Here is a 132,709-nt window from a genome sequence, read left to right on the forward strand (position 1 = left end):
CCTGGATGAGCTCCACCACCTATTTTTCTACAAAATGACCTCTTCCCACAATAGTCTATGGTGATCTGGTTTTCATAAGATTTTGGATTTTGTCGTACATACATAACAAAGGGAAAGCTTTTGCAAATATATCATTTGGAAAATTTTGTCTTGGTTTAAGAATACAGGCCTCAACACTGTGCCATTGCATGCCACGATTCCTTTTAACTGATCTTTCTTGCAAAAATAAATAAATAAGAATCTGTTCTGAGGATGGAACGTAGCAGAAGAAGATTCATGTCCCCCAGCATCTCTGCTCCCCTCATCTGTACTGTGAATGATCCAGCACTCCAGAACCTTCCATGCAGGAACGGCTTGTGTGGGAGGTTGAAAAGGTCCTCATCACCCAATGACTGAACAGGGATTTCTCACTGGCCCCCTGTGGTTTCAGATGTGGGATGGGAAATGGAGGGGGAGAGATGATGGCTTCTGTCTTCATTGGGTACAGGGAAACTTACCTACATAGTTTTCCTCTGTGGCCTATATAAAGCTGCACACACTTAGACCGATTTCCCACTCACCTTACACCGCTCTCACGCGCCCAGTCTCAGCGGGGCTTCTGTCTGATTTCACACTATCTGCCCCAGGGGTGCAACTAGCTTTGCCTTTTTACCTCTAAAAACCAGTTTCTGTTTGCTGAGCAAAAAAGGCAAAGCTAGTTGCAGCTGCAGGGCATATAGTGTGAAGTGTGAAATCCAACGGAAGCCCCGCAGAGAAGAGCAGCGTGAGACCAGCGTAAGGCGAGTAGGAAATTGGTCTTGGATTCCAGCTCTTGGGCAGTAGAGCAGGCTGATGCACCACATGGATCCCTGCCCCCTCAGTGATCTGGTGGACTGCATTTTCAAAGCCATGGTGCAGTGGGACAGCGCAAAAAACTACTCCTCCTTGAACTCCAGGTTTATGGCTTTACTCAGAAAGGGAGACAGGCAACTTCTGCTGCTGTCTGTCAGAAGACAAGACAGGGACAAGAAGTATCCTCCAAAAGAGGCACAAAATATTCCACACTTCTTGAAAGCCAATGAATGTGACATGCTTGGGACATCACTCCATTAACACTGGAATGGATCACTCAATAAGACAAATGAAGGGGGATATTGGGGAACAACTGTTACCAAAATTGGGGGGCTCCTAATATTTGAGGGGATATTAGCTCTTAAAGGAGACCTTAGGCTTAACAAAAGGTGGTGATGGTATCTTTTACAGCAATTATATAGCAAGATGTTTCCTTAGAGAACTCTCAGAATTAATCAGACTGTTGCTCAGCCAAGGGAGGTTGTTTTATTAAGAAAATAACATAATGCACACACACACAGAGAATAAATACATACTGGACACACATGCAAGTTACAGAAATACAAAGTGAGAGGTAACAGAGCAGGGGTTCAGGGAATTATAGCTACCTATCCAGAAGAGATCTCAGGTCCCAGGAGGAGGGCAAGGTGATCAGCATCTTGTGTGTACAGTTTGGATCCAGGGCAACACACACACTAAGCTTTGGATTCTATTTTCATAGAGAGAAACATGTCCTGAGGCAGGGTGACATGATTACCGCTTGGAACAATGTGGTGATGGGATTAGCTGGGAGTAAAACAATATGTTGGGAGATGCTGAAAGGGGCTCCCAGGAAACGACCATGTGCATCAATGTGTGGGGCTGGGTTTCCGGGTGTTAATCTTCCTGTCTGATTCTGGCTGGGAATGTGAGAGCTCAAGGACCCACTGATAACCCTTGATTGCTGAAGAGAAAAGGCCGCCCAGTTGTGGGGATGGCCCATTGATCAAGGTGCGTGGGTCAGGAAGGGAGTTCTGCGATAAGGAGAAATCCTGGAGGCGCCCTACAGCCGCCTCCTAAAATAACAAATCAGACTTGTGCTGTGAAGGATAAGATGTCTTACCCAGTGTGCCCTTTGCGGGGGTACTTAGGGGGCCGTAACACGATATTGCAGGTGGAAAGGTAACCCTGAAGTTCACAGTGGAGATGGGGAAGGCCGGAATCACAATTGTAGGGCCACTTGGCATTGGGTTGCCTGCTGTTCTGCTGACTCTGGTGAGGCCTGGTTCAGTATAGGAGTGCACTTAAGAACCTCTCGGCAACTAGTTGGCTTTCCTACACTAAAGCACTTAACACCTAGCCAGCTCAGTAACACTATGGGTTTGTTCTGGATATAGCACACAATAAATCCAAATAGAGAATCCCTGCCTTCGTTCTAAACTCTTTATTAAACCATAATCTTTATATTCTTAACACAGACTAAATTAATAAAGCGTTATATCATCCACTCCTCACTGTTACTTGAGTCCATAAAAGTTTCATAGAATCACAGAGTTGGAAGCAGCAGGCACCCCTCCCTGTCCCCGCTCATGCCAACCCTGATACTTCGCGTCATTCTTTCTTTGCTGCAATTACTTGGAGTGAAGGAAGAAGGACACAGCCCCTGTCCAGCTCCCTCTGAAGCAGGAGGGGGCTGAGCAAGGGGTGGGGCAAGCGAGAACGCTTAGCCCGCCCCTTGCCCAGCCCTCTTCCCCGCGTCAGAGGGAGCTGGCTGGGCAGTGGCCACCTGCATCCTTTTTCCTTCGCTCCGATTCGGAGTGAAGGAAGAAGGATGCAGCCGTTGCCCAACCAGCTTCCACTGAAGAGGGAGAGGGATGGATAAGGGGCAAGCCAGGCGAGAACACTCAGCCCACCTCTTGCTCAGCCCTCTCCCCCGCGTCAGAGGGAGCTGGCTGGGCAGTGGCTGCTGTCCAGCCAGCAAAACACACCGTTGCAATGACATCACATTCAGGTGACATCATCATGCCACATGCGCGAAATGTGTGTGAGATTAGAGTCCTCGGGAGGGCAGAACCCCCAGCACCAGGGCTGACTGTGGCAAGGTCAGGGTGACAGAGGAAGGGGGCCAGTTGCCTGACCTGGAGAGGCTGAAAGAATGTCAGTCTAGCTGCATTTGTGATCTGGGCTTCCATTGAAAGGGAGGCATCCAGAACCACACCCAGGCTCTTGACAGTGAAAAGAAGCACCATCAGGAGTCAAGAGTTGGAATCCCCCCTGCCCAGCCACAGAACCTCTGTCTTAGATGGATTCCACCTCAGCCAAGTCTGCTCCAACCATCCCACTACTTCCTCCAGCCCCTCAGTAAAATTTGCTGGGGTGGCATCTGGCCACCTGCCCAGCAGACTGATGACATCCCAACCCAAAACTTCACACCATCTGGGGAAGGGGGTGCATGTAGATGTTAAACAACATTGGGGAGAGGATTGCCCTGAGGGACCCTGTACACCAAGGTGTATCTAGGTGACACTTTCTCTCCTAGTGCTAGCCTGTCCTCAACCTTGGAGGAATGAGGTAAGAAGAAGAAGAAGAAATTGGATTTATAAGAAATAAGAAAAGAAGAAGAAGAAGAAGAAGAAGAAGAAGAAGAAGAAGAAGAAGAAGAAGAAGATGATGATGATGATGATATTGGATTTATATCCCGCCCTCCACTCCAAAGAGTCTCAGAGCGGCTCACAATCTCCTTTACCTTCCTCCCTCACAACACCCCCTGTGAGGGGGGTGGGACTGAGAGGGCTCTCACAGCAGCTGCCCTTTCAAGGACAACCTCTGCCAGAGCTATGGCTGACCCAAGGCCATGCTAGCAGGTGCAAGTGGAGGAGTGGGGAATCACACCCAGTTCTCCCAGATAAGAGTCCACACGCTTAACCACTACACCAAACTAGCTCTCCACTTCAAGGCCATCTCATAAACTCCTGGGCTGAGACAGTGGGTCAGTAGGTCATGGTTGACCATGGCTGGGGCAGAAGCAAGACTGGAATGGGTTCACAGCTGATGTGTTCTCCATGAACTTCTAGAGCTGCTCTGCCACAACACTCTCAACTACCTTCCCCAGAATGAAATATTTATGACTGGGCAGTAATTGGAGGATCTGTAGGATCCAGAGATAATCCACCAAGGGGCCCCATACTCACCACTGGTTTTCACCAGCCATGACAGCCCAAGAGGCAAGTGGTCGGCCTGACAGCACCCAGAATCCTGTCAACATCAGCTTGGGAAAGTCAGCTGAAGCTGTCAAGAAAAGAGGAGGAGGAAGGATTTACACCCTGCCCTTCACTCAGAGTCTCAGAGCAGCTTGCAATCTCATCCCCTTCCCCTCCCCACAATAGACACCCTGTGAGGCAAGTGGAGGTGAGAGAGCTCGTTCAAGAACTACTCTTCAAAGAACAGTTCTGACAGAACTGCGGTTGCCTAAGACCACCCAGCAGTTGCATGTGGAGAAGTGGGGAATCAAACCTGGTTTTCCCAGATTAGAGTCCGCGCTCTTAACTACTATACCAAACTGGATCTCAAGGTGGCCAAGGAGCCTCCAGTTCATATACCGTATCAATGTTAGCAGGGAAATCACAATGGAGTGACAAGACTTTATCTGCAAAAAAAACCTCACAAAAGCCTCACAGCTTATAGCTGAATTTCTAACATTTTGTGTTCTCTCAATAAGAGAAGTTAAAGACCTGACTCACAAATGTGAGAGCTAGTGGCTGGATCTTGAACTGTTGAACACCATCTACTGGTCAAATATCTGATTATAACAAATCATAATAATAATAAATTAATACTGGAAATTGTAGCTGAATTGTTTCATTTCCCATTTAGAATGCCACTCCCTTTTTGCCCTTCCGTGGAACACTTTCATCCTTCATAGAAAAAACAAGATTAACCTTGTAAACATAGCCCTATCATTTGAAATAAATATTTTATTTTAAATATTATTCATTCTACAGTTAAAAAAAATCTGGCTAACATTTCTAGTGTGAATTTCTTTTATTTCTGATTGCAGCATGGTTCTTTTGCACAGAAACAAATCTCTTTTTCTTGAGGAACTGTGGGCTACCAAAACTATTGTCCCACAAGTATTCAGAGGAAAGGATTTTTGTTGGTTTATGGTACACAAAATACTTGTTTAGGTGGCTCTCTTCCTGCCAGATGGCCTCCACGCTTTTGTTTTTGTCAGCCATGATGGCTTCGTGGCACTTCTTGGTGAGCTTGTAAACTTCAGCCACAGTTCCTCCAATAGGGTTGCCAAGTCCAATTCAAGAAATATCTGGGGACTTTGGGGGTGGAGCCAGGAGACATCGGGGCGGAGCCAGGAACAAGGGTGTGACAAGCATAATTGAACTCCAAGGGAGTTCTGGCCATCACATTTAAAGGGACTGCACACCTTTTTAAATGCCTTCCTTCCATAGGAAATAATGAAGGATAGGGGCACCACCTTTTGAGGCTCATAGAATTGGACCCCATGGTCCAATCGTTTTGAAACTTGGTGGATACTTTGGAGAGAGTCACTAGATACTATACTGAAAATTTGGTGCCTCTACCTCAAAAAACAGTGCCCCAGAGCCCTCAAAACCTCCAGATCAATTCCCCATTATACCGTATGAGAATCGATCTCCACATAGAGAATAATGAAGTACTCAGCAGACTTCCCACCCACCCCCATTTCTGGCAACACTGAAGGGGGATTGGCCTCTCTACTCACGAGTTGCTGCCAACTTCTTCAAAGTAACACAGACACCCCATCCCAAGAGGAAGCCTTTCAATCAGGGACGGAAGCCTCCGGAGGTAGAAACGCACATGGTCCTCTGGGGGCGGAGCTCCCCCCCCCTCCGCCGGCCAGACTCCCCAAGGAGATGCCTGTAGCAGCTGGAGAGGATGCAAGGACTACGAGTCCCAGCATGCACCTCGTGAAGGGAGGCCACGCCGTTTCCCCCACCCCCACCCCTCCCGCTTCCACGTTCTTGGAGATCGGGGGGGAAAGCCTCCTAATCCAGGGGTCCCCCGGTAGGGCAGGGGGGTTGGGAACCCTATCCTCCAAAGAAGCCTCCAGCATAGTAAAAATCCCCCTCATCTTGGGGAATGAAAGCTTCAGAGATGGGATGTCGTTCGTAGGTAAATACCTTGTGCTCAGAGGCATAGAAACCTGGGTGAATTGTGCCAAATACCTCACTCAAAATCTCTACTCCAACATGGTCACCAAACCGCATGTCTACATCGACACACACCAGAAAGTCAACTTCATGGATAAAGTGCTACTGAGAGTAGTGACTGATCATTTCCATCCGGCGCATGGAGATTTCCTGCCACCTGGGGTAATTTTGGACTTTCAGAGGGACTATCTCCCTTCCAGCTTTGACAGTGATGTTAGGAACAGCTTCAGGCCTATCAGTGAAGATATAATACTTCACTCTGTGCCCAGCCATGAAATAAGTCTCTGCGGTTTCTAGAAACTTCTGGAGGAAGACAACATACCTAGAAGAAACAAGAAGACCTTTATCATTCATTATAGAATATGAACACAAAAGGAAACTGTCCAGACTTAATAGAGACTTTTGAATTTAAAAAATGAAGTACATTTTACATTTTTTTTCCAAACTAGAGAGATAGGAAATCGTCTATCATCATCATACTGAGCAACATTAGCTCTTAAAGCATGAATCTCATGGATGTAGGGAAGAAGGGATTTCTTACTGTAAAGCTGAAAAAATGCTTGGATGCTAACATATGGAATTGGTTTATATAGAATTTTCATGAGCCACCTTTAAATCTTCATGGCACCACATGACAAGAGAAAATTAAGACACAACAAACAGAGTAGGTAATAAGGCAATTAAATGTAACTGATGAAGGAAATAAGGACGTAATGATGCAGAATGTCTTCTCTGACTCCTTAGATTTTACTGCTGCTGCCACCCTGATAGCTGCACTTTTACAGCACAGATTTACACCTTTCTGTCCATTGAGTTCAATGGGATTACAAGATGCAACTCTCTGTAGAACTGCACGGTAAAAACATCAAAGAGCCCCTGCCTGAGAAGTGAGCTATTGAGAAGAAAGGACCGGGTAGCACATGAGGTGTTGGCTTCTCTTCACCTGGGCAACTGGAGTTTGAGGCCTCCAGCTCTTTCCAGCAGCAGCACTGCCTGAAGCCATCAGTGAACAAAGTTCTCCTTGGGCCAGGGGCTTCTAGCATTGCCTCAGTCCACAAGAAATGCACATCAAATGGTGGGGAGAGATGGCCCTCAGCACCAAAATGGAATCAGAGAGGTAACATGGGTCAGTACCTGGCAGAAGACCTCCTGGGAAGATCTCCTATTGATTCACTCTTGTATTCCACAGAAGGATGTGGTTGCCTACTGTGTCTCTGTCTGGTTCACCAGAGTTCTAAAGAAATGCTATGGGGGGGAAAGGGGAGGGGGATTATCATTGCTTGCTATGCCTTTGCTGAAACTATATTACTGCTCATCCCAGTATTGTACCCCAGTTCTGCTTCAGACTTCATCTGAGATTTCCTACCTGAATCCTTTAATAAAGGAAACCTTTTGGAACCAAATGGACTATTTATTGAGTAATCGGTGGGGGGGGGGGGGGAGAGCCTGACATTATTCAAGTTTCACAATGCAGCCCTATTGCCTTTGCAGAAAGGCCTTCTTGAACAATTCAGTTTTGCAGAGGAAAAACAGAAAGCCAGGAGACCTCAAGCCATTCCAAAAGGTCACAACAGAGAAGATACATGGGCTGATAAAAGACGGGTGGTTTATGTCACCCCAGGGACGGCAGGCAAGCAAATCTTTAAAAAATGTACACACGTCCCCATCCCATACGCATCCCATCCTGGGCTGGATTGAAGCCCCCCCAGAAAGACTTTGAGGCACTTCCCAAGTTATTTGGACGGCCGGGAAGAGCCCGGAGAGCGGCCAACAGGTGCATAAGCACTCTGGAAGCTTCTCCAAGGTGCACATGTCCCTGTTCTGGGGGTGGGCCATGTGTGGTCCGGAGGCTCCTGGCTGCTCCTTTTCTGGCCAGCTCACAGCTCACTGAGCCAGCCATTTGTTCTTAGCTACATATGAGCTGTTGTGGATTTTGCCTATTTCTCCTTCCCCTTCTTCTAGGGTGTGGCTGTCTGTTACAATAGGGCACCCATCAAAAGAATGAGTCAAGTTGTAGCCAGTAAAACCCGAGGCTTTTAACTGAGTCAACAAGGGTCAGCTGAACTTCATCAAATGCAGGAGCAACAATGCCTTCCCACCCAGCATTATCTCTGTCTTTTCATGTTTAGTTTCAGTTTGTTGACTCTTACCCAATTTATCACAACAGTCAGTGAACAATTCAGGTCTCTCTAGCAACAACACCCAGAACCAAATCACCAGGAGATTTCGATAACAAGAAGAAGACTGCAAATTTATACCCCACCCTTCTCTCTGAATCAGAGACTTAGGGTGTTTTTACACTGGCAGTTTGCGACTCTCTATCTCCGCATTGTAAACTCACCTTTTGCATTACATAACGTTCCCATAATTGTTTCACATCATTGCTTCCCGATCATTTATATTTGTTTCAGTGAGATGGGTTTCGACAACGCCACAAAAGCATTTTTCTTGAGACTAGTTTTGCTCTGGTCTTTTCTCTACGGGTGTTGCAAACTTGTATTGTAAAAGTTTTCCTGTGTTTTAAAAGACTCCTCCAAAAGCCACCACAAGCTGCAGTAATTTGCGTGAGAACTGACAGCATTTGAAATTTTTACATATCATTGTTTGCCTCATCTAGTGATTCAAATTTGTATTGTTTTTGCAGTGTTGACACAATTTCCAAGCAATCGTATACATTTAACTAAGCCCTGGTATTCCAGCTGCCCTCTGATCAGAGACCACCCCCCCCCCCCCAATTGAAACGCTTGAATGTAAAAGGAAAATAAAGTGGAACAGTGGCCGGCGATTTGAAGACTCTAAAACTCTGGATCAAACTGAATGTAAAAGCACCTTTAGAGTGGTGTACAATCTCCTTTATCTCTTTCCCCCACAACAGACACTCTGTGAGGTGGGTGTGCCTGAGAGAACTTTCCCAGAAGCTGCCATTTCAAGGACAGAGTCTCAGAGAGGCTCACAATCTCCTTTACCATCACCCGCCCACATTAGACATCCTGTGAGGTGAGTGGGGCTGAGAGAGTTCTCCCAGAAGCTGCCCTTTCAAGGACAACTCCTACGAGAGCTATGACTGACCCAAGGCCATTCCAGCAGGTGCAAGTGTAGGAGTCGGGAATCAAACCCACTTCTCCCAGATAAGAGTCCATACACTTAATCACTACACCAAACAAGGATATACAGAGCTGGGCATCTCAGCATATTGATGACAACCAACCCCCAAACCATGAATGATTTATCCCAAGGGCTTTATATAGTGATTGAAAAGCAAGGGGGATAGGATTGCATCCTGTGGTATCCCACGAGATAAGTCCCACACTGATGAAAACTAGTTTCCAATAGCAACCCTTTGAACCCAATCCATGAGAAATGATTGCTCAGGGCTCAGGAGGGTGTTGTCCTGAAGGACTATGTCATAACAGAATGGATCGAGTAGGTGCTTTTATAAAGGGAATGGGACTCTGGATGTAGGAATTACCCTAGACTTGCTGCTTCGTTTTTAAACTACAAAATACTATTTTAGAAGAAGAAGAAGGAGGAGGAGGAGGAGGAGGAGGAGGAGGAGGAGGAGGAGGAGGAGGAGGAGGAGGAGGAGGAGGAGGAGAAGAAGAAGAAGAAGAAGAAGAAGAAGAAGAAGAAGAAGAAGAAGAAGAAGAAGAAGAAGAAGAAGAAGAAGAAGAAGAAGAAGAAGAAGAAGAAGAAGAAGAAGAAGAAGAAGAAGAAGAAGAATGAATCCATACCCCACCCTTTACTACCCAAGGGAGTCTCAGAGCAGTTTACAATCTCCTTTCCCTTCTCCTCCCCACAACAGACATCCTGTGAGGCAGGCAAGGCTGAGAGAGCTCTGAGAACTGCTCTTGAGAGAATAGCTGTTTCAAGAACTGTGACTGACCCAAGATCACTCAGCAGGTGCATGTGGAGGAGTAGGGATTTGGTTACAGTAACTTCAGCCACTTCCTCTCCCTGGCTGGCGGAAAGCTGGTCTCTACGGAGACACATTTCTTCCCCCTCCCCATCTTCTAGGGTGTGGCTGTCTGTTACAATGTTCACTAAATGCTGGCCACAAGGAGACCTCTGCCAGTGATCACAAGCACACGGATGTGAAATTCTGGAGGGCTTACTTCAAAAAGGATGTGCGCAGAATGGAGCGGGTGAAGAAGAGAGCAACGAGGATGACCAGGGCACAGGCAGCAATGACCTTGATGTTACCTGTCTTGGGGGAGGTCTGAAAAGAGGGATCACTCATTCCATTTTTGTCCTCATGTGGACCTTGGTTTTTACTTGACTAAAGACACCTTGTGTAACGACAAACCTCTTTTGTAATAAATAATGATATTTTATTCATTCGGCAGAAAAAGTCTAGCTATCATTTCACACGCAAATGTCTTTTATATCTAATTACATTACGGTTCTTGGGGATTTCACTAAATCTCATCTTCTTGAGAAACCTTGGGCTGTCATGCTCACTAAACCACAAATATTCTGGGAAAAGTAATTTTATTGGTTTATTGTACACAAAATACTTCTTTAGGTGGCTCTCTTCCTGCCAGACAGCCTCCACACTTTTGTTTTTGTCAGTCATGACGGCTTCATGGCACTTCTTGGTGAGCTTGTAAACTTCAGCCACAGTTCCTCCAAAGAAGCCTCCAGCATAGTAAAAATCCCCCTCATCTTGGGGAATGAAAGCTTCAGAGATGGGACGTCGTTCGTACGTGAATACTTTGCACTCAGAGGCATAGAAACCTGGGTGAATCGTGCCAAATACTTCACTCAAATCTCTACTCCAACATGGTCACCAAACCGCATGTCTACATCGACACACACCAGAAAGTCAACTTCATGAATAAAGCACTGTTGAGAGTAGTGATTGATCATCTCCATCCGGCGCATGGAGATTTCCTGCCACCTGGGGTAATTTTGGACTTTCAGAGGGACTATCTCCCTTCCAGCTTTGACAGTGATGTTAGGAACAGCTTCAGGCCTATCTGTGAAGATTGTGGGGGTTTTACCAGTTTTTGGACTTCAAGACTATTTATGTGGTGCCTTTTGGCACTTTGGACTGCATAGGATACTTTTATATAGAAAGTTTTTCAAGTAAACTTGTTTAAGATACGAAGTGATTTGTTTTGGTTACACAGTAGCTTTATTGTTTTGTTTGGAATCTTCTACTGTGTTCTGCTTTATTTGTCATGAGAAGGAGGGCAGGAAGGGTTGCATCAATGGTTAGTTCTTGTGGCCCTTTTTCTGACTCAGAGAGAGAAAGAGAGAGAGAGTGTGGAACTTCCAAGAAGGAGGAGGATATTGTCTTAAGGGTAGCAATCTGGAGACAGGCAAGGAATTACACTTAGCAGGAGGTAGATACAGGTGGGCAGTCGTGTTGGTCTGAAGCAGTAGGACAAAGCAAGACTTAAGTTGCACCTTTAAGACCAACAAAGTTTTATTCAGAATGTGAGCTTTCATGTTCTCTCAGGACACTTCATCAGACAATAGTATGGAATGGCAAGCAGTCCTTAATATAGAGAAAGTGGGCAGTGAGTATGCAGAGTTGTGGAAATGTTTTTTTAGCAGATTAAAAGAATTACAAGTTGGGGTCATGTTTGTTAGTGTTAACTGGGCTGAAACGAGGCCTCAGATTCAGTGGGAGCTCACAGGAGAGCAGCTTCTGAACCTTTCTGAGAGTTTCACCTCCTTGCCATTGAATAGTATGTGCAGCTGCATAACAATCCCTGGATGAGCTCCACCACCTATTTTTCTACAAAACAACCCCTGGCTGAAGCAACAACGGAAGGTAATATAAAGCAGGTCAATGTTTAACCGGAGAGAAAGTGCCAACCTCACTGTCCTTATCTAATTGTCTTCTTGCTGCCCCCTTCAGAGCCTTTTCTTCTTCTTTGTACCCCAGACATAGCCTCAGCCAACACAAAGCATGTCAAGCATGTCAACTGCTTGCTTTTTATACAGCACAGAAAAAGTAACACCGGATGACATTGCTGGTTCAATGTGGTCATCAATAAAAATTAACTAATAGTGTTAGAAACTTTAGATTAGGAGTGCTGGACTCATTTATTAGGAGGGCCGGATCTGACATAAATGAGACCTGGTTGGGATGGGCCATGTGGGGTTGGGCCAGGCCATGTCTGTACCTATTTAAGATTAGGTAGGAGAGATTAGACAGCATCTTTTCAGGGGGGAAGGGGAGAGAGATTTGGGGCTTATTCTTGGTTTCAACAGAACATGTTTTTAACTATTGCTGGCAACCACCTTGAACCAGTAGGAAAGACAGGATATAAACCTTGTAATAAATAATATATTTATTTAATTGTTGGCAGAGTAATTAACACAGCAGTGGTGCACAGCCTAGTTAAAGTGTAGATAAATATTTATTTAGAAACTAACTTACTTGATAGGGAAGAGGAAAGATGGAGAGAGAGTCCTAGCTATGTGATCTGAACAACAATCCTGAGAGGCAGGTTAGGCTGGAAGTCTATGCCCGGTCCAAAATAAGAATTTATTTATTTATTTATTTTATTCCATTTATATCCCACCCTCCCCCCAAGGCAGGCTCCGGGCAGCTTACATAGACTTGTGTATGCATGAATAGACATCGTAATGTGACGTTAAACCATAAAAACATAAAATAGTATAAAATCATAAAATACATTTCGGTGCTATGGTCTTAAGTTTCAGATTTATAATTCCCTGCAAAGCAAACCTTAGGTTGTCCTCTCCGCTGCTGCTGTACAGCAGATTGCAAGGGATGGTTCGTATGTTGCCTAAAAGCTGTAGTGGCCAACAGTCTAGTTTACAAATGCCTGGTGGAAGAGTGCCGTCTTACAGGCCCTGCGGAACTGTATGAGCTCTCTCAGGACCCTGACCTCATCCAGCAACTCATTCCACAAGCGTGGACCACTACAGAGAAAGCTCTGGCTCTAGATGGCGTGAGCTTGGCCCCCTTAGGACTGAGGATTTTAGGTAGATTTTGTGATCCAGACCGAAGTGCTCTCCAGGGAACATGTGGGGAAAAGCATTTCTTAAGGTATGCAGGCCCCTGGTCATATAGGGCCTTAAAGATGAGAACCAACACCTTGAAACAAACCCAGTATGCGATAGGCAACCAGTGCAGCTCTTTCAGCACAGGTTGAATGTGCTTCCGTAAAGGAAGACCCATTAACAACCTGGCTGCTGCGTTCTGCACTAGTTGAAGCTTCCAGGTTTGAGACAAGGGCAGCCGCATGTAGAGGGCATTGCAGTAATCCAATCTTGAGGTGACCATGGCATGGATCACTGTCGCCAAGTCACTGTGTTCGAGGTAGGGAACCATCTGCCTTATCAGCCATAGATGATAGAAGGCTGTGTCAAGCGCCAATATTTCTCAATAAGCAGTCTTTTGTTTTAAATCAAAGCTGTTTTATTGTTAGAAATTCAGAAGCTGTACCAAGGACACAAGCCTTAGGAGTAATGACGTATACAAGGTTACACAGTTGCTATATAGGATATCTTCAAAGGTTACATTACAGATGCATACTCGAGTCACAGGTTCAAAGGTTACTAAACACTATCTCTTTTATTACTAAGGAATTTAGGCTATTAAGACATCTCCCATTCTCACACTTCTCTAGCCAAAGATAAGAGTTGTCTGTGTGAACCGGTGGGAGAGGCGACTTGAAAGTGGTACCAGCCAGGCTGTAGCATAAACATCCTTGGACCAGATGGATTTATTACTTGCCCAATGGCTGTAAATAAGGGGGGAGCAGTAGAAAGCTAATGACCTGCTCTTTGTCTAAGAAATCATTATGTTACAGAAATAAGCGTGCTTGACATACTGTCCCCCCTAAGCCGCTCTCCGGGGTTTTGAAGGATATTTAGCATAGAACTGTTTAATCAGCGCTGGCACTGTCACATTTGAGCTAACTGCCCACTCATCGTGTGCTGTTGAGAAATGTTTCCATCTAATCAGAAAATACAATACACCCCGCTTCAGTTTAGCATCTAAGATTTCTTTTACTTCATGGTGATTCTGGTCCCCCACTGGAATAGGCTCAGGAACTTTGGGTCGGGAATGCCAAAGCGTGGCTCCAGGATCCCTCTGAAGTAAACTGCAATGAAAGATGGGATGTATCTTACTAAACAGTTTGGGTAATTCAAGTTCTACAATCACTTTATTGATTACACGTTTAATAAGGAACGGTCCCAAAAACTTGTATGCCAGTTTTTTAGAAGTTTGTGGTAGAGGCAAGTTCTTGGTTGACAGGAACACTGTATCTCCCACTTTAAAATCCCAGGTGGGTGAATGATGCTTATCGTAATGTTTTTTGTAGTTCTCCTTAGCCAATTCCAAATTTTCTTGGATGTTGTTCCAAGCCTTCCCCAACATTCCCCACCATTGCTCATTGATGGTATTTCAGGCATCTTTCCCCCTGGTAGTTGTGGAAAGGTTTTCCCTTCATACCCATTCACTACTAGAAAGGGGGATGATTTGGTGGAGCTATGTATGCTATTATAGCCATATTCTGCAAATGGAAGTTACTCTGCCCAGTTGGTCTGCTGATAGTTCACAAAGCATCTTAAGCATTGCTCCAGCAGTACATTTATTTTTTCCATCTGTCCGTCAGTCTGGGGATGGTACGCAGAGCTCAATCCCTGCTCAATCCCAGTTAATTTACAAAACTCCCACCAGAAGTTGTCAACGAACTGTACACCTCTGTCACTAATTAACTTTTCCGGAAACGAGTGTAGTTTCACTACGTGTTGGAAGAGTAATTGAGCTAGTCTTTTAGCCATGGGTATTTGAGAGCATGGAATGAAGTGGGCTTGCTTAGAGAAAGTGTCCACTACTACAAGTATTATGATCTTTCCCTGAGATGAGGGAAGCTCTCCAATAAAATCCAATGAGACTACCGACCACGGTCTGGTTGCTGTTTCTAATGGTTGTAACAACCCTGGGGGCTTTCCCCCCCTTCTCTTAGCCATCAAACATATTGAGCACAAAGCGACATAATTAGAGATGTCTTTCTTCATAAATGGCCACCAAAATTGTCTATTCACTAGATGCAGGGTTTTTACATATCCAAAGTGGCCAGATAGCTTGCTGTCATGACAGAATTGGATCACTTCTTTTTGGAGGCTCTCTGGTACGTAAAGTTTACTATCCTTGTACCAGAAGCCCCCCTCCCCTTTCTTTACCATCTCGGGTATTGCATCTCTTTCCTTTTCCACCTCGGCAATCAGTCTTTCTCCCTCCCACTTCTCTTCTAATTTTTCACATTTTGCTTGTGAGCAGGTAGTTACTACTCCCCCCAATTGGCTGGTAGAGATGAGTGAATCGATCACCTCCTCCCTTTGGCTGTTGTGCTGGGGAACTTGAGATAGCGTATTGACCAGAAAATTTTTAGATTCCGGGATGTGCTTCAGTTTAAAATCGAACTTAGCAAAGAATCCCACCGGATCTGTTTCTCAGTCAGTTTCCTGCGACCAGTAAGGGCTTCTAGGTAACAAAGATCACCATGTCTTTAGTGCGAATGTTACGGCGAAAGCTTCCTTGTCCCACACTGACCAATTCCTCTGATCTTGAGAGAATTTTTTAGAGATGTAAGCGCACGGTTTTAGGGACCCCCCCCCCTCATTTGGTTGCATGAGAATTGCCCCCACAGCAACATCGCTGGCGTCGCATTGGACCACGAAGGGTTTTAATTCATTGGGGTGAATCAGGATGGGTTCATTGGTGAACAACCTTTTTAACTTGTTGAAGGCTTCTTGACAATTTTCTGTCCAATTTAATTTTGCTGCTGGCCGCTTCTTTTTAAGAAAGTCCTCTCTCTTTCATTTTAAGAAGGTCCGTCAAAAGGAGCATGGTATGTGCGAACCCTTGTATAAAATTACGATAAAAATTTACGAATCCGATGAATGATTGGAGCTGTCTATGTGTCCTCGGGGGTTCCCAATCTAGTACGGCTTGCATTTTGGCTGGGTCCATTGCCAAACCCCTCCCCAACACTCTGTAACCTAGGTAATTCAATTCGGTCTTATGGACTTCACACTTGGATAGTTTTGAATACAGCTGATTTTCATAGAGGGTTGCTAAGACTTCCCTCACTAATTTCATATGGGAGGGGAAGTCATTTGAATAAATAATTATATCATCCAGGTACACCACTACCCCTTGGTACAAATGTTTATGCAGGACCTCATTTATAAAGTTCATGAAAACTCCCAGGGCCCCTTGTAGCCCGAATGGCATGACTAAGTATTTGAATTGTCCCATCAGCATGTTAAACGCCGTCTTCCATTCATCCCCCTCTTTTATGCATACCCGGAAATAAGCGTCTCTTAGATCCAGCTTGGTGAAAATCTTTCCCTTTGACAAGTGCTCAATAAATCCTTTATTAGGGGTATGAGGTACGCATTCAAGGTCAAAATCACATTGATACCCCTAAAATCCATACATAGCCAGAGCCCCCCGTCCTTCTTCTAAACAGCACGGGGGCAGCGTGGGGGGGCCATAGCTGGTCTGATGAACCCCCACTTTAAGTTCTTGTCTAGAAACTTGCAAAGTTCTGCTTTTTCAGCCCACCCCACGGAGTATAGTTTAGCTCGAGGAAGGCTCTGCCCCGGAATCAATTCTATAGCACAGTCTGTATCTTGATAGGGGGGAGGCTCATTAGCTTCTTTTTCACTGAACACTTGTTTTAAGTCTCTATACTCATGGGGAATTGATTTCACCTCTTCTATAGTGAGACATAGTTTTTCATTTAGAGGGGGCGGTTCCGGATCCCACTCCACGTTCCATTGGTGGGGTTCACATCCACCTCTAAAGTCTATGGTTTTATGTTGGGTTCCTGTTTGGCCAACCATCCCACTCCCAGGACAATGTCAAATGATGAAGAAGGGGCCACAACAAAAATGTCTGTATCCCAGTGGTTTTCTATTTCCATTGGCACCCCCTGGGTTTGCTCCATACAGGGGTCCCCCTTCATTATTGTCCCATCCATTTGCTCAAATTGCATGGGGTGTTGTAGTGGACTCGTAGGGAGTCCAAGAGCTTCTACTAGTTTGGGTGTGATTATGTCTCTGGTACACCCCGAATCTAGTAGTGCTCGGGCATGTATAAAACATTTAAGTCTAGGATTCAGCAAAGTCAGTAGGATGAAAAACAAGGTCCCAGTAATTCTCACCCTCAGCAATGCCATTAATTCCACGACCTGCTGCTCGACACTTCTCAGTGCAGGTCGCCCTCATTTCCCGCCAGCTCGTCTTCCCAGGCGTCTTCTCCCAGCTCGTCAACAATGATGATTTCTTCCTCTTGTGGGGTTCCAGACACTGAGCTGCCCTAAGCTGGTTCATTCACTCGTCCCTTCGCCTTTTTCACCTTGAGTGCACTGGTCTTTGGGGTGAGGGGGGACCTCAAGGCCGCTCTGTGCAGTTGGCTGCCATATGGTTGGGGTTGCCGCACCAAAAGCAACATCTAGGGGTGGATGGTTTAGCTGTTCCCTCAGACTGACTTGCTTTCTACCATTCTGCTTTTGCCCCTGGCCGATACTCATGTCCCCCCTTACCCCCTTGCTGTTGGTGCTGGAGAACCACTCTCTTCATGTTGATTTCCACCTCACTCACCAGTTGCAACCACCCTGCCATGGAGGTTGTCTCGGGGCTGTGTCGGGTCCTTGATCTTCGTCGTTCTGGGTTTTGGGGGGCTTCTCCATTATCTGGAGCATTCTCGGCCATTTGGGTAGAAAGTTTCCAAGTCGGTTACGTCCCCAAGTAGATTTACTCCCAAAATGTCAAGCGCAGATATTTCTCAATAAACAGTCTTTTGATTTAAATCAAAGTTGTTTTATTGTTAGAAATTCAGAAGCTGTACCAAGGACACAAGCCTTGGGAGTAATGACGTATATAGGGTTACACAGTTGCTATATAGGATATCTTCACATTACAGATGCATACTTGAGTCACAGGTTCAAAAGTTACTAAACACTATCTCTTTTATTACTAAGGAAATTAGGCTTATAAAAACATCTCCCATTCTCACACTTCTCTAGCAGAAGATAAGAGTTGTCTGTGTGAACCTGTGGGAGAGGTTACTTGAAAGTGGTACCAGCCAGATTGTAGCATAAACATCCTTGGGCCAGATGGATTTATTACTTGCCCAATGGTTGTAAATAAGGGGAGAGCAATAGAAAGCTGATGACCTGCTCTTTGTCTAAGAAACAATTATGTTACAGAAATAAGCACGCTTGACAGATTGATCTGGCGGTGGCTGCCACCTGGGCCTTCATATTTAAAGAAGGATCCAGGAGCACCTCTAAACTTTTGGCCTTGGGCGCCGGTGTAAGTAGTGTCCCGTCAAAGGTTGGTAATAAGACCTCAGTTCCTAGACCGCCACGACTTAGGTACAGGACCTCTGTCTTCATCAGATTCAACTTCGGTCAACTCAGCCTGAGCTACCCTGCCACAGCTTGAAGTGCCATGGTCAGATCTTCTAGGGAGGCGTTGGACTGGCCGCCCATCAACAGATAAAACTGGGTGTCATCTGCATACTGACGACATCCCAGCCCAAACCTCTGGGTAATCTGGGCAAGGGGGTGCATGTAGATGTTGAACAACATCGGGGATAGAACTGCCCCTTGTGGCACACCACACACAAGTGGGTGCCGTCGAGACAGTTCCTCCCCTATCACCACCCTTTGTCCCCAACCCTGAAGGAAAGAGGAAAGCCACTGTATGGACAACCCCCGTATCCCAGCGTTGGCGAGGCGGCAGGTCAGCAACTGATGATCAACCATGTCAAATGTAGCTGATAGGTCTAAAAGCATCAGTACCGCCGAGCCACCTCTATCCAGATGCCTCTGGAGGTCATCTATGAGAGCGACCAGAACCGTCTCCGTCCCATGCCCTGGGCGGAATCCAGATAGGAAAGGATTTAGTACAGAAACATCATTCAGAAAGCTCTGTAACTGAACCATGACCGCCCTCTCAATAATCTTGCCCAAGAAAGGCAAGTTTGACACCGGCCAATAACTGTGAACTGTGACTAAGGACTCAGCAACCAATTCGATGGATAGTTCAGCCAAGAGTAAGGCAGAGTATACAGCTCTTTGATTATTTGTGGATGCATTTGCCAATAAGGAAGTAGAAATTGCAAATAAAGAACCACCTGGCAATCCACCCAAGTGCAAAGCTTACTAGAAAGCAGGTGTCTCTGGAGAGCAATGCATACTGATCACAGTAAGTTCTTTCTGGTGTGCTTTTCTGCTTGCATTTTCAGAGAGAATTCATTTGAGGGTGTTAATTCTGAGGGGATGGCAGATAAACAGCAGGGCGTGGGTGTTTGGTGTGGATAATAAATAGACCTTTTCATAGCATGGAAGGATGATCAAAATATTATCATACAGAATCACAAACAACAGAGGAGAGAGTATTCAAGCTCCCATTCTATGCGGGAATATATTTCTCTGATGCTGATGGAGCTTATCTTGGGGTAGCCTGCCAAAACCTGCAGCATTAGAAATGCATAATTTCTAATGAAGATCTGTAGCCTGTGGACTAAACTTAATGAAACTACTACGGACAAATGGCTCCTGGGACGTTTCCAGCAATTACATTCAGGCTCAGTTTCCCAAGTATGTTGTGCATATGAAGGGCACTTATTTAACATGGGAAAGGGGGTATGACAGGGATGTTTGCTGGCACCTTCTTTATTCAACTTCTGTCTAAACAATCTGGCATCAATCTTTGACGACTGGAGCCACCCACCAAAACTCGCTGACAGAGAGGTGCCTCCCTGTCCTGCTTTATGTAGGAGGATGATATTGTTCTTTTGTCTCAAACCAGAGTTGGTCAGCAAAGGGCCTTGCAATCTTTTCCCAGGAAAGCTTGGTGATAAATAGGTTTTATTGTAATAAGGGAGGGTGAGATATATTCTCAGAACTGTGCAAGCCTTCAACTATAAAGTGCTCCACCTTTTTCTTTATGGCTCAGCTATTCAAAGCTATCTCTCATAATATTGGTCAGGCTCCGGTCCAGAAGAGTTTAAGTTTAAGTTTATTTCAATTTATATCCCGCCCTTCCCACCGAAGTGGCTCAGGGCGGCTCACAACATATAAAATCTAACATAGATTTTAACAGGATACCAACTAATCAATTGAAATACCAACTAATCAATTGAAAGCCCTGGACAAGAAATTAATATTAGCTAGAAACATTGGCTAATCATATTTCTGATATGCACAAATCCAGAGTCAGTTTGGTGTAGTGGTTAAGTGTGCAGACTCATATTTGGGAGAACTGGGTTTGATTCCCTACTCCTCCATTTGCACCTACTGGAATAGCCTTGGGTCAGCCATAGCTCTTGACTGAGTTGTCCTTCAAAGGGCAGCTTTGGGAGAGCTCTCTCAGCCCCACCCACCTCATAGAGTGTCTGTTGTGGGGGACGAACATAAAGGAGATTGTGAGCCAGTCTGAGACTTTGAGATTCAGAGTGGAGGGCGGGATTTAAATCCAATATCTTCCTCTTTTATCAAAAGTATGCCCTAGAACAGGGGTGGGGAACAGTGATTCTCCAGATGTTTTTTGCCTACAACTCCCATCAGCCCCAGCCATTGGCCATGCTGGCTGGGGCTGATGGGAGTTGTGGGCACAAAACATCTGGAGAGCCACTGTTCCCTACCCCAGCCCTAAAAATTACAGCAGTTTGATCTTAAGAGCCTGCCATATTTGCTGTCTTTTTGTCTTCCCCCCTCAAAATCTTTTAAAAACCTCCCCATGTGTACTATCTTACTTTCCAACACAGTGTTCTTATTCACAAGATGGAATATTATACCCTCCGTGATCCTACATGAAAGATTTCTGAATAGGCTTCATTCCAATAGAATTTGCCATTGTAGCCTAGGTTGCCATTGTTGCTAGGTCCAATTAATATCCAGGGACTTTGGAAGCGGAGCCAGCAGACTTTGGGGATGGAGCTATGAGATTTTCACGTGGTGACTGCTGGGGAAGGACTTTCCTCTGCTGGCTGCTGGTGGGGAGGAGCCTGCAAAACCAGAAGATCCCCCGCTGAGATCTGGCGACTGGCAAGCTTACCTTAATAGGATTAATAAATCTTTTCATGTTTTAATTGAATGCAGGTTTTTTTAGAATATAAAGTATCATTAGATTAAGACACTAACTGATCAACTATCCCTTTTACTCCCTGGAAACTCGGTCTCCTTTGCTTAGTAATAAGGATCCTAAAATCACTCTGGCAATAGCAAAATTCATATCAGCTCTTTTAGCCCTTGCATCTAAAAAAATGAAGAATTGAGAATCTTCTGTTGCTCAAGATTTTTTAATCAATGACCTACTTTCCAGGATCACTACTGCTCAGGGCGCCCACTACTTCCAACATGTCAACCAGTTCTTCCCTGTTGATGAGAATCCAGTCCAAGATAGCAGATCCCCTTGTTTCCTCCACTTTCTGGAAAATGAAGTTGTCAGCAAGACAATTCAGGAATTTATTTGACCTTTCATTTTTAGTAAAGTTGAACTTCCAACAGATGTCCAGGTAATTGAATACAGAGATAGCAGGTGAGAGCAGCATCCCCCAGGTTACTACAAGTCAGCAAGCAAGAACCCATAATGGCAAGAGGCACTCTTGACACAGGTAAGAATAGAAACATTCCACACTACCACCTCAGCTCCCTCACCAGCCATGATGCAGCAATCCATTTCAAAATCAGATCTATTTATCTTGACTTCCCTGAAAACTCCACTGCCAAATTGCCTCTTGAAACTACTTGCAATGAGCTACTTCAGGGGTGGCCAACGGTAGCTCTTCAGATGTTTTTTGCACACAACTCCCATCTGCCCCAGCCAGTATGGCCAATGGCTGGGGCTGATGGGAGCTGTAGGCAAAAAACATCTGGAGAGCTACCGTTGGCCACCCCTGAGCTACTTACCTTCCTACAGGGCCCCCAGGCCAGACCCCTCAGGATAAGAGCCACAGGGCAAGAGCCCTTTAGCTCTCACCCTTTGATTCGTGCCTCTTGTGAGGAGGAACCTTGCAATTTAAAGGCTCACAGCCCCCACCTCTGAATCAACAGCCAGAACATCAATAGAGGGCAGTCCAGCAACTACCCCAACCAGACAAAAGATACACAAAAGCAATCAGAAACCCCTCTCCAGCAGGCTCCAAGCACTCACACAATTCTCTCATACAGCAACGCTCACACAGCAACCTCAGTTAATTCTCCCCATCAGTTTTGGAAAAGCAAAATTAACACTCACCTTGCCAGCAGTTCTGTCCTAGCTCCCAACACCTTCCGTCAACCTAGCTGAGTCAGTTCAGTATCAGTATTAAATACTGAATTTAACAGACCGATTCCCCACAAGCCTTATGCCGCTCTCACACTCCTCTTCTCCATGGGGCTTCCGTCAGATTTCTCACTATCTGCCCCAGGGCTGCAAGGCTTCTTAGAGGATCTTGTTTGCTGAACAAAAGAGGTGGAGCGAGTTGCAGCCCTGGGGCAGATAGTGTGAAATCCGATGGAAGCCCCCTGAAGAAGAGGACAGTGAGAGTAGCATAAGGCTAGTGGGGAATCAGTCACAGTGTTTAGAGGGTATTCTAAAGGTATTACAAGATATCTTCAAATTCCTAGATAGTGGACAAAGATAGTAGACAGAAAAACTTTTTTTCCCCCTCCTAAAATACTAGCTCTTAAGACCATCATGATGGGCCATAGATTTGGAATGGAACTTTACTCTGTGAGTGATTAAAATATGGAATTTACTACCAGAGGATGTGGTGGTGGCCACAGGCATAGACAGCTTTAAAGGGGTATTAGACTAATGGAGGATAGGTTTATCAGTGGCTAGTGGCCATGGTGACTCCAGGGGAACCTGCACATTCAGAGGCCATAGAACTCTGAATCCCAGAGCCAGGAGAACACAGCAGGGGAAGGCCCAACATTCTGTCTCTGGCCCTCTGGGATAAGTGATTGGCCACTGTGTGGGACAAGATGCTACAGCAGATGGACCACATGTCTGTTCCAGAAGGTCTGAGGTGGAGGTGCCCGGAAGCTAAAAATTCTGGTTATGCTGTGTCATTTTAAAATATAGAATTTCTCATTTATCTTAAAGATTCATTCAACAGCCTCAAGGGAACATATCTGAACCCTGCACAAAGAATGGTTTGCAGAGTAAATTGATGGTGTTACATTGACTTGAACTGGTGTACAGACCTCTGGTCTCATACAGTATTTTTTTTTTATCTTGCAGAGAAAACAAGAATAATTCCTCTTTCAAAATGTTCTCCTCCTCTGCTCCTTGTGCTATGCTTATTATCATCGTTCTTCCTGGGATTCCTTTGGTAAGTGACTCACTTCGTCATAACTGCTGTTTTCATATCCTGTTTCCGGGATCCATGTGGGGGCTTCCTTGGAAGCTCTTCAGGCGCTTTCTCACTGAGAAGGTCAGTCAGTCATGCCCACTATGGACCATCATCTGAACAAATGATCTGAAAAAAAGATAAAGGTCCAAAGAAAATGGAAGGGAATTCTGCACCCCACTCATCAACTCAAAAGGTTATAGCATGGGGGAGACTTATATTAGCAGTAGTATGTGTGAAAAGGTTGTAGGGGTCTTAGTGGACCATTGGATTTATATCCTGCCCTCCACTCCGAAGAGTCTCAGAGCGGCTCACAACCTCCTTTCCCTTCCTTCCCCACAACAGACACCCTGTGAGGTGGGTGGGGCTGAGAGGGCTCTCACAGCAGCTGCCCTTTCAAGGACAACCTCTGCCAGACCTATGGCTGACCCAAGGCCATGCTAGCAGGTGCAAGTGGAGGAGTGGGGAATCAAACCCGGTTCTCCCAGATAAGAGTCCGCACACTTAACCACTACACCAAACCAACATGAGTCAATAGTGTGATGTGGTGGCTAAAAAGGCAACAGAAGTATAGTGTATCAACAGAAGTATAGTGTCCAGATCACGTGATGTCATGGTATCACTTTACTCTACTTTGGTAAGACCTCACCTGGAGTATTGTGTTCAGTTTTGGGCACCACATTTTAAGAAAGATATAGACAAGCTGAAAAGGGTCCAGAGGAGAGCAACGAAGATGGTGAGGGCTCTGGAGACCATGTCCTATGAAGAAAGGTTGAAGGAACTGGAGATGTTTAGCCTGGAGAGGAGGCGGCTGAGAGGTGATATGATCACCATCTTCAAGTCCTTGAAGGGCTGTCATCTAGAGGATGGTGTGGAATTGTCTTCTGTGGCCCCAGAAGGCAGGACCAGAACCAATGGGTTGAAATTAAATCAAAAGAGATTCTGGCTTAACACTAGGAAGAATTTCCTGACCGTTAGAACGATTCCTCAGTGGAACAGGCTTCCTCGGGAGGTGGTGGGCTCTCCCTCCTTGGAGGTTTTTAAACAGAGGCTAGATGGCCATCTGACAGCAATGAAGATCCTGTGAATTTAGGGGGAGGTGTTTGTGAGTTTCCTGCATTGTGCAGGGGGTTGGACTAGATGACCCCAGAGGTCCCTTCCAACTCTGATTCTATGATTCTAAAACAATTGGGCTACACAGTAACTAAATGGAAGTAATAACATCCCACCACTTGCACAAAGAAAGAAACAAACAAGGAGAGTAAAGGAGTTGCAAGGAATTTCATTTCAAAGATCAGAGGGTGTTGTTTTCTACTTGGAACTGCAGGGTGGTGGAGGGAGGGCCTCCTGACTCTCCCATGCCATTTTCAGAAGCTGAAATGGCCCCCAAAGGCAATCAGTTACATTATATTGGAGTGGCACGTAGTTCATGTGCCGCTCCCAAGTTATGTACATTACTGCGAGCTAACATTATTTCAGCTTAAGAAACTGGTCATGTGGGGCAATACTCCCTCTAAACTGTGGAGTCTTGTGAGCAAGAATTCTACTTTGTGAGTTACTCGCATTAGAGTTGTGAGCTACTGTCAAGTCAGCTGGATTCAATAACGAGTCCTTGGTTGAAAACAAGCTTCTAGTTTATTGAAAGCCGAAAAGTAGACCATGATAACAATTGAAGGACTAAGGTACCAAACATGAACCAAGCATTTTTAAGGTGTAGATCAAAGGATTCCTACGGGCGGGGTACACTAAACAACAGGTTTTCACACTAGGATGTTAATCTCTCATTCTCACACCAAAGCCGCGGCGCTCTGTACTCCCACAGCCCTTTTGGTCTGAGAAGGCTCCAACATCTCATTCCCATATCAGCATTTCAAAGTAAACTACCCAACAAAGGCATAGCTAGGAGGGGGGGGGGGAAGGAGAGTTAGCTAGCAGCATTCGGTGTTCAGTATGGACCCAGAATCCCTTGCTTCTGAACCAGAGTTAGAAAATATATTCCCAAAAATGCAGCAGACTTGACATACTGCCCCCCCTAAGCCCCCCCTACGGTGCGGGCTCGAGGTTGTTCTTGATCATGCTTTCGTGCTTTGAAGCCTGGGGGGGGGCTCTGCACTCCCCCGACCCGAGAGGGGCGTTGATTCCGTTTGATGCCAATTGGTCGAGGTTGGGCTTCGACGCAGCAGGCTGCAATGAAACACAGGGTGAACTTTACCAAGGGCCGGAGGCAAATCTAACTCCACAGTTACTGGGTTAATCACTCGTTTGATCTTGAAAGGCCCTATGAACTTAAAGGCCAACTTTCTGGATGGTTGGGAGAGAGGTAGATTTTTCGTTGACAGGTACACTGAGTCCCCAACCTTTAGTTCCCAGACTGGCACATGAGACTTATCATATTGCTTCTTGTAAGCCTCCTTTGCTGCTTTTAAGTTCTCCTGGATGGAGGGCCAGTATTGGCTAGGTCCTTGCCACCATTGCTCAAACGCAGAACCCGTTTCTGGGCTCTCCCCCCCCGGCAGCAGCGGGATTGGCTTTCCCTCATATCCCAACACCGTGGCGAAGGGGGAGGCTTTGGTGGAACTGTGGGCGCTGTTGTTGTAGGCGTACTCTGCAAACGGGAGGAGGTCTACCCAGTCTGCCTGGCGTTGGCCCACAAAGCATCGTAAATACTGTTCTAGCACCCCGTTCACTCTCTCCGTCTGTCCATCTGTCTGGGGGTGGTATGCTGAACTTAACCCCTGCTCCATCCCTAATAGTTTGCAGAACTCCCGCCAGAAGGTGGCAACGAACTGAGGCCCCCTGTCACTAATTACTTTGTCTGGGATTGTATGGTGTTTGGCCACGTGATCGAAGAATAGGATGGCCAGCTTCCTGGCTGTGGGTAGTTGGGCACAGGGAATGAAATGGGCTTGCTTGGAAAACGTGTCCACTACCACCAAAATGACCGTCTTCCCCCGTGAAGAGGGGAGCTCTACTATAAAATCCATCGACACAATGGCCCAGGGGCGTTTGGCTGTTTCTAGCGGCTGCAGGAGACCGGGGGGCTTCCCCCCTCTCTTCTTCGCCATTATGCACACTGGGCAGCTGGTCGCGAATTCCGACACGTCCCTTCGGAGGGACGGCCACCAGAACTGCCGGTTTACTAGGTGCAGCGTCTTTACATAGCCAAAGTGGCCCGCCAATTTAGATGAGTGGCAAAGCTGCAAGATTTCTTTTCTCAGATTCATCGGGATGTACAGTTTCTCCCCTTTATACCACAGTCCATCCTTCCCCTTCTGCACCCCCTCAGGCCGCCCGCCTCCCTCCCTCTCGGCCTCTAGAGCGATGCGTTCCCGACTGATTCCGTCCAGCTCCCTCCTCTTTTGCGAGCGGGTGGTGACCATGGCTGCCACTTGTGTGGGGGAAATTAAGGAGTCGACCACCTCTTCCCTCTGGCTTTGGTGCTGCGGGAGCCTGGACAGGGCATCAGCCAAGAAGTTACGTGTCCCCGGGATGTGTTTCAGAATGAAATCGAACTTGGAAAAGAACCCCGCCCATCTGATCTGTTTCTCACTGAGCTTTCTTTTCCCCGTGAGTGCCTCCAGGTTTTTGTGATCCGTCCATATTTCAAATGGCACTCTAGCCCCCTCCAGCCACGATCTCCATGTCTTTAGCGCAAACATGACTGCGAAGGCTTCCTTGTCCCACACTGACCAGTTCCTCTGCTCATCTGAGAATTTCCTTGAGATGTAGGCACAGGGTCGCAATTTCCCCTCCCCATCCCTCTGCATGAGAATGGCTCCTACGGCGACATCGGAGGCGTCGCACTGGACCACGAAGCCCTTGAGCTCGTCTGGGTGACTCAGGACTGGCTCGCTAGTGAACAGTTGCTTGAGCCGGTCGAAAGCCGCCTGGCAAGCGGGTGTCCAGTTAAGCTTCGACCCCGGTCGCTTTGCGTCTTCCCCCTTCCCCTTTGTTTTGAGGAGGTCCGTCAGGGGCAGGGCGATTTGAGCGAACCCCTCAATGAATCCTCTGTAAAAATTGGAGAATCCGATGAAAGATTGGAGCTGTCTACGTGTCCTCGGGGGGGCCCATTCTACGACTGCCTGCACCTTCGCGGGATCCATGGCTAGTCCATCTTTGGACACCCGGAACCCGAGGTAGTCTAATTCGGTGCGGTGAAACTCGCATTTAGACAGCTTGGCATACAGTTGGTGCTCCAGCAGGGTGGTTAGCACCTCCCTCACTAGTTTTACATGGGACTGTTCGTCCTGGGAATAAATAATGATGTCATCCAGGTACACCACCACCCCTTTGTACAGAAATTTTCTCAGTACATCATTTATAAAATTCATGAATACCCCAGGCGCCCCCTGCAGCCCGAATGGCATGACTAGGTACTCAAATTGTCCCATCGGGGTGTTGAACGCCGTTTTCCACTCATCCCCCTCTTTGATGCGCACTCGGAAGTACGCGTCTCTCAGATCAAGCTTTGTAAAGATCTTCCCCCCCGCCACCGTGCTCAGCAAGTCTTTAATGAGGGGGATGGGGTAAGCGTTGGACATGGAAATCGCGTTTATCCCGCGAAAATCAGTGCAAAGTCTAAGCGTATTGTCCTTCTTCTTTCTAAACAGCACCGGGGCCGCGTGGGGCGCCGTGGCGGGCCTGATGAAACCCCTCTCCAGGTTCAGGTCTAGGAACTTGCGCAGCTCCTTCTTCTCAGCCCACCCCATTTGGTAAAGTTTGGCCCGGGGGAAGGTTTCCCCGGGGATCAGTTCTATGGCACAGTCCGTGTTCCGGTGGGGGGGTAGTTGGTTGGCTTCCCGCTCACTAAACACTTCCATGAGGTCCTGATATACACTCGGGACTTGGTGCACCTCCTCTACCAGGACGCACGCCCTCTCTCGGGCGGCGGGCGCCCGCGGTCCCCACGCCGTGTCCCACGAGTGCCCGCTGCAATCAGGGTCGGGGAACCGGATGGTTTGTGCTTTCCAGCGGATGAGGGGCTCGTGTTTCTCCAACCATCCCACTCCCAACACCACGGGGTAGCCACAAGCCGGGGCGATGACAAACGTTTCCCTGTCCCAATGGCTCTCAATCCCCAGGGGGCATGGTTCTGTTTCCTGCGTGCAGGGCTCCCCCCCCATCACTGACTCGTCCATTTGTGCAAACCGCATGGGGTGTGGAAGTTGCAACCGCTCTAGTCCCAGGGCCTCCACCACCTTGGGGGAAATTAGTTCCCGGTTGCACCCCGAGTCTATGAGGGCGCGGATCTGCAGGAACCTTTTCAGTTTTGGGTTTAGCAGCTTCACCATTACAAAGTACAGTCTTCCCGTGGTTTTTACCGTTAATGGTGCCTCCTCCCGATCGACCTGCTGGCTGGCACCGTTCAAAGCAGGTCGGCGCCGTTTCCCGCCGGCTCCTCCTCCCACGCGAGGTCAGCTAACTCTGCGGAGAGACGGACTTCTTCCTCCTGCAACTCCTCTTGCACCATCAGAGTTCTGCTTTTCGCCGCGTCCTTAGGGCGGCCCGTGGTTTTCTTCGGACCCGGGGTGCCTTGCCTGTTCAGCCCCGGCGTCGGGGTGGCTCCTGCGGGCGGCTGGGGGCAGTTGGAGGCGAGGTGTTTGGGGTCGCCGCAACGGAAGCAGCGGCGGGGCCCTGCCGGGGCGGCCGCTGGCGGCTTCTTGGTTTTGGGAGGCTCGACCTTTCCGGGTGGGGTTTTGGGTGCGCCTCTTCCGGCAGTCAGTGCCTGCCGCAGCATTGCCACCCGCTTCAGGTTGGTCTCCACCTCTCCCGCGAGCTGGATCCACCCCACTAGCGTGTCTGGGTGGGCCTGGGTTAGCGCCCGGTCCAGGATGCTGGGGTTCAGCCCGTTGGTGAAGTGTTCAATCTTCATTACTTCGTTCCAATTCCGGGCCCGGGCGGCGTTAGCCTGGAAATCCGCCGCATACTCCCGGATGGATCGGGCCCCTTGCTTCATATTTCGTAGCGCCGAAAGCGCCCTGGCCTCTTGCAGGGGGTCCTCGTATTGGGTCAGTAGAGCTTGCACGAACGTGTTCACGAAGTGCAGGATCGGACTGTTGGTCTCACACAGGCTCACATACCACTTCTTGGCGGCCCCCCGCAACTTCGAGCCCAAATAGTCCACTCGGCTCACTTCATCGGGGAACAGATCTCCCCAATAGTACATGTAACTATTCGCTTGGATTGCAAAATAGTTCACCTCCTCCGGATCCCCGTCGAATGTTGCATCCAGCTCCCGGCTCCCCCCAAGGTCTCGCTGTCTGACCGGGGCGGGGCCCGCCGGCGCTTGGGGCGCCGCCGGCACCTGGGTGGCCGCCACAGCGGCGGGTGGGGGTTGGCTCGGTCGGCCGCGTGGCCCCCCTGGCCCCGGCTGCTGTTGGCGAGTCCCGGTTACTCCCAACGCTCTCCCCAGTTGGGCGGTCAGGGTCTGTAGTTGGTCCTTGAGGTCCCTCACTGCCCCGTCGACCTCACGGCGCACCATTGACCGGAACATCTGGAAGTCCTCGTCGTGCGGGTCCTTGGGTTTCAGCCCCCCTTCGTCCTCCTCCCCGCACTCTACGCTTTCGCTCCCGCCGCCCGGGGCTTGGGTCGCGGTCGCCTCGGCTCCTTCCTCCGGCTCTCCCGGGTTGGTAGCCGTGGCTTCGGCCAGTTGAACCCGCTTGGTGTGGCGGGTCATGATCGCCTCTCGGCGGATCGGTGCCTGGTCCATCAACGTGGTCGAGGTCCTCGGCTGGTATTGCCGGGGGGTGCCCACCAACTGGAACTGGGGAGGGGAAGCCGCGGTCCTTCTGGCAGTGTGGATGTGCCAGGGTGTCTCGGCCCCCTCCGCTCTGGCTGGGAGTTCCCCGTTGTCCGGAGGCTGATCGGACATCGCCTTTTCAGTTGCCGGAAAGGTTGAACTCCAATAAAGGGAGTCCTTCAAAATGTCAAGTCAGCTGGATTCAATAACGAGTCCTTGGTTGAAAACAAGCTTCTAGTTTATTGAAAGCCGAAAAGTAGACCATGATAACAATTGAAGGACTAAGGTACCAAACATGAACCAAGCATTTTTAAGGTGTAGATCAAAGGATTCCTACGGGCGGGGTACACTAAACAACAGGTTTTCACACTAGGATGTTAATCTCTCATTCTCACACCAAAGCCGCGGCGCTCTGTACTCCCACAGCCCTTTTGGTCTGAGAAGGCTCCAACATCTCATTCCCATATCAGCATTTCAAAGTAAACTACCCAACAAAGGCATAGCTTGGAGGAGGGGGGGGGAAGGAGAGTTAGCTAGCAGCATTCGGTGTTCAGTATGGACCCAGAATCCCTTGCTTCTGAACCAGAGTTAGAAAATATATTCCCAAAAATGCAGCAGACTTGACAGCTACTGCAAAGATTAGTTTGCTCTGGGGCCATCTTTTTGTGAGCTAAGACAAAAATCTGTGAGCCAGAGGCAAAAGAACTGTGAGCTAATTCACACTAGCTCAGCTTAGAGGGAACACTGATGGGGGGGGGGGAGATAGGAGGTCCCTGCTCCCACAAGCTCCAGTTCCCAGCCGAAAAGGGCTTTGTCTGATCTTTGAAAGGACATTTCCTGCAGCTGCCCTGGAAAGGAGGGTTGGGTTGGGAGAAGCCAGTACCAAAGCTTAAAAAAAACATAAAGTTTAGTTTGGCCCTCAGCCAAATTTATAGGATAATCCTCCAATAGGTGTTGAGACTAAGGACTAAACTTGATGTTCTTTGGCAAGTTGTCAAGGGCCCTTGCCATATTTTGTTCATTTCAGGTATTCATGTTAATTTAGGCTGGCCTGTTGTAGCTTCTGTGCAAATCTCTGTCTACTCTGTAACAAAAGCAAGAATGCCCCACAATTAGAGCCAGTACAAGCTGGCTCTCAAGGTCATAGTATCTTGTGGTGAATGCACAGCCCTTACAAGTTGCCTGTTTATACTTTCTGTGAGAACCAATTGTCTGTGCAAAAGCGCGCCTTTTTGTAAAAGCTCAAATCTTGGCAGGACTGGTGACTGCCCAAGATAAGGTACATAACCTGTAGCGTTAGCAGACATCTATAGTTCTAACACTTCCTTGGAAGTGTCTGAGTTTCTATCTATCAAATGAAGTACTTATCCAGACAACCCGGAGAGCAAAGAACAAAGCTTTAACACATAGCCACTTACTTTCTAGTGGGTAATTGTGTCAGTCTGTAGTTGTAGAAGAACAAAATTGGAATAAAGTAATTGTCTGGGAACTACCTTCAAAAATAACGACTCTCTATGGGTTCAGGATAAAGTTGTTCGAGCCAGTGTCAGAACTGGGATACAACTGCAGGTGTGTTAGATATATACTTTCATTGTGGCTGTTACCAACGTACCTGTTAGATGCAAGATTAATTCAAAAGCAAAAAGCCTGCACAAAACAACTACATTTGTTTATCACACTACAAAGCAGCATCTGAAATCGCCCACAGGATTGGTTTTGGCGGGGGGGGGGGGCACGGGTGCCACTGGGATCCACCAGGGTCTCATTTCAACAGGCTGGAATGAAAGATAGGGAGAATTTACTAAACATCTTAGGTAAATCCAGTTCAACATTCACCTCATTTATAATCCTCTTAATTTTAAAAGGACTTAAGTACTTGGAAGCTAGTTTTTTAGTGGGCTGAGTCAGAGGAAGATTTTTTGTTGAGGCGAAAACTGAGCCCCCCACTTTAAAGTCCCATAATGTGAAGTGATGTTTGTCATAACGTCTTTTGTAAGTCTCTTTGGCTGTGTCTAGGTTCTGTTGAATGATTTTCCAGGAGTCATTTAGGGTTGTCCACAACTGGGAAAAATCGACAGGTGGGGTGCTTTCCCCTCCGGGAGATGGGGAAAGAGTTTGCCCTTATAACTATTTACTACTCTCTCTCCCCACCCGCCTCTCTCCCCCCCCCGCCCCCCGCCCGCAGCTGATAGAAGCTCTCTCACCCATGCCTCTAAGAACTATACTAAGAACTATACCAAGAACTGCATTTAAAAACTGTCTCTATACTAGAAAACAGCACCTGCACTTTAAAAGCCACCACGAAGCACCAAAGACGCCTGATACCTGGACATTCGATTTTAAACTTTTGTACCAACCAACAGCACTTTAAGAACTAAACCCTACCCCACCTCCCAAATTTTTATCCTCACTGCCTAATTGACTATTGATCACCAATTAGAATTATTATTAATAATGAATTAGATTTTAAATTGATTAGAAATCGGATATTATTTATTATGTATTTATGTATTTAAATGCATATGGATTTTAAATTGATTAGAAATCAGATATTATTTATTATGTATTTATGTATTTAAATGCATATAGAATTAATTAATTTAATTGATTATTTATTCATGTTAGCACCTTAAATTAATTAAGAATTAGATTTTATCATAAGTGCTAAGTAGGAATTATTTACTAATCAAATTGGGAAGACTATGGTGAACTAGATAATCAGGAATTGAGGACGAAGGTGGGCTGGGGATCTATGCTGTGTACTTATACAGATTAGTCAGTTGAATACGATCTGGGAGAATAGGTTTGGATGTCCGGTCAGAGGATTCCAGTGCTCCTGGGAAGGGGAAGATATGACAGTGGGAATAGATGGAGATGCGAGAGAAGGAAGCAGAGACAAAACAGTGCTCGGCCCCCTTCTAGTCTACTTCCCATCCCAACGGTGACAAGTAGTGGGACCAAGAGAAATTGCCCACGTCTGACACTGGTGTTATGCAACACCAGGTCTATAAATAATAAGACAGAGACCATCAGGGACTTCCTGCTCCGGCAGGATGCTGACCTGGCTTGCGTGACTGAGACCTGGGTTCAAGAAGGGGAGACGACAGCACTCTCCCAGATGACCCCCCAGGTTACTCGGTCTTTCACCAGTCCCGGATTAGCGGGCGGGGGGGTGGGGTGGCGGTACTCATACGGGAGGGTTACTCCTTCCGGGCTCTTCCGGCCCCAAAGATCGACGGTATTGAGTGCGTTGGCCTTGCGTGGGATGTCGGTGAGAGGTTGGCGATCTGGCTGGTGTACCGTCCGCCTAACGCACCAGCCAGCGCCTTACAATCCCTGATGGAGGCGGTGTCCGGCTGGGCGTTGGAGTACCCAGGGCTTTTGGTCCTGGGTGACTTCAATGTCCACGCCGACGACGCGGCCTCCACTCAGGCGATGGACCTAGTGTCTTCCATGGCGACACTGGGACTCTCTCAATTTGTCATGACTCCCACGCACCAGGCTGGGCACACATTAGATCTAATCTTTGCGGCCGGGATTCAAGTGAACGAAATCGCAACGGAGGCGATACCATGGTCGGATCACTTAGCCCTCAAGGCTCGTATGGAGACGCTACCACAACCCTGTAAGGGCGGAGAGCCTATTTTGGCTCGCCCGCGGAGCCTGATGGACCCAGAACGGTTCCAAACGGCTCTTCGGGATCCTTGGCCCCCTTGCGATTCCCTTGATGCCCTGGTTGATGCCTGGCAAGATCGGCTATCCGGGGCAATCAACGAGATCGCACCCCGACGTCCTCTGCATCCTCGTTCAAGGCTGGCTCCTTGGTATACCTCGGAGCTACGCCGGCTGAAACAAGGACTCTGACGACTAGAGAGGCAGTGGCGGCGCACTCGTGGCGAAGCGGCGAGAACATCCTATAGAACGCTTATGAGGTCTTATGAGATGGCAGTCAAGGCCAAGAAGAAGAAGTACTTCGCGGCCAAGATTGCGTTTGCAAATTCGCGCCCGGCACAATTGTTTAAAATAATTGGACACTTAACCACACTGCCCCAAGGCAGACCAAACATTAGAGAATTGGAAATAGGCTGTGAGGCTTTTGCGAAATTTTTTGCAGACAAAATCACGTCGCTCCGCCAGGACCTGCCCATCACCTTGGATACAGTATATGAGCCCGAGGCCCCGTGCCTGTCTTCCGATTTAACCCTGGATCACTTCGACCCACTCAGCCTGGAGGAAGTTGACGGAATCCTCTCCTCTGCGCGCCCGACAACTTGTGATTTGGACCCATGTCCCTCCTGGCTAATTAAATCCTGCCTGAGGGAGCTTGAATGTCCTTTACGGGACATCATAAATAGATCCCTCTTGGAGGGGCGTTTTCCATCATCTCTAAAAGAGGCTTTGGTCCGTCCCCTCTTGAAAAAAAGTACAGCAGACCCGGCCGAATTGGCAAACTACCGGCCGGTCTCTAATTTACCGTTTTTAGGTAAAATCATAGAGAGGGCAGTGGCGTCACAGTTGCAGAGCTTTCTGGATGACGCTTCCATCCTAGACCCTTGCCAATCCGGCTTTCGCCCGGGTTATGGGACGGAGACAGTACTGGTTGCCCTGGTAGATGATCTTCAACGGCATCTGGATCGGGGCGGTGTGGCGGTGCTGATGTTGTTGGACCTGTCAGCTGCATTCGACACAGTCGACCATCGGCTACTGACCCGCCGCCTTGCCGACGTAGGGGTGAGGGGGTCTGCCTTACAATGGCTCTCCTCCTTCCTCGAGGATCGGGGACAAAGGGTGGCAATTGGGGGCGAGCGGTCCCAGAGGCGCACACTGGACTGTGGAGTGCCTCAGGGGGCAGTTCTCTCACCAATGTTATTTAATATCTATATGCGCCCCCTTGCCCAGATCGCCAGGAGACATGGACTTGGGTGCCATCAATATGCAGATGACACCCAACTCTATCTGCTAATGGACGGCCGGCCTGACTGCGTCCCAGAGAATTTAGACCGGGCCCTGCAGGATTTGGCAACTTGGTTGAGGAGGAGTGGGCTGAAATTGAATCCAGCGGAGACAGAAGTCCTCTGTCTAGGTCGGGGCGCTCAGGGAGGGGAAATACCTCTCCCTGTCTTCGACGGGGCGCCGCTAAAAGCGGCGCACCGGGTTAGGAGCCCGGGAGTTTTACTGGAGCCTGCACTATCAATGGAGGCCCAGATTGCAGCCACTGCCAAGTCAGCCTTTTTCCATCTAAGGCGGGCAAAGCAGTTGGCTCCCTTCCTAGAGCGCCAAGATCTGGCAATGGTGCTTCATGCAACGGTCACCTCGAGACTGGATTACTGTAATGCCCTCTACATGGGGCTGCCTCTGTACCGAACCCGGAAGCTGCAGCTGGTGCAGAATGCAGCGGCCAGATTGTTGTTAGGGCTTCCTAAATGGGAACACATACAGCCTGGGCTGCGCGAACTGCACTGGCTGCCAGTTATATACCGGGTCCGTTACAAAGTGCTGGTCATTACCTCTAAAGCCCTATATGGTCGAGGACCTGTCTACCTTAGGGACCGTCTCTCCCCATATGAACCCCAGAGAGCACTGAGGTCAGCCGGGAAAAACCTGTTGACTATTCCCGGACCGAGAGAGGTGAAGTTGCAATGTGCCCGCAATCGGGCCTTCTAATCTATAGCTCCGAGCCTATGGAACCAACTTCCAGAGGAAATGCGGGCCCTGCGGGACCTTGAACAGTTCCGCAGGGCCTGCAAGACCTTCCTCTTCCGACTGGCTTTCGCTGATGAAAATGGAAATTGCTAAGGAAACCGCCATCATAAAAGCAAACATAAAGTAAACATAGCATTAGCACTTTTATTAATTTAATTTAATTTTAAAACTTAAGCAGATTTTTAATTAAATGTTCATGTTGTTTAACTGTAATTTTATCTATCTGTATAGCTAAACTTGAATTATGTTAGCCGCCCTGAGCCTGCCCCGGCGGGGAGGGCGGGATATAAATAAAATTTTGTTGTTGTTGTTGTACTAGCAATGGAGAAGCTTGGGTGGAGCTATGTACGCTGTTATTGCATCCATATTCTGCAAAGGAGAGCAATTCCATCCAACTGTTTTGTTGATGGCAAATAAAACATTGCAGATATTGTTCAGTTAAAGAATTAACCCTTTCTATTTGTGGGTGGTAGGCAGAACTGAGAGCTTGTTCTATCTGAGTTAGCTTGCACAAAGCTTTCCAGAAAGCAGCAACGAACTGGAGGCCTCTGTCACTTATTATCTTGTCAGGGAAAGAATGCAATTTCACCTCATGTTGGAAAAAGAGGTATGCCCATTTTTTCACGGTAGGCAGTTTAGAACAAGGTATGAAGTGAGCTTGTTTGGAAAACGTGTCCACAATTACTAAAATTACTGCCTTTCCTTGACTGGGAGGTAGGTCTGTTACAAAATCCACAGATATCACAGGGGGCTTGTCCCACTTCGTTTGGCCATAAGGCAGATTGGGCATGACCCAACATATTCTGAAATGTCTTTTTTCATGTGGGGCTACCAAAATTACCTCTGTCTTAGGTGTAGAGACTTTACCAGGGCTGGCCCACCCACTAGGCAAATTAGGCATTTGCCTAGGGCGCCAGGAGGAGGGCACTGAATTGGGTTCTCCCCCCCCCCCAGGCACCCAAGACAAAGGCCTAATTGCTTTGCCGTGGTTGCTGGCTCGCTGAGGCAGCAGCAGCAATTAGTCAGGCAGCGGGCAGGCCACCCCCCAGCACTCTTAGAGGAGTGACACCCGTCAGCCTCCTGCTTACCCGCTCGACAGGCATCGCGTTCTCTTAATAGATGGCAGGAAGAGGCTTCAGTCACCCCTCCCTTCCTGTTCCAGAAGCGAAGCCTCTTCCTGCTATCTATTAAGAGAACGTGATGCCTGCCGAAGCGGGAAAGCAGGAGACGAGCATCGCTCCTCTGAGCGCGTGGGAGGGTGGGGTGGGGTGGCCAGGGAAAGGAGGTCACCAGCTGCAAATGAGGATACACAAAAAATGTTCATGTAAAATAAGTAGCTCAAAAATTTAACAGGACAACATAAATTTTTTTGGGACCAGCTGATTACCTCAGATGAGATTAACGATGCCATCAAACAGGCCAAAGCTAATTCTACACCCAGCCCAGACAGCCTGCCAAACAAGTGGTATAAGGCCTTCAGAGATGTTTTGATTCTTCCTTTTCATTTTCTCATGGCTCAGATTATATGATCTGGTCAGTTTCCTCAGTCATGGACAGATACCCACATTCTGGTAATACAAAAGAAGTGTGAAGTGCCTGAAGCTTTCTGGCCAATCTCACTTTTAAAATCACATGCCAAACTTTTAACAAAAATTCTGTCCAAGAGGTTAAAGCAGCGTTTTTCCATGCTGGGCTGCAGGGCCTCCTGTCCCCTGACTGCCGCCCTGCACCTCCACCCAGATTTTCCACCGATCAGGTGATCGGGGTGGGGCTTTACGCAGCCTGAAATTGACCTGCGATGGGGAAGGGAGGGAGGAGGATGCGGGAGAGTCAGCTGTATGGCGAGAGTGAGCAGTTTTAAAAGTGAGTTGCTCCCATCCCATCCCATTTCTTTTCATTTTTCTTTTACTTTTTTTCTCTTTCTTTCTTCCTTTTGTCCCTCCTTTCTTTCACTCCTTCCCTCCCTTTTCCTTCCTTCCTTTCTTTTCTCTATTTGTTTTCGGCTCTCTCCCCATCTCTTCCTCTCTCCCTCCCTCCCCCTCTCTCCCTCTCTCTTTCTTTATCTGTACCCCCAACAACTTGCAATTTGGACCCATGCCCTTCCTGGCTGACTAAATCCTGCCAGAGGGAGCTTAGATATCCTGTGTGGGATATCATAAATAGATCCCTGACAGAGGGGCACTTTCCAACACCGCTTAAAGAGGCGGTGGTCCGTCCCCTCTTGAAAAAAAGTTAGACCCGGCCGAATTGGCACACTACCGGCCGGTCTCGAATCTGCCCTTTTTGGGTAAACTTATCGAGAGGGCAGTGGCGATGCAGCTACAGAGTTTCCTGGAGGATGCTTCCATCCTTTATCCCCTTCAGTCCGGCTTTCGCCCGGGCCATGGGACGGAGACGGTGTTGGTTGCCCTGATAGATAACCTTCAATGGCATCTGGACCAGGGCGGCTCAGCCGTGCTGATGTTGTTGGACCTGTCGGCAGCGTTCGACACGGTCGACCATCGGCTACTGACCTGCCGCCTCGCCAACGCGGGGATTCAGGGGTTGGCCTTACAATGGCTTTCCTCTTTCCTTGAAGGTCGAGGACAAAGGGTCGCAATTGGGGGTGAACAGTCCCGGAGACACACGCTTGATTGCGGAGTGCCTCAAGGGGCGGTTCTCTCCCTGATGTTATTTAACATCTATATGCGCCCCCTTGCCCAAATTGCCCAAAGGTATGGGTTGGGCTGTCACCAGTACGCTGATGACACCCAGCTCTATCTGCTTATGGACGGCTGGACGGCCTGCGTCCCAGAAAATTTGGACCGGGTGTTACAAGCCGTGGCTAGGTGGCTCAGGCTGAACGGGCTGAGGCTAAATCCAGCGAAGACAGAGGTCCTTTGCTTGGGTCGTCGTGGTCCGGGAGGGGAAATTTCCCAGCCAATTTTTGACAGTGCGCCGCTGACAGCGGCGCACAAGGTCAAGAGTTTGGGGGTACTATTGGAGCCTTCCTTAATGATGGTAGCCACTGCTAAGTCCGCATTTTTTCACCTTAGGCGGGCGAGGCAGTTGGCTCCTTTCCTGGACCATGACGACCTTGCAATGGTGATCCATGCAACGGTCACCTCGAGGTGGGACTTCTGTAATGCCCTCTACATGGGGCTGCCCTTGTGCTGAACCCGGAAGTTGCAGTTAGTGCAGAATGCCACGGCCCGGCTGTCATAGGGGCTCCCAAGATGGGAGCACATTCAGCCAGGGCTCCGGACTCTGCACTGGCTGCCAATAACATACCGAGTTCGGTATAAGGTGCTGGTTATTACCTTTAAAGCCCTATATGGTCTAGGACCTGCCAACCTTAGGGACCGTCTCTCCCCACATGTTCCCCAGAGAGTACTGAGATCTGCATCTCAAAATCTGCTTGTTATCCCCGGGCCAAAGGAGGCCCGCCTGCAATCCACCAGGGACAGGGCCTTCTCTGTAATGGCTCCTTTCTGGTGGAACCAACTGCCGGAAGAGGTGAGGGCCCTGCGGGACCTTGCCCAGTTCCGCAGGGCCTGTAAGACAGCCCTCTTCCGGCTGGCTTATAATTAACTGGCACTGGAAGCTGAGTGTAGTTTTGATAGACCGCCGCTATATGTTTTATTATTTTATTGTTTTAACTGTGTAAGATGTTTTAAATTCAAATTATGTTAGATTTTTATGTGTTGTGAGCCGCTCTGAGCCACCTCGGTGGGAAGGGCGGGATATAAACTTAAATAAACTTGAAACTATCTTTCTTTCTTTCTTTCTTTCTTTCTTTCTTTCTTTCTTTCTTTCTTTCTTTCTTTCTTTCTCCATCTTCTTTTTCTTCTTCTTCCTCTCTCCCTCCCTCCCTTCCAATTGCTAATCTGATTAGAGCGGCGGGGGGGAGGGAAGAATCTTGAAATGCCCTGCTATTTCATGTTTTTCAGGCTGCCATTTCATGTTTTCATAAAATCATAGAATCATAGAGTTGGAACGGACCTCCAGGATCATCTTTTTTTTCATAGAGTTGGAAGGGACCTCTGCAGTCATCCTCTCTCTCTCTTTCTGTCAGTCTTTCCCCCTCTCTTTCTTCCTTCTCTCTCTCTCTCTCTGTGTCTTTCTGTCAGTCAGTCTTTCCCCCTCTCTCCTTCCTTTTCCTTCCTTCCTTCCTTGCCATTGCTAATCTGAGTAGACCGGGGCAGGGGTGAGAGAAACTTAAAATGCCCTGCTATTTCATGTTTTCCCAGGTTGCCATTTCTCTCTCTCTCTCTTTCTAGAATGGAAAACTATGAAATATTCTTGACCAGTTAGAATTCAGCTTATTAAATCATTTATTCTTCCTAAATGTTTATTTCTCTTTTGAACTTTTCCTCTGCATGTCCCACAATTAGATCTTGATAAATGGCAACAGGAATTTAATAGATTTTTTTGGATTATAAAAGACCCAGATTCCATCAGTCAGTCCTTTGTAGACCAAGAGACAGGAGGGGGCTATATTGTCCCAACTCAATTTATTATTATGAGGCCTCTGCTCTGGCCTCAATGATAAATAATTATCCAAATAATTATAGACCGATCAGTCTCTTATCCCTCATGGGGAATCTGTATGCCAATCACTTGGTCAATAAACTAAAATCTTGGATGCTAGACCAGCAAATCCTGGGGTCAGAGCAAATTGGCTTTTGCCAGGGTATGTCAACCCTGGACCCTTAACTATCTAGTAAATAAATATAGGAAAGGGAAAGGACCCAAATTATACTCAGCCTTCTTACACCTTAATGGAGCTTTTGATTCAGTGCCCAGGGACATTCTGTGGAAGAAATTACTTAATATGGTGATTGATAAGCGATTGCTTCTCCTGATTAAAAAAACCCAAACTTTGCTCTGAAACCACTTTCCGGGTTAGATGTTTGAAAGATGGAGACCTAACTTCTAAGACTGCAATCACAGTGGGTGTCAAGTGAGGCTGTATTTTGGCACCTATATTGTTCAATATTAAAAAAAAACAATTTGGCACCCTTTATGACAGGAGTGGGGAACCTTTTTTCTGCCAAGGGCCATATGGATATTTATAACATCATTCGCGGGCCATAAAAAATTATCAACTTAAAAAACAGTGCTCCGCCGAGGGAGAATGATTCAGGCCAGCAAAATTAATGCAAATAATAGTTTTTCTAATTGAAGTCACGTGGGGAGAGTCTAATCTGGCGCGCACACACACACATATACACATACACACCCAGCCCACCGCCCTAGGCAAATGCATGGGTCCAGGGCTTTTTTGTAGAAAAAGCCCAGCAAGACTCAGTAGCATATTATACCACATCCCCTAATATTAGTATATTAGGTCATGCACTCATTAGCATATAGGCCACACCATTTGGGATAATCAAGTGCAAACAACTGTGACAGTAACTTTTCCAGGCCCTGCAGCAATTCTGGCCGGCCAGCCAGGCCCCAGGGAGGCTGCCGCACAGTACACCTGGGCCCTGTGATCCCTGCCTGGCCCTGGGGAGGCTGCCGCATGGTGTGGCTGGGTCCCACGATCCTCCCTGGCCAGCCAGGGCCCAGGAAGGCTGCCACATGGCAATATATGTATCTGTCCAGCAATCCCCGAGGACCACACCAAGTGACCTGAAAGGCCGTATACGGCCCTCGCAACGGAGGTTCCCCGCCCCTGCTTTATGAGCTGTGTTAACGGACGTTACACCAAATTAGGAAAGAGACACATCTCGCTATTGTTAGCTCCTACAAGTTCCTCCCCATTAAATAACCTGAGAAGGATCAAGAGATCAGCTTATTGAGAACATATGAACATATGAAGCTGCCTTATACTGAATCAGCCCCTTGGTCCATCAAAGTCAGTATCATCTTCTCAGACTGGCAGCGGCTATCCAGGGTCTCAAGCTGAGGTTTTTCACACCTATTTGCCTGGACCCTTTTTTGGAGATACCAGGGATTGAACCTGGGACCTTCTGCTTCCCAAGCAGATGCTCTACCACTGAGCCATCGTCCCTCCCCAGAACAACATGACACACTATACGGACATTGCTAAAACTGCTTTTGGTGGGCCATTGACCCCTAGATATACCTTTCAAGCAACCATTACACATTCAAGCATTAAGCGCCAAAAGCATTTCCTCTCACCAAAGTTCTTTTCCGACAAATGCCCCCTTCATTGCAGGTGCAAGCGGTTCACTGTGAACGAGACATCTTGGCCATGAGCACAGGGCGATAGAGGCGACATGATGGTTTCAAAGGAATGCCAGAGATAGCAGCTAAGCTGAAAGGCAGAGCAATTCATGTACCCATGTCGAGGTTACAGGTCAGCATACATGTCATGGCAAGAGCACTCTTGACTGCTATTGCTATGTGGCGATGATGCTGTTCTCTTTTCACTTTCAAAAGTTGGGATGAAAAAAATGCTAATACTCTTTTTAGTTTATTGTGATAAGAACAAGCTTTCCCTAAATTTTGGTAAGTCCAAAATTATTATGCTCAGTCGAAGTCGGAAGCCCTCCAAATGGACTATATGAGGAAACCCCGTTGAACAGTTGAAGAGTTTCAGATATCTCTGTATTCATTTCCACTATAATGTTAATTGGGCCACTCATATTAAGGAAGTGGTCAAATCTGAGAACAGCAGTGAACTTACAATCTCCTGCTTTTTCTATACTAAAGGAAACCAATTCATGCCTGCTGTTCTTAAAGCGTTCAACTACAAATTATGTGCTAAACTATTATATGGTGCCCCAATTTGGATTTCCACCCTTAACGAAATGGTCGAAAGAGTCCAATCTAAATTTCTTAGGAAATTTTTAGGGCTTCAGCATGTGTACCTTATGCAGCAATATGCCTTGAGACAAGCCAGAGACACTTAGCCACAAAGGTGTGGATCTCGACATTCAAATTTTGGCTGTGCCTCCATTTCAGAAGTGGACCTAATAGTCTTATTGCACATATGCTGCATGAATCTTATTTATCTGATTGCCTGGCACATATTGAAGGGAAATAGGATAGCACCCATGCCATACTTACACCAGCTGGAAAACTATAGTACAGGGGAATTTTTACCCTCATGAGATGGGATGCCCTTCCTTCTGCAGTCTTGGAGGGCAGATTTAACAAAATATTTTTTGAAGTTCGTATATGCCCCTGCTGTAATGAAGGGCTAGAATCTTTAGTGCATGTCCTATATGACTGCAAGGTGTACAACATTCACTGTGAAATCCTTTCTTTTCCTGCAATCTTGCCTACCACTCTTAATCAAAAAATGCAACAACTGAAGGATCTTCTGAATGACAGGAACCCTAGGGTTATACTCAAATTAGCTAAATTTGGCTGGCTTGCCAAATTCACTTATAGCTCAGAAGGGAATAGCTAGGCATTTTCGTTCTATCTATCTTAGTTGGTAGCTTTTAAAATGTTTAATCCCATTATAAACTGTATGTATGTGTTATAATTGATTGTAGCAAATTTACCTGTGTTCTCTCAGCATAATTTATACGGGTTGCTGTAACTGGCCTTGATTTTATCTTGGTTTGCTAGCTTTTGTTGTGAATAAACCTGAACTAGAACTAGATCCTTGCCACAAAGGCCAGGATCTCCATTTTCAAATTTTGGCTGCACCTCTATTTCAGAAGTGGGCCTAATAGTCTTAATGCTCATATGCTGCATGAATCTTATTTATCTGAAAGCCAAGTAGCTTTGTGTCGGCGTGTCGCCTAGGTGTCAATTTGGCTATCCATTGACACAGGCACAGTTTGCACCGCAGGAATCGTGGGTGCACGGCTTCATGGCAGCACCGGGGACCAAAAACTTGGTTTTGGACCACGGATTCTCATGGATCAGCATGATTTTTGCTTTGGATCCCCCCAAGCCCTCCATCCAGTCACATATCATGTCCATGGGCAGAGTTTGCACCGCAGAAATCATGGGTCCACGGCTTCGTGGCAGTGCCAGGGACCAAAATCTTGGTTTTGGGCCACGGATAAAGAGAACCCCCTCAGCCTCACCATCTTTTCTTATATCAACTCCATGAGCAGAGTTTGCACCACAGAAATTGTGGATCCCTGGCACTGCCACGAAGCCATGGATCCATGCATTCTGGGGTGCAAACTCTGCCCATGGACATGATATATTTTTCCAAAGGGAAAATCACAAGGAACCATGAGGATCTGTGCTCCAAAACCAAGAACCTGAGAAAAAGAGGTTGAAAAAGGGTTTTGTTAATTCAAAGCATTCAGGGCAAAAAGGTAAGGAAATGACCATTTCAACTTTCAAATTGGCTGAATGTAAATCTTTGAAACTCCCAAGCCCATCTTTCTCTGCCACTTATAAAACCAGAAAGTATTCATTGCCTCAGCTCTATGAATCTTACAGTTGTATAACCTCTGAGCTTGTACGGAGTGCCTGAAGACTAGCCCAAATAGAGCTGGCTAAAGTATTGCAAATGCTCAGCACTCTTGCACTCAGCACTCTATCAGGAAGAAATGCTAATCACCCCCCCTGTTGCAACCCAGTTGTTGCACTGCTGAGGCGCCACGAATTCGTGGAGGCATGATTTTTGTGGTCCTGCCTATAGTCTAAGACAGGATTTATAGAATTACAGTGGTTTGATTTCATTTCAATGTAAAAATCATATGAATTCATGAAGATCTGTGTAGATCCGACTTTTACCCAGACCCTTCAGGGACACTGCATGATGGACAAAGTTTCCTATGTCAGTCACCTTATCATCGTCGTGCTTAAGGAAGTAGCCTTTGGCCCAGTACTATTAGCTTAGCCGTTCAAACCTTAAATTAGGACGTGCACCCAGATTAACACTTGGCCCTTAAATAAAACATATATATAGCCTACCGAGATTGACTGTGGGCTTTTGTGTTTGCCTGTACAGTTCATGGTGGCGCAGCATCTTCCACTGCAGTGGCCAAGACTGGGCACGCAAGGAGCAGCTGGAAGCTCGTCTGTAGTTCTGGCTAACACCCATCCAGAGATGTAGAATGCTGCTGCAAAGCTGAGGCTTATAGTATCCACATAAACCTTAGAAACCGTGGGCAAAGTCCACTTCTTAGAGCAGATGTGTGTGAGTCAGAACTCCAGGCACCCTGGCAACCATACTGGTGATCACGATGTCCATGTGTATGAAAAGTAGGGGGCTTTTTCTTACAGTACAATCAGCAACTGTAAGCTTATTGGATGAATATTTAGGTTTGTTGCTCTTTCAGGTTGACTGCCAGTGCCACCCCTCCACCCAGTGTTGTTACAATTTTGCACAAGCGGCAGGGCAGGCTCTTATTCGGAAAGTTTGTGACAACAAGGAACACTCAATTTTGTGCTCCTTGTTGTCACCAAATTTCTGACTCAGAGCTGGCCCTGCCAATTGTGAAAGAAGTCAATATTGGAGTTGCAGCATCAATGAAGAACAGCATAAACCTTCCCGTATTCTTTCTGGGCAGAACTAACGGCAGAGTGAACTTGCACCTCAGGATGTGAAAACTGATCACCAGAGCAGAGCTCATCGATGCCAAGCAGCAAACAGAAGCCACACGGGCGTGCCAGAAAAAGGCTTGGGAGTCTCTGGTCATAAGTGTGATCACAGGGGCTTTTATGGTTACAGCATAGCGAAGAAGAAGAGATTGGGTTTACACCTCACCCTTCACCCAAAGTCTCAGAGCAGTTTACAGTCTCCTTTCCCTTCCTCTCTCATGTGAGGTAGGTAGGGCTGAGACACCATGTGAGGTAGGTGGGGCTGAGAAAGCTTTCGGATAACTGCCCTTGAGAGAAGAGCTCGGCAAGAACTGTGATCACCTTTTATCACAGCACCAAACTGGCTCTTTTCCTGGCCATGAATATGTAGAGTTCCTAGATCAAATCAATACAGCAGCAATGAAGTCACAAAATCTCCAAAGCAGTATTTTGTGTTCCAGTAAGTGCTGTGGAAATAGGGTCTTTCAACTGTGGGATATGTTCTTCAATATAATAATATGTATTCAATGTATAATAATATATATTGAGAAAATATATTTTAGTCTATGACATCTGGTTTCCCTATGGGATGGGGAACTACCCCTTTCCCTTTTTACAGATTGTGAAATGACACAACAGGAAACTGGCCCAAAGTTACACAGGAAAGCTTTGGCACTGAAAACTGCTAAACTAATATCTTAGAACTCTAGAAATAACTCAGTCTACATCCTTTCTAAGGTGAGCAGGAGACAGAGAAAAGATTTTGGGTTTTGAGAGCCAACTCCAGTAACTTAACAGTTCGCCCTCCCCCCTCACTAGGGTTGCCAAGTCCAATCCCAGAAATATCTGGGGACTTTGGGGGTGGAGCCAGGAGACACTGGGGTGGAGCTAGGGGGAGGGGGGAAATGGCGCCGGGGAGCGGGGCGGCACGTCTCGGAGCGGGCGACGCCGCTGCGCAGCTGCCGCCTCTTCTCCGCTCGCCGTGGCTGGGGTGGAGCCAGGAGACACTGGAGCCAGGAGACACGCGAAGTGGGCGAGGCTGCCGCGCCGCCGCCACCACCGCCCCCTCCCCACCCACTGCAGCTGCTCCTCCAAGATGGGCTCAGGCTGAGCCCATCTCGGAGGAGCAGCTGCGGTGGGGCGGGGGGGGATGGCAGCGGCGCAGCGGCCTCGCCGGCTCTGCTCCGCCTCTGGGGTGGAATCGGAGAGGGGGGGTGGAGGCGTGGCGAGCCACGAGTCCGGGTCCTAGAAGGGCCCGGATTCGCGGCTCGCCATGCTCCTGGCCTGCCTCCGCCCTCCCCTGGTTTTGCCTGCGCTGCTGCCGCCTCTTGGCTGCTCCTCCGAGGTGGGCTCAGCCTGGGCCCATCTCGGAGGAGCAGCTGCGGTGGGTGGGGAGGGGGCAGCGACGGCATGGCGGCCTCGCCCGGTCCTGGATGAGGCGGCTCCCCATGCTCCCCGGCGCCGTTTCCCCCTCCCCCCACTTTTGTTTTTTTGGGGAGCGGGGGAAGAGGGTGGAAATCCTGGGGTCCCCCGCCAGGGCAGGAGGGTTGGGAAGCCTACCCCTCACAGATATTTTTCATATGTTTGCTGAGTGGGGAAAGCTGGTATTACACTAAAAAGAATGAGTAACCTCTGAGGAGGCATAAACCAATAGGCCCAAATCATCCTCAAAGGCTTTGTTATTCAAAACAGGTATTGGAGGAATTCTAAGCTGAAAGGGGAGAGTGTTTCCTGGCAGATTTAACTAACAGTTCCTGCATGAACTTTCTTGACTTTTTTAGTTTAAAAAAACCTCTCCCCTATGCTAACATCCATGTACTTGGCATCATGTTTTATTTATTGAATTTAGCTTTGAACATCTATGCTGATGAAGGGCTTTCAGCAATTCAGTGCTTGCCCCCAGAATTTTAAATGTTAATCAAATATAGGTTACTTTGTCATTTACTCAGCAGGAAATTAGCATATTTCTATAGTGCCCTTTAGGCATTGCTGTAGTGGTGTGAGAAATACTTTACCGTAGGTTTATCCTGCAGTACTGCTGCGTCATGCTTAAAGATGAGTGACATATATACAGAAGCAAGCCTATGTATGTTTTCTTAGAAGAAAGACCCATTAGACAAAGATTAGGCATTTGCACAAAAATGGAAGTATTCCCAGAGTGTCTCAAAAGTCTAGACAATCTATTCCAAGCCAGTAGGACAACAGAGGAATTCCACCCCAGCTTTTAATGGCTCAATACTATGAATGGAAACCACTAAGTGAACAGGTACAACGAATATGGTTATCTTATGGATGAAACTGGTCACATCTTAACTAGCATGTATTTAGGAAGTAGCAGAGTATCAAGCTAAGCAAGTCTGATTGACAGGATAACGGCACAGCCTATGCACAACTACTTATGCAGTTTGCACTACAAGCAGCAGTGATCCTTAATGCAACCACTGTGCTGGTATGTTAGGGTTGCCAATCCCCAGGTGGGGGCAGGGGATCCCCCGGTTTGGAGGCCCTCCCCCCGCTTCAGGGTCATCAGAAAGCAGGGGGAAGGGAGGGAAATGTCTGCTGGGAACTCTATTATTCCCTATGGAGATTTATTCCCATAGAAAATAATGGAGAATTGATCCGCGGGTATCTGGGGCTCTGGTGGGGCTGTTTTTTGAGGTAAAGGCACCAAATTTTCAATACAGCATCTAGTGCCTCTCCCCAAAGTACCCCCCCCCCAAGTTTCAAAAAGATTGGACCAGGGGGTCCAATTCTATGAGCCCCAAAAGAAGGTGCCCCTATTCTTCATTTGTTTCCTATGGAAGGAAGGCATTGAAAAGGTGTGCCGTCCCTTTAAATGTGATGGCCAGAACTCCCTTTGGAGTTCAATTATGCTTGTCACAGCCTTGATCTTGGCTCCACTGCTAATATCTCCTGGCTCCACCCCAAAGTCTCCTGGCTCCACCCCCAAAGTCCCAAGATATTTCTTAAATTGGACTTGGCAACCCTATGGTATGTACACTATGGAGACGGAGCACCGTTGTAACTGGGCTATCCTGTGAACAGATGCGTTATTTTAACTCAGCCTGGGACAGTGCTGACATAGTCTGGGTTTTAGATAGATCCAAGCAGGCAGCCGTGTTGGTCTGAAGCAGTTGAACAAAAGCAGGAGTCAAGTTTGACCTTTAAGACCAACCAATTTTTATTTAGAACGTACGAAAGCTTACATTCTAAATAAAAATTGGTTGGTCTTAAAGTAAAAACTTGACTCCTGCTTTGTTCATCTGGGTTTTAAAGTTTATCTCACGAAAGTTTAGGGGAGAATGAGGAAGTGAAAGATGGCATTTGAAAGATTGCATATAATTTATAAGTATACTGCTGTTAAGAAGGGGAAATGGTTAGCAGGTAGACTTTGTATTTTGCACTTTTGCCAGTATTTACCTTACTTTCCACCTTGAATTCTCCAGATCCTTTCTAAAACCAATAATACTTGCAGTAACTGGAGAAGTGGGTAGCAAGAAAGCCCTCTTCTCAGGGGACAGTGAGATTCAAGACCTTAGAAGTCTTGCTTCTGGGCATTGCTCTCCTGTGCTATGGGGGATTTCTTTTAATGGTTCACTTGCAGAGTATTTTTCTTTGATTGATCCTCTTTGTTGGGCTATGTCCATGTGGGCTGAGTGGTAAAGCAGCAGTACTGTAGTACTGTGATCTGAACTCTCTGCTCACGACCTGAGTTCTATCCCAGTGAAAGCTGGTTCAGGTAGCCGGCCCAAGGTTGACTCAGCCTTCCACTTCCAAGGTTGGTAAAATGAGTCCCCAGCTTGCTGGGGGGAAAGTGCAGATGACTGGGGAAGGCAATGGCAAACCACCACGTAAAAAGTCTGCCATGAAAACGTTGTGAAAGCAATGTCACCCCAGAGTCAGAAACGACTGGTGCTTGCACAGGGGACCTTTCCTTTTCCTATGGGCTGAAGGAAATTGAAGGAACAGACTATGTACTTTTATCCTATAGATGCTCTCACACTCCTCTTCTCCATGAGGCTTCCATCAGATTTCACACTACCTGTCCTGGGGCTGCAACTAGCTTCGCCTTTATGTGTGGCAAGCAGAAACTGGTTTTTAAAGGATCTTTATTTATTTATTTATTTATTTATTTAGAATTTATATCCCACCCTTCCCACGGGTGGCTCAGGGCGGCTTCCAACAATAAATCCAGCATAAAATCAAGCAATATTTAAACATATAAGGGAATAAACATTTAAAACAGATAAAACCATAAATATTAATAGATATTCGAAATATATATAAAAGAAATCTGGCAAGTTGCATTAAGTTCTCAAGCTAGGTATAGGCTAGCCGGAAGAGGGTCGTCTTACAGGCCCTGCGGAACTGAACAAGGTCCCGCAGGGCCCTCACCTCTTCCGGCAACTGATTCCACCATGTAGGGGCCATAACAGAGAAAGCCCTTTCTCTGGTGGATTTCAAGCGGGCTTCTTTCGGCCCAGGGACAGTAAGGAGATTTTGTGTTCCCGACCTCAGTACTCTCTGGGGAACATGTGGGGAAAGACGGTCCTTCAGGTAGACAGGTCCCAAGCCATATAGGGCTTTAAAGGTGATAACCAGCACCTTGTACCGGACTCGGTATATCACTGGAAGCCAGTGCAGGGTCCGAAGACCCAGCTGAATGTGTTCCCACTTTGGGAGACCCAGTAACAGCCGGGCCGCGGCATTCTGCACCAGCTGCAATTTCCGAGTTCGTGACAGGGGCAGCCCCATGTAGAGGGCATTACAGTAGTCCAACCTCGAGGTGACCGTAGCATGGATCACTGTTGCTAGGTCGTCGCGCTCCAGGAAGGGGGCCAACTGCCTTGCCTGCCTAAGGTGAAAAAACGCGGACTTGGCGGCGGCTGCTATCTGAGCCTCCATCTTTAAGGACAGCTCCAATAGCACCCCCAAGCTCCTGACCCTGTCCGCCACTACCAGCGGTGCACCGTCAAAGGCTGGTAGGGGGATTCCCCTTCCCGGGCTGCGGCGGCCCAAGCAAAGGACCTCTGTCTTCGCAGGATTAAGCTTCAGCCCGCTCAGCCTGAGCCACTCAGCCACGGCATGTAATGCCCGATCTAGATTTTCCGGGGCGCAGGTCGGCTGGCCGTCCATCAGTAGGTAGAGCTGGGTGTCATCAGTGTACTGGTGACACCCTAGCCCGTGCCTTCGGACAATCTGGGCAAGAGGCTGCATATAGATGTTAAATAACATCGGGGAGAGGACCGCCCCTTGGGGTACACCACAGTCGAGTGTGCACCTCTGGGACAGCTCCCCCCCCCAACTGCGACCCTTTGTCCCCGACCTTCCAGGAAAGAGGAGAGCCACTGTAAGGCCAACCCCTGAATCCCTGCATCGGCGAGGCGGCCCTTCAGTAGCCGATGGTCGACCGTGTCGAACGCTGCCGACAGGTCTAACAGCATCAGCACCGCCGAGCCGCCCCAATCCAGATGCCGTTGAAGGTCATCTACTAGGGCGACCAGCACCGTCTCCATCCCATGTCCCGGGCGAAAGTCGGACTGAAATGGGTCAAGCACGGAAGCATCCTCCAGGAAAGTCTATAGCTGCATCGCCATTGCCCTCTCAATAAGTTTGCCCAAAAAGGGCAAATTTGAGACCGGCCGATAGTGTGCCAATTGGGCCGGATCTAAAGATGGTTTCTTTAAGAGGGGACGGACCACTGCCTCTTTGAGCAGCGTTGGAAAATGCCCTTCCGTCAGGGATCTGTTTATGATATCCCGTATAGGATATCTAAGGTCACCCTGGCAGGATTTAATAAGCCAGGAAGGGCATGGGTCCAATTTACAAGTAGTTGGGCGAGCAGATGAGAGAATCCTGGCAACTTCCTCCAGGCTGAGGGGGTCGAAGCCATCCAGCGTATAATCCGAAGACAGGCTCGGGGCCTCGATTTCGCTAACTGTCTCAAAATTGGCAAGGGGGTCGGGGCGGAGTGACGCGATTTTGTCCACAAAAAAATTTGCAAAAGCCTCACAGCCTATTTCCAATTCAATAGAATTTAGTCTGCCTTGCGGCAACGTTTTCTTTGCGGCTTTGATTGTCATCTCATAGGCCTTCAAATTCTCTCTATAAGATGCTCGGGTCACTTCGTCTCGAGTACGCCGCCATTGCCTCTCCAGTCGTCTGAGTCCCCGCTTTTGTTGCCGCAGCTCCTGGTTGAACCAGGGCGACGGCTTCGAGCGGGGATGCAGAGGGCGCTTGGGTGCAACCTCCTCAATGGCCCTGGAGAGCCCATCGTTCCAGGACTCTACCAGATCATCCAGGGAGTCGCCAGTAGGCCAGGTGTCCCGAAGAGCCGTTAGGAACCGTTCCGGGTCCATCAGGCTCTGCGGGTGAGCTAAAATTCGCTCTCCGCCTAAACAGGTTTTGGGTGACACCCCCATACGAGCCTTAAGGGCAAAGTGATCTGACCATGGCACTGCTTCCATTGCAATATCAGTCACTGATATTCCGGCCGCAAAGACCAGGTCCAACATGTGTCCCGCCTGATGAGTGGGCATTGTAACAACCTGGGAGAGTCCTAGTGTCGCCATGGATGACACCAGGTCCGTCGCCTGGCTGGAGGCCGCGTCGTCAGCATGGACATTGAAGTCACCCAAGACCAAAAGCCTTGGGTGCTCCAACACCCAGCCCGTCACGGCCTCCACCAGGGACGGTAAGGCGCTGGCTGGTGCGTTAGGCGGTCGGTACACCAGCCAGATCTTGTTTGCTGCGCGAAAGCGGCAGAGTGAGTTGCAGCCCTGGGGCAGATAGCGTGAAATCCAATGGAAGCCCCGTGGAGAAGAGGAAAGTGAGAGGTTGTCCTTGAAAGGGCAGCTGCCGTAAGAGCTCTCTCAGTCGCTCTGAGACTCTAAGATTCAGAGTGGAGGGCGGGATATAAATCCAATATCTTCTTCTTATTGTTTATGTCAACATAAAACATTATTCTGATACACTATTATTAAAGAGAAATACATTGGAATACTGTGGATGTATAGCTATATTCACTGAGAGTGGGTTTAGCATACGTAATGTGATAAAAAACCAATATCCCTGTTTAGTCCTGGGGAGGTGTTTGTTCCATTATTAAATTTTAGTTGCTCAAAATAACAACCTGGTGGTATTTCCCCCCGCTTAAGCTTTATAGGTTTTGCTTACTAAAGTCACCACTTTGTAACAGAAAATGTGGATACATAGGAGACTATTTACATGTATGGTGGTCTTGTCTGGTGATAGAATGGTTTTGGAAACAAGTAAGACCAATGATTATCCATATTACAGCTCAATCCCTTCTATTTTTGCCAGACGTTTTTCTGTTAGATTTCTGGAATGCTTCATGGGGAACAAAGAATCACTCTCAGGCAGGGCGTTTTTTTGTAGCAGGAGCTCCTTTGCATATTAGGCGACACGCCCCTGATGTAGCCTATCCTTCAAGAATATACAGGGCTCTTAGTGCAGGGCCTCCTGTAAGCTCTTGGAGGATTGGCTGCATTGCAAAGGAGTTCCTGCTCCAGAAAAGCCCTGATCACTCTGAAGTAATCTCCATTTTATTATCAACAGCTTGAATGATGATTGCAGCCCACTGGAAGAAACCTGCACTTCCACCTACAGATAACTGGTTGCATCACATTTGGTCATATCTTATCATGGCCAAAATAGTAGTCTTTAGGGTTGCCAAGTCCAATTCAAGAAATATCTGGGGTCTTTGGGGGTGGAGCCAGGAGACTTTGGAGGTGGAACCAGGAGACATTGGGGGTGGAGACAGGAGCAAGGGTGTGACAAGCATAATTGAACTCCAAAGGGAGTTCTGGCCATCACATCTAAAGGGACCACACATTTTAAAAAATGCCTTCCTTCCATAGGAAATAATGAAGGATAGGGACACATTCTTTTGGGGCTCATAGAATTGGACCCCCTGGTTCAATCGTTTTGAAACCTGGGGAGTATTTTGAGAAGAGGCACTGGATGCCATACAGAAAATTTGGTGCTTCTACATCAAAAAAACAGCTCCCCAGAGCCCCAGATACACACAGATCAATTATCCATTATTTTCTATGGAAATAAATCTCCATAGGGAATAATACGGTTCCCAGCAGACATTCCCCTCCCCTCCCCCTGCTTTCTGATGTCCCTAATATTGTGTGACCATCTTGTCTTTGTTATTTGTGGCTTTGACTGTCTACAGCACAAGGCAATGCTCTGTATATGAGTCCAATAAATCCTCTATAATGAGAATGGGTCGTTTGGGTCAACGACTGGCAGAACCTCACAAAGTCACTGTTCTGGGAAGGGTGTCGAGGGCCTCACCATACGTTTCTGTATTCTGTAACTGCAATGGGCATGTTGGGGGAGCATGCGCTGTGCTGCTTTGGCCTGCTTGCTTTCTCTTTCGTTTGTAACACATGAAGTGCTCCCTCAACCCTGGTAGGGAGGGTCACGTCTGGAGTCCAAGGACATGATGCCTGCTAGCAGGAACTGTCTTGACACCTGCTAGCACTCAGTGGGGGCTTTGTGAGAACTGTAACCTTTGCTTTGTGTGGGCTTCTCGCTCTGAATTTTGGCGGGCTTCTAATGGCCTGGGGAGAGGGCGTATAGATCTGGCTCCCTAAGGTATGGCCAGATCTAACACAGAGTCATACCTGCTGTAATATGTCTATTAATAAAACCTTTTCTCAATTGTATCAAGAGGCCTGGTTATTGAGGACTACTCAGGAGCTGACAGGGGGGAGGGGGACCTTCAAAGGGGATTGTCCAGTTACTCATGATGGGTTAGCATAGTTAGGCCTTAGGCACTTGCTTCCCAGGTAAAAGAACAACTTGTTTCACCTCAGATCCAAACAAGCTGTTTTCTTTAATATTCAATGCCAACTTGCCACGAACAATAGAAAAATGCACAACTGGGAACAGGAAAAGTGCGTTGTCAAGGAACAGGAAAAGGGTTGCCAAGTCCAATAAAAGAAATATCTGGGGACTTTGGGGGTGGAGCCAGGAGACTTTGGGGGTGGAGCCAGGAGACATTGGGGGCAGAGCCAGGAGCAAGGGTGTGACAAGCAGAATTGAACTCCAAGGGAGTTCTGGCCATCATATTTAAAGGGTCAGCACACCTTTTTAAATGCCTTCCTTCCATAGGAAATAATGAAGGATAGGGGCACCTTCCTTGGGGCTCATAGAATTGGACCCCCTTGGGGGGTATTTTGGGGAGAGGCACTAGATGCTATACTGGAAATTTGGTGCCTCTACCTCAAAAAACATCCACATCAGGGCCCCCGATACCTCCAGATCAATTCCTCATTATACCCTATGAGAATCGATCTCCACATAGGGAATAATGAAGTGCCCAGCAGACAGTTCCTCCCTCCCCCCCACTTTCTGGTGACTCTGAAGTGAGGGATTGGCATCTCTACTCACAAGTTGCTGCCAACTTCTTCAAAGTAACACAGACACACCATCCCAAGAGGAGGCCTTTCCAGCAAGTGGAGTCTGAAGCCTCCGGAGGTGGAAAGTCACATGGTGGCTATGGGGGCGGGGCCTCCCCCCACCAGCCAGCTGACTGGGGGCAGGAAGGAGCCTGGGAAAGCGGAAGAACCCCTGCTGGGACCTGGGGATTGGCAAGCCTATGTTCTACATTAATTCAGACTTCCAGTATTCTGAGGCCTTTTCTGCCAGTGTCCTGATTGGGGGTGGGTGGATCTCCTCTCCCCAGAACTTCAGTGTAGCAGCTCCCTTTGTGGACTTTGCCTAGGACTGGCTGTGGTCAGGCTGTTAGAGCTAGCACTCTCCCCAGCTATTCAGCCCTCCCTGGTCTACAGCTCTCAGTTGTCTTCCACCTCTGGAGGGAATTCTGTGCCACAGGTACCTAGACTTCAGCTCTGACCGTGTTTCATGAAGTCCTTCAGACCTTTTCCTCTGTCCCTTCTACTGACCAAGCTAATTATATGCTGAAAGGAGATTGAAAAATCTATCTTTTGATTGGGTCCTATCAAAGTTTGCTAAAAGGGGCAATAGGATTGCTATGCTCTCTCTGCTGTCTTTGGTTCCTATCTAACCAGGCTAAGGAACCATTATGGCAGCTATATTTTCCTTCCTTCTTTAACTTTAGAAATCCTGAATTTGCGTTGTTGTTTAGCTTTCTAATACATATACAGATCTTCAGTTACACAGATGTTATAGTGCGTGTGTGTATAACTGAAGATCTGTGAGGAACTCCAAAGAGATCTGTTGAGGTTGGGTGAGTGGGCGTCAACGTGGCAGATGCGGTTCAATGTGGCCAAGTGCAAAGTAATGCACATTGGGGCCAAGAATCCCAGCTACAAATACAAGTTGATGGGATGTGAACTGGCAGAGACTGACCAAGAGAGAGATCTTGGGGTCATGGTAGATAACTCACTGAAAATGTCAAGACAGTGTGCGATTGCAATTAAAAAGACCAACGCCATGCTGGGAATTATTAGGAAGGGAATTGAAAACAAATCAGCCAGTATCATAATGCCCCTGTATAAATCGATGGTGCGGTCTCATTTGGAGTACTGTGTGCAGTTCTGGTCGCTGCACCTCAAAAAGGATATTATGGCATTGGAGAAAGTCCAGAAAAGGGCAACTAGAATGATTAAAGGGCTGGAACACTTTCCCTATGAAGAAAGGTTGAAACGCTTGGGACTCTTTAGCTTGGAGAAACATCGACTGTGGGGTGACATGATAGAGGTTTACAAGATAATGCATGGGACGGAGAAAGTAGAGAAAGAAGTACTTTTCTCCCTTTCTCACAATACAAGAACTCTTGGGCATTTGATAAAATTGCTGAGCAGACAGATTAAAACGGATAAAAGGAAGTACTTCTTCACCCAAAGGGTGATTAACATGTGGAATTCACTGCCACAGGAGGTGGTGGCGGCCACAAGCATAGCCACCTTCAAGAGGGGTTTAGATAAAAATATGGAGCAGAGGTCCATCAGTGGCTATTAGACACAGTGTGTGTGTGTGTGTGTGTGTGTGTGTGTGTGTGTGTATATATATATATATATAATTTTTTTTGGCCACTGTGCGACACAGAGTGTTGGACTGGATGGGCCATTGGCCTGATCTAACATGGCTTCTCTTATGTTCTTAGGAAACTATTAAATATATAGTACTTTTTAAAAAGTTTTCTCACAGGAATATACAATATGAAATAACTGAATAAGAAATGAAATGTTTTCTGTCCTCCTGGAGCATGAGGCCAAATTCAGAACTGCAGTCCATGGGGACAGGTGGCTTAATCCTTTACCCCCATGCCTTTCCCCCCTGAGTGAGGCAGCTAGATATGAAGGTGGATGGATGTAGAAGAGGGAACATTGTTAAAAGAGGGAAACTTGGCATGAGGGAGTGAGGAAGTGTGTCACTGTGGTGTTGTGGCTAACGGGTTGTACTGGGGAGGTTCAAATTTCTGTTTAGTCATAAAGTGCATTAGACAACCATGAATCAAACTGTCTCTCAGCCATAATGACCTCACAGGTTCACTATCGATCCGTCGATCCATCTACCATATTTTTACCTCACCATTCCACCAAGAGGCTCAGGACTGTGTACTGGGTCTCCATGTCGTCATTCTGGCTACTGTGAGGGAGGGGGTAGACTTGAATGGGATGAGCGGCTCCAGGACAGCGAGCTTCATGGTGGAGGGTGGTTTTGAAGTGGGGTCTCCCCAGTCCTAGCCCAGCACTTGAAATGCATCACCACCAGGCCTATGCTGTACTCCGTGGGTGGGGAAAGAGTGGGACACAAATCCTTTCTCCTGCTTTGCATTCAAAATACCCCAGCCTGGGTTTAAAGCAAAGGAGAGGAGGAAAGTGACTTCTGCATGACATGGTAGGGATCCCCCACCCCCACCTCCTTGTGTTAAAGGGGATTTTTAATATTTTATTCCAGGCAGACCTCCAAAGGACACTGGCTGACCAGTGGGATCTCAATATTATGTGAAACACAGAGGTAATGTGTTCCTGGGTGGGAGGGGCTTTAAATGGGGCTGCCGTGAGGCAGGTTTTAGACAAGATTGAACAGTAGAAAAAACTAACAATACTTTAAAATTAACTTTAATTCAGTTAAAATGAATGGTACCTTTTCTCAGCTGACAATCCACATTACTAAGGCAAAATGTTTTCTATTCTGAACAATGATTACTGTGACATTTTGTGTGTCCACTGGATTCCATAATTTCTCCTCCCACAGAAACAAAATCTAGTTTTTCAGAAGCAGAGCTATCCAGGTGCAGTTGTGGGTTACCCTGTTCACTTCGGAACTCGAGGAGGGGTCATAAGTGTGCGTTTAGTGGACAGGCCTTTGTATAAATCGATGGTGCGGTCTCATTTGGAGTACTGTGTGCAATTCTGGTCACCGCACCTCAAAAAGGATATTATAACATTGGAAAAAGTGCAGAAAAGGGCAGCTAGAATTATTACAGGTTTGGAACACTTTTGCTATGAAAAAAGGTTAAAACGCTTGGGGCTCTTTAGTTTGGAGAAAAGTCGACTGCGGGGTGACATGATAGAGGTTTACAAGATTATGCATGGGATGGAGAAGGTAGAGAAAGAAGTACTTTTCTCCCTTTCTCACAATACAAGAACTCGTGAGCATTCAATGAAATTGCTGAGCAGTCAGGTTAGAATGGATAAAAGGAAGTACTTCTTCGCCCAAAGGGTGATTAACATGTGGAATTCACTGCCACAGGAGGTGGTAGCGGCTACAAGCATAGCCAGCTTCAAGAGGGGGTTAGATAAAAATATGGAGTAGAGGTCCATCAGTGGCTATTAGCCACAGTGTGTATATATATCTATATATATATAAATTATTGGCCACTGTGTGACACAGAGTGTTGGACTGGATGGGCCATTGGCCTGATCCAACATGGCTTCTCTTATGTTCTTATGTGACACAGAGTGTTGGACTCGATGGGCCATTGGGCTGATCCAACATGGCTTCTCTTATGTTCTTATGCTTTGCATGCAGTAGATATCAAACTCAGTAGGCAGCATTTTCATGTAAAAAGGTATTGGGTTGTGGAGCAGGAAAAGATCCTAAAACTATAGAGCTAAACACTTGTTTTATATTCTGATTATATTCTGTTATATATGACATTAATTAACTTGCATCCATTGGATTCTCCACTTTCTCTTTCCACAGTAACCAGACTGATATCTTGGATGGTTTATCAGAAATAAAGTTATCGAGGTACCATTTTGTATTACATTGGTTTGCATTTCAGCAAGAGCTGTCACTGTGTAGTAGCAAATATGCTCGCTCCAGATGGAGCATAATTTCTCCTTCCACATCCACAAAATCTGGTTTGCTAGGAACAGAGCTGTCTAGGTGCAGTTGTGGGTTACCCTGTTGATGTCTGAACTTGGGGAGGGGCCATAAGGTAGTGTGCAGTAGTGGACATACTTTGGCAAGCATTTTCACAATAAAAGATATTGGGTTGTGGGGCAGGGAAAGATCCTACAACTACAGCCGCCCTGAGCCTGCTTCGGCGGGGAGGGCGGGATACAAATAAAATTATTATTATTATTATATAAGGGTAAACACTTCTTTTATATTCTGATTATATTCTGTTATATATGACATTAATTTATTTGCATCCAGTGCATTCTCCACTTTATCCTTCCACAGAAACAAGAGTGATCTCTTGGATGGTTTACTCCCAGAAACAGAGCTACCGAAATACCATTTTGTGTTACGTTGGTTTGTGCTGCCACTGTGTGGTAGTGCGCATGCTTTGCACCAGATGGCGACTCTGGCATCTTGCATTGTGCAGTTGGGAAAACCCCTGATTGAAGCATTAGAGATCTGCAGCCAAAAAGTCTAGGAGGAGATGGGTTGCTGGTGCCACTGCACCAAAGGCGGGATGTACATAGGCTGCGGGCTCATGATTTGGTGGCAGGCACCTACTTTGGATGCAGAAAACCCTCGATGCAAGTGTGGCCTCTTTGTCTAAAACAGTCTGGGGCAAAAGACCTTTTTCCATCTGAGATCCTGGATGGCTGCCGCCAGTTGGAGGAGACAACACTGACCTGTGTGGACCCAGTGGTCCATCTCAACAGATGAAAAAGTCACAAGAGATCCAAGCTATGTGTGACAAAAAATACATGACTGTCTGCCACTCATCTATCCCACACCATCCACTAAGATGACATGTGTTCACTGCAGCATTTTCTCCTTGCTGAATGGTAAAGAATACCACGCAAACCTAATTTTAAAAATTAAAATGGAAAATCTGGAACAGCCCCTGCACACTTAATGCTGAGCACAGGCAGGGTAGAGGCAGCACATGTTTCCAGGGGAGCCCAATCTTCCTTTCCTGTGATTGTTTTGAGAAGGCTGCAGGTGGGCAAGATTTGACTTTCCTAGTGGGATGGAGTGGAGCTCTGTCCCCACTGGCCCAGATCTGGCTAGACCCTCGCCAAAGGAACAGTACAGAAGGAAGTCGCTTGCATTTGGGGTGGGTTCTTTAATAGCTCTTGGACCCAGGGCCTGTCACTTTGTATCCAGTGTTCCCTTTAAGTTGAGTTAGTGTGAGCTAGCTCAAAGTTTTTTATCCTGTCTCACACATTTTTGTCTTAGCTTAGGAAGGTTGGCCCCAGAACATACTAACATGCAGGAGCCAAATCACTCACTCAGAACTTTAATCCCAGTAGATCACAAAGTATAATTTTTCCTCACAAGACTCTACAGCTTAGAGGGAGCAGTGCTTATATCCTGTAAGTTCTGGGGAAATCTTGCAGACAGACTGGTGGAAACTCTTCTTCCTTTTGTGGAGAGTGATTCCTAAGGCCCAGCATCTCTCTTTCTCTCCTTCAGAATGGACTACCTGAAGCCAGGTATCCTTAAGCCCATATCTAGGGTTGACCCTGCTTAGCTTCCAGCCTCTCTTATTCAGATTGGACAAGCCTGGACCAATCAGGACAGGGCAATACAGCCAGGCACTCTCCTTTAACTGTGAAAAAATGTTTGCAGACCTTATAAGTAAGGGAAGGCTATTGCAGAGCTTTCTGTTCAGTATATGTTGAAGTTTTGGCATCAGAAATAACAAACACTCACAATGTCCTACAAAGCCAAGGATGTTTCTGGGTAAAGAACAGCTTCCTAGAATCAGGGACGTGGCCTCAGATAAAGAATGGAGGGCTGCTGCAGTCACCTTTTGCCCTTGCCCGCTTCAGAGCCTGCCTTTCTTGATGGCGCTGATCATGTGGTAAAACCCTCAGTGGCTCTGTGTCAAGCATCGATATTTCGAAATAATCAAACTTTTGTTTTAAATCAAAGACATGTTTTATTGAAACTCCATGACTTGTTCCAAGGACAGATTCCTTGGAAGTAATACTGAGTACAGAGTTGCATAGTATCTTATAGACTACTTCAAAACGCAGGTATAGCAGCGCCCGCCTCACGGCCTCACTGGAGCTCTTTATTTCAGTCTCTTCGGGGTATTTTACTTGTTTATTTGATGGGACCACAGCAGCTTTGTTTGTTCTTCCCACAAAATATAGGCTCACGAGAACTTTAACTTAAACCACAGATTTATTGTAACACAAAGTCTTAAACTGGGGATATGGGAGATATTTACACAGGCTAACAAGTTGCTCAGTTGTTTCAGGCTTTATAATCACTTTTACTTTCTTGGAGTCTCTCACAGTTACACAGTCCACAGTTTCCCTTTAACTCACTCTCCACCTCTAGCCAAGGTCTGGCCTCTTGGGATTGATGTGTCTAGTCTCACCCCTCGACTGGAGTCTCTCCTCTCAGCCCTTCTTGGTGTCTCAGACCCACATCCACTCCCTCAACCTCCTCACTAGATCTTCAGAGTGGTTCCTAGGTGTTTGTGACCGTTCAGGTCTTAACTGACTCACACACACAGCCCTCTTGGCCGGTTTTGTCAAGCTTGCAGTCTCTGGAAGACTTCCCTGTCTCCGCCTCAAGCTCCTTCACAGGATCAGCTGCCCTCTCAGCCCTTCTGGCAGGCTCGAACTGACCCTCTCAGTCTCTGTCAGGTCCCCACTGACAGACTTCTCTGACAGGCCTCCCCTCTGTCACACATCAACTAACTGACTGCCCCAGCAGTTTCTCTTTCTCCACTACTCTTCCCTCCCTGAGAGCTCCCAGCACTTTGCCCCTACCCTCAGGTCACCTGACGCAGCCCTGTGCGTCTTCCGTTTATGGTTAACCCATTGCTTTCCATCACATGTCCCTCCCCCTTTTGAGACATTGCGCAAGGCGAAAGGTCTCAGCCTTTTGCTGAGCAATGGGACATGGGCACACTTGCTTGGGTTACACTACGTTATAACTTTACAATTTTGTTATAACCCCAACTTCAAAATTATATACATTCTACATCAGTTATACAGTCTAATTTCTTCTATAACATTACCATACAAACAGACTTCTCAAAATTTACATTCTTCTTGATAGTGCCTCTGCTATCACATTTTGCTTCCCAGGGATATGCTGGATGTCAAAGTTGTAATCTTGGAACTGTAAACTCCATCTTATCAGTTTGCTGTTCGTATCTTTTACCTGGTTCAACCATCTCAGGGGAGAATGATCTGTACACAGTGTAAACTTCCTTCCCCATAGGTATGGTTTCAATTTACCTATTGCCCACACAATCGCTAAACACTCTTTTTCAATTACTGAGAGGTGTTGCTCTCGGTCCAATAACTTTCTACTCAAGTACAGAACTGGATGATACAGTCCTTCCTCTCCTTGCTGACTTAGTGTTGCACCTACCCCAACATTAGATGCATCAGTAAAGAGGGTAAACTCCTTTGAAAACTCTGGAGTTCTCAACACTGGTTCAGTGGTCAGAAGCACTTTCAGATGTTCATAAGCTTTTTGACACTCTGCATTCCAGTTTACTGGATCAGGGTTCTTCTTCTTGGTGCACTCACATAGCGGTGCTGCTATCGTGCTAAACTCAGGTATGAACCTTCTGTAGTATCCTACTACGCCCAAAAATGCTCGAATTTGTTTCTTGGTTTTGGGTCTGGGCCACTCATGTATGGCTTGCACCTTTCCGCAATCTGCTTTGATCTTACCTCCTCCTAGCACATGCCCTAAATACTTAACCTCGGCCATGGCTAGTTGACACTTAGATGCTTTGATGGTGAGACCCGCATCTTTCACTCGTTGTAACACAATGGCCACATGCTGCAAATGTTCTTTCCATGTCGCACTGTAAATAGCAATATCGTCAATATATGCAAGAGCAAATTCTTTCAGTCCCACTAACATCTTATCAATTACTCTCTGGAACGTGGAGGGAGCGTTCCTTAACCCAAATGGTAATACAGTAAACTCAAAGAGTCCCTCTTTGGTTACGAAGGCTGTTTTCTGCTGATCTTTAGGATCCATAGCTACCTGCCAATAACCTTTTGTCAAATCTAAGGTGGTGATAAAATTGGCAGCTCCAATTGTCTCGACCAACTCATCTATGCGAGGCATTGGATACACATCCGGTACTGTGATTTTATTCAACCTTCTGTTTGGGTACTAGAACTACAGGTGAGGCCCACGGACTTTCTGATGGTACAATCAAACCCAATTTCAACATTTCTTCTACCTCCTGCTGTACATACTTGGCATTCGGGCCAGTCACTCTATATGGTTGGAGTGCTACAAGCCTCGAATCCCCTGTGTCAATCTTGTGACACGCTAGGTTTGTCTTACCTGGTACATCTGAAAAAATTGTTTTGTACCTTCCCAATATTGTTTGTAACTGGCCTCTTTGTTCTCCATTAAGAGAAGGGGCGAACTGAACCTCATTAATGGTATCTTCCTGGGATATTTTCCCCCAACCCGACAATTCAGTTCCCGCACACACTCCCTTCTTAGCAATTAAAACCAAATTACCCCTATCAAAATAAGGTTTTAACATGTTTACATGGAACACTTTACATTGTTCACCATCTTCACTTAAGTTCACTACATAGTTCACGTTGGAGACCTTATGGGCGATGGTATAAGGTCCCTCCCAGGCCACATCTAACTTGTTCTTCTTCCTGGGCTTCAAAACCAGTACTCTGTCTCCTGGCTTGAACTCTCTGTCTCTGGACTTGGAGTCGTACCACTGCTTCTGCCGTCGTTGCGATCTTCTCATGTTGTCTGCAGTCTCCAAGTTTTAAAGTTTTATTAAAGAACAAAGACATAAAAAAGAAAAGACAAATAACAAACAACGAAACACAAAACACATACACAATGCCTATCCTCTAACAACAACAACTACAACTAACAACTAAAACTAATACCCCATCCCCCCCCACTGGGAGAAGGAGAGGATTAAACAGATTATAAAACAGTATTCATTTCTCCATTGTTACTCTTACTTGATATAGTTACTCCATATCAAAACCTCTGCTTTTAACCCAATCATATACCGGGTCCCATTCCTCCCGACATTTCTGCACATTTCCACTTCTTAATCGGGTGGTCATTAAGTCAGATTCCGCAATTTCTAACAGTTTAACAATGAATTCCTCTCTATTAGGAGTTCTTTCTTCCTTCCAATACTTGGCATATAACATTCTAGCAATTGTAACTATGTATAGCAGTAATTTCAACTTCATCACTGGTAGGTTTTGCCTACAAATGTTTAAAAGATACAGTTCCGGTACGTGTTTTACTTGAATTTTCAAGATTTTTAGGATCCAGATGTTTACTTGTGCCCAGTATTTCTTGGCCTTTTTACATTTCCACCATATGTGAAACAAGGAGCCTTTGACTTCTGTACATTTCCAACATTTGTTGGAATAAGAAGGGTAGATTTTTGCCAGTCTATCTGGTGTTAGATACCATCTGTATACCATTTTATACAGATTTTCTTTAAGATCTGCAGGCTTTATTAGCTTAATATTTTGTTTCCATAACTTCTCCCATTCTTCCAAGTCTATATTATAGCCGAAATCCTTCAACCATCGAATCCATGCTTCTTTCACCACCTCGTCTTGCATCTTATTTTGCAACAGCCAATCATACACTTTGGCTATTAGTTTCTGTTTGGACTCTAGAATCATGTCTAGTTCTGAATAGGAGTTCACAAACCCTTTCACCTTATCCTTCTGGAATCTTGATTTCAGTTGACATTGTAACCACCATGATAACTTTAACACTTCTTCTTCAATCAGTTCATTATGATCATTTAACAGGAAAGCATAATCTTGTTGATTATCCCAATTATATAGTTTAGGATGAGACGAAGCCTCTATCGGAGAGATCCATTTTGGAGTATAATTATACTGTACTTTAATATCATTCCACACCAAATACAAGGATCTTCTTATTTCGTGTCTGAAGAACACCCCAGTTCTGATAGGAGTTTTGTACCACATGTAGCTATGCCAGCCTTCTCCCAAACCATCTCCTTCAATAGATAGTAATCTTTTGTTATCTAATTTACACCAAGATCTCAACCACGCAATACAGCTAGCTTTATAATACAGGTTCCAATCCGGGAGAGCCATACCACCTCTCAGTTTACTATCTTGTAAAACTTTCATTTTAATTCTGGCCTTTTTGCCCTGCCAAACAAATACCTTCACCATCTCATTAAGTTGCTGAAAAAAGGACTTAGGTAAAGTAATTGGAATCGTTTGAAATAGAAACAGGATCCTCGGAAGAATATTCATTTTAATTGTTGCAATTCGGCCAAGAAGTGAAATTTGGAGGTCTTTCCAATTAATTAAGTCTCTACGAACCTCTCTCAAAATTTTTTCATAATTGTCTCTATATAAAGTCTTTAAATCATTGGACAAGTAGATTCCCAAGTATTTTACTTTCTTTTCATTCTTAAATCCCGAAAGTTGCTCCAGCCGTTCAGTTTGGGCTTTATCCATATTTTTCACTAAGATCTTAGTTTTGGTGACATTCAGTTTGAATCCGGATACTTCTCCAAACTCTCTTAATCTTTGCTTTAGAAGCTCTATCGAAGATATAGGTTGTTCCAAAGTGAATACCAAATCATCAGCGAACGCCAATGTCTTTAATTCTGTGTTATTTATTCTAATCCCTTGAATTTGCCTATCCTCTCTGATCTTCTTAATCAGCGGTTCTAACGTTAATATGAAAAGTAGCGGAGATAAAGGACACCCTTGTCTTGTTCCTTGTTCTACTTCTATTAAATCGGTCATTACTCCGTTAAAGTACACTTTTGCTGTCTGCTTCGTATACACTGCTTCAATCATTGTGCGATACCTTTCACCACAGCCAATCCCAGCCAAAGTCGTTCCAATGAAATTCCAGTTAACGTTGTCAAAGGCTTTCTCCGCATCTATCAAAATTGCAGCAAATTCTTTATCTGGATGCTCCCTATAATATTCTAACGCGTTCAACAACAGCCTCACATTTTGATTCATTAAACGACCTGGGACAAATCCAGCTTGATCTTCATGGACTAGGTTTGTAATAACTTTCTTCAGCCTGTTTGCTAATATTGTCGCAAAAATCTTATAGTCGCTATTCAATAGTGAAATTGGTCTATAGTTTCTGATTTCTGTTGGATCTGAGTTCTCTTTATGTATAAGAGATATTAAGGCTTCTTTCCAAGATTCTGGAATCTCACCTGTGTTGTATACATTTTCAACTACCTTCTTAAATGGTAATAGTAATACATCTTCAAAAGCTCTAAAAAATTCGATCGGTAATCCATCTGTACCCGGGGTCTTATTACTTTTTTGAGTTTTAATGGCTTCTACTACTTCCTGCATAGAAATCGGGTTCTCCAAACTTGCTTGCTGATCCTTTGTTAATTGTTTCATTTCCACTCCCTTTATATACATCTCTTGTTCTTGTTGGTCAGTCTTTTGCTTCCTATAAAGATTCCGATAGAAATTTTGAATAATAATTTTCATTTGAGAATTTTGGAACATCTCCTCATTTGCCTCATTTTTTAATCTCTTTATAATCTTTTTCTCCCTCTCTTTCCTCAATCTATATGCCAACCATCTGCTCACTTTATTAGCGTTTTCAAAATAGCTTTGCCTTGCCCATTTTAATTTTTTCTCCATTTCTTCTGCCAGAAGAATATTTATCTGATGTTGAGTGGCAATAATTTTGGCCTTCACCCCGCTTTGGTTCACAATTTTCTGTTGTTTCTCAAGATGATTCAATTTTGTTAAGAGTTCATTATAGGTCTTTCTTTGTTCCCTCTTTCTCCTTGATGTATACCGAATGGCAACTCCTCTAAAGAAGGCCTTGAAAGCATCCCAAATAACTGAAATCTTCGTATCTTTTTCTAGGTTGTGGTTAAAAAATTCCTGAATTTCTTTTTTGGCTCCTTCTAGAAATTGAGTTTCCTTCAGAATTTGTGAATTTAGAGACCATCGAAAATTCCTTTTTTGTTCCTGAAATGATACCACAATTGGACTGTGGTCCGAATATGATTGTGGGAGAATATCTACCTGATTAACCGACAGGATCATATTCAAAGACACCCATGACATATCTATTCTTGACCAAGATTTATGCGGCTGTGAGTAATAAGTGAAATCTGCTGTAGTCGGATTTCTTGCTCTCCATGCATCAACTAGATTTAATTCCTCCACCATTTTCAAGAAGGAGTTGGGCAATAAGTTTCGAGTCATCTTCTTCCTTTGGGGATCATCATATTTTTTGTCCATTTTCATATCAAATATTGCATTATAATCTCCAACAATACAATATCTGTCTGCATTGAATTCTCTGAGCTTGAGGTACAACTCTTGATAGAATTTTTCTTGTTTTTCATTGGGGGCGTATATATTCCCCAAAATTGTTTTGAACCCATTTAGTTCCACTTCAACAATAAGAATTCTTCCTTGCTCATCCGAGTATAGACAGCTCGACCTAATATGTTGAGAAATAAAAATTGCTACTCCCTTTTTCTTTTTTTGCGGATCACATGAAACATATAAGGTTCCCAATTTCTTATTTTCCAAATACTTAACATTGTCTTTTCGGATATGGGTTTCCTGTAGACAAATGACTTGCGCACCAGATTTTTTCAATTGTTGAAAGACTCTCCTCCTCTTTCCGGGTTCATTTAATCCGTTAACGTTCAAAGAAAGTATTCTAGTTTCTGACCTGGGATTCATTTTGCTAAATCCTTACTATCAGGTATCTTGGCTTCCTTCTTGCTCTGAAGTCTTGTCTTCACCTTTTTTCTTGGAGAAACCCCGGCCGGAGATTTCTCAGGACCTTCAACCTCTTGTTCTTCTTCTGATTCCGATCCATTCCGCCCCACATGCTGCTCCCAGAATTCTTCCATCTTTGCTTCCGTTGTAATGTTATATCTTTTCGCTTGGAATGTGAAAAAGAGGCCCTGCGGGATAAGCTATCTAAACTGAATTTCATGTTTAATCAACCAAGAGGACAGTTTCTTAAATTTAAATCTTCGCTGTCTTACACTCCACGGTATCTCTTTCAGAATTTTTATCTTGTTTCCTTTCCAGATGATTTCACTTTCTCTCGTCTTTCTCAGGACCATCTCAGTCGTTTCTGCTCTCAGAAGTTTAACTTGCACCTCTCTGGGAAGTTTAAACTTCCTTATGTAGCTTGATGAGACCCTTTTAGCCCACAAGATATCCCTTGGACCTTCTTCCAGCAGTTCTTCCCCGTCCACCGTTAGAATATCCATTATTTTACTGGGTAGGTCCTCTTCCCTCTCTTCCGGAACATTTTGGATACGTAAAATAGTTGCAGCTTTCTCCATTTCAAGCCTCATCAACCGTTCTTCCACCTCTGACAGTTCTTTTTGGTTCTCACTGACCATACTACTTGTCTGCTTATTCCGTTCTTCCATTTTGTCAACCTTTGCAGTTAAATCATGAACCTGTTGTGTATTAGCAAGTAGTTGTTTTTGAAAGTCTGCCAATTGATCATTTGTTTTCTTAACCTCACCCATCAAATCAGTTTTCAAGGCCTGCATTGCTTCTTGGGTTTGCTTAAATCCCGCTGTAACACTCTTCTGCAATTTTTCCAGCATATCTTGATTAACAGAGGTTGGAGTCATTTTACTTCCCCCCGGTGGTGGGGTACCTTGCTGGTACTTTTTGATCTTTGTTTCTGTCATATTAGTTTAGTTAACCCCAATCTAGTAGTTTAAACCACCTTTGACTTACAACTTAGCAAGAGAAAATAGTTACAGATTAACAGAACGTGTCCCCAATCATATATAAGAAAAAACAAATTGATAATAGATCCAATAACCAATCAATCAATTACTCTTTAAACAAATCAGTCCCTCCAGTTAATTACCTCTTAATAGCTAATATCTCAATTCATAAGAAGCAAATCAAAGTACCTCAGTTAATTATCACTTAATAATTGATGGTTCAAATACAATTCATACAGTTAACGTCTCCCAATACACAATTGATCTATTGACAAAGTGCAGTCTCTCAAAACGTTAAACAATTCCGAGGATGGTTAAAAGTTATTTTAATAGTCTTATCTTGCCTGCTTTTCTCTTCCTTCTTCTCTCTTCTCTTCAGCTGCTTCTTCTTCCCTGTCTTCTCTGTCTCTCCAGACCCTCTAGCCCTACTGTTTTATCAGCTTTCGTCCAGTAAAAAGTTCCTTTTTAACTTTGTTCTACTTCTGATCACTGCATCGTTCAAACCAGCTAACAGTCAAGCAGCTCTGGGGAGAAAACCAAAACAAAAGCAAAGCCTCCACAAGATATCCAGTTCCTCCCTGTTCCTTCTGTCTATGGCCACAGACAAAACACCCAGATCTTCAGCAAAGTGCGGCCGCGGCAAATGCCACTAAGAACCGCAACTTTGCCCTTTAAATTGTAGATCCCAGACCAAAAACAAGCTTAAAATCCAACGACCAGATCCAAAAGGCAAAAAACAAAAAGTAAAGTAAAGCACTAGAGTAACCGAGGGGGGGGGGGGGAAACTTTCAAACCGGTGGAGCCAAAAGCGCCGCTCTTCGCTTCTCTCTGCTTCTCACCCTCCTAGGAAGGAGATTAAGCCCCAACCGCCATTATGACTCGCTTCCTCCCGAGCTCCCAACAGTCAAATCCTTCTTCTTCTTTCCCCTCCACTCTCCCTCTCTCTTCTTTCCACCTTCTAGTGTGCTCTGTTCCCCTTTCACACACACCTCCAGCGAAACCAGCTCACCCGACCATAGCTCGCCGTCGCTCCTCAGCCGCCAATTCCGTCTTCCGTCTTCAGCCAGGGCCGCCAAGCCGCGCCGCGCCGCCGCTCACCGCCACTCAGCTCCTCTCCACAGACCACTCAATCGCAAGTTTCTTCTCTTCTGGATATTGTAGGCTTACTCAGGAGTAAGACCCATATCGGATCGTCTTTTAAGGCAATCTAGTAGGAGTATCGATTCCTCTCCAATCTCCCCTTACTCCGGAGGCACAGTTGTGCACAAAAGTGTTGAAGAGGCAACGGCCAGGAGGAAAACTGGCTGGGCTGGGAACCTCCGCTCCCCGCCGACAGCCAGAAAGCCCCCCAGGCTTCGGAGCGTCCCCTGACAGCTCCTTAAGGGGTGTTTCCCGACAGGAAAACCCCCTCTGTCACCCCCCAAACAGAGTTCCCTCTCAGAGGTGAGAAAGGAGCTCAGTCCCACTCCGCCATCTTCCGGAAGCTCCGTCTGCAGTCTCCATCATCTGCTTGGCAATTCTTCCGGCGGTGCATTGTTCTTGCTTCTGCTGAATGAGCCGCTGCAGTTCTGTTTCACAAGTGGTGATGCATAGCTGGTATGTAGATGGGGAAGCTATACTGCTCAAAACTTGTACAGTTGGTTTCCTAGCTTGGACAACAGTTCCATTAGTTGTCTTGGGAGAGGATGACAAAGGAGCACACATGCCAACTGACGACTCTGATCGAAGAGGCTTGCTGGTCTGGACGGTTTCTTGCTCTGTTGCTTGGCTGTGTCCTCTGCTCACTGGTGGGGCCACCTCAGAGGGTTCCAAAGAGCCAAACATGCTCTCCCATTCTTCTTCCGTCATCTCCCCAGTTCTCTGCCATAGTTCCTTCAGGCTGTCATCTTGTTGCTGCTCTCTGAGGAATTCTGCAGCAGGGATGGTCTGCAACATTGTTTCCTCTTCTTCTGCTGGTTGCTGTACACACACCTCAGGTGCTGCCTCTGGCCTGCTTCTTGTAACAATGTTTACAGGATTAGCTTGCTGTCTCTTTAATTCAGAAGCTAAATCATTGCCCAATAAAAGCGATGTTCCTATGTCACTCAGGACTCCCACAATCCAATCACCTTGGAACTCTCTATACTTGATAGGAACTTCTGCTAGGGCCACTTCAAATGTAGGTCCTTTAATGCCTTTTATGGTGTAAGATTTCCCAGGCAAATACTGATGACTTTTTACTAATCCTGGCTGTACTAGGGAAACCTGCGCCCCTGTGTCCCTATAAGCCTTGACTTCCTCGTCATTTACTGTCACAGTCTCAGTATACTCCTCACTCAAGCTTTCCTGTACCTTCCACACTTTCAGAACACTAGCGGGTCTTTCTGGTGGTGTGTTCTCTGGAAGTGAGGGGTTTGTTTCTACTTCTTTCTGTTGACCTTGCACCATTTTAACTGTCTTCGCTGGTGGGGTCTTTTTTCCTTTTTCTGGGCAAAATCTGGCATAGTGCCCTATTCCCCCACATTGGAAACAAGCAGCCTGAGTCTTTCTGTAAGGAGGTGGACTGGACCGCTTTGCAGAGCTGTTGTTACCCGCCCCAGACTTCTCTGGAGAGTTCCAGACTCGGGTTTTTTTAGTTGGAGCAGTCCACATTGCTCTCCCTAGATCTGATTCTATCTCATCTAGAATCACAGCTGCTTCTTCTACTGTCTTCAATTTCTTGTCTCTCAGAACCCACCTATACTGAGAGGGGACTTGGTTATAAAACTGTTCCAAGCCCACTAAGTTTTTCAGGTCTTCTAAAGTGGAAACTTTATTCCCTTCTACCCATCTGTTAAGGGCTCTGTCTAACCGACAACCTAGTTGAGAGTATGTTTCCCCAGGCTTTCTTCTGATTTCTCTAAATTTTTTCCTGCTTTGCTCTGCTGTTAAGCCAAAGCAGACTCTGACCCTTTCCTTGTACAATTGATAGTCAGAAGTCTCCTCATCCCTCAGTTCAGAGTAGATTTCACTCAACTCTCCACAGATCTGAGGTCTCAAATAAATCATTCTGTCCTCATCAGCAACTCTTAAATCTTTACAGGTTCTTTCAAAATTAAACAAAAAGGCTTCTACATCATCCCCTTTTTGGTACTTGGGGAATTTCTTTTGTTCTACTGTGAGTCGCCTCTCACTTCTAGTATCACGTTGAAACTCTGGCCTTCCCTGAATCTCCTCGAGTTTCAACCTGTACATTTTTTCCTCATGTTCTCTCTCTCTATTTTCTCTCTCTGATTCCAGCCTAGCCATCTGTATTTCTCTCTCTCTTTGTTCTCTCTCTGATTCCAGCCTAGCCATTTCCATTCCTTTTTCTCTTTCTGCTTCCCTTTCTCTGTATTCTCTCTCCTCTCTCTCTCTCTCTGATTCCAGCTTAGCCATCTGCAATTCTTTCTCTCTTTCTGCTTCCCTTTCTCTGTTTTCTCTTTCTGCTTGAATCTTGGCCATCTGAATTTCTTTTTCTGCCTCTATTCTGGCCAATTCCAACTGTATTTTCATAGCCTCTATGCTCTGACTAGGATTCTCCTCAGGAATCTCTTCTTGTGTCTGCCCATCCCCCGTGGCTGTGGTAGTTCTCTTAGGAGGAGCCATTTCTGACAGAAATTTTTCACAAATCTGTCTTAATCCCTTCACTGCAGTGTCCCTCTACTTTCCGTGTGTCTTAGTGACACTAATTTTGGGGGTTTTCTTCGAAATCCCGAAGCTGGCAACCAATTATAGCAGCGCCCGCCTCACGGCCTCACTGGAGCTCTTTATTTCAGTCTCTTCGGGGTATTTTACTTGTTTATTTGATGGGACCACAGCAGCTTTGTTTGTTCTTCCCACAAAATATAGGCTCTTGAGAACTTTAACTTAAACCACAGATTTATTGTAACACAAAGTCTTAAACTGAGGATATGGGAGATATTTACACAGGCTAATACGTTGCTCAGTTGTTTCCGGCTTTACAATCACTTTGTCTTTTCTTGTAGTCTCTCACAGTTACACAGTTCACAGTTTCCTATTAACTCACTTTCCACCTCTAGCCAAGGTCTGGCCTCTTGGGATTGATGTGTCAAGTCTCACCCCTCGACTGGAGTCTCTCCTCTCAGCCCTTCTTGGTGTCTCAGACCCACATCCACTCCCTCAACCACCTCACTAGATCTTCAGAGTCGTCTATAGGTGTTTGTGACCGTTCCGGTCTTAACTGACTCACACACACAGCCCTCTTGGCTGTTTTGTCGAGCTTGCAGTCTCTGGAAGACTTCCCTGTCTCCGCCTCAAGCCCCTTCACAGGATCAGCTGTCCTCTCAGCCTCTCTGGCAGGCTCGAACTGACCCTCTCAGTCTCTGTCAGGTCCCCACTGACAGACTTCTCTGACAGGCACCTTCTCTGTCAGAAGCCAACTGACTGAACTAATGCCTCAGCAGTTTCTCTTTCTCCACTACTCCTTTCCCTCCCTGAGAGCTCTGAGCACTTTGCCCCCACCCTCAGGTCACCTGACGCAGCCCTGTGCGTCTTCAGTTTATGGTTAACCCATTGCTTTCCGTCACAGCAGGGTTACAGATAACTTCAAAAGAATAACATAAAGATGTACTTGTGGTTAAAGGTTCAAAGGCTACTCGCTACTATCTCTTTTGTAAGTAAGGAATGTTCACATCTCCAGTTCTCACACATTCCCTGCTAGCTGATAAGACATGGCTGTGTGAATCTGGGGGAGAGGCACTTTACATTGTTTAATACAAGGTTGTGCTACACATCCTGGGAAGAGAAGGATTTATTATGCATTTACAGGGGGGAAGGGGGAAAGAGGAGTGAGAGTGTTTTTTGGGGGGAAGGAAGAAGAAAGGTATGGATAATTCAGCACTTAGAAATAGTATGCTTGACACTCTGAGTCCCACCAAGTCCCCAGTTATCCCTACAACTATGACCAGCAAATCCCCTGAAATAGAGACAAGTGAGTTGAATGTAGCCGAAGATGTTGAGAACAATTTTTCAGAAAGGCCTGCAGAGATTCTTCACTCTAAGGAGAAATATTCCTAAAACCCAGCTTCTCTCTTTCTTTCAGAATGGTTTACCCAAAGCCAGAGATCTTTAAGCCACCGTAAGTAATGCTCAGAATGGTTCAACATTTGCAAGGACCACTGTGGTCTTCTGGAAAACTGCTGAATTCTGTCCTCGCCCCACTGGGGAATGTTTGATAATTACATTTGATAATTATGGAGTTATTTCTTCTGACAGTGATCCTATAATGATCGTAGTTCCTCAGCAGTGTAGGGTGGCAGTCCTCTCCCAGTTTAGATGTTGAAGGCCTGTCGAAATAATTCAGTTTTGCAAACACTGCAGAACTGGGAAAGATCCTGCAGGGCCCTTATGGCCTCCGGGAGGGCATTCCACATTTCTGGTGCACCCACCCCACCCCCCGCTTGGTCCAGATATAGATAGTAGGTTTTGTGTCCTTGAACACAGTGCTCTCTGGAGAACATATGGAGAAAGGTAGTCCTGTACATAGGCAGGCCTTCGACCATATGGGATTTTAAAAGTCAATACCAACACCTTGAAATGGACTTGGAACACAATAGGCAGCTCTTTCAGCACTGGTTGAATGTGCTCCCATTAAGGGAGCCCCATTAACAACCATGCTGCAGTGTTCTGCACTAGCTGAAGTTTCCGCGTCATGGTCAAAGGTAGCCCCATGGAAAGAGCATTACAGTGATCTATTCTCAAGGTGACCATAGTGTGGATCACCATTGCTAAGTCGTCATGCTCCAGAAAAGGGGCCAACCGCCATACACGCCAAAGATAAAAAAGGCAGATTTGGTAGTGGCTGCTACCTGGGCCTCCATTTCCAGACAGGACTCCAGGAGCACTCCCGAGCTCTTGACCTTAGGGTCTGATATTAGTGGCACCCTGTCAAGAGTTGGCAAAGGGATCTCCCTTCCTGGGCCACCCCGGCTCAGATAGGGAACCTCTGTCTTCGTCGGATTCAGCTTCAGCCATCTCAGCCTGAGCCAAGATGCTACGGCTTGGAGAGCCAGGTCTAGAATGTCCAGTCTGTCATGGAAGCTTGCTGGGTGAATGCTTGGGCCAGTCGCCTACAGCCTTGCCTACCTCACAGGGTTGTTGTGGGGATAAAATGGAGGTGCAGGAAAGTATGTAAGGTGATGTTTGTTGGGGAGGAAAGGAGGAGTATAAACAGACAAACAAATTAATATAAACATCATCTGTGCACTTCTGTAATGTGATTCTGAAGAAGTCTTCTTTCCCCACAGGAGAACCGATGTCCTTACAGTGACTCCATGGCTTGCCCCAATTATTTGGGAGGGGACCTTCAACTTGGATATCTTGAATGAACAGTTCAAACAAAGGAACACAACTGTTGGACTGACAGTGTTTGCTATCAAAAAGTGAGCCTGGCTTGACTGGACACTGAAGAGGGCCGTGGGGTTAGGTGTCTTGCTCTCTGAAGGCTGACCTTTCGTGTGAATGAGGTTGTATTCTTTCTTCTGCTGGTCTCTCTGTCACTCCCCTGTCTTGTGTGGGGTAGCCTGGTGGTGCTAAATGAATGGTCTGAGCCTTCCTGCTGTAGACACATGGCAGAATCGCTTCCCCTGCTTCCAAGGTGATGGAAAGGCTGTCGGGTCAAAGCACTGAATCTCCTACCCAGGATCTGCCTTCACTTCAGACACTGAAGATGGATGTCCAGGAGGTGGATGTCACCTAAACTGTAAACTCCACCACATTCCTGTATTGCTTGTGGGTCCTCCTCACTTCCTGCAGATGATGTTCCCATTGTGGATTGGGGCCACATATCTGTGCAGAAGGAGCTGTAGTGCCTCCCCCCTCTTGGGGACCACAGGAACAAAAGGGAATTAATACCTCCCTGGACCATCTGTATCCCAAGTAACAGTGGAGGTGGGGCCACCATGGGGGGAAGCCAAAGCTGTTCTGCATTGTGCTGTGATTAGGAAAAGAGGAGGTACCCAAGTGCGGGATGACTGTGAGAGAGTCCACAGGATGGTTCTGGTGCCTCCAGCCTCTTGTGCCCTGTGGATTCTGCTTTGTGGAATTTGACCTAAAGTCTCCCTTTTGCTGCTGAGGGCCCTCCGCCCCCACCTCCCAGTATGTATTTATGTGGATTGAAGTCCCTGGCACCAAGAACATTTTACATCATGTCCCTTGGTGCCCTCCATTATCACTATGAAATCTAAGCTCTAAATTCTAGCTGCCCAGGTGGGGAGAAAGTCCCACCCTCAGGAGCTACCTGGTCCTGGCTTCTGGGACAGGAGCTGTTTTCTTTGCAGTGCAACCTGAAGTGAAGGACACCCTTCTAAGCGGATGAACTTCTGTTGCTTTGGTGACTCTGTGGGATTTTCAAGGCGAGAGATGTTCAGAATTGGTTTGCCATTGCCTGCCTCTGGGGAGCAACTCTTGGCTTCCTTGGTGGTCTCCCTCTGAGGACGGACCAGGGCTAATCCTCCTTAGCCTCCGGGTTCTCACTGGATGGGGCTAGCCTGGGCCGTCCTGGTCAGGGGCTCTGTGGGTTTGGAAGAGAATCAATCTGCTGCTAAGCATTGCTCCGTGAAAGGGCAGCTGTGGGGGTGGCGGCAGCAGTAAGACCTCAGGACAAGAGTGGTCATTCCCATCACTATCCCCCCCCCCCCCCAGTGCTTTCATCAGTTACAACTGATGATGAATTTGGAACTGTTAATTTATTTGTTGTATCTTGGCATTTTGGAACAACCTCATTGGTATCTTGGAGCAACGTTACAGAAAGAAATCGTACACAATGGACGCTTTCGCCCTCAGATCAATGTCAGTCATTAATGGTGTCCAATAGTTTCTGATCTCTTGTCTGAACAAAAATGTGTAAAATTTGCTTCATTTATTACTCAAAATTCTGTCTTATGTTCTGGACAGTTTCCTTTTGTATCTCTAGTCCATAACTAACAATAAAAAGTCTTCTTGTGTCTTCTAGGTATGTCGTCTTCCTCCAGAAGTTTCTAGAAACTGCAGAGACTTATTTCATGGCTGGGCATAGAGTAAAGTATTATATCTTCACTGACAGACTTGAAGCCATTCCTAACATCACTGTCAAAGCTGGAAGGGAGATAGTCCCTCTGAAAGTCCAAAATTACCCCAGGTGGCAGGAAATCTCCATGCGCCGGATGGAGATGATCAATCACTACTCTCAACAGCGCTTTATCCATGAAGTTGAGTTTCTGGTGTGTGTCGATGTAGACATGCGGTTTGGTGACCATGTTGGAGTAGAGATTTTGAGTGAGGTATTTGGCACGATTCACCCAGGTTTCTATGCCTCTGAGCGCAAGGTATTTACCTACGAACGACGTCCCATCTCTGAAGCTTTCATTCCCCTTGATGAGGGGGATTTTTACTATGCTGGAGGTTTCTTTGGAGGAACTGTGGCTGAAGTTTACAAGCTCACCAAGAAGTGCCACGAAGCCATCATGACTGACAAAAACAAAAGTGTGGAAGCCATCTGGCAGGAAGAGAGTCACCTAAACAAGTATTTTGTGTACAATAAACCAACAAAATTACTTTCCCCAGAATATTTGTGGTTTGGTGAACACTATAGCCCAAGGTTTCTCAAGAAGATGAGATTTATTGAAATCCCCAAGAACCGTAATGTAATTAGATATAAAAGACATTTGCTTGTGAAATGATAGCTAGACTTTTTCTGCAGAATGAATAAAATATCATTATTTATTACAAAAGAGGCTTGTCATTACACAAGGTGTCTTTAGTCAAGTAAAAACCCAGGTCCACATGAGGACAAAAATGGAATGAGTGGACAGTTAACATCAAGGTCATTGCTGCCTGTGCCCTGATCATCCTCGTTGCTCTCTTCACCCACTCCATTCTGCCCACATCCTTTTTGAAGTGAGCCCTCCAGAATTTCACATTCGTGTGTTTAATTCCTGAGTTGATCTTCTCCATCTGTGCAAGTTTATGCACCCATGGCTGTTTTCAAAGAGGTTGTCAGATGAAGCACTTTCTCCACAAGGATTAATGTGGCTGGTAACATTTCTGAACTATCTTGCAGGCGTTGTTATAATTGGTTTCTCAGTCTGCATATCCCTTATCATCTTCATGGCCATTGATGGGAGGGGGGAGGTTGAGAGTACAACGTCATCCTCTAGAGGTTTCTCTTGGAGACATTCTCTGATTAGATGTAATCATTGCCTGAATGGGTCCAGAGGAGGGTGATGAAGATGGTGAGGGGTCTGGAGACCAAGTCCTATAAAGAAAGATTAAAGGAGTTGGGTATGTTTAGCCTGGAAAGAAGATGACTGAGAGGTGATCTGATCACCATCTTCAAGTCCTTGAAGGGCTGTCATATAGAGGATGGTGCAGAATTGTTTTCTGTTGCCCCAAAAAGGAGGACCAGAACCAATGGGTTGAAAATGAATCAGAAGAGTTTCCAGCTCAACATTAGGAAGAACTTCCTGACAGTTAGAGAAGTTCCTCAGTGGAACAGGCTTCTTCAGAATGTGGTGGGCTCTCCTCCTTTTTAAACAGAGGCTAGATGGCAATGTGACAGCAATGCTGATTCTATGAATTATCGAAACAAATCAATAAAGCAACTGTGTAGACACAACAAATCACTCAGTATCTTAAACAAGTTTACTTGAAAAACTTTCTATATAGAAGTGTCCTATGCAGTCCAAAGTGCCAAAAGGCACCACATAAATAGTCTTGAAGTCCAAAAACTTGTAAAAAACCACTAAAGTGTGGTCAAACCAAGGCTGTTTCAAACATGAACGGAATGGTGGAAACATATTCAGAGGATGCCTGTGACACGGCGTACCGCAGCACTCCTTCTCCCTCCTCTCCACATTCCGAAGCAAGAAGAGAAATGTGTAGAAGCTCCCAATGCGTTTGTCGACTTGGCTTGCTGCGCATTTCGAACAACCGCCCGAAGGCAGTTCCTGCTTTTTCAGGAGTCTGAATAAACATTATTTACATCAACCTCCAATGTTACCATATTAAAAAATGCAAAAAAATAATAATTCCACTATTTACAAATCAATGAAAACATCCTTCTCTGTACTGCATTTAGGAAAACATTTGTACAGTGGCTCACGCTCAAGGCAAACGCTCCAGCAATGCTAGCCAGTGCCAGCAATTTACAGCACCTGATTGGTGAATCACACCCGATCTTAAAGAAATATTAACACCACATCAAAGCCTATGTCTCCAATTCTTACAAAAAGCAAGATAAATCATTTTGTACATTTAAACCATTAGGTTCTATAGTCCATAGTTTAAGAATCCATTCTGCCTCCTTCGGTAAGAGAATTTTGTGAATGTCCCCACCAGAGGGTCTGAATTCAGTCTTCTGTAGAACAAAAAATCTAATAGAATCTGGGTCATGTTTGCACATTCTGAAGTGATCCGTAAGAGGAGCACCTGGCACATCATTCCTAATGCGACTAACATGTTCCAAGACCGTGGTCTTTAAAGGTCTCTTTGTGCACCCGACATAGGTCTTGGAAGAAGAGCAAAAAGCACAATATATGGTGGCCTGAGTTGAACAATTCGAAAAACACTTAGACCTAATCCTATACCCACTTTAGGCTGTGAATAAGGATAAGACCACCATGTATTTGCAAGCCTTGCAACTCCCCCGCAGCAAAAATGCCCAGAGGGTTTATTAGCAATCTGTATTCTGTTCCTTACATCTGCCCTCACTAGTTTTTCTTTCAAGTTCCTAGTTCATTTAAAAGTCACTAATGGTGGGAGTTGATAACCCGATACATGCTGGACCACATGCCAGTGTTTTCGTACAATATTTCTGATGGCCAAAGCTCTGGAGGTAAAATCCAAAGACCACATGAGTCTATTCCCAGTGTTTTGCCTTTCTTTGTATGTAAGTAGATCAGAGTGATCCCTAACTCAGACCTCAATCTGGCTTGCCTCTGAAGATATCCACGTTGCGTAAAAAAAGCCACTCATCTTTCTACACCCATCATCAAAATCTGCGGGTGAAGTCACAGGCAAAATCTGCGGGTGACCCAGGTGCTGGCTCAAGGGAGGTATCACCAAGATTGGTGTTAACAGAATAGTTCCGGTGATGGATCAAGATCAGATGCTGCTTGGGCTGTGTACAGGCAATACCTGTGGGGAGCCTCTGTGGACGCCAGGCTGAAAGCAAACCTGGAGATTTTCACGGAGGTAGCTCAGATTTTTCCAGACGTGGCCCATACAGTTTCAAGCATAGCTGTGCAAACGTTAAAGACTGAAACTTTAATCTGTGACACTTTTGAGAGGCAGGATTTTACAGCTTTTCTGAACTTAATTTGTTGTGTGCGTCCCAGCAGTTTCCAGTCAAACCGCTTTTGCAAGTATTTGTAGCATTTCAGAAAAAGTCTAAACCAGTTCCCCAAAAATGGGACAACAGGATTTACCTTCATGAAGCAAGTACGCCCCCCCCCCACACACACACACTCAAGTTTCTGTAGCCTTCATGCCAAGATTATCTTTTTTAGATGCTTGATTTTTAGGCATTCCAGAAGTGTGTAACAGGATGTGCAAGGCAATCATTTTGCGTGGGTGGAGCAAATGTGCATATTTTCCATCTGTGAAGGAACCCTCATTTTCTGATGGAATGCACTTGTGCACATTGAAGCAGCGTGCACATGGGAAGGACCCTCCTTTTGCCCCATTCACACAAAACAGTGACTGTGTGTATTAGCGAGATGGCACATCTTATGTATGGTTGGAACACTGAAATTGAACACCTGAGAAGGACTGATGGCAAGCTGGGTTTGAAGCTAGTGCTGTAGAAGCGATGAAAGGGCAGTTTCTATATACACGCTCCGCCTCCCTCACAACATTCAGGCAGGGCTTAGCTTTTCAAGGTTGGCCCCCTGCCTTCAGCCTAGAATGGGGAGGGAGGGGATCAGCCTGCCCTCTGCAGGAGAGCCCCCCTTCCCCTCTGCCCCAAAGAGGCAAAAGCCCATCCACAACAGGCACATGACATCTTTTGAACAGTCAGTTTTATCCTGATTAAGATATAATATAGTGGGTTCAATGCATCGATGAGGCAAGGTGGTAGCGAAACGTCAACTCTTTTATTCTTAACATAGTAAGGACAAGCATAAGACTGGCTGGTGGCCAACGGGGCCTGAACTATATACAACTCTGAGTTCCCACGCAGACACGATATTGGGTCATTTAAACCAGCCAGATCCTTGTGATTGGTCCCGGGCAGCAGGTATTTGGATTCTGCTGCCCATTGTTTCCAGTTCCCCAAGTTTGGTCTGTATGACTCCAATGAGCCAGGCTGGAATACCCACAGTCAGGCCTCAGATTCCGTGGGAGCTCACAGGAGCACAGCTCCTGAACCTTTCTGAGAGTTCCTCCTCCTCCTCCAGAGAGTTCCACCTCCTTGTACATTGGATAGTAGGTGCAGCTGCATAACGATCCCTGGATGAGCTCCACCACCTGTTTTTCTACAAAATGACCTCTTCCCACAATAGTCTATGGTGATCTGGTTTTCATAAGATTTTGGATTTTGTCATACATACATAACAAAGGGAAAGCTTTTGCAAATATAGCATTTGGAAAATTTTGTCTTGGTTTAAGAATACAGGCCTCAACACTGTGCCATTGCATGCCACGATTCCTTTTAACTGATCTTTCTTGCAAAAATAAATAAATAAGAATCTGTTCTGAGGATGGAACGTAGCAGAAGAAGATTCATGTCCCCCAGCATCTCTGCTCCCCTCATCTGTGCTGTGAATGATCCAGCACTCCAGAACCTTCCATGCAGGAACTGCTTGTGTGGGAGGTTGAAAAGGTCCTCATCACCCAATGACTGAACAGGGATTTCTCACTGGCCCCCTGTGGTTTCAGATGTGGGATGGGAAATGGAGGGGGAGAGATGATGGCTTCTGTCTTCATTGGGTACAGGGAAACTTACCTACATAGTTTTCCTCTGTGGCCTATATAAAGCTGCACACACTTAGACCGATTTCCCACTCACCTTACACCGCTCTCACGCGCCTCATCTCAGCGGGGCTTCTGTCCGATTTCACACTATCTGCCCCCGGGGTGCAACTAGCTTTGCCTTTTTACCTCTAAAAACCAGTTTCTGTTTGCTGAGCAAAAAAGGCAAAGTTAGTTTCGGCTGCAGGGCATATAGTGTGAAGTGTGAAATCCAACGGAAGCCCCACAAAATAGTGTGAAATCCAATGAAAGCCCCGCAGAGAAGAGCAGCGTGAGACCAGCGTAAGGCGAGTGGGAAATTGGTCTTGGATTCCAGCTCTTGGGCAGTAGAGCAGGCTGATGCACCACATGGATCCCTGCCCCCTCAGTGATCTGGTGGACTGCATTTTCAAAGCCATGGTGCAGTGGGACAGCTCACAAAAACCACTCCTCCTTGAACTCCAGGTTTATGGCTTTACTCAGAAAGGGAGACAGGCAACTTCTGCTGCTGTCTGTCAAAAGACAAGACAGGGACAAGAAGTATTCTCCAAAAGAGGCACAAAATATTCCACACTTCTTGAAAGCCAATGAATGTGACATGCTTGGGACATCGTTCCATTAACACTGGAATGGATCACTCAATAAGACAAATGAAGGGGGATATTGGGGAACAACTGTTACCAAAATTGGGGGGCTCCTAATATTTGAGGGGATATTAGCTCTTAAAGGAGACCTTAGGCTTAACAAAAGGTGGTGATGGTATCTTTTACAGCAATTATATAGCAAGATGTTTCCTTAGAGAACTCTCAGAATTAATCAGACTGTTGCTCAGCAAAGGGAGGTTGTTTTATTAAGAAAATAACATAATGCACACACACACACACAGAATAAATGCATACTGGACACACATGCAAGTTACAGAAATACAGAGTGAGAGGTAACAGAGCAGGGGTTCAGGGAATTATAGCTACCTATCCAGAAGAGATCTCAGGTCCCAGGAGGAGGGCAAGGTGATCAGCATCTTGTGTGTGCAGTTTGGATCCAGGGCAACACACACACACACTAAGCTTTGGATTCTATTTTCATAGAGAGAAACGTGTCCTGAGGCAGGGTGACATGATTACCGCTTGGAACAATGTGGTGATGGGATTAGCTGGGAGTAAAACAATATGTTGGGAGATGCTGAATGGGGCTCCCAGGAAACGACCATGTGCATCAATGTGTGGGGCTGGGTTTCCGGGTGTTAATCTTCCTGTCTGATTCTGGCTGGGAATGTGAGAGCTCAAGGACCCACTGATAACCCTTGATTGCTGAAGAGAAAAGGCCGCCCAGTTGTGGGGATGGCCCATTGATCAAGGTGCCTGGGTCAGGAAGGGAGTTCTGCGATAAGGAGAAATCCTGGAGGCGCCCTACAGCCACCTCCTAAAATAACAAATCAGACTTGTGCTGTGAAGGATAAGATGTCTTACCCAGTGTGCCCTTTGCGGGGGTACTTAGGGGGCCGTAACACGATACTGCAGGTGGAAAGGTAACCCTGAAGTTCACAGTGGGGATGGGGAAGGCCGGAATCACAATTGTAGGGCCACTTGGCATTGGGTTGCCTGCTGTTCTGCTGACTCTGGTGAGGCCTGGTTCAGTATAGGAGTGCACTTAAGAACCTCTCGGCAACTAGTTGGCTTTCCTGCACTAAAGCACTTAACACCTAGCCAGCTCAGTAACACTATGGGTTTGTTCTGGATATAGCACACAATAAATCCAAATAGAGAATCCCTGCCTTCGTTCTAAACTCTTTATTAAACCATAATCTTTATATTCTTAACACAGACTAAATTAATAAAGCGTTATATCATCCACTCCTCACTGTTACTTGAGTCCATAAAAGTTTCATAGAATCACAGAGTTGGAAGCAGCAGGCAGCCCTCCCTGTCCCCGCTCATGCCAACCCTGATACTTCGCGTCATTCTTTCTTTGCTGCAATTACTTGGAGTGAAGGAAGAAGGACACAGCCCCTGTCCAGCTCCCTCTGAAGCAGGAGGGGGCTGAGCAAGGGGTGGGGCAAGCGAGAACGCTTAGCCCGCCCCTTGCCCAGCCCTCTTCCCCGCGTCAGAGGGAGCTGGCTGGGCAGTGGCCACCTGCATCCTTTTTCCTTCGCTCCGATTCGGAGTGAAGGAAGAAGGATGCAGCCGTTGCCCAACCAGCTTCCACTGAAGAGGAAGAGGGATGGATAAGGGGCAAGCCAGGCGAGAACACTCAGCCCACCTCTTGCTCAGCCCTCTCCCCCGCGTCAGAGGGAGCTGGCTGGGCAGTGGCTGCTGTCCAGCCAGCAAAACACACCGTTGCAATGACATCACATTCAGGTGACATCATCATGCCACATGCGCGAAATGTGTGTGAGATTAGAGTCCTCGGGAGGGCAGAACCCCCAGCACCAGGGCTGACTGTGGCAAGGTCAGGGTGACAGAGGAAGGGGGCCAGTTGCCTGACCTGGAGAGGCTGAAAGAATGTCAGTCTAGCTGCATTTGTGATCTGGGCTTCCATTGAAAGGGAGGCATCCAGAACCACACCCAGGCTCTTGACAGTGAAAAGAAGCACCATCAGGAGTCAAGAGTTGGAATCCCCCCTGCCCAGCCACAGAACCTCTGTCTTAGATGGATTCCACCTCAGCCAAGTCTGCTCCAACCATCCCACTACTTCCTCCAGCCCCTCAGTAAAATTTGCTGGGGTGGCATCTGGCCACCTGCCCAGCAGACTGATGACATCCCAACCCAAAACTTCACACCATCTGGGGAAGGGGGTGCATGTAGATGTTAAACAACATTGGGGAGAGGATTGCCCTGAGGGACCCTGTACACCAAGGTGTATCTAGGTGACACCCTCTCTCCTAGTGCTACCCTGTCCTCAACCTTGGAGGAATGAGGTAAGAAGAAGAAGAAGAAATTGGATTTATATCCTGCCCTCCACTCCAAAGAGTCTCAGAGCAGCTCACAATCTCCTTTACCTTCCTCCCTCACAACAGACACCCTGTGAGGGGGGTGGGACTGAGAGGGCTCTCACAGCAGCTGCCCTTTCAAGGACAACCTCTGCCAGAGCTATGGCTGACCCAAGGCTGTTCCAGCAGCTGCAAGTGGAGGAGTGGGGGGAAAAACCCGGTTCTCCCAGATAAGAGTCCACACACTTAACCACTACACCAAACTAGCTCTCCACTTCAAGCCCATCTCATAAACTCCTGGGCTGAGACAGTGGGTCAGTTGGTCATGGTTGACCATGGCTGGGGCAGAAGCAAGACTGGAATGGGTTCACAGCTGATGTGTTCTCCAAGAACTTCTGGAGCTGCTCTGCCACAACACTCTCAACTACCTTCCCCAGAATGAAATATTTATGACTGGGCAGTAATTGGAAGGATCTGTAGGATCCAGAGATAATCCACCAAGGGGCCCCATACTCACCACTGGTTTTCACCAGCCATGACAGCCCAAGAGGCAAGTGGTCAGCCTGACAGCACCCAGAATCCTGTCAACATCAGCTTGGGAAAGTCAGCTGAAGCTGTCAAGAAAAGAGGAGGAGGAAGGATTTACACCCTGCCCTTCACTCAGAGTCTCAGAGCAGCTTGCATTCCCTTCCCCTCCCCACAATAGACACCCTGTGAGGCAAGTGGAGCTGAGAGAGCTCGTTCGAGAACTACTCTTCAAAGAACAGTTCTGAGAGAACTGTGGTTGCCTAAGACCACCCAGCAGTTGCATGTGGAGAAGTGGGGAATGAAACCTGGTTTTCCCAGATTAGAGTCCGCGCTCTTAACTACTATACCAAACTGGATCTCAAGGTGGCCAAGGAGCCTCCAGTTCACATACTGTATCAATGTTAGCAGGGAAATCACAATGGAGTGACAAGACTTTATCTGCAAAAAAAGCTCACAAAAGCCTCACAGCTTATAGCTGAATTTCTAACATTTTGTGTTCTCTCAATAAGAGAAGTTAAAGACCTGACTCACAGATGTGAGAGCTAATGGCTGGATCTTGAACTGTTGAACACCATCTACTGATCAAATATCTGATTGTAACAAATCATAATAAGAATAAATTAATACTGGAAATTGTAGCTGAATTGTTTCATTTCCCATTTAGGATGCCACTCCCTTTTTGCCCTTCCGTGGAACACTTTCATCCTTCATAGAAAAAAACAAGATTAACCTTGTAAACATAGCCCTATCATTTGAAATAAATATTTTATTTTAAATATTATTCATTCTACACTAAAAAAAAAATCTGGCTAACATTTCTAGTGTGAATTTCTTTTATTTCTGATTGCAGCATGGTTCTTTGGCACAGAAACAAATCTCTTTTTCTTGAGGAACTGTGGGCTACCAAAATTATTGTCCCACAAGTATTCAGAGGAAAGGATTTTTGTTGGTTTATGGTACACAAAATACTTGTTTAGGTGGCTCTCTTCCTGCCAGATGGCCTCCACGCTTTTGTTTTTGTCAGCCATGATGGCTTCGTGGCACTTCTTGGTGAGCTTGTAAACTTCAGCCACAGTTCCTCCAAAGAAGCCTCCAGCATAGTAAAAATCCCCCTCGTCTTGAGGAATGAAAGCTGCAGAGATGGGACGACGTTCATAAGTGAATACTTTGCGCTCAGAGGCATAGAAACCTGGGTGAATCGTGCCAAATAACTCACTCAAAATCTCTACTCCAACATGGTCACTAAACCGCATGTCTACATCAACACACACCAGAAAGTCAACTTCATGGATAAAGCGGTGTTGAGAGTAGTGATTGATCATCTCCATCCGGCGCATGGAGATTTCCTGCCACCTGGGGTAATTTTGGACTTTCAGAGGGATTATCTCCCTTCCAGCTTTGACAGTGATGTTAGGAACAGCTTCAGGCCTATCAGTGAAGATATAATACTTCACTCTATGCCCAGCCATGAAATAAGTCTCTGCCGTTTCTAGAAACTTCTGGAGGAAGATGACATACCTAGAAGAAACAAGAAGACCTTTATCATTAGTTATAGAATATGAACACAAAAGGGAAAAGTGCAGACTTAATAGAGACTTTTGAATTTAAAAAATGAAGTACATTTTACATATTTTTTTCCAAACTAGAGAGATAGGAAATTGTCTATCATCATCATACTGAACAACATTAGCTCTTAAAGCATGGATCTCACGGATCTAGGGAAGAAGGGATTTCTTACTGTAAAGCTGAAATAATGCTTGGATACTAAGATATGGAATTGGTTTATATAGAATGTTCATGGGCCACCTTTAAATCTTCATGGCACCACATGACAAGAGAAAATTAAGACACAACAAACAGAGTAGGAAATAAGGCAATTAAATGTAACTGATGAAGGAAATAAGGACATAATGATGCAGAATGTCTTCTCTGACTCCTTAGATTTTACTGCTGCTGCCACCCTGATAGCTGCACTTTTACAGCACCTTTCTTTCCATTGAGTTCAATAGGATTACAAGATGCAACTCTCTGTAGAACTGCACGGTAAAAACATCAAAGAGCCCCTGCCTGAGAAGTGAGCTATTGAGAAGAAAGGACCTAGTAGCACATGAGGTTGTGGCTTCTCTTCACCTGGGCAACTGGAGTTTGGGGCCTCCAGCTCTTTCCAGCAGCAGCACTGCCTGAAGCCATCAGTGAACAAAGTTCTCCTTGGGCTTCTAGCATTGCCTCAGTCCACAAGAAATGCACATCAAATGGTGGGGAGAGATGGCCCTCAGCACCAAAATGGAATCAGAGAGGTAACATGGGTCAGTACCTGGCAGAAGACCTCCTGGGAAGATCTCCTATTGATTCACTCTTGTATTCCACAGAAGGATGTGGTTGCCTACTGTGTCTCTGCCTGGTTCACTGCTTTGACCCAGCAACCTTCCAATCAACCTGCAAGCAGGGCAGGAAAGTCTGGCCCCGATCCCTTGCCTTCAGGACACTGAGGAGATGGAGGGGAAATAGGGTTGCCAAGTCCAATTCAAGAAATATCTGGGGACTTTGGGGGTGGGGCCAGGAGACATTGGGGCGGAGCCAGGAGCAAGGGTGTGACAAGCATAATTGAACTTCAAGGGAGTTCTGGCCATCACATTTAAAGGGACAGCACACCTTTTAGAATGCCTTCCTCCCATAGAAAATAATGAAGGATAGGGGCACCTTCTTTTGGGGCTCGTAGAATTGGACCCCCTGGTCCAATCCTTTTGAAACTTGGGAGGTATTTTGGGGAGAGGCACTAGATGCTATATGGAAAATTTGGCACCTCTACCTCAAAAAACAGCCCCCCCCCAGAGCCCCTGACACCCGCGGATCAATTCCCCATCATTCCCTATGGGAATTGTTCCTGGAGGTGCATAATGGCTGTGGGGGTGGAGCTTCCCCCGCCGGCCAGGTGGCTGGGGGAGGGGGGAAGCCTGTAAAACCAGGGGATCCCCTGATGGGACCTGGGGATTGGGAAGCCTAAGGGGAAAATGGCTAGAAAATGGCCTCCATAGTGATACTCTAGAAATTTCCCCATGACAATGTGGTTTCTGCTATACAGATGGGGAGACATTTATAGGTTGTCACCCCAAAGTGCTATCACATCCTCCCCCAAAACATCTGGCTTTTGCCTTGGTGGCACTGGGAACCCTAGACACATCTCTGCTGCAAGTTTGCCTGGGTGGTTCAGTCTGCCCCCCACCTCCCTCCCTCCCCCAAATGTATAACGACAGGGGAGTGGGGGAGAGACCAGCCGCAGAGAGAACTTCAGAGAGCAAGACACCAAACGCCACAGCCTGCTTCACTGCCCAGTTAAGCCACGCTCACTTTTTGATAGCAAACACTGTCAATCCGACTGTCGTGTTCTTTCGTCTAAACTGCTCATTCAAGATATCCAAGTTGTAAGTCCCTTCCCAAACGATTGGGGCAAACCAGGGAGTTATAGTAAGGACATCAGTTCTCCTGTAGGGAAAGAAGGTTTTTCAGAATTGTGTTACAGAACTACACAGACAAGGGGACCAGAATTTAGCAGGTGGCCAGGAGACCATAGTGGTCCTTGCAAATGTTGAACCATTCTGAGCACTACTTACGGTGGCTTAAAGATCTGTGCCTTTGGGTAAACCATTCTGAAAGAAAGAGAGAAGCTGGGTTTTAGGAATATTTCTCCCTACAGTGAAGAATCTCTGCAAAATTGTTCTCAACATCTTGGGCTACATTCAACTCACTTGTCTCTGTTTCAGGGGATTTGCTGGTCGTAGTGGTAAGGGCAACTGGGGACTTGGTGGGACTCAGAGCCACTGAGGGTTTCACCGCATGATCAGTTCCATCATGAAAGGCAGGCTCTGAAGCAGGCAGGGGCAAGAGGTGACTGCAGCAGCACTCCATTCTTTATCTGAGGCCACGTCCCTGATTCTAGGAAGCTGTTCTTTAGCCCAGAAACATCCTTGGCTTTGTAGGACATTGTGAGTGTTCCTTATTTCTGATGCCAAAACTCCAAGATATACTGAACAGAAAGCTCTGAAATAGCCTTCCCTTACTTATAAGGTCTGCAAACATTTTTTCACAGCTAAAGGAGAGTGCCTGGCTGTATTCCCCTGTCCTGATTGGTCCAGGCTAGACCAATCTGAATAAGAGAGGCTGGAAGCTAAGCAGGGTGAACCCTAGATATGGGCTTAAATGCTGGGAATGCTGAGATACTGGGAATCACTCTCCACAGAGGGAAGGGGAGTTTCCACCAGTCTGTCTGCAACATTTCCCTAGAATTTACAGAATACAAAGTAAGGGCAGGTGGGCAGGCCCTGGGTCCAAGAGCCATTAAGGGACCCACCCCAAATGCAAGCGACTTCCTTCTGTACTGTTCCTTTGTCGAGGGTCTAGCCAGATCTGGGCCAGTGGGGACAGAGCTCCACCCCATCCCACTAGGAAGGTCAAATCTTGCCCACCAGCAGCCTTCTCAAAACAATCACAGGAAAGGGGGGCTGGGCTCCCCTGGAAGCATGTGCTGCCTCTACCCTGCCCGTGCTCAGCATTAAGTGTGCAGGGGCTGTTCCAGATTTTCAATTAAAATTTAACACCAATTCTACACTTAGCATTTGCCTCCCTTCTGTGGGGGGCTCCTCAAGGTGGCTCTTTTTCTCAGCTTCTGCATTAGCATCTCTGGAGCGGGGCTGCTGTGTGTTCCCTGCTTGTCCCCTGCCCCACACAAACTCAAGGGCCAGGAATGAGACCAGGACAATGGCTAATGTGGAATCGGTCTTTAAGTTTGCGTGGTATTCTTTACCATTCAGCAAGGTAAAAATGCTACAGTGAACACATGTCGTCTTAGTAACTATTCCAAAGTGGAAGGTGTGGGATAGATGAGTGGCAGACAGTCATGTATTTTGTGTCACACATAGCTTGGATCTCTTGTGACATTTTCTTCTGTTGAGATGGACCAGCAAGTCCACGCAGGTCAGTGTTGCCTCCTCCAACTGGCGGCAGCCATCCAGGATCCCAGATGGAGAAAGGTCTTTTGCCACAGACTGTTTTAGCCAAAGAGGCCACACTTGCATCGAGGGTTTTCTGCAACCAAAGCAGGTGCCTGCCACCAAATCATGGGCCCAAAACAACCTATGTATACCCTGCCTTTGGTGCAGTTGCACCACTGATCCATCTCCTCCAAGACTTTCTGGCAGCAGCTTTCTAATGCTTCAATCAGGGGTTTCCCAACTCCACAATGCAAGATGCCAGAGTTTCCACCTAGTGCAAAGCTTGTGCACTACCACACAGTGGCAGCACATTCCCATGTTCAAATGCAAACCAATGTAACACAAAATGGTAGCTCTGTTTTTGTGAGTAAACCATCCAAGAGATCACTCTTGTTTCTGTGGAAGGATAAAGTGGAGAATGCACTGGATGCAAATAAATTAATGTCATAGTAACCATTCCTCAGAATATAAAAGAAGTGTTTACCCCTATAGTTGTAGGATCTTTCCCTGCCCCACAACCCAATATCTTTTAATGTGAAAAATGCTTGCCAAAATATGCCCACTACTCCACACTACCTTATGGCCCCTCCCCAAGTTCAGACATCAACAGGGTAACCCACAACTGCACCGAGACAGCTCTGTTCCTAGCAAACCAGATTTTGTGGATGTGGAAGGAGAAATTATGCTCCATCTGGTGCAAGCATGTGTGCTACTACACAGTGACAGCTCTTGTTGAAATGCAAACCAATGTAACACAAAACGGTACCTCGGTAACTCCATTTCTGCTAAACCATCCAAGGGATCGGTCTGGTTTCTGTGGAAAGAGAAACTGGAGAATCCCATGGATACAAATTAATTAATGTCATAGTAACCATTCCTCAGAACGTAAAACAAGTGTTTAGCTTTATAGTTGTAGGATCTTTCCCAGCTCCACAGCCCAAGTTCCTTCAAAGTGGAAATGCTGCCAACTGAGTTTGATACCTTCTGCACGCAAAGCCTGCCCTCTAACTTATCCCCTCCACCCAAACTTAGACATGAACTGGGTAACCCAAAACTGCGCCTGGATAGCTCTCTTCCTGGCAAACCAAAGTTTGTTTCTATGGGAGGAGAAATTATGGAATCCAGTGGACACACAAAATGTCACAGTAATCATTATTCAGAATAGAAAACAACATTTTGTCTTAGTACTGTGGCTTCTCAGTGTCAAGCATTAGATCTCAAAATAACCAGTCCTTGATTTTGAAACAAAGTATTGGTTCATTGATAATCCATTGTGCTTAGATAGGCACCAGATTGGAAGTGATACAAGGTAACTCAAGAATACTAGCTTTAAGGGGGCACATCAGAGATACCTTAGGAATTTCTACTCAGGCGTGTGAAATTCACACGCTTGCTACTTTATCTATTACTGCGGTTTAGCAACATCCTGGATTCAGACCTGAGCCTGAGAAAGTGTTCCCAGAGGCCTTATCTTCAAAGAGGACATTCCTGCATTTGCTACTAGTGAGAACTAAGGAAGAGGTGACATGGCTTTGATGTGCAACACATTAGAATGACAGTCAGCAATACAGGCATACCAATAAAGAAACAAGATGCTTGACACTCAGCTCCAAAAAGACTTTACAATTCATTTTAACTGCATTACAGTTAATGTTAAAGTATTGTTATTTTTTCTGCCGTTCAGTCTTGTTTAAAACCTGCCTCATGGCAGCCCCGTTTGAAGCCCCTCCCACCCAGGACCCCCTTCACCCAGGCACACATTACCTCTGTGTTTCACATAATACTGAGATCCCCCTGTTCAGCAAGTGTCCTTTGTAGGTCTGCCTGGAATAAAAAAATTAAAATCCCCTTTGACACATGGGGTGCTAACAGACCAGCACTTTGGGCTGACTCAAAGATGCCTCTGAAATCAAACCCACCTCTGAAATCAACCCAAAAAATCCCTCCAGAAGACAACATCTGCCGACTGCCGCCCATCCCTATCCCATACTCATCCGGTCCTCCAGGCTCTGCAGAGCAGCTCAAAAAGCTACTACCACTTTCAAAGTGGTAGCAAATCTTTGAGCCACCTGCCAGTCGCCTCCTTGCTGTCTAGAAGTCGCAGGGCGGATGTGAGGACAGAGATTTGAACCTCTCCAGTACAAGGACAACTCTTCAGCCATGACTCCACAGTGACTCACTTTCTCACTCCCTCATGCCAAGTGGCACCTACCAACATTCCCTTTTCTGCATCCATCCGCCTTGATATCTAGCTGCCTCTCTCGGTGTGTGCTCAGAGGCCCTTTTTCATTACTACTTTGTATCGCATTCAGGATATGCTTTGAGGTAAGGGATTGGGCCTACAGTATGTGCCACATGCGGGAAACCCATGAAGCCAGCAAGGATACCTCATTACACTGTTCACGGATCTGCCCTGGAGGTCCTGCCACACTGGATGTGTGCCAAGAGTTCCCTGAAGCTTTTCAGACATAATTTTTGGAGTCTCAATTCGGATCAAGACCAAGTCCAGCAGAGAGAGGGCATTTGAGACTTCTCCCCACACCATTTTGCCAACGTGAAAAAGCCTCAGGGAGCCATCATTCACCCAGTTGAGGAAACTTAAATTGCATAGATGGGCGACATGCCTGCTCTTCCAGGGGGCAAAGAGCAGAACCTCAGGGTGTTTCACATTTAGAAAGGCACCGGTGTAAAGTATTGAGCTTTCTGTCCCCATGGGCTGCAGTTCCGAATTTGGTCCCACGCTCCAGAATGACAGGAAATATTTCATTTCTTGTTCAGTTCTTTTATATTGTACATTCATATGAGGAAACAAAAAAATTGTATACAGAATAATAGTTGGAAGGGATCTCCAAGGTCATCTAGTCCAACACTTGCACAGTGCAAGAACTTAACAAATACCTCTCCCCACATAACCCCAATGACACCAGCTCCAAGGCCAGAAGGTTGGCCAAACTGTGCTAGAGAATATTGCATCTATTTCTGACTCCGAAGTGGTGATCAGGATTTCCCTGGGCATAAATGAAAGGAACACAAGAACTAAGCAATGACGCAACCCTTCCTGCCCTCCTTCTCATGATCTGCCTAATTCACAGAATCAGCATTGCTGTCTGATGACCATCTAGCCTCTGCTTAAAAACCTCCAGAGAGCCCACCACCTCCCAAGGAAGCCTGTTCCACTGAGGAACTTAACTGTCTGGAAGTTCTTCCCAATGTTTAGCTGAAAACTCACTTGATTTAATTTCAACCTGTTGGTTCTGGTCCAACCTTCTGAGCCACAGAAAACAACTCTGCCTCATTCTCTATTTGACAGCCCTTCAAGTACTTGAAGATAGTGATCAAATCACCTCTCAGTCATCTCCTCTCCAGGCTAAATATACCCAACTCCTTCAGCCTTTCCTCATAGGACTTGGTCTCCAGACCCCTCACCATCTTTGTGGCTTCCTCTGGATTCATTCCAGCTTGTCTATATCCTTCTTAAAATGTGTTGCCCAAAATTCCACACAATATTCTAGGTGAGGTCTAACCAGAGCAGTGTAAATTGATACCATCACTTGGTGTGATCTGGACACTACACTTCAGTTGATACAGCCCAAAATTACATTTTCCTTTTTAGCTATTGCATCGCACTGCTGACTAATGTTCAGTTTATAGTCCACTAAGATCCCTTTTCATATGTACTATTCCCAAGACAAGTCTCCCCCATCCTATAACTAAGCATTGGCTTTTTCCTACCTAAATGCAGAACTTTTTATTTATCCCTATTAAAATACGTTTTATTTGTTCCAGCCTGTCAAGATCCTGTATCCTGACTCTGTCTTCTACTGTATTTTCTGCTCCTCCCAATTTAGTATCATCTGCAAACGTAATAATCATTCCCTCTATTCCTTCATTCAAATTATTCATAAATACATTAAACAAAATAAAGATATTAAGAGCAGCCTCTGATCTTTGAAATGGTATTCCCTGCAGCTCCTTTACTCCCCTTGCTTCTATCTTTGTTTATGCAGGTGGTGGGATGTTAGTACTTCCATGTCGTTACTGGGTAGCTTAATTGTTTTGTGTGGATGAGAGGGGTGCAGAAATCCCTGTTCAGGTTGTTATCCTGCCATTTTCTTTGGACCTTTATTTTTTTTTCTCTTTTGTTCTGTTTCTGATCATTTGTGTGGATGATGGTCCATAGTGGGCATGACTGACTGACCTTCCCAGTGAGAACGTGCCTGAAGAGCTTCCAAGGAAGCCCCCACATGGATCCCAGAAACAGGATCTGAAAAAAGCAGTTGATAAACTGAACCACTTACCAAAACAATCCCAAGAAGAACGATGATGATAAGCATAGGCCAAAGACCAGAGGAGCAGGACACCTTGAACAAATTCTTGTTTTCCCTGCAAGATAACAAAACTGTATGAGACCAGAGATCTGTACACAAATTCAAGTCAATATAAATATGCATCTTTCTACATCATCCATTTACTCTGCAAGACATTCATTTGTGTAGGGTTCAGATATGTTCCCTTGAAGTGTTTGCATTTCCCCCAGATCAAACTAAACTACATGCTCAGCAGAAAGTTATAAATATTTTGGTAAGGAAACAAAGGAATTGAAACCCCAAAAATCAACCACTTAAAATTAATCAAATCAATAATAATTCCTGTATGCAAAATCTTTAAGATAAATGAGTAGTTTTATATTTTAAAAGGAGACAGCATAATCTGAATCTTCGAGGTTTAAAAGACGCAGCCACAGGTAACTTCATTTGCATTTTTCGAAGAACCATTTATCACAATATTTGAATCTCATTTTAATAAAGACACAGAACATGCATATATTGTCAATTTGAGAAGAGGAAAGAAAGGGGCTGTATGTTCGGTTGCTGGCTCCAAGCCGGGAAATACCAGGAGATTTGGGGGTGGAGCCTAAGGAGGGTGGGGTTTGGGGGAGGGGAGGGGCTTCAGTGAGATGTAATGCCAGAGAAGAAAAAAAGGAAAGGAAAGGTCCCCTGTGCAAGCACCAGTCTTCCAACTTTGGGGTGATGTTGCTTTCACAACGTTTTCACGGCAGACTTTTTACAGGGTGGTTTGCCATTGCCCTCCCCAGTCTTCTACACTTTTCCCCCAGCAAGCTGGAGACTCATTTTACCGACCTCGGAAGGATGGAAGATCAAGTCAATCTAAAACCGGCTACCTGAATCCAGCTTCCACTGGGGATCGAACTCAGGTCATGAGCAGAGCTTAGGACTGCAGTACTGCAGCTTTAACACTCTGCGCCACGGGGCTCTTAATGTCATAGAGACCACCTTCCAAAGTGGCCATTTTCTCCAGGGGAACTGATCTCTGTCACCTGGAGATCCATTGTAAACCTAAAAGATCTTTAGCTATCATCTTGAGGTCGGAACCCTAGCCATAGGAGAGACATAATAGTCATTCAAACCACTTTTGTGAAATATTAATTACGAAGAGTTATTTGGGATGAGCCGCAGGCTAAGGATTCCTCCCTCAATTAACAGCTGGCAGCCAAGAATTCTTAGCTGAGTCACCTTCTTCGACAATGCAAATAAGACCTTGAATTTTGACAATCAAATTACTGGCATATATCTTGTGTTATAAATGTGGACTCCATTTAAGCTGTAGTAAAAATTAATGATACATGGGAAACTATCCAAGACAATACAGAATATTTTATTAGGGTTTGTAGAATCTTTCGGGCTCAAGTGCCGTATTCTACTGGAGAAAGTTTTTCTTCCAGATGTTTTGTTCTCAGCTGTGGAGAACATCCTCAATGGCGTTGCAGCCGGAGCAGGCACTCTGACCTTCTTGGCTGCTGTGCATTGAGTGAGGCCAGGGCTGCTGGAGAGCTGCTATTTCTAGGCTGGAAATAGCAGCTCTCCAGCAGCCCTGGCCTCACTCAATGCACAGCAGCCAAGAAGGTCAGAGCGCCTGCTCCGGCTGCAACGCCACTGAGGATGTTCTCCGCAGCTTAGAACGAAACGTCTGGAAAAAAAACTTTCTCCAGTAGAACACGGCACTTGAGCCCGAAAGATTCTACAAACCCTAATGAAGTTACCAGCCGTGAAAACCTGAAATCTTTGATAACAGAATATTTTGTAAAACATCTAGATAATCAGGAATTGGAAGTAGCAGCAATTCATGTTGGATTAACCCTTTTGCTTTCTCTGTGAATTCTTCCACTTCACCCCCTTAGTAGCCAGCGATTAATTAATAACAGCAATTACTTTAGTGTTAGAAAAAAGTTAGAGTTCAACCAAGTTTTATTCAGGGTGTGAGCTGTTGCATGCAGGCACATTTTCTCAGACAAACTGGAACGGAACTTTACAGTCTATACATATGAGGCAGAGGTTGAACAGCAAATTAGCATACAAACATACAATAGAATGAAATAATTTAACAGATGCAAACAGAAAGAATAAGCTAAATGTATAGATTTAATTCCAGGGCAGCTACAAGCATAGCCAGCTTTAAGAGGGGATTGGATAAAAATATGGAACAGAGGTCCATCAGTGGCTATTAGCCACAGTATATGTATATATATGTGTGTGTGTGTGTGTATGTATATGCATGTGTGTATGTATGTACACACACACATATATTGGCCACTGTGTGACACAGAGTGTTGGACAAGATGGGCCATTGGCCTGATCCAACATGGCTTCTCTTATGTTCAGGGCAAAACAGTGAGGCAAATAAAGATTTCAGAACTGGTGTTAGATGTGTAAAAATGTATCCTTAATTATGAGTTGTTAAGAGCAATCATCCTTCAGGCTAAGAGGCTATTTCTTTTCTTAAAATTTCCAGCACACAAGACAGAGATCTTGGTTCTTTTTCTGTCCATAAAATACAAATTCAAGCAGCTTCACTTCGCCTCAGGACTAGTTGGAGAAGGCAGAGGCAGTTTAACCCTGCAATCTGCACTCAGTTTCACTTTTCAGAACCTGCTTCCCTATCTGCAAAGGTACTTGTCCTTTTAAAAAGATACTTGCTTTTTTAAAAAAAATCCAATAATAGAGCTGAGGAACCCCTTGTCAAGGACAAAATTCACAGAGGCTGAAGGATTAAGCTTCCTGTTTCTTCCCTTCACAGCCCAGGGCAAGTTAAAGTGCTTGAACATGCAGATTACATTTCACAGACCAACTGATCCATGTCTTCTTCTCATCATCGGTATGTACCTTGCCTGCTTTCAGCACTCAGTCCTCTGCTTCTATTTTGGGGTCGGGCATCTTTCTAATGTTCAGAAGCCGGGTGTCTCGGTGAGAAAGGCAGAGTATACATAACATACTCATAGCCAGGACTGGGTCTACATGTTTTTTGAGGGGGGGGGGGGGGGCAAAATTAAAAAATGATGCCCCCTTATGGGCCATTCTGTCTTATGGTCCCATAGAATATAATGGACTCCATACCCAATTTGGCGCCCCCCCTCCATTGGTGCCCAGGGCAAGCACGCCCCTCTGCCCCCACCCTCCCCAGATCCGACCCTGCTCATAGCCATATTTTTTCTGCACACCAAATGAGTCCATCAGGTATGCTGAATCCTTGATCTTTCCTGCCAGAGTAAACAAACTTTTTTTCTTAATGTCTCTCCTCCTCTATTTTATTTTATAGGAAAGTCAGGCTTAAAGTCTGTGACTGGCCTGACATCAGCCATGACAACATAAGAGGAGTCCAGCTGGATCAGACCTGCTGTCCATCTACTCCAGCATCTTGTCCCACACAGTGGCCACTCATTCCCTGGAGGGCCAGAGACAGAATGTTGGGCCTTCCCCTGCTGTGTTCTCCTGGCTCTGGGATTCAGAGTTCGATGGCCTCTGAATGTGCAGGTTCCCCTGGAGTCACCATGGCCACTAGCCACTGATAAACCTATCCTCCATTAGTCTGATACCCCTTTAAAGCTGTCTATGCCTGTGGCCACCACTACATCCTCTGGTAGCAAATTCCATATTTTAATCACTCACAAATCTGTAGCCCATCACAATGTCTTTAAGTCGAGTATTTGAGGAGGAGGAAAAAGTTCTCACTACTGTCTTTGTCCACTACTTTGTACTTTAAAGATATCTTATAATACTACTAGAAAGTCCTCTAAATTCTGTGAAATTCAATATTCAGTATTGATATCCTATATTGACTGAATACCAGGAAGAAGGAGGCGGAGATAGGATTTGTACTGTATCTTGGAGTCTCAGAGAGGCTCACAATCTCCTTCCCTTCCTCTCCCCACACCCTGTGAGGTAGGTGGGGCTGAGAGAACAACTCTTGTGAAAACAGCTCTGAGAGAACTGTGATTTGCCCGAGGTCACCCAACTGTCTTCACGGGAGAGGAGGAGTGGGGAATCAAACCCAGTCCCTCCAGATTAGAGTCTGACACTCTTAACCACTATACCCAGCTGGCTGGAGACTACCAGCATGGCATTGTGGAGTGAGCTGATGCCAGGCCTGCTAGAGTGGGCTCCCCCTCAGGCCCGTAGCTATGAGGCGGCCTGTGGGGGTACAGCCCCCGGACTGCTAGGCAGAGGCCCCTGACTTGAGGCCCCTAACTAGCCCCCGGGCCTTGGCTGCATCCTTCTGCATTCCCCTGCCAATAAAATTTCAGTGGAGTGGTGGCAGGAAGAGCCCCCACCCTCCCTGTGCTATTTAAAGGGCCCACACATCAGCTGGTCGGTGGGGCCTTTAAATTGCACGGCTGGGGGCTGCTTCTGCCACCGCTCCCGGGATCAGCCAGGGAAAAAGTGAGGGAAGCCAACCACAAGGGATGCCAGGGTTCTCCCGCTGCCACTCTGCCCCCGCCATTGCCGCACAGGAGCTGAGCAGGGCAGTTGCTTCTGCTGGAGATCAGTTGTAAAAGGTGAAGATCTCCAGGCCCCTGCTCCCACCGCTGCTCTGCCCTGCTTGCGGTGGCCCCAACCAAGTCCTCCAGCTTCCCGGGTTGGGAAAGCCAGCACCCTGCCCCGTCCAAGGTGCCGGGAAGGACGAGTGGAGTGCGCCCAGCTGCAGAGCCGGGGTACTGGGGGGAGGCAGGAGGAGGAGGAAAAATCCCTCTCTCTCTCTCTCTCTCCCTGCCTGCCTGCCTGCAGAAAGGCCCGGGGGGTTCCACGGTGACTGACCGGGCGAAAGGACGCCTGCAGGGAGAAGCGGGGCGGCGGGGGAGGGGAGGGGAGGGGATGGCTCCATTGCAGGCTTTCTCTGCCAGACAGCCGGACTCGTAGCTCCTGCACGCCTTCCCCGACTGCTGCTTTTTTCCTCCGCAGCACCGCTGTGGAACTCCAGCCAGCAGCAAGGCAGCACCTTCACTAGGGGAGCCCAGCCCAATAAAATGCTCCGCGCTCCTCTCCTCCTCCTCCTGCGCCCCCACCCCTAGAGCGCACCCCGGAGGAAGAACACAGCCCAGACCGGGGGGGGGGGTGCCTGCTGAAAGCTTCCCGCACAGGGCTCGTGGGGGTGGGAGTGGGGGGTGGGTCTTGGGTGCACCCGGAGGCCCTTCCCTTCCCAGCTCCCCCGTTCAGGAGGGGAAGAGCATATTGGCCGCGAATGGCTCTTACTAGCCGGGCAGCAATTGAAGAGAAAGGTGGTGGATAAATAGCTGGCATACCTGCAGTGGCCCCAGAGCTCGAGTTGCCAGAGGGGGGGGGGGGGGAGTGGGAGAAAAGAGCCATGCAGCAGCGTTTTCCTCCCTGCCTCGAACACAGCACAAACCCCCTGGGCATGCCAGCCCTCTGTTTCTGAGCAGCCCTTCGCCCAACATTCCCTCCCCCTTCTTCTGCTCCCCTCCCTTCTCTGTGGGGCAGGGGGGGCACACAAAAGCTCCCCCCCCCGCCCTTCCGCCCTTCCCCTCTTCTTTCTCTCCTTCCTTCCTGTCTGCCCCCCCCCCTCCTTCGCGGGGGCATGATGCTTCTCTCCCTTCCCCTCTTCCTGGTGTGTGCCTTTAAATCTCCCTACTGTATGCTCCGGGCAAGCAGACAGAAAGGAGGGAAAGGATTCGTTGGAGTAAAACTCCATCCTTCTTGGCTGATCTCTGTTTTCCGGAGAAGTTGGTGTAAATAATTCCTGAGAGTAAATTGCCCCAGTATGATCCACAAATGTGTGGGCTTGAGGGTTGCCAAGTCCAATTCAAGAAATATCTGGGGACTTTGGGGGTGGAGCCAAGATCAAAGCTGTGACAAGCATCATTGAACTTCAAAGGGAGTTCTGGCCATCACATTTAAAGGGACCGCACACCTTTTCAGTGCCTTCCTTCCATAGGAAATAATGAAGGATAGGGGTGCCTTCTTTTGGGACTCATAGAATTGGACCCCCTGGTCCAAACGTTTTGAAACTTGGGGGATATTTTGAGGAGAGGCACTTAGATGCTATACTGAAAATTTGGTGCATCTACACCAAAAAACAGCACCCCCCAGAGCCCCAGATACTTGCAGATCAATTCTCCATGATTTTCTATGGGAATAAATCTCCCTAGGGAATAAAAAAGTTCCCAGCAGACATTTCCCTCCCTTCCCCCCACTTTCTGACAACCCTGAAGCGGGGGGAGGGTCTCCAAACCGGGGGATCCCCTGCCCCCACCTGGGGATTGGCAGCCCTAGTGGGCTTGCAAACTCTTTATTTTGGCTGTGCTCTGTGTGTGTGAGAGAGAGAGAGAGAGAGAGGGAGAGACCTTGGGGCAACTGTGGGGAGGGGAGAGGCTGTAGGGCAGTGATATGGCAGCTTTCCAACTTAGCGGTGGAGGGACAGAAGGCCATGGGGATTGAAGCCACTATGTGCCCCCTGAAAAAAACCAGGGCCCCCCAATTCTTCAAATCCTGGCCACGGGGCTGCTCCCCCTTTTTCTGCAGCCTGGTCCTGTCTTGTTCTCCTTCTGTAGCTTGTATTAATCGTCAGCCTGTCTGATTGTCAGCTATTGGTCTGCCTGCTGCCTACCATTGACCCCCCCCCTCCCTGGTTGCTGCCACTGTCAATTCCAATGTTGCCTGCCATTGGACTTTGCCTTCAGCTGCCTGTGGATCCTGTTTCCTCTGTTACCTCAAGCCGCGCCTTAGTGGAGCTGAGTCCCAGAAGTCTTGGGCAGCCTTGGGTGATTCAGGGGGCTCCAGAGGACCCATGCAGTCCTCTGCTGCGTCCACTTAGACAGCCTCAGGTGGCCTTGGGCAGCCTCACGCAGTTTCGGGTGACCTTGGAGGTTTAAAAATCTTGGCGGGCCTGATAGAACCCTTGTGGTATTGGAGGGCCTAGGTAGGGGCTTCAGCGGCTCAGGGATGTGTGAACTATCCAGGGCAAAGGACCCAGGTGGTGCTGAGTCAGTTTCATTTGACCCTTGGAGGCTTGGACCCTTGGAGGCCCCTGACAAGGTTCATTTCATGGCTGCTGTTTTCTGATTGTCATTGGCATTGCTGATGTTATTACCCTGGTATTATTATCCTTGCCTATTGACAAGTTTAAATGCAGCCCATTCTAGATCCCATATGATATTAACCTTATTGTGTAACCCTGTTTTCAGTTACTAACCCTCACAAGGTCTCTTGCTGGAATGTTGGTGTGATGTGGGATGGAGACTCATAGGCGGAAAGAGGCTGTGGGGAGACAAGTCTAATCTCGTCCCTCTGGGCAACACTGAGAGGCACCAACGGAAGAGCAGACTTGGCCTTGACTACTGAGGCCTGAGAAAGAACTGTATTTTGTTCACGAAACTTTCAAAAGACTTTTGGTGGTCAATTACTTTCTATTGTACTTCAGTCTGGCAAGACCTGGACTAGTGAACACTTGCCATGTAATGTTTGCTTGAAGTATCATCAGGGCTTTTTTTGAGCAGGAACACTCGGTGTCAGGGGGTGTGGCCTAATATGCAAATAGGTTCCTGCTGAGCTTATTCACCCAGCCCCCCTTGCATGCTAACAAGTGCCAAGACAGTCTCTGAAGAGAAGAGATCATGTCCTTGAGTTCCAGACACGAATCTTCCCGTCAGAGTAGAATGATTACTTGTACATTACAAACAGAAGCAAAGCAAGCTAGCAAGGCAGCACAGAGCATAACTCCCCCAACATTCCCATCACAGTTACAACAAGCGCAGGAACCGACAACATTCCTGGGCCTTGGAGTTTCCCAGACTTTTAGTACTGGGGGGGGGGGGGGGTTCCATTTCCATGCTGCTGCTACCTTGAGGACCTGGTGTCTTTCATGGTGGCACTGGAACTCTCTCAGATTATATCAGGCCCCACACATCAAATGCGTCACAGGCTGGGGATAGATGTGGATCAGATTACTACCGAGAGAGTGCTGTGGTTGGACCAGTTTGCCCTGAAGGCCCACCTGAGTGTCCCAGCCCCAGAATCCTGTCTATGTTGTCCAGGAGAGTCAACAGAATTAGTCAAATATTGGACCTTAAGACAGCCAAGGGGCCTCCAGTTCTCCCACTGTATCAATGTTGGCAGGCAGATCCTGGCAGAGCGACAAGATCTTATCCATAAAAAAGCTTGAAGATATTGAATTTAAGAAGATATTGAATTTATATCCCACCCTGTTCTCTGAATCTCAGAGTGGCTCCCAATCTCCTTTACCTTCCCCCCCCACAACAGACACCCAGTGAGGTGGGTGAGGCTGAGAGAGCTCTTACAGCAGCTGCCCTTTCAAGGACAACTCTGTGAGAACTATGGCTGACCCAAGGCCATTCCAGCAGGTGCAAGTGGAGGAGTAGGGAATCAAACCCGGTTCTCCTACATAAGAGTCCGTACACTTAATACTATACCAAACTGTCTTTTGGCAAAAGCCTCACAGCTGATTGCCAATCCAATACCATTTTGTGTTCCCTCTGAGAGTTGAGAGGAAACTCAAAGACCTTATTACCTTAAATAATTGTGCTGGGCAAGAGTCAGAGAATGCAATGGAGGCCTCATCCCAACCCACCCCAGAAAGTTTAGCCTTTTTCCTGGAAGCAGTGGTTGAATGGTTGAAGCGAAGTTGAATCCATCCAAGCTGGAGGACATGTGGCTGGGCCGGAGGGATCCAGGATGAGGGTACCAACTCCCTACTCTTGACAGGGTGTCATTAACACTAGGGGTGCAGAAAACAAAAAACCCAGGAAAATTCAGATTTGGGTGTATTCAGGGCTTAAACATTCAGGGGGGGGGGGGGGCTGAATATCTCTTAATAGTAGATTCAGTAGCCAAATCTGATTTGGGAGATATTCAGCTATTCCCAACTATACAGCCCTATTTTACCCTACGGGCTGTTGAAGTCAATGGCAAAACATAGGACAATGTATGGGCTCTGGGGTGGGGAGAGAATTTGATGTAGAGGCTCCAAATTTTCAGACAGCTGCAGGAGCCTCTCCCCCACAGAACCCCCAAGTCCCAAAAAAGATTGGACCATTCTCTATGCTTTCCTATGGCAGGGGGAAAGGTGTCAATTACCCCAGGGTGGGATAATTGACACTGGGGAGGAGGGGGTTTGAGGGAGAGGCAGTGTAGCTGCAGAAGCCTGTCTCCCAAGGAACCCCCAATTCCAAAAAATGGGAACCCAAAATGGTTGTCCCCTCCTTCCCCATTGTCTCCTATGTTGGGAAAAACCTGCAAACACAAGAAGCAGTCAGATTCTTCTAGAGAATCTCTGCAGTGAAAAGTCAACTGTGGTGAAGATGCTTGTTTGCAAGACATGTAACAGTGCTATGTGCCCAGCAGAACAAGTGCCACTGTGGACCTTAGTTCCAATCTGAGAATCTCTCTGAATTACAAAGCTAGGGGGATGCTTTCTGCAAGGACCACAGCCCAGAAACAGTGCACTGAATGCACTGGTGCTAACCAGCAGAGCCCTGTGCCAACCTCTCAGAGACCAGCCCAGTGGCACAACCCTACCAAACATTGCCCAGCAGTTGAACCCAGTGCCCTTGTGGCCTGGGTATACCAGAAGATGAATGGGCACAAATCTGAAATCAAGATTCACAAAAATGAGCAACCTGTTTTACTTCAACATCATTTCAGAAACAGACTGGTATAGAAGAGACTGGAGTAGGAGAGGAGGGCAGGGTTAATAGACATGCCAGTCCGGCTGTGGGCAGAAGCCCCCAAAAGCAAGGGATCCCCCACCCCCACCCTGGACTAAGGAATGGGAACCCTAATCCATGGGTATCCTGTTTCAGAGCAGCTAGCAAGAACAGAACACTCTCATTTTGAAGGCACAGAGCCATGCTCTTGCTTCTAGGGATATTTGTCCCAATTCTGCCCTCAGTACAGCAGTGGATACACAATGGGCAATTCAGCATTCCTCTTAAAAACTGGGCCGACTTGACTAGTATTATGAGAGAAAGCTTTGAATAGCCATAAAGAAAAAGGTGGAGCACTTTATAGCTGAAGGCTTTCACAGCTCTGAGAATATACCTCACCCTCCCTTATTATAGTGAAACCTATTTATATTGTTCGCATAGAGTTTTGCTTTATTGAATGCTGTTCTAAGTCAGGGGGGTCCAAGATAAACTGCCAAGAACAGTATCCTCAAATAAGAGAAGGTTTTTGCCTATTCTATATTGGACCCATTGATTGACCATTGAAGTGGGTTCTATTTCCTGGTCTTGGTGAAAACTAAGATCTTACGTTTCAGATAATTCATCACCAAGCTTTCCTGGAAACAGTAACTGGGAAAAGATTGCAAGGCCCTTTGCTGACCAACTCCGGTTTGAGACAAAAGAACAATATCATCCTCCTGCATAAAGCAGGACAGGGAGGCACCTCTCAGCTAGTTTTGGTGGGTGGCTCCAGTCGTCCAAGATTGATGCCAGATTGTTTAGACAGAAGTTGAATAAAGAAGGTGCCAGCAAACATCCCTGTCATGCCCCTTTCCCATGTTAAATAAGTGTGTTAAGTGCCCTTCATACACACAACATACTTGGGCAATCAAGCCTGAATGTAATTGCTGGAAACATCCCAGGAGCCATTTGTTCGTAGTAGTTTGATTAAGTTTATTCCACAGTCTACAGATCTTCATTAGAAATTATGCATTTATGATAAGCTCCATCAGCATCAGAGAAATATATTTCCACATAGAATGGGAGCTTGAATACACTCTCCTCTGTTGTTTGTGATTCTCCATGGTAATATTTTGATCGTCCTTCCATGCTATGAAAAGGTCTATTTACTATCCATACCAAACACCCACGCCCTGCTGTTTATCTCCCTTCCCCTCAGAATTAACACCCCCAAATGAATTCTCTCTGAAAATGCAAGCAGAAAAACTCAACGGAAAGAACTTACTGTGATCAGTATTCATTGCAGATACCTTGCTCTTGAGAGAAACTTGCTCTCTAGTGCTTGGGTGAGTGGCCAGGTGGTTCCAAGGTCCTTATTTGCAATTCCTACTTCCTTATTGGCAAATCTACCCACAATTATTGAAAGGGTAGCACACCTCACCTTACTCTTGGTTGGACTCCCTCCTAATTACATGCCAATCAGTTCCTGAGTTCTTATTCACAGTTTTTCCTTATTTGCAAGGAGGGGTTTTTTGTGTGTCGGTTCAGGTACGGCCACTATAGCAACTGGCTGCTTCTGGCTGATGATAAGGTAGAAGCTCTCCTACTTATCCTCATTTATTGTTTTAAACTTTCCAGTTTTTTTGCTTTTAAATTTGTTATTTTAAGATATATTATCTCACCACAGTTTTTTTGTGGACAAGGCTAGACTGAAGCTGGAGTGTTTGCTGCTGACCTTTGGAAACAAGTCTTGTTTTTTGCAGCTGCCACTACTAATGGTGAGATAAGAACGGTTATGATAGCAAAGAGCTGGATTGAATGAATGAAGGTTCTACCCAGTCTGGATATATTTTAGCTGACAGCAGCTTTGATTTGCTCCTGGCACTTTGGTGATATCTGTGTGTATTTTAAAAATGACAACTTTTAAATGTGTGAGAGGGGAAGACAGCCACTCCCCTCCCTCCTCAAAACAATTAAAAATTGATGACTTTTACTCACCTCAAATCCCTATTTCTAATCATTTTGCAGTCTTAGAAGATCTGGGCATTTTTTCTGAGACTGCAGCTACTTCTGCTGTGTACTATTCCATGTTAGAGGACGAAGCAGGAAACAGAGAGGTTAATGAGAGCCAAGCAGAGCAGCCTAGAGACGGAGAGGATGTGAGTCCAGAAGCAGGTGCAGGCTTTCTTGAACTGCTTCAGCTGACTGCTAAAACTGTGGAGTATATTTGTAAAAAGCTCCAGGAGTTGCATGATAAAATGGATCTCATAGGTAGCCAGGTTGAAAGCATAACTGAAGGGAGTCTGATACAACTTGGAAAGGGGTCTCCAAGAAGACTAAGCAGCCAACATTAACTCATTCTGTGAACGCTACTGTGGGAGATAAAGCTCTTGGAGTGTCAGCTGACTTCACAATTGAGAGTAAATAATCCCAGTAGGAATTTTCAGCTGGTGCTTCAACCTGCTAAGGTTTGTGTGATTGTTGGCAAATATAATGGAGGCACCCTCGGCTGGAATACTAGAACTGCAGTGAAGACACATTTAAAAACATTAGTGGCTGTCCAGTTAAGAGAGTCAGTTTTAAAAGACTTGGGAATTCTGACTAGTGTTAATCAAACTCAAAGAGTCCTATTGACCTTTAGCATCCCAGAAATTCCATCAATCTTGCTATGGAACAAAAGTTGTTTAAAGACAAGAGGAATTTTTCCAACTCGGGTCTACAGGAACATAATTCTGGCACTCCTATTTCAGGAGAAAAGTGATCCCATGCCCCATTACCAACGAAAGAACTATAAGGGTCCAATTAACAACCTGAGGGTTACTGTAAGAAGTGAAAACCACAAGGAGCCTGACAAAGGGAGTGTTTCCATTAACAATAAATTAGTGCCTGCCCTCCCAAAATTGCTGATGGAAGAAGGTGATGTGGAAGAAAACATCCAAGAGGCATTTACTGATCTGACGGACCAGGAACAACAATGGATTATTGACAGATAGGAGCTCTTGAAGGTTAAATATAGAGCTGAAAAGCGGCTGTATCCAACTGCATCAACTACCTTGATACATGAGGAAATGGACACAAACTGTCACACCTCCCCCATAGCCCTCCCAAAGCAGATCTCATCAGGCCAAAATGTGGAGGCTAGAATTGCAACTTTCTCATCTACCTGACAGTGATAGAGAGATAAAAGAACTCAACAAGGAGCTGGGGGCAGTAGTCGAAAGCCTGCCCAAGAGCCTGAGAAATGGCAGTGTTTTATTCGACAAGGATAAATCACTTGAACAGATAGCAGAAATTGTCTGACTGAGAAAAAAGTCTGTAACTTCCAACCTTAAGATCTTGTCATGGAATATTGCTGGCTGGAAGAATGAGTCCTGTGACCTAAATTTTAGTTGCTCCCTTAGGAAGTTTGATGTGATTTTACTTCAGGAAAGTTAGGCACACTATGAGATTTCTTTAGAGGGTTTTAGGTCAATCTCCTCATTAGCTTTCAAATCCAAGCGTTTTGGCCAATATCAGGCTGGGCTTTGATTGTTGTGGTCTTGTAACTCCAATTTTGAGGTGCTTCCCCTACAGGATTGTGGACATTTGGCACAAGCCTGTCTTTTGAAAATTCAGAGAAGTCCTTAATAATAATCAATGTTTATGCGCCGCCATGCACTGTAAAAGAAACCTTGATCCTGTATTGGGATAAGCTCCTAGAGTTCTTGGAGGACCTAGAATGGAAATTTCCAACCTTTGGTATCGTAATGGCTGGTGTCTTTAATGCCAGAATGGATCAGATCTTGCAGGAAGATTAGATTTTACCTCAGATAACGCCCTGCCTAATTGTTTATATAATCTGAGACATTCTAAGGATCCCCAAATTAATGAAGATGGAATTTGTTTAGCTCAGCTTTGTTTGAGGTTTAACTTGGTTATTCTGAATGGTCTACCTCCTTACAACCTCCCTGGAGAATTTACTTATGCCTCAAACCGAGGCTGTAGTGTTGTAGATTATATACTGATTTCTTTGAATTTGGGAGGCAGCGTGAGAACCTTTTCAATCTTGGGGCGTGTGGAAAGTAATCACTTTCCTCTGCCTTTAGTTTTAAATTTCCCTTCCCCCCTCCATAGGGCAGGAATGCCTGAGAGATGACCCTGGAAGGGTGACAAATAGGATGCCCAGAATTTATTGGTCTAACAAGGCTGCAAAAAAGGCAGCTGGCATCCTTGATTCTCATATTTTAGAAGAGTTTTTATTATTATCAAGGAATCTGAACCAGACAACAGAGTTGTTTCAGGTGTATGATAAAATTGTGTTTCAGCACTCTGATGTTCTGATGTTACAGTCTGAGCAACAGCACCAAGCAAGGGAGGTATCCACAAGAGGCTGGTTTGACTGTGAGTGTCATAATATGAAGACCCAAGTGCGAATTATTTACCATCAATATAGACTTAGTGTTCTCACCAAAGGAGTACTTTGAGCTTAAAACCGTATTATACCAATTGTATAAAAATAAGCAAAAAGCCTTTTTAAAGAAATGCAAGGAACCCCTCCTCCAAGCCACAATAAATAACGACATGAGGAAATTCTGGGCCTTGATTTCAGACTCTGTGGGTAGGAAAGGCTTCATAAGTAGCACAAAAACAGTAAACACTTGGTGTGAACATTTTTTGAAGTAGAACATTTTCAGGAGTAGAGTTAATTTGGTAGCAGAATCTGAGCTTAGCTTGGATGATTGTTTAGAGTGGCCTCCGGTACAAGCAGCAGAGGTTGAATCCCTGATTTTTTTTATTTATTTATTTATCTGGGATTTATATCCCGCCCTTCCCACCGAGTGGCTCAGGGCGGCTTACAACATATATAAAACTAACATAAAAATATAAAATTACACTTTAAAATTAACAATTCATAATATATAATTAAAATCAAACATTTGTTATAAATATACATCATTAAAACAGACAGCGGTCGTGGAGCTACACTATTCAGATTCAGATACAAATTGAGTATACAGTATACAGTATTCAGTAGTCGGTATACAGGGCCGTTAGTTGTGGGCCAGCCGGAAGAGGACTGTCTTACAGGCCCTGCGGAATTGGGTGAGATCCCGCAGGGCCCTTACCTCCTCCGGCAGCTGGTTCCACCAAAATGGAGCCATTACAGAGAAGGCCTGGTCCCTTGTGATCTTCAAGCGGGCTTCCTTTGGCCCGGGGACAACCAAAAGATTTTGAGATCCCGATCGCAGTGCTCTCTGGGGGACATGCGGGGAGAGACGGTCCCTCAGGTAGGCAGGTCCTAGACCATATAGGGCTTTAAAGGTAATAACCAGCACCTTGTACCGAACTCGGTAGGATATTGGCAGCCAGTGCAGAGCCCGAAGTCCCGGCTGAATGTGCTCCCACCTTGGGAGCCCCAATAACAACCGGGCGGCAGTGTTCTGCACCAGCTGCAATTTCCGGGTTCGACACAGGGGCAGCCCCATGTAGAGGGCATTGCAGTAGTCCAGCCTCATACTAGTACTAATCAAATTGGGGAGAGCCCCCAGGCCTGATGCTATCCCCCCTGAAGCTATTAAGGCCTTTCCTGAGTGGTGGGCCCCTTTTTTAGCTACCCTATTCACTGTAATTGATAGGACAGGCTTGATACCCGAAGCTTGGACAAATGCAATTTGTTGCTGTTCAGTCACACAGTCGAGTCCAACTCTTTGTGACCTCATGGACAAAGTCACGCCAGGCCCTCCTGTCTTCCACCATCCTCCAAAGTCTGCTCTAATTCATATTTGTTACATCAGTAACGCTGTCCAGCCATCTCATCTTTTGCCGTCCCCTTCTTCTTTTGCCTTCTGTCTTTCCCAGCATCAGGATCTTCTCCAGTGAGTGCTCCCTTCTCATTTGGTGGCCAAAGTATTGGAGCTTCTTCTTCAGCATCTGACCTTCCAGGGAACAGTCAGGGTTGATTTCCCTTAGGACTGATTGGATCTTCTTGCAGTCCAAGGGACTCTCAAGATTCTACTCCAGCACCACATCTCAAAAGCATCTATTCTTCTGCGCTTGGCCTTCCTCTCACAGTTCTCACAGCCATACATTACTACTGGGAATACCATTGCTTTGACTATACAGACTTTTGTTGGCAGGGTGACGTCTCTACTTTTTATTATACTTGTCAAGTCTGCAGATTCAATGAGGAGTCGATGTAGATACAAAGACTCTATTTTATTGATACTGATACTTGTGGCCTAAGCCAAGGCTTGAAAAGACTAAAGTACATACAGTAGATACATTGCATATAAGGTACACTTCAAAGGGATTCCTACGGGTAGGGGAATTGTGCAGGGGACATTCACACATAGATGTTACAAATATATTCTCATGTTGATTAGAGGCCCATTTGGCCTTGATACTCCCAGGCTCCTTCCTCTCCCCCGAGCCTAGGCTGAGAAGGCACTGATAAGACTTTTCACACATTACCATTTCAAAGCAGGAACGTTCTCTAAAGGGAGGGGGGAATAGGAGAGAGTTTGCTAGCAGCATTTGGTTAGACTTTGGTTCTACCCAGCATGCTCTATGTTTGAGCCAGAGTTATAGCCAGACTTGACATACTGCCCCCCTAAGCCGCCTCCACCGCCCTGTTATCACACTTTTGATGAAACTTTTTATCATATCTGGGGCTGATATAACTTTCTCAGCCACCCATTCATTTTCACTAGATGGGAAGTGTTTCCATTTGATCAGATAGTATAGGATTCCCCTTTTGACTTTAGAGTCCAGGATTTCGTGGACTTTGTGGTGGCTCTGGTTCCCAATCAGGACTGGTTGTGGGGCTGGTGTTCAAGGATGCCATACTGAAGCCCCTGGATCTCGACGGAGTAAGCGGCAATGAAATACAGGGTGCACTTTACTAAACATCTTTGGCAGCTCCAGTTCTACAGTGACCTGGTTAATGACTCTCTTAATTTTAAAAGATCCCAGAAAATCGTATGCTAGTTTTTTGGAGGGTTGATTGAGTGGCAAATTCTTGGTGGACACAAATACTGAATCCCCCACTTTAAAGTCCCAAGCTGGAACATGAGATTTATCATACTGCTTCTTATAAGTCTCTTTGGCTGCTTCCAAATTCTCCTGGATGGTTTTCCAGCTTCCGCTCGGCCCCTGCCACCATTGTTCAAAGGAGGCCGAGTCTGGGGAGGGATCCCCTCCTAGCAGTAATGGCATGGGCTTCCCCTCATACCCATTTACTGTTTGAAAGGGGGAAGCCTTGGTTGAGCTGTGCATGCTGTTATTATATCCATACTCTGCGAACGGGAGCAAATCTACCCAATCGGACTGTCAATGGTTAATGAAACAACGTAAATATTGCTCTAAAAGCCTGTTCACGCGTTCCATCTGTCCGTCCGTTTGGGGGTGGTAGGCAGAACTCAACCCCTGTTCTATTCCGGCCAGCTTACAAAACTCCCGCCAGAAGTTGGCAACGAATTGTGGGCTGTGGTTGCTAATGACCTTGTCGGGGAATGAGTGGAGCCTAACCACGTGATTGAAGAAGAGTAGGGCTAATTTCTTAGTGGTGGGTAGTTGTGCACAGGGAATGAAGTGGGCTTGTTTGGAAAAAGTGTCTACTACCACCAAAATCACCGTCTTCCCATGAGAGGGCAGTAGCTCCACAATAAAGTCCATTGACACTACCGACCATGGTCTCTTGGCTGTCTCTAGGGGTTTAAGGAGCCCTGGGGCTTTATCGCCTCTCCTTTTTGCCATGATGCAGCATTTGCTAGCAGCATTTAGTTATACTTTGGTTCTACCCAGCATGCTCTACGTTTGAGCCAGAGTTATAGCCAGACTCGACAATACTGCCGAGATTCAGCATAGTTGTCCTCCCAAGGAGCAAACGTCTTTTAATTTCATGGCTACAGTCACCATCTGCAGTGATCCTGTATCCCAGAAATGTGAAGTCTGTCACTACTTCCATATCTTCCCCTTCTATTTGCCAAGGTGTGATGGGACCGGATGTTATGATCTTAGTTTTTTTTATATTGAGTTTCAAGTCTACTTTTGTGGTCTCCTCTTTCACCCTCAACAAGAGGTTCTTTAGGTCCTCCTCACTTTCTGCCATAGTTTCTGCAATAGTTGTCCCTATATTTAAAAAAGGAGATTGTCAGCTTCCTAGCAATTATAGACCAATTAGTCTCCTATCTACTATTGGGAAGTTGTATGCAAGGCTAACAAACTCAAGTCATGGATATCAGAATAGAATTTTTTTTTTGAATTTTAAAATTTTTTTATTAGAATAATAACATATAAATCATTTAACAAACATCAACTATAACACTAACAAACATAGAGTCTATCCATGAGCCATCACATTACAGAGCTTGCCAAGCAGAGTGTTGTTCTAATATAAAGCAAAAGTTAAGTACTTGTCTGGTAATTTACACATTGTATTTTGTTCAGATTGTACATAATTAAAAAAATGGAACCATTTTTCCACAAACAAGTTTTTTACCTGGCCTGTATCAGATGTTTCAGAAATTCTTATATTAGTAGCTTATTTGTTCATTACTACTATGTCCCAAATTTTTAAAAACCAAACACGTTTAGTAGGCAATATAGAAGCCTTCCAATGTTGGGCTATTACTAATTTTGCTGCTAAGATAAGTAATGCAACCAATTCACTCTTGTGTCTAGGCACTTCCACGTTTTTCCAAAGGTTGAGCAATATGGAGTCTGGAGTAAAAGGAACTTTATGGGCAATTATGTGTTCAATAGTGGGCAGAATTTTTCTCCAGAATTCCATTACCACAGGACATTCCCACCAGCAATGGATAAAGGAGCCCAAGAGACCACACCCTCTCCAACATTTGGCGTCTTTTGCTCTTTTAGCATAATATGTTTGCAACGGTGTCAGGTACCATCTGGAGAATAATTTAAAGTTTTGTAACCTCAGGTTCAAAATGGGAATATGGAATAAATAAGAAGACCATAATTTATTCCAACACAGAATAGAATATTTAAGGGACAGTGTGTTAGGGACAATGTATCTGCCTCTCCCGGCCCCTCCAGGAGATTCAAAGAAAAAGAGCTGTTAGTCGGGAGTCTCCTTTAAAATATACAACTTTACTGATATCAAGAAAGAGGGGAGTCGCTTTGCAACAAGCTCCCTGATCAGTTCCATACATGCCCTTTTATCCTCTACTCTCGGGCCTCCTCCTTTCCCCATAGGCTGAGGTACTCGGAAGGTACAGCCTACCCAGATGCCTACTTCATACTCCCTCCTTGATATGTACCCCTCCTGTTACATACATTGCATGTGCATTTTAATCCTAAGTGGGGTGTGTCGGTTAATATTCATTACTTGATTATGCCTGCGTACTTGCTACTTATTAGTCTCTATTGCTATTAATCTTTACTGTTGTCATGGTCTGTTCAACCGTGTCTTTTCTTTTACTACAGTAGTTCCGCGTCTGCATTTTAACAATGACCAATACACCTGTTCTATGGTTACTAAATGTTTGTGCTTTGCATACCTGGTTCTTCTTCTTGCATTTTTACAATCACTAAGACATCACATTTGGTTCTTTCTTTGGAAAGTACCTTCTGTTTGTTTCAGCTCATTTCATTATTTCACTCCTCTCAATCGCTACTCTTTTATTTTTACCTGAGCTGCAACATTTTCAAACTTTGCAACCATCAGCTCAGCTTCTCCCTTCTTTGTGTGTTTCTTTATTGCTGACTTGCAAGCACAGGTGCACACAGGTAAACAGTGTAGACAACAACAGCAGATGATGCTGATTACTACTATGATTATGCCAATTTGTAATATGCTCTTGAGCCATCCCCAGCCTGGTAACCAGGAGGTTAGCCAGTCCCAGGGACTTTGTATTCCTTCATAGTTTTCCTTTAAAGTAGTTTGCATTTCTTGTAAGTACATTTCTATGCTTTTATTTAAATCATGAAACTGCACATGACATTGTGTTCCTATCACCTTACAAAATCCTCCTTGCTGCGCTAACAAATAGTCTAAGACCATCCGATGTTGTAGCTGGATTTGACTTAATTCTTCTATCTCAGTTTGCAATTCTCTGATGACCTTCCCTGTTACATTCACTGTTTTCTCTAGTCTACCGGTCAAGCCTATTATGCTTTTACGATTTTCTTGTGCCACTATTCCTGGGTAGGCCCCTAATGTTAAAAGACCTGTTATTAATCCTCCCCCTATGTGGCTGCCTTCATCATCCAAGAGCTGATGGCCAACAATTACTTCATCTTTACAATTTGTACCTAACTGCCCCACTCGGGGACCGAGATGATCTTCCTTTTTTATCCGGGAATGTTTGGACAAAACCTGCACCGGGATGGTCAAGAATCCTCTCCCCACACATGCCCGTCTCTTGTACCCAGGATGATAATTAGTGGTCCACTTATCAAAGAAAAAGCACAGGTTGGGGTCTTTTATTTTCATCCCTGAACATATACTACCTTTACCTGAATAATCGGCCTAGAACATTGGTATGTCAGGAAAAATATCTCCCAAAGTTATCTTGCCCCACAGGAGAGTTTTATTCCCCAGTATATGATTTCCAGGTTTTGACAACCAGAAGTAGTCTGTGCAAGCACTGTAGTTACTCAGCTTGCTCATTCTTTCTTGTGCTTGGTTGAAGCCTGGCACTATAGAGTTCCATACCCAACTGTGAGTGCAACAGAAACATAAGCCTGGGGTCAATTTGTTGTATCTAAACCATCTTAATCTGGTTTTTCCTATATTTGAGTGGGAAACAAACAATATTTCGCATTCTGACCATTGAGATAATGCTTGTAAGGACCCTACTACTAATGGAGGCTCACTTATTAATCCAAGTAGCAGACTCAGCGTTGCTACTGAAGTAGGATGCTCATAAATTAATCTAGAGACTTTCCCATGTTGCTGAAACATATAATGAGCGTGATGGATCCAGGTGTTTCCTCCAGTTCCAGGACATTGGACCCCAGAGATCAATAATACCAGTAAAATTTCTCGCAAAACCAGATATAGTCGTTGGTGTCCCAAGGGTCCAGTCCCATTTCCCTTATTTCCTGTCATAACATGTCCCACTCTTCTTCATTGTCACTGCTGTCTGAGTTATCCGTTAACCCGTTAGGGTCTAACTCTCCTTCTGGGCTTTCTAAATCTTGATTGTTAAAGAATGTTGCTCTACTCTCTCCCCACTCCTTTATTTTGGGACTACAGTGTTGACAGAAGAAACCCCTTCTCTCCCAATAGTCCTGACTCTCCTCTACCTTTGGCCAGTTTTCTACAAGGTCAGGAATTAACAGGGAAGTATTCCAGAACTCTTACCGACGAGTCCAATATCCATTAATAGTATCCTTCCAGGAGTACTCTTTTACGGGGGTGTAGAACCTTTCCCACCCAGGTTGTTTTGCCTGTATTACTATGAATGATGACAACCTAAGACTCAGGTCCTCTGAACCTAGTTTCTGCGTATACCCACTCAGGGCAGGTTCCTCTTTTATTTTCCACTTTGTAAATTCTTAACTTTTTGTGTGGACAAATTTTAGATGTGTGTATTAACTTTTTAGGACTATTTCTTCATATTTTTAACAGAAATCCCCTTACCAATAACTCCCAACTATCAGTAGGAGTTAGTGGAGTTGGATTTTTCAATACCCACTGCAAATACCTGTCCATGTAATTCTGTTTAAAATACGGATGTGAGGATGACCAATATCACCAACACTTCTCTCCATGTGGTACTCCTGAGGGTGCCATGTATATGACTGATCCTCATCTATTTCTTCATTGGATCTCCCTTCTCTCGTGGAACATCTGGTACAAATTATTTTGTGTATTTCTGTGTACTCTCTTTGTTGTATATGTTGAATGAGCACTGTTGGGTTTAACTTAATTCTATAAAGTTCTCCTCGCTCCCAGCGGGACCATCTAGGAGGATGAACCTTAAATACCTGTAATCCGCTTTCTGTTTCTGATATTAGTATTTTCCTCACTAGACCGCACTTGGGATCTCTTTGTGTGTACACTACTCTATTTTCCCTTTCACCCTGGCAAATTGGAAAAGTGTAATAGTCACACAGTCGTCCTTCAGCCACCAGTTTCCAGTTCAGGGGTGCTAAAAGAATATCAACAGAGGAGTACAATATTGATCAAATAACAATTTTCCCTCAGAGTTCATTTAGCGCCTAGAGAACCTCAACTTCAGAGGATCTGTGGTTTGGGCTACTGTCCAGGTAACATCACCAATCTCCTCTTCCTCTGGCTCCAGGACCTTCTTCACCCTCATGAAGTGAGTCCACTCATTCTCTGCTGTGCGAACTGCTGTTTCAGTAGTCAACAGAACCTGGTAAGGTTCTAACCATTGTGGAGACAAAGGCTCGTCCTTCCATGTTTTGACCAGCACCCAGTCACCCGGTTGTACTTGGTGTAGGGGAAATTCCAGCGGTGGCATCTGCACCAGCAAAGTTTTCTGTCAGAGAGAGAACAACAGGGACAGTAGCCATTCGAGGTAATGCTTAATGAACTTATCAGTTATTTCTGGCCGTGGCAGGCTCTCCAACGCCCCCTGCAGTCCTGGAAATGGAATTCCATAAAGTAGTTCAAAAGGAGAAACTCCCATATCTAAATTGTATCAGTACTATAGGTAGAGCCTTAGTCCAACAGAGCTTGGTTTCCAAAATAACCTTTTTCAGTTGCAACTTAATACTTTGGTTCATTCTTTCCACTTGGCCGCTACTGGTGGGGTGCTAGGAAGTGTGGAGCTTCCATTTTATCCCCAAAGCTTCCATCACCTCCTGTACCACCTTTCCCGAGAAATGACTCCCTTTATCGGAGACTATAGCTTTTACAATCCCATAACGTGGGCAAATCTGCTCAAAAATCAGTTTGGCTACAGTGGATGTGGTGGCTGTGGCTGTAGGGAAACATTGTACCCATCCTGTAAGCTTATCTATCATCACTAAGCAATATTTTAACCTGCCCACTCTGGGCATTTCAGTGAAGTCCACTTGCATGTACTGGAAGGGGCGTATGGCCAATTGTCGACCCGTGTCTTAGTGTGAATATTTTGTTGATTAACAGCTTTGCACACCATGCATCAATCACAGATCTGTTTGGTCACCCCATAGATGCCTAGGCATACAAACTTTTTCAGGAACAAATCCACCATCGCCTGGGTTCCCCAGTGGCCCCCCTCATGCAACCAAGTCAATACTTGCCTAGCTAGAGGCTTTGACAGCCACTGTCTCCCATCTGGGGTTACCCATTTTTCCTCGTTCACCTCCCCTCCTAATTCTTTAATCCGGTGTAGTTCCTTTTCTGTGAAGACTGGTTGTATGTCAGGCTCCTTAAGTTCTGGTACCAGGCTTTTTAGTGCAACTTCTTCTAGGGGTTCAATCATAGCAGCTTCCTTGGCCGCTGCACCCGCCAAGCGATTCCCTATAGTTTCATTTTAGGTACCAGTCTGGTGTCCCCTGATATGCACCACTGCCAATTGTTCTGGTCCCCACAAGTTGTTTAAACTCTCCAGTATTAGTTTCTCATGCACTAGTTGCTTTCCTCTACTAGTTAGCATTCCCCTTTCCTTCCAAATATTTCCAAAAGTCTGCACCACCCCAAAGGCATATTTTGAATCTATGTTAAATTGTTATGCTTTCTCCCTTTCCCATTAGCAGTGCCTGATTCAAGGCACACAGCTCACAAGTCTGGGCCGACCATCCCTGAGGTAATTTTCCTTGTTTTAAAATTTCCCTATTTTCTATTATGCCGTACCCATTGCACCATTTTCCATCTACCACTCGTGAGGACCCATCTATGAACAACACTCACCCCTGTGGTAGTGAGACATCCTCCAGGTCTGGTCATCCTTTTACCTGTAAATTTGTCAGTTCCAGGCAATTATGTTCTTCCCTGGAGTGACAATCCACATGCTGATCTCCGGGCTGTAAGTAGGAGGCTAGGTTTATTGTTTGTTCAGTAGTCATAATTAAATCTGGTTGTTCTAGCAACACAGCCTCATACTTCAGCAACCGGAATCTGTCATCCAATTGCCAGCTCTTTGAGTTAACATAGTCCTCACTTGATGTTTGCACGTCACTATCAGGGTTCCCCCAAACGTAATCTTTCTAGCTTCCTCCACCAAGACAGCGGTGGCTGCACAAGCTTGGACGCACAGCGGCCAACCTCTTGCCACTGGGTCCAGGAGGTGAGACAAATAGGCTGTTGGCTGATCTTTCCCAGCCCACTTCTGGGTTAGGATTCCAAGGGGACACCCCTCTTTAACATTCACATACAGGTGAAATGGTTTGGTTATCTAGGGCAATGCTAGAACTGGAGCAGCTATTAATGCTCACTTCAAGGAATGGAATGCTTTTACTTCCTCAGGTTCCCAGACCAAGACCTCTGGCTCCCTATTCAACAGCTTCTGATACAGGGACTTAGTGCGAGTGGCGTAACTTTCCAACCACAAGTAGCAGTAGCCTACGAGCCCTAAGAATCTTCTTAAGCCTTGTTTAGCACCGGGTAAGGCCACCTGTTCAATACCTTCCACTCACTTAGGGTCTAAGCGGCGGCTACTTTTTGACAACAAATGACCTAGGTGTTTGACTTTTTCCACTAATGGTGCTTTCTGTTTGGACACCTTTAGCCCATTCCCCCCTAGGAAATTCAGTAGGCTTACTGTGGCTTGTTCCACCACCCCCTTCTTTTCTCCCGACAGGAGCAGATCATCTACATATTGAACTAGAGTGACACCCTGTGGTACATCCCAGTTCTGTAATAGATTTTCCAATATTTGGCCAAATAAATTTGGGGATTCGGTGTACCCCTGGGGTAACACTGTCCACCATAACTGTTGCTTCCTTCCCATCTCTATATTTTCCCACTCAAACGCAAAAATATCTCTACACCCCTCATCTAATGGACATACCCAGAACGCATCCTTCAAATCAATGACACTGAACCAGATGTGCTCATGAGAAATTCTACTCAGGATGGTATATGGGTTGGGAACCACAGGGCGGCGCTGCACCACCAGAGCATTCACCTCTCGTAAATCTTGCACCATTCTAAACGTTCCATCGGATTTCTTTACGGGGAGTATGGGATTGTTGTACGGGGACATGCAAGCTTCAATCAAGCCTTCTTTTAACAATCGCTTTTCTCCCTTCCAGGGACATGGGGTACTGTCTTTTACGAACTATAGTACCTGGGACTTTCAATTGTATTTTGACCGGCTCAATGTCCAACACTCCTCGACTTCCTGGGGATGCCCACACTCTCGGGTCAACTTCTTGCTCTGCCTCTTCTGATAGACTACATAGTTTCACCCCTACATTGTCATGATCACAAACAATCACAATCCCCATTTTACCCAACAGGTCTCTCCCTGGAACATAGACAAAATCGCACAAATATCCCTGACTCTCTGGGTCCATTCTCATGAGGAGGGGAGCAAACACGGAAGTAGAGAAGGATCTTCGTCTGACTCCCTGTGCTTGTATACAATCTGTAGTTAGATTGCTACCCACTGGCTGGTAGTTTAGAGTGGACCTCCCCTCTCCAGTGTCCACCAAAAATACCACTTCCTCTCTTTGTGGCTCTACCAAAAGATTTACAAAGGGCTCCCGGGTGGCAGGAACAAAGAAAAGAGGGAGCCCCTGTCTCCCCTAGCCCTCAAAGGACATCAGGTTAGCCAGTTCCATCTCCTCCCCTCTTCATGGGCCCTCCTTGCCCCAATGGCCCTCCTGTTTGCAAATATGATACTAATTCCTCCCCAACCGAGGTCTTGTTCTGTCATCCTCTGTTCTGTTGCCCCCATCCTTTCCCCCCTGCTAATGGGTTCCCATTTGCCCTGGGCAGGGGGCGTTCAGGGAAGCGCCTTCCCCTACCGGCTGTTTTTGGGTGTCTCCCATGATCTTGCTGAAACCCTGGGCCTTTAGTAGCTGTCTGAACCATTTGGGCCATTAGCGTCACCTTTTTCTTATCTTTCTCCTCCTCTCTCCTCACATACACCTTTTGGGCTTCTTTTAACAAATCTTCCAAAGTTTTTCCTAAGTTGTCTAACTTAGACAATTTAGCTTTAATGTCTGGGTACGCTTTCCCTACAAACTGATATTTGACCAAGGTCTAGTATATGGGTCCTCAGGATTAGTTACCTGGCCATATTTTTGCATTTGAGCCTTCAACCTCTGCATCCACTCTGTAGGACTTTTGTCCTTTTTCTGCTCTATTCCCATGGCCTTGGTCAAATTTATGTGGCTTGGCACTGACTCTTTTATTCCCTTAATCAGATAAATTCGATAATCCTGTAGCATGAACTTCTCCACCGTGTTATTAGGATTCCAATCTGGGTCCTTTTCTGGAATTCTTTCATCTACATGTTCAGCATCAGCATGCTCCTTCTTAAAGAGAGCTATAGCTGCTTCTTTTATCATCCTATCCTCCTCTCCTGAGAACAGGATTTTAAAGATGGCCTGCAATTCTTTCCATTAATAGTCAGATGGTCCCAAAAACTGATCTACCTGTTTACTAACCTCTACAGGGTCATCCATCAATTTAGGTAAAACCTTCTTAAAATATTGGACCTCTGAGGCTGAGAGGGGTGCTTCCACAAATCCAGTTCCCCCTTCCCTGCCTCCCAAGGGTACCTGTCTAAATGAAGCCATCTTTATTTCCCCTGTGGATCCCCTTCGTCATAATCTAGTACATACGGGGGAAAATTCACCACGGGCCAGCCCTTGCTGGATTTTTTCCATCATCTTTTGATCTGTCCCAAGCAACTTCCGTACTTCTGGGGCAAGGGAAACACCTGCCTGGGAGGCACCTGTCTGTTTCCTAGGGGATGTAGTCAACTCTTGGGGAGGTGGTGCGCTGGGTTGGGTACTTTCCTCAGAATTGGGATACTGCCCAAATGAATCATCTGGGTCTGAGGTTATATGATATGGTGGAGGGAGGCAAGACAATGGATCCCATTTAGAACCCACTTCCTTTCTGTCTTCCCCTTTGAATTCCATCATGCGGACCAGTGATCCTGGCTGAGGCACCCATGCCCCCGCTTAACGGGATTCCTCACTCCTAGGCCTCTTACCAGTAATATAAATGTTTAACAGCTGTCTCACTGTTTCATCACAACTTCTAAATGGAGGCCAAATAAGTCCCCGCAGTTTATACTTTGGCCACACAACAGCAGAGCAGTTCACCATCTTCTCCTTACTTAGATCTTTAGTGAAATTACCCTCTTCCCAGTTTTTTAGCATCAGTCCTAAAGGACTGTCTGCCGGGATCCGGGGGATTCCCTGATCCTTCCCAAACCTGTTACCCCCATTAAACTGAGATTTTTTTTTCCCCATTTGCCGCGGTCTTACATTAACTAGATGGGATGCCCCGATTTCCAAAATTTGTGTAAGTTCGTCTTTCTGGCAGGCCCCTCCTGCCTGGAGCGTCACCGACTGACTGCGATCCACAGTGTCTCGGGTCTCGAGTTGTCTGCAATCCCAGCCAATGGAGATCCAATGGGTCGTGAAATACTCACGAGGTGCACCTTCCCAGTTGGAGTTTGCTGAGTGGGCCGGTGGCAAGTCATGTGATCCCAGACGAGCCCCCAATTGTTAGGGACAATGTGTCCACCTCTCTCGGCCCCTCCAGGAGATTCAAAGAAAAAGAGCTGTCAGTTGGGAGTCTCCTTTAAAATATACAACTTTACTGATATCAAGAAAGAGGGAGTCGCTTTGCAACAAGCTCCCTGATTAGTTCCATACATGCCCTTTTATCCTCTACTCCCGGCGAATGAGTCTCTTCTCCTTTCCCCATAGGCTGAGGTACTTGAGAGGTACAGCCTACCCAGATGCCTACTTCATATACCCTCCTTGATATGTACTCCTCCTGTTACATGCATTGAATGTGCATTTAAATGTACCCTTCTCCTAAGTAGAGTGTGTCGGTTAATATTCATTACTTGATTATGCCTTCGTACTTGCTATTTATTAGTCTCTATTGCTATTAATCTTTACTGTTGTCATGGCCTGTTCAACCGTGTCATTTCTTTTACTACAGTAGTTCCGCGTCTGCATTTTAACAATGACCTATACACCTGTTCTATGGTTACTAAATGTTTGTGCTTTGCATACCTGGTTCTTCTTCTTGCATTTTTACAATCACTAAGACATTACATTTGGTTCTTTCTTTGGAAAGTACCTTCTGTTTGTTTCAGCTCATTTCATTATTTCACTCCTCTCAATAGCAAGTTGGATTCTGCTGGAGAAAATCAACCTTAGACCATTGCATTGCGCTAAATCATTTGGTGAACAAATACAGGAAAGAGAAGAGGCTTAAATTATTTGCAGCCTTTTTAGACCTTAAGGGTGCCTTTGACTCTGTCCATAGAGATCTTTTGTGGGGAAAATTAAGAGACATAGGGGTTGATGCAAGATTGCTTTTTTTGATCAAAAAGTGTCACTCTGAAACCACCTGTCAAGTTAGATGCTCCAAGAAGGATGATCTAACTCATAAGATTTCAGTTAACATAAGAGTAAAACAAGGATGCATCTTAGCTCCCTTATTATTTAATCTTTTTTTAAATGACTTAGCCCTCTTCCTGAAAGGAATCAATGGTCATAATCCAAAATTAGGGGCAATGCATGTACCGCTGCTTTTGTATGCCGATGATGCTGTGTTATTCTCCCTTTCAGAAATAGGGATAAAAAGGATGTTATCTCGCTTTTTAGACTATTGTGAATTGAATAAACTGACCTTAAATTTTGATAAATCTAAAATCATGGCTTTTGGGAAAACCTGGAGACGTGTCAAGTGGAATATAAGAGGGAACGGGATTGAACAGGTCAAAAGCTTTAGATACTTAGGAGTCTATTTCCATCATAGAGCTGGATGGGTTATCCACAAAAAAGAAGTGATGAAATCTGTGAATAATAGCATACTTGCAATCACTCATTTCTATTATACTAAGGGAAATCAGTACATTCCTGAAGCTCTTAGAGTTTCTAACCACAAAATCAGTGCTAAACTGCTTTATGGTATTCCAATCTAGATCACAGCCCTTAATAAAGCAGTAGAATGAATACAATCCAGCTTTTTAAGGAAAATATTAGGGCTGCCAGCATGTGTGCCCTATGCAGCTATATGCTTGGAGACTAATCAAAGACTCCTAGAGACAAAAGCCTGGATTATAACAATTACATTCTAGTTATGTTTACATTTTAGAAGTAGCCCCCAATAGTCTCATTGCATACATGCTATCTGAACACCAATTATCTACATGGCTACTCAATATAGAAAAAAAACCCTCCATAATTGGGTTCCGTTTTGATGATTTAGTCTCCCTCCCTCAGAGGACTAGATTTACTCTGATTAAACGACTTGTAGATATTGAAATGCAAGAACAAGATATTGAAATGCAAGAAGGCTGGACAGAAGCCTTGCCTCTGGCAGATGTCCCCCTTTGAGGTGGGGGATCTCCTCTAGTGGAACCTTGGCAACATATCTTTCTTGCTTGACTTCCCCTAACCTTTGTAGAGCCTTCATGTTAGCTCACTTTAGTGTCCTTCCTTCTGCCATGCTGTATGGGAGGTTTAAGAAAATTCCACATTCCAATAGGTTTTGTGGTTGTGGTTCAAGGGATATAGAAAGTACTGAATATATTCTCCCGCACTGTACATTTTACTGTGATATTTGTGCCATTTACTTAGATCCTCTTCTTTGAAATCATGAGGGACAATTTGATGGTGGTAAGACACTCTTCCTATTGTCCTCTTATAACCCTGAGATTAATGAGACTGTGGCTAAATAACTGTGCTGTGCTTCTAAGAGGAGAGGAATGTTTCAAATATTGGGGTAATATATGTTTTCTCCCTTGCCAATTGTGCACAACTATGATGTTATGCCAATAAAGGTTGTTATTTGCAGGGGCGTAGCTAGGGCTTTGGGGGCCCAGGGCCCAAGATTTATGTGGGCCCCCCTACGTGTGTTCACGCCGCCAGAAACAGGATATGATGTCACTTCCGGTGATGTCACTTCCGCAAGATGGCCACCACTTGCGAGGGAGGTGTGTTGATATCACTGTGTGTTGGTATTATTGTGTTGGTAAATCTTGGTATTATGGTATGGGATGTTTTTCGTTATTACAGGGGTGGCCCACGGCAGCTCTCCAGATGTTTTTTTTTGCCTACCACTCCCATCAGCCCCAGCCAGCCATGGGAGCGGTAGGCAAAAAACATCTGGAGAGCTGCCGTGGGCCACCCCTGCAATTAGATCCCTGTGTGTGTCTTTTGGGTTGCCACGTGGAGGTGCAGTGAAGCCCCCTTGGCAATTAAGATCCTATAGGCAACATATCCTGTTCTATCTACCTACAAAAGAAATAACTCAGGAAAAAGCAAAATAGGTCCCTGGCTTCAAAGGATAAAATAGACAAGTGGCCTCATGGGAAAAATGTTAGTGGAGGAGGAGATGATGATGATGATGATGATATTGGATTTATACCCCACCCTTCACTCAGAGTCTCAGAGCTGTCACAATCTCCTTTACCTTCCCCCCACACACACATACACAACACCTTGTGAGGTAGGTGGGCTGAGAGAGCTCTCACAGAAGCTGCCCTTTCAAGGACAACTGCTGGGAGAGCTATGGCTGACCCAAGGCCATTCCAGCAGCTGCAAGTGGAGGAGTGGGGAATCAAACCTGAGTCTCCCAGATAAGAGTCCACGCACTTAACCACTACACCAAACTGGCTCTGTACTGATACAAGCAAAGAAGCCACAGCTGCCATGTTAGCAACAGCACAGAACATAATCAATTTAAGAAACACAAGCTATGGAGGGAGAAAGTCCACGCAGTGAAGCCAAATGAAGCTACAATTTAGGGTTCTGCAAACCCAAAGGGGCTCTCCAGGTTTGCAGAAAAATGTGATTAAAAAAACAAGTTGGAGATAAAAATACCCCCATGTTGAGAGTAAGAACCCAGAGTCTGCATTTTGGGTAGCTGTAGCAACCAAAAAGAGTGCCTGGAAGAGACAAAGGAAATAGAGCAGGCTCCAGCAGAAAATGGAGGAAAAATGGAACTAGACCCAGGGAAGAAATGGGGCTGGTGGAGGAATGCATTTTCCATTCCCCCACCAGTTCTAGGATCCCTCCTTTTATATGTATAAAGAAATACATTAAGTAGCAATATAGAGATCTATACTAAAGGAAACCTTGCACAAATAAAAATGAGTTCAGTTGCATCTTTAAGATCAAATGAAATTATTTTTAAAACAGATTTTCTAGGCATTTAATCACTGGCTGAAATAGTATAGAACTCTTAAACTCTCAAGAGTCATACACAAGTTATTAATTCTTTAGTTATGTCAACTATGTAAGAGAACAACATACTGCAAATGGGATCTTCTTCTAGGGACAGGACTAGCGGGGAGCCTCCGGCGGGCGGCCGACTCAGCCGGGCTGCAGTGACGACGTGTCCACTTCTCCTCCTGGCAGGCAGGCGGGCGGGACTGAGGGAGGGGCGAGCCGGCGGCGCGGAGCTCCGTGGGCGGCTGCTGGCTGCTGCGGGTGGAGGGCGCCGCCGCCTTGCAGGTTCCCCGGCCCGAGAGGGCGAGGAGAGGCGAGCGGCTGCAGCTTCGGGGCGGAGGGGCCCTGCTCTTTCTAGCAAGTCGTGGCTGCGCTCCGTGCTTCCTCCTGGACAGGCTCAGTCGAGAGTTTCTCGCAGCCCCGCTAGCGCCTCCAGCCCTTGCAGGGGATCCCTCGGGGCCGCTGGAGCTGCCGAAAGGGCTTCGTCTCCCTCGAGTTCCATCCGAAGCAAAACTTGGGACTGGGAAGACTTTTCTTGGGTATCAGGGATGGGCTTAGTGGCGTCGCCAGACAGGCGCCGAAGCCCTATGTGTGTGTCAGGGATGCCAGCCTCCAGGTGGGACCTGGGGACGCCAGGCAGCCGGCTTCTGAGGGGCCCCTTGGCATTGCCAAGGGGCCCCCCAGACCCCCCAGACCTGGGGCGACCCGCCCCTCCCGCCCCCCCCTCCCTACGCCACTGGTTATTTGCAAGGATTGTCTAACATGGCCTGCCTGGGAAGGCCTGGAAGGCTCTCTCAGTTCTGGTGCTCTCTAAACTACATGAACTAGATATATATATAAAAAAATACATTCTTTATTCTCAACCTTTCTCATAGAGCCTCAAGGTGGATAGTGAGTCAGAACTGAATGGGACAATGCAGTAAGTAAATAATTAGAATTGCAGAAGTCTGGAACCAACCAGAAAGAACTGAAGCATAGCATGAGTATTAATATACTAAGTTGTGCAAAAAATTACAGGCTAGGAATACTTAAGGAACACCGCAGTCACAGTCACTAATTATTTATGCAAGTGATGTGAACCACTTTTTACAATGCAGCCCTGTTGCCTGTGCAGAAAGGCCCAAAAATTCAGTTTTGCATAGTTTACAGAAAGCCAGGAGAGGAGGAACCTTCCTGACCTCGGGCCATTCCAAAAGTTGGGGGCCACAACAGAGAAGACACATGTATGAGCAGCTGTGGGTTTTGCCTATTTGCAGGTTGGCACCCACAACCTAAGCAGTATAATAAAAAGTAGAAACATCACCCTACCAACAAAAATCCATATAGTCAAAGCAATGGTATTCCCAGTAGTAATGTATGGCTGTGAGAGCTGGACCATAAGGAAGGCCAAGCGCAGAAGAATAGATGCTTTCAAGCTGTGGTGCTGGAGAAGACTCTTGAGAGTCCCTTGGACTGCAAGAAGATCAAATCAGTCCTAAGGGAAATCAACCCTGACTGTTCACTGGAAGGTCAGATGCTGAAGCTGAAGCTCCAATACTTTGGCCACCAAATGAGAAGGGAGCACTCACTGGAGAAGAGCCTGATGCTGGGAAAGACAGATGTCCAAAGAAGAAGGGGACAGCAAATGATGAGATGGCTGGACAGCGTTACTGATGTAACCAACATGAATTTGAGCAGACTTTGGAGGATGGTGGAAGACAGAAGGGCCTAGCGTGACTTGGTCCATGGGGTCACAAAGAATCGGACTCGACTGTGCGACTGAACAACATCGTGGAGGTGACTGTTGCATGGATTACAGTGGCTAGGGTAGAGCAAGACAGGTAGGGAGCCTAACCTGGTGCAGTTGGTAAAATGCCAGGTTGGCAGCCTTCATGACCTTGGGCCTCCATAGACAAGGTGGCATCCAGGATCATGCCCAGATTCTTGATGGTCAGAACCAGTGATAAGGGCACCCCCTCAAGATCCAACCACTGCTCCCCACCCCACCCCCAGTCAGAGAACCTCCTTCTTGCCAAGATTCAGTTTTAGCTGGCTCTGCTTTAACCACCCAACCATGGCCTCCAGACCCTCAGCTAAATTCATGGGAACTGTGTCCTTTCAGCTTCTCATCAACAGAAATAGCTGGGTGTCATCAGCATATTGATGACACCCCAGCCTGAAACTCCACACTAACTGGGTGAGGGGGTGCATGTAGATGTTGAATAACATCAGAGAGAGAAGTGCTCCCTGAGGAACCCCACATTCAAGTGAGTACCTTGGGGACACTGACCCTCCCAACACCACACTCTGTCCATGACCGTGGAGAAACGAGGTACGTCATTGCAAGACTACCCTGTGAATCCCCATTTGGTGGGGAGTCAGAAGATGATAGTCAACTGTATCAAATGCTGCTGTAAGATCTAGGGTGCTTTCAGACTAGAGATCTGGCATGACCCAGGAACGCCTCCCACTCGATTTAAACAACCACGTTCACACAACCACATCTGCCCTCCAAACCCAACACATTCTTACCCTGTCCCCAGAAGCCTCCTATTCACCTTGAACAGCTACCTGGATCTATCTCTGAGGTGTGCTTCTGTGCTTCCCTGGGTGAGCACACACACGACACGGGGGACTTGTAGAAAAACCGCCTTTTCAGCAGCAGTGGGTACTTGAGCCGCGCTTGTGGTCTGAAGCTGCAAGCACAGATTACTGCCAGCATCCTACCGCTTCAACAGCAGCTGTCTGATCTCTCTAACACAAACCTGCCTGAGTCGGGGGGGCGGGTTGCCTCGGGATACTGGCGGAGTTTGAAACCATCCCTAGTACCCCATCCTGATTCCACAAGCTTAATTATTTTCTGAAGAAGAATTGCAGATTTGTACCTGTGGTCTGAACTCTCTGCTCACGACCCGAGTTCGATTCCGGCGGAAGCTGGATTCAGATAGCTGGCCCAAGGTTGACTCAGCCTTCCATCCTTCCAAGGTTGGTAAAATGAGTACCCAGCTTGCTGGGGGGAATGTGTAGATCTGGGGAAGGCAATGGCAAACCACCCTGTAAAAAGTCTGCCTTGAAAACGTTGTGAAAGCAACGTCACCCCAGAGTCGGAAACGACTGGTGCTTGCACAGGGGACCTTTCCTTTTCCTTTCCTTCTCTCTGTATCAGAGACTCAGAGTGGCTTAAAATCTCCTATGTCTTCTCCCCCCACAACAGACACCCAGTGAGGTGGGTGGGGCTGAGAGGGCTCTCCTAGAAGCTGCCCTTTCAAGGACAACTCAGGCAAGAGCTATGGCTGACCCAAGGCCATTCCAGCAGATGCAAGTGGAGGAGTGGGGAATCAAACCCAGTTCTCCCAGATAAGAATCCGCACACTTAACCACTACACCAAACTGGCTCTCAATTGAAATCAGCAGGGTCTAGGAATGCTTCATCTTAGCTGCATCTTAGTCTGCTCTATTAGAACAATACCTATGAGCAGGGGTTATTTTGTAGGAAAAAAGGTGGTGGAGCTCATCCAGGGATTGTTGTGCAGCTGCACCTACTATTCAATGGACAAGGTGGGGAGGAGGAGGGTTAACTCTCAGAAAGGTCCAGGAGCTGTGCTCCTGTGAGCTCCCGCTGAATTCGAGAATGCCCATGAGAATGAAACAAGAAAATTATTCAGATTTCCATTCCCTTTGTAAATTTGAATGCATGTGGTAGGGAGAATTCTTTTAGAATAACTTTATTTACATAAGGAAACCATGTCTCATGGCATGGCGAGTGTATGTGAAGGTTAAACTCAGGACCAGTTCCAGGTTTGTTTGTTTTTGGGGGGGGAGGGGCCCTATGCAGAGAGTGACAACTCACAGGCCCCTTTTCTTGCCCACCCTCCCATGTGCCCTCACTTCCTTGTGCCTAATTCTGCTGCACACTTGCAAGCTCTTCTACCACCTGCAGTGTCAGCATGCCACACTACCTGCATAGCCTTTCAACAATGACGCTGGGCGCTGAGTCCCACCAGAAGTAGGGTTGCCAAGTCCAATTAAAGAAAAATCTGGGGACTTTGGGGGCGGAGCCAGGAGACATTGGGGTGGAGCCAGGAACAAGGATGTGACAAGCATAATTGAACTCCAGGGGTGCGGTCACACTCACCATTAAATCCATCTGCAACACGCCTCTATTATAATCCGCACAACCAATTTCCCGATCAGACAACAGCCAGGCTACCGTTCTATCCCATGTGGGTCCCGTCGCTGGTTGATCAGAGTGCTCAACCGGACCTCATTTTTTGAGATAGCATTCCACACTCGCGCAAGCACAGTACCATGGGATATCATGCTTGGCTTTTTTTTTAAAGGTGCCAGAAAAGCTGGGCGATCTGCCCCCCCCTAGGGATGTGCAAAAAAAAAAAAATTCGGAATTACACGGATTCGGAAGTACACGGGGGGAAAAAATTCGGATTCCCTATGCCCTACTGAATACCGTATTCGGAATAGCCGCATATACGGTAGATGCACGGCTATTACCGAATATACGGCCCTATTATACCCTATGGGCCATTGAAATCAATGGCAAATAGGGTATATTTGAAGCCGCCTGGAGGGGGGGGTTGAGGGAGAGCCCCCAAATTTGCAGGGGACCTGCAGGGGACTCTCCCCTCCAACCCCCCCAAGTCCCAAAAAGATTGAGCCAGGGGATCCCATTCCAGGGGCACCCAAAGAGGGTGCCCCTATTCCATCATTATACCCTATGGGCCATTGAAATCGATGGCAAATAGGGTATAATCGAAGCCGCCTGGAGGGGAGGGGGTTTGAGGGAGAGCCCCCAAATTTGCAGGGGACCTGCAGGGGACTCTCCCCTCCAACGCCCCCCAAGTCCCAAAAAGATTGGGCCAGGGGGTCCCTGTCTTTGGGCTCCCCAAAAGGCCCATTGCCAACAATGATGGGGAAAGCCCAATTAGCCACTTCCTCCACTACAATTGCTGTGGGGAAAGTGGCTCTGGCCAGAGGGGGGTTTGAGGGAGAGGCCCCAAAACTGCAGGGCAGCTTCAGGGGGACTCCCCAGCATGCAACCCCCCTGGCCCCAAAAGACAGCACCCATCTGTGGGCACCCCAAAAGGAACACTGCTCCCAATGGTGAGAAAAAACCAATTAGAGCCACTTCCTCACTGCAATTGTCGTGGGAAAAATGGCTCTGGGGAGCAGGAGGTTTTGAGGAGAGCCCCGCAAACTGCTGTGCAGCTTCAGGGCACTGTCCCACACAAAACCCACAAGGCCAAAAAAAAATTGGACCAGGGGGTCCAATTCCTGGGGCACCCAAAGCCAAACCTAACTTCACACCAGAGAATCTCTATAGGCCACAAATGCACTACATCCCTCTATCTAATCTATGAACCCTGCAGGCCTGGCACCAATATAAACCCAGTTGCCAACGTCACTGCCACACAAAACACAATCTGCTCAAGGTCTGCTCTGCAGACCTGGCTGCAGCAAACCCAGATGCCAGCTCTCCAGCCCTGCCCCAAACAACACAGGGAGAGCTGGCCAACCACAAAAAGCCTGCTGGTTCCGGGTCTCTCACCCAGGTGCCAGCTTCCCTGCCACAGAACACACAATCTACAGATGCCAGCTCTCCAGCCCTGCCCCAAATAACAAGGGGAGAGCTGGCCAACCACAAAAAGCCTGCTGGTTCTGGGTCTCTCACCCAGGTGCCAGCTTCCCTGCCACAGAACACACAATCTACAGATGCCAGCTCTCCAGCCCTGCCCCAAACAACAAGGGGAGAGCTGGCCAACCACAAAAAGCCTGCTGGTTCTGGGTCTCTCACCCAGGTGCCAGCTTCCCTGCCACAGAACACACAACCTACTCTATAAAAACAAGAAAGTGACCCAGCCCACACACACCCTCACCAACCCCCACACCAACCAGAGGCGATTTAAAAAACCAAAACCAGCAGAATCACAAAAGGCCAAGTGTTAAAAAAGTGGCCTTTTCACCAACAAGAAAAGGGGGACAAAAGTGGCCTTTTAAACAATGGAAATTAGGCCAAACAGCACCCGCCCCAAGAACCCAAAGAAAAGAGTAACAGCAGCAGCACAACACAGCACAGCAGCAACAAATCAAACACTGAATACTTTTAAAACAGTAAAAAATTAACTTTTAACAATACAGGAACTTTGCCACCCCCTCCTCCCCAAAAAAACCCTTCACCCTAACCCCAAGAAATCCAAGCCACCCAAATCAGGAGAAGTAAAAGGACACTGCACTTTTAAAAGTCCTCTCACTAAATTAAGATATGGGCAAATTGGCAAACCCCCCCACCCCAGGCCCCCTCCCCAAGCAGAAACCCCCAAATAAGCTACCCCACCACCACCCAAATCTGGATAAGTAAAGGGACTCTAAGTCTTTAAAAAAAAGTCCTTTTACCAACAATAAATAAAAACAAGAACCCAAAGAGTGTCTTACCTTGTCTTCTCTAGTCCAGGGAAGTCTGAGTGAGAGAGCTGCAGCAGGCACCAGGCAGCAGCTTAAGCGAAGGGCCAGCCAGCCACTGCCAGCCCTTTGCACAATCTCTCACACACAGCATGGAGGAGTCAGCCAGGAAGGGAAGACTCCTTAGAAAGCCCTTCAAAGCATGCATTTGCAATGCATTTTGCAAATGCATGCTTTGGATTGGCTGCTGGGGCTCCTCTTCCCCCTCCCCCCCTCCCTGATCCCAGGGAGGTTAAGGCAGAGGCGGGAAGAGGCCACTAAAGGCACCAAAGCAGCTCCTTTGAAGCTCCAGAAGCTAATTGCCGCCTTTTGAATTGACAGCCGTGTGCTTACGAATAGCTATTCGTAACTACACAGCGAGCCTATTCGGCTGCCGTATAATGGGCGCTTATGGAAGTCGGCTGCAGGCTATTCCGTATGTGGCCGAATCAGCACTGATTCGGCTGTAAATACGGCTTGGCCGAACCGAATGCACATCCCTACCCCCCCATTTAAACACCCGGAAAGGAAAGGGAAGCCCGGGAGTTCTCTGTGGTGTTTAAATGGGGGGGGGGGTGCACGGCAACTCTTTGCTGTCTCTCTGCCTGGCGGGGAGATGGCAAAGGTGGGTCATCCTCCTCCCCTGGCAGGGAGACAGCAAATGTGGGTGATCTGCCCCCCCCCCCCATTTAGGAAAGGTCCCCTGTGCAAGCACCAGTCATTTTCGACTCTGGGGTGACGCTGCTTTCACAAAGTGGGTGGTTTGCCATTGCCTTCCACGGTCATTACACTCCACCCCACCCCCGCCCCAGCAAGCTGGGTACTCATTTTACCGACCTCGGAAGGACAACAATTGCTGGCGCAATGATATCATTGGAGTGGGCTCTCGCAGGGAAGCGGATGTGCGCTTGCGACGAGTCGCCAACGATTGAGCGTTCAAACAGAGAAACTCCACTCAGGAACCGTCAGAAAAATTTTGTTCCTGATTTAAAGCAGTATCAAATTAGTCCGCGCCCCAGTTGTCTCAACGCGGGACTCGAACGAGCTAACCACCATTTGCAGATGCTGACGTTTGGACAACCGCTTAAAATCCGACATGCTTCCGAACTCCACTCATGCTCGTAGCGGGATTTTATGAACGTCTGACCTCACCCCAAGGGAGTTCTGGCCATCACATTTAAAGGGACAGCACGCCTTTTTAAATGCCTTTCTTCCATAGGAAATAATTAAGGATAGGGGCACCATCTTTTGGGGCTCATAGAATTGGACCCTCTGGTCCAAT

General features: G+C 46.4%; 2 protein-coding genes and 1 pseudogene across 2 annotated transcripts; 1 reads left to right on the forward strand and 2 right to left on the reverse strand.

Annotated features, from left to right (window-relative positions):
* Nucleotides 1–10,371: 10,371 nt before the first annotated feature.
* Nucleotides 10,372–17,716, reverse strand: LOC132580043 (histo-blood group ABO system transferase 1-like; annotated as a pseudogene).
* A 1,472-nt stretch (nt 17,717–19,188) lies between these two features.
* On the forward strand, nt 19,189–77,107 carry LOC132580486 (histo-blood group ABO system transferase-like). Its single transcript, XM_060251326.1, has 7 exons — nt 19,189–19,226; nt 23,253–23,343; nt 57,176–57,235; nt 58,427–58,474; nt 73,441–73,476; nt 74,645–74,779; nt 76,351–77,107. The coding sequence occupies exons 1-7, from the start codon at nt 19,211–19,213 to the stop codon at nt 77,054–77,056; spliced, it is 1,092 nt and encodes a 363-aa protein (XP_060107309.1). The 5' UTR covers nt 19,189–19,210; the 3' UTR covers nt 77,057–77,107.
* Nucleotides 77,108–85,528: 8,421 nt separating this feature from the next.
* On the reverse strand, nt 85,529–105,301 carry LOC132580580 (histo-blood group ABO system transferase-like). Its single transcript, XM_060251482.1, has 7 exons — nt 105,005–105,301; nt 94,067–94,151; nt 91,533–91,592; nt 90,535–90,597; nt 88,392–88,427; nt 88,129–88,263; nt 85,529–86,298 (listed from the first exon to the last, which is right to left on the reverse strand). Exons 1-7 carry the CDS (start codon nt 105,018–105,020, stop codon nt 85,599–85,601), a joined length of 1,095 nt encoding a protein of 364 aa, XP_060107465.1. The 5' UTR covers nt 105,021–105,301; the 3' UTR covers nt 85,529–85,598.
* Between the last annotated feature and the right edge of the window lie 27,408 nt (nt 105,302–132,709).

Source organism: Heteronotia binoei, chromosome 12 (assembly GCF_032191835.1).
Source record: "Heteronotia binoei isolate CCM8104 ecotype False Entrance Well chromosome 12, APGP_CSIRO_Hbin_v1, whole genome shotgun sequence".
Taxonomy (NCBI): domain Eukaryota; kingdom Metazoa; phylum Chordata; class Lepidosauria; order Squamata; family Gekkonidae; genus Heteronotia; species Heteronotia binoei.

Excerpts from the sequence above, each read along its gene's own strand:
- LOC132580486 (XM_060251326.1), top strand. Across the intron at positions 23,344-57,175 it reads TTCTTCCTGGGATTCCTTTG|GCAGACCTCCAAAGGACACT; the intron begins GTAAGTGACTCA and ends ATTTTATTCCAG. Across the intron at positions 58,475-73,440 it reads TCAGAAATAAAGTTATCGAG|AATGGTTTACCCAAAGCCAG; the intron begins GTACCATTTTGT and ends TCTTTCTTTCAG.
- LOC132580580 (XM_060251482.1), bottom strand. Across the intron at positions 90,598-91,532 it reads GTATTATGTGAAACACAGAG|TTTCTCTTTCCACAGAAACC; the intron begins GTAATGTGTGCC and ends GGGATTCTCCAG. Across the intron at positions 86,299-88,128 it reads ACAGTGTTTGCTATCAAAAA|GTATGTCATCTTCCTCCAGA; the intron begins GTGAGCGTGGCT and ends TGTTTCTTCTAG.